The 144,179-nt window shown below is 37.7% G+C and overlaps 18 protein-coding genes across 18 annotated transcripts; 10 read left to right on the top strand and 8 right to left on the bottom strand.

The window, feature by feature from the left end:
* Window positions 1-25,325: 25,325 nt before the first annotated feature.
* K441DRAFT_610842 (GABA permease) lies at window positions 25,326-27,722 on the bottom strand. The gene is made up of 4 exons (XM_067645550.1): window positions 27,371-27,722; window positions 27,004-27,300; window positions 26,090-26,932; window positions 25,326-26,024 (listed from the first exon to the last, which is right to left on the bottom strand). Exons 1-4 carry the CDS (start codon window positions 27,474-27,476, stop codon window positions 25,678-25,680), a joined length of 1,593 nt encoding a protein of 530 aa, XP_067504284.1. The 5' UTR covers window positions 27,477-27,722; the 3' UTR covers window positions 25,326-25,677.
* A 2,531-nt stretch (window positions 27,723-30,253) lies between these two features.
* Window positions 30,254-31,723, bottom strand: K441DRAFT_559411 (FAD/NAD(P)-binding domain-containing protein; the record flags this gene model as incomplete). Its single annotated transcript, XM_067643452.1, has 2 exons — window positions 30,254-31,127; window positions 31,197-31,723. 2 exons carry the CDS (start codon window positions 31,721-31,723, stop codon window positions 30,254-30,256), a joined length of 1,401 nt encoding a protein of 466 aa, XP_067504283.1.
* A 470-nt stretch (window positions 31,724-32,193) lies between these two features.
* On the top strand, window positions 32,194-34,048 carry K441DRAFT_610837 (uncharacterized protein). Its single transcript, XM_067645549.1, has 6 exons — window positions 32,194-32,769; window positions 32,823-32,907; window positions 32,961-33,054; window positions 33,113-33,354; window positions 33,410-33,534; window positions 33,580-34,048. Exons 1-6 carry the CDS (start codon window positions 32,302-32,304, stop codon window positions 33,592-33,594), a joined length of 1,029 nt encoding a protein of 342 aa, XP_067504282.1. The 5' UTR covers window positions 32,194-32,301; the 3' UTR covers window positions 33,595-34,048.
* K441DRAFT_659680 (MFS general substrate transporter) lies at window positions 33,474-35,724 on the bottom strand. The gene is made up of 8 exons (XM_067648577.1): window positions 35,454-35,724; window positions 35,282-35,395; window positions 35,091-35,223; window positions 34,675-35,041; window positions 34,427-34,628; window positions 34,153-34,373; window positions 33,581-34,100; window positions 33,474-33,535 (listed from the first exon to the last, which is right to left on the bottom strand). The coding sequence occupies exons 1-7, from the start codon at window positions 35,692-35,694 to the stop codon at window positions 33,966-33,968; spliced, it is 1,413 nt and encodes a 470-aa protein (XP_067504281.1). The 5' UTR covers window positions 35,695-35,724; the 3' UTR covers window positions 33,474-33,535; window positions 33,581-33,965.
* Window positions 35,725-36,481: 757 nt separating this feature from the next.
* Window positions 36,482-39,682, top strand: K441DRAFT_610832 (uncharacterized protein; the record flags this gene model as incomplete). Its single annotated transcript, XM_067645548.1, has 6 exons — window positions 36,482-36,732; window positions 36,793-36,997; window positions 37,055-37,615; window positions 37,668-38,565; window positions 38,626-39,345; window positions 39,397-39,682. The coding sequence occupies exons 1-6, from the start codon at window positions 36,505-36,507 to the stop codon at window positions 39,680-39,682; spliced, it is 2,898 nt and encodes a 965-aa protein (XP_067504280.1). The 5' UTR covers window positions 36,482-36,504.
* A 1,942-nt stretch (window positions 39,683-41,624) lies between these two features.
* Window positions 41,625-42,206, top strand: K441DRAFT_677310 (uncharacterized protein; the record flags this gene model as incomplete). The annotated part of the gene is made up of 1 exon (XM_067651054.1): window positions 41,625-42,206. The coding sequence occupies one exon, from the start codon at window positions 41,625-41,627 to the stop codon at window positions 42,204-42,206; it is 582 nt and encodes a 193-aa protein (XP_067504279.1).
* A 592-nt stretch (window positions 42,207-42,798) lies between these two features.
* On the bottom strand, window positions 42,799-43,776 carry K441DRAFT_501824 (glycoside hydrolase family 76 protein; the record flags this gene model as incomplete). Its single annotated transcript, XM_067642016.1, has 1 exon — window positions 42,799-43,776. A coding segment is annotated over one exon (978 nt), but the record flags the coding sequence as incomplete, so codon positions are not given.
* Window positions 43,777-46,340: 2,564 nt separating this feature from the next.
* Window positions 46,341-46,730, bottom strand: K441DRAFT_110489 (uncharacterized protein). Its single transcript, XM_067639953.1, has one exon. It carries the CDS (start codon window positions 46,638-46,640, stop codon window positions 46,398-46,400), a length of 243 nt encoding a protein of 80 aa, XP_067504277.1. The 5' UTR covers window positions 46,641-46,730; the 3' UTR covers window positions 46,341-46,397.
* A 1,152-nt stretch (window positions 46,731-47,882) lies between these two features.
* K441DRAFT_696311 (alpha/beta-hydrolase) lies at window positions 47,883-48,917 on the top strand (the record flags this gene model as incomplete). Its single annotated transcript, XM_067652875.1, has 1 exon — window positions 47,883-48,917. Exon 1 carries the CDS (start codon window positions 48,135-48,137, stop codon window positions 48,915-48,917), a length of 783 nt encoding a protein of 260 aa, XP_067504276.1. The 5' UTR covers window positions 47,883-48,134.
* Window positions 48,918-49,998: 1,081 nt separating this feature from the next.
* K441DRAFT_687063 (alpha/beta-hydrolase) lies at window positions 49,999-51,589 on the bottom strand (the record flags this gene model as incomplete). The annotated part of the gene is made up of 2 exons (XM_067652057.1): window positions 49,999-50,801; window positions 51,463-51,589. The coding sequence occupies 2 exons, from the start codon at window positions 51,587-51,589 to the stop codon at window positions 49,999-50,001; spliced, it is 930 nt and encodes a 309-aa protein (XP_067504275.1).
* A 1,775-nt stretch (window positions 51,590-53,364) lies between these two features.
* On the top strand, window positions 53,365-54,038 carry K441DRAFT_677306 (Cupredoxin; the record flags this gene model as incomplete). Its single annotated transcript, XM_067651053.1, has 3 exons — window positions 53,365-53,691; window positions 53,746-53,855; window positions 53,912-54,038. 3 exons carry the CDS (start codon window positions 53,365-53,367, stop codon window positions 54,036-54,038), a joined length of 564 nt encoding a protein of 187 aa, XP_067504274.1.
* Window positions 54,039-56,282: 2,244 nt separating this feature from the next.
* K441DRAFT_659674 (uncharacterized protein) lies at window positions 56,283-57,360 on the top strand. Its single transcript, XM_067648576.1, has one exon. The coding sequence runs from the start codon at window positions 56,314-56,316 to the stop codon at window positions 56,998-57,000; it is 687 nt and encodes a 228-aa protein (XP_067504273.1). The 5' UTR covers window positions 56,283-56,313; the 3' UTR covers window positions 57,001-57,360.
* Window positions 57,361-59,176: 1,816 nt separating this feature from the next.
* Window positions 59,177-60,223, top strand: K441DRAFT_559622 (zinc-binding alcohol dehydrogenase domain-containing protein cipB; the record flags this gene model as incomplete). Its single annotated transcript, XM_067643460.1, has 1 exon — window positions 59,177-60,223. The coding sequence occupies one exon, from the start codon at window positions 59,177-59,179 to the stop codon at window positions 60,221-60,223; it is 1,047 nt and encodes a 348-aa protein (XP_067504272.1).
* A 343-nt stretch (window positions 60,224-60,566) lies between these two features.
* Window positions 60,567-61,456, bottom strand: K441DRAFT_110390 (uncharacterized protein). The gene is made up of 3 exons (XM_067639951.1): window positions 61,058-61,456; window positions 60,846-61,010; window positions 60,567-60,776 (listed from the first exon to the last, which is right to left on the bottom strand). Exons 2-3 carry the CDS (start codon window positions 60,986-60,988, stop codon window positions 60,731-60,733), a joined length of 189 nt encoding a protein of 62 aa, XP_067504271.1. The 5' UTR covers window positions 60,989-61,010; window positions 61,058-61,456; the 3' UTR covers window positions 60,567-60,730.
* K441DRAFT_659671 (uncharacterized protein) lies at window positions 61,350-61,970 on the bottom strand. The gene has a single exon (XM_067648575.1). It carries the CDS (start codon window positions 61,752-61,754, stop codon window positions 61,593-61,595), a length of 162 nt encoding a protein of 53 aa, XP_067504270.1. The 5' UTR covers window positions 61,755-61,970; the 3' UTR covers window positions 61,350-61,592.
* A 126-nt stretch (window positions 61,971-62,096) lies between these two features.
* K441DRAFT_110407 (uncharacterized protein) lies at window positions 62,097-64,484 on the top strand. The gene is made up of 3 exons (XM_067639952.1): window positions 62,097-63,450; window positions 63,503-64,372; window positions 64,433-64,484. The coding sequence occupies exons 1-2, from the start codon at window positions 62,439-62,441 to the stop codon at window positions 64,042-64,044; spliced, it is 1,554 nt and encodes a 517-aa protein (XP_067504269.1). The 5' UTR covers window positions 62,097-62,438; the 3' UTR covers window positions 64,045-64,372; window positions 64,433-64,484.
* Window positions 64,485-95,517: 31,033 nt separating this feature from the next.
* K441DRAFT_560060 (uncharacterized protein) lies at window positions 95,518-95,751 on the top strand (the record flags this gene model as incomplete). The annotated part of the gene is given in 2 exon segments (XM_067643481.1): window positions 95,518-95,595; window positions 95,614-95,751. Coding segments are annotated over 2 exon segments (216 nt in total), but the record flags the coding sequence as incomplete, so codon positions are not given.
* A 40,297-nt stretch (window positions 95,752-136,048) lies between these two features.
* Window positions 136,049-140,001, top strand: K441DRAFT_559814 (uncharacterized protein; the record flags this gene model as incomplete). Its single annotated transcript, XM_067643472.1, has 3 exons — window positions 136,049-136,141; window positions 136,326-136,386; window positions 139,940-140,001. Coding segments are annotated over 3 exons (216 nt in total), but the record flags the coding sequence as incomplete, so codon positions are not given.
* Between the last annotated feature and the right edge of the window lie 4,178 nt (window positions 140,002-144,179).

The raw sequence follows: 144,179 nt of genomic DNA, 5'->3' as shown, positions 1-144,179 counted from the left end.
TTAAATTCGTAATCCTAAGCTTGCTTTTATCTTAAGCTTCGCTCTAGCCTTAGTCTAACTAGGCTTAGATATTCTTATCTTGTCTTAAGAGTCTTAAATCTCACTTATCTCGTCTTAAGAGTCTTGTGCCTGTGGGAAACTCTATCCTAAGCTTATTTGTATATCTTTAAACTAAGCTACTACCCTACTCTATTAGTTTCTGTCCGTTATAGGTCCTTAAGTCTGCCTTATCTTATCTTAAGAATCTTAGTTATCTCTTATCTTATCTTAAGAATCTTAAGCCTTTGGCTTCTTGCCTTTATTAAGTACTAAAGTAGCTCGCTATCCTACTTCTCTTGCGTCTTATAAAGCGATAGATATTGTGTCTAGTGGGGTCTTAATCCCTACTAATATTCCCTGTTCTGTAGTAGAATTATCCTTTACCTCTAGTATAATATCTCTAAGGTCTACATGCTCCTAGTAAGCCGCTTTTATTACCTTATTGTTATAAAATGTTTCGCCTACGTTAAATTTATTATCCTTAATATCCGATCTATAAACTAGTTTATTAGTTTCTCTATACTTTATAGATTTTGGCTCCTATAGCTAATAGCTTACGCTATACTTAGCGTCTTTATAAATTTAGTATGTGTTATTATAATAGAACGCAAAACTTCTAATTAAACATTCTTTTATTCCTTATAGTATACTATCGTCCCTCTATATATATGTGTCTTCTACTAGTTAGGTTCCCTTTATTATATAGTAACTCTAACCATCTTTATAATTCCTCGCAAAATAACCCTATTTCCCGCAATTTATATAAGCTCCGTCTTTAAACCATTAACTTTACTATAGAGTCTGCCTAAACATCTTCTACTACTAAGATCCCTAGTTTAGCCTTTACTCCTTAGTCCTATAATTACTAGATCCTTAATCTCTAGGTTTTTATAATTTCTTACTCTATCTCTTATAGGCTTCTTTAGTACTACTTAGGTCTATTAGCTCTACGCCATACTATAGTTTCTAATTTAGCTTTGGTTAATGTGTACTCTACGCCTTATATAACTATAAAACTCTATCCTAACCTCTCTTAGCCTATTCCCTTTAGTAGATCTAATTATTAATCTTAATTGCTTAATCTATTAATTCCTATAGGGTGTCCGCATCTTCTATTAAGATAATCGCGTCCTAGACTTTAGCCTTAAGTCCCTATTTATACTATGCTATAAGCGCCCTATTATTCCACTCTACTTACGTTACTAACGTCTAAAATTATATCGTATACTTAATTGCTAAGGTTCGCTATATAATATCTTAGAGTTTTCTTTCCGCTATAATTACTAATTCCGGGTCTCTAAACATTTATGTAAGTTATTTTATAAATCCTTCTTAACTTAAGAACATAAATCGCACCTCCTAATTAGTGGTTGTTATTCCGTTTGCCTGTATTTCCGTAAGGTAAGACTTAAACTACTTAAGTGCTCTTCCTAATAGGAATAGTCCTATATAGGCTATTTAATCTATAGGTGTTGGTAGCTTTGCCCCTTCCTGTGTAACTTTAAAGTGTATTTATATAAGGAATCCTTTAAGCTTTAATATTTCTCCTAAGAATCTTTTAATTGATAGTAGCTTAACCCTTACCGCTTCTATCCCATTAACCCTTTCTTCTAGCGCCGCATTATTAGTTATTAACTGGTTAATTACCTCTTATAACTATCCAACCGTTACAGGTTGCTATAAGTTAGTGTTTACTATACTAATGTCGTTACCTAACCTTAAAGTAGTTGCCGCCGTCAATGGCGTTGTGGTTGGTGCTTTTGGTGGCATATTATTTAACTTTCTATATTTAATACTATAACTAGGTAGTAATTGTGTAACGGAACCTTATAGTAAGAACTACAATAGGCTCGTTATTAGGCTAGGTGTATAGGTAATATAAATTAAAGTTAATAACGAATAATAACTAGTAGAGTAGTTGCCTAATAGATTAACTCTAATTGTATTTTGAGAATTACTATAAGGAAGGAATTATCTAGGTAGGGATTAAGGGTCCTTAAATACACAACCATACTCCTATAAAATCCTTCTTATATGTAATATACGTCTTATACGTAAGGTATATAAGTTCCTTTTATTCCTCTTGTTTAATATATAGCATATTATGTAACCTTGCTTACTATTCTTTGTTACATAGTTCTACCGGCTCCATTTTAGACCGTGCTTAAATTAACCAACTAGCTTCTTCCAACTCTTCCCTAAGTAGTCGTAATATTATATTTAAAGCGTCTATAATACTAGAGCTCCCTTAAAATACTTACGGGCAGCGTTACGCGCTATAGTAGTTGCTTATATATAGTTGCTACTATATATTGTACTATTTTATACAGTAGCTAGTAAAGGGTAGAAAAATCCCTAATATAGCGCTTAAGATGCCGTAGTATACTCTTTACGTATTACTTAAGCTAGAGTAACTGTTATAGGACACCCCCGTAACACCTTATACACATTTACCTATTTCTACTAACTTAGCAACTAGAGACCGACTATAAGACGGCAATCTAATAGCAATTTACGGCAATCTGACGGCAACCTGCCGCATTCTGCTATATTCTACTAAGTTCTGCCAGGACCACTACCTAAATCCTATTTTACTCTGTGTACGTATTAACTAAGTAACTAAGTCCATAATATATTACCTTTCTTCCTATTTTCCTACCTTCTTTTTTTATATAACGTTTTAACCTCTTTATATAGTTTATATATATAGCTTAATAATATCTACCTTGCTATATATTATCGCCGCTTATACTTACTCTGTAATACTATATTACGTTAATTACCTATACTACTATTAATATATAGAATAAACCCGAAACTTTTATAACGGCCGCTAGTATTATATCCGTACTTTAAGAATAATTAATAGAGATATAGAAGTCCTTTATAGACACCTTTATATAAAATTAAGCTATTTTAAATTAATAATAAGCTAAATAAGAAGTACAATACTGGTAATTAATTAAAGACCTCTAGGAAGAAATCCGTACCCTTAAAATGTGTTACGGCACTGACCTAACGCATTGTTATAACTTAGTGTTGCTATAACACGAGTACAGACCTAATCCCTGAGCGACATATATATACTGCCTCAACTCTATATATAAATCCTTATATAATATCATTTGTTAATAATATACAGTCACCTCGTACCTTGTACCTTAATAGTCGGCACGTACTGTAATAAGATGCCTATATTAGGACCTTAAGACTAAACGCTATTTTTAGAGATAAATACGCGGGACGTAAGCCCCGAACCCGTAGTAGTCTCTTACCCTAAGCCAACTACTATACTATAATAATCCGAACAACTATTAGATCCCCTAGTGTTTACTAGTAAATAATAAAAGCTCTAATTATTTCTAAGCTAGCTTAAAAATAAGCTAACTAGTAATACTAACCGCTACCTAACTAAAGCTAACCAACTCTATTACGCCCTAAGTTAACTAAAAGAAAAGGTAGCTAACCTTATTAAATCTTTTTAGCCGAACTTAGTATAAAGCCTAGTTATACTTCTTAAAGCTATATATAGTAACCTAAACCGCTAAACTACTACTTAAAGGAAAATAAACTATATAGCCTAAGAAATAAAAGGTTTCCTAGTATACTTCTCCGAATTTAATTATTATATAAAGGAAACTAGCTGGAACGACTCTGTACTAGTTAATAGCCTTATTAAATCCCTAAGCCCTAAACTAAAAACCTCCCTAATAGGCGTAGACTTACTAGGAGCCCTTAATGCCTATATAAACGTTATTAATAAATAGTATAATAATATACTACGCCTAATACTAAAATACGCTCCTTAATATAATATAATAGCCCTATAAACATTTACTAAGTTATCTTAGCTTAAGCACCCTAACGCTATAGATATTAACACTAAGACCTTAGGATACGCCCTACTAGGGTTCTTTAAATAAGAATAACGCATTAAGCTAGGCCTTTACTTTAAATATAAAAGTAACTCCTACTTCTTTTATTACGGACGCTTTAAGTATAATGTTATAACTACTTAGAGAAGAGTTGGAAGAAGCTAGTTAGTTAATTTAGGCATGGTCTAGAATAGAACTGGTAGAGCTATATAACGAGGAATAGTAACTAAGGTTATATAACGTTGTACGTAGTGTATATAGTGTATAAAGGGAACGTACGTATAATACGTATAATACGTACCTTACGTATAAAGGGGATTTCTTAGGAGTACGGTTATATATTTAAAGGACTACAGTCCCTACCTAGNTAGTTCTCTCCTTTATAGTGAATTTTAGAATATAATTAGAGTTAATCTATTAGGCAACTACTCCACTAGTTATGTTTACGTTATTAACTATTCTATACCTATATACCTAGCCTATTAATAAGTTTACCGTAGTTCCTACTACAAGGCTTTATTATATATTTACTACTAAGGTTATAGTAAAAGAAGTTAAATAATATGCCGCTAAAAGTATTAGCCATAACGCCGTTAACGGTAGCAACTATATTAAGATTAGGTAACGATACTAGTATAGTAAAAGATACTAACTCTTAGCTAGTTACCGTTGGATAGCTATAGGAAATAGTTAACCGATTAATAGATAATAATAAGATACTTAAAGATAGGATTAGTAGGATTGGAGCAGCTAAGGTTAAGTTACCCTTAATTAAGCGATTTTTAGGAGAAAAGTTAAAGCTTAAGGGATTCCTTACGTAAATGCACTTTAAGGTAATATAAGAGGGAGTTAAACTAGGAACGCCTATGGATTAAATTACTTACATAGGATTATTCTTAACGGGAAGGGTACTTAAGTGGTTTAAACCTTACCTTATAGAAATGTAAGAATATAGTATAACGACTACTAATTAAAAGGTTAGGTATATGTTTTTAAGTTAGAATAGGTTTATAAAATAATTAATATAGATATTTAGAGACCTATAGGTAACTATAACGGTAGAAAGAAAGCTTTAAAACCTAGTATAGAGAACTTTAGTAATTAAGTATATAACGTAGTTTTAAACGTTAGTAATATAGGTTAAATAGAATAATAAGGCACTTATGGCATAGTATAAACAGGGACTTAAAGTAAAAGTCTAAGACGTAATTATTCTGATAGAAGATGCGGATACTCTTAAGAATTTAATTAATTAAGTAATTAAGATTAATAATAGGATTTACTAAAGAGAGTAGACTAAGAAGGGTTAGGATAGAGTTCTATAGTTATATAAGGCGCAAAGTATACAATAATAAAGTTAAAGTTAAAAACTATAATATGGCGCAGAGTTAATAGACGTAAGTAGTACTAAAGAATTTAAAAAATGAAATAAGAAATTATAGAAACCTAGAGGATAAGGATTAAGTAATTAAAGGTTTAAGGAGTAGAGGCTAAACTAGGAATCCTAATAATAGAAGACATTTAGGCGGACTTTATAGTAAGAAAAATAGTTTAAAGAAGGAGCTTATATAAATTACGGAAAATAGGGTTATTACGTTAAAGACTATAGAAGTAGTTAAAATTACTATATAGTAAAAGGAATAAGACTAGTAAATAATATATATGTATAGAGGGATAATAATATGCTATAAGAAATAAATGAATGTTTAATTAAAAGTTTCGCGTTTTATTATAATAACGCATACTAAATTTATAAGGACGCTAAGTATAGCGTAAGCTATTAGCTATAAGAGCTATACTTAGTAGAATATAAAGGAACTAATAAACTAGTTCACAAACCGGATATTAAGGACAATAAATTTAATATAGGCGAAATATTTTATAACGATAAGGTAATAAAAGCAGCTTACTAGGAGTATATAGACCTTAGAGATATTATATAAAAGGTAGAGGATAATTCTACTACAGAATAGGGAATATTAGTTAGAATTAAGACCCCACTAAATATAATATCTATCGCTTTATAAGACGTAAGAGAAATAAGATAGCAAACTACTTTAGTACTTAATAAAGGCAAAAGGCTAAAGACTTAAGATTTTTAAGACGAGATATAAGATAACTAAGATTCTTAAGACAAAATAAGGCAAGCTTAAGGACCTATAATAGATAATAACCGATAGAGCAGAGTAATGGCTTAGTTTAGCAATATATAAATAAGCTTAGGACGAAGTTTCCTAAAGGCATAAGACTCTTAAGATAAGATAAGAATACTAGTAAAGCCTAATTAGACTAAGGCTAGAGTAAAGCTTAAGATAGAAGCAAGCTTAAGATTAAGAATCTTATAGAACTAAGATTTTAAGAAATAAATAAGGACTATTAAAGAAATTACAAGAAGAATCTAGTAATAGGATTAAAATGTTAATACTAAGATTAAGAAGTAGAAAGACTTTAAGGATCTATTTATAAGATAAAAACCAAAAAAACCATAAAAGAATTTAGATAAAGAATTATCGTATAGTAAGAATAGAAACTAAATAAGAGATTTAGCATATTAGGATATATAAGGGATAGAGTATTAGTACAAAGAATTACTAATAGGCTTAGGGTAGGTATACTAAGAGCTAAGTAGCTTACTAAACTGGAAAATAAAGAGGATCTAGGGATTCTAACTAGGTTTAAAGAACGACATATAAAGGGCTATTATAACGTAGTAATAAGAAGATACTTCCTTACGGATAAGCTGTATACACTCTAATAGCTATACTAAAAGTGGTATAGATAGCGATATAATGATAAGTAGGAAGATTTCTATATATAGTTAGATAAAAAGGTTATCTAGGACCACCCTATTATAGAGAAGGCTATAACTTATATTAAAGGAGCCTTAATTATAACATTAAAGGATCTAAAGGAATAATTAGAGGACTAGAGAAGTAAGAGACGTATCTTAGTACCTATAAATAAAGTTATAACGTTTAGATTAATATAGTAAAGGTTTAAACTTAAAGATAAAAACGAGTTAAGAGTTAACCTAAAGTACTTAGTATACTATACGCTATCGTGGATTGCATATATGGATAATATATATAAGATATATAAAAACCTAAAAGAAAAGAATTGGAAATACCCTATAAGGATATATTAGACACCAGAAGAGTAATAGTATAGGAATGTTAAGTATATACATAGCTAGCATCTAATAGAAGTTTAAGAGGAAGGAGACTTAATACTTTAACCAGGAAGATTCTTTATAGAAGAATGCTTAGACGGATAATAGTGGTGGGAATGCCTAAAAAATATATGTTTATAGTATATTAAAGACAAAAAATGAACTAGGTATTAGCTAAAAGATAAGCTAAGTATAAAAGGATTAAGTAGCTAATAGTTAGGAAAAGTAGAGGCCTATAAAACTAAAGGGAGCTAGTAGTAGAGCCTTAAACCCTTAAAGGAATTTAAGGACAATACCTAAATTTATAAGTTAAATAGTAAGATTAATAGTTTAAAGCGCTAATAGATAGTAGAGCAATATAAAACTATATCTTATTAGTAGCAGTAAAAAGAATAGGATTACCTTATAGATAGAAGGAATAACCTTACCTATTAGTTATATTTTAGGAAATCTAATAACCTATAAAGGAGGGATTATTAATCTTAAAATAGGACTTATTTAGATAACTATTAAAGAAAGACGAATTAAGATATCTTTTAATATCCTACTATTAGGATAGGATAAGGTAGTATTAAGGATGCCTTAGTTATAGAAATATAACCTAAGGATTAATTAGATTATAGGATAAGTTAATATTAGAGATACTTAACGCCGTAAGATATAATAATAAACTAAGTTGGTATAGTACTAAGTTAAAGCAATATATAAAAGGACTAAGTAAGGCTTAAGTTATATACTAAAAAGATACTATAAGTATAGCAAAAAACTATAGAGCCTAGAAAGTAAAAAGCTAGTAAAATATATAGTATAGGACTATAAGATAGAGTTAGAACTAGGAATAAGTCTAAGGTTTTTTCTAACCTATAAGCTTACTTAAGAGAAGGCAAGCGTACTTAAAGAGTTTATCTAAGAAAACTTATAAAAGGGATATATTAGACTATTGCAGTTATTAGTAGGTTATCTAGTACTATTCATACTAAAAAAGAATAGAAAACTTAGGTTATATATTAACTATAAATAGTTAAATAGTATTACTTAGAAGGATAGGTATTCTTTACCCTTAATTAGCGAAATTTAGGATTAGATAAGTAATACGCAAATCTTTATAAAAATAGATCTAAGATAGGTATACTACTAGATTAGAATTAAGGAAGGCAATAAATAAAAGGCAGCCTTTAGATTAAGAGAAGGACTATATAAACTATTAGTTATATAATTTAGATTAACAAATACACTTATAATATTTTAGAAAAGAATTAATAGTGTATTAGGAGAATACCTTAATAAGTTTATTATAGTATATCTTAACAATATTATTATTTACTTAATAACTAAGGAAGAGTACGGAGAGTACGTTAAATAGGTCTTAAGGAGACTATAAGAAGAATAGATGCTAGTAGTAATTAAGAAATACGAGTTCTTTACTGGGAAGACTAATTTTATTAGATTTATTATTAAATTAGGTTATATTAGTATAGACCTAAAGAAGATTAAAGCTATAGTAAGTTAGTAAGAACTAGAAAATATAATATAGTTAAGGTTATTTCTAGGGTTTTGTAACTACTATAGAAGGTTTATAGTATAATAGTTAAAGAATATTAAACCATTTACCAGACTTATAAAGAAAGAGAAACTATAGGCATAGGGAGACAAATAAAAGAAGTTATTTAAGGAACTTAAGGAGTTATTTACGTAGGAGCTAATCCTTAAAATCTATTAACTAGGACTAGACACGGTTGTGGAAATAGATATATTAGACTATATATTAGGAGTATACTTACTATAGAAGTATAAGGACGCATAATACCTAGTAGCATACTATAGTTAAAAGATAACACTACTAAAATTAAACTATAACGTCTATAATAAGGAGTTATTAGGTATAGTTATAGTACTTAAGGAATAGAGAGTATTCTTATAAGGCGTAAAAAAACTATTTATAGTTAAGATAGATTATAAAAACCTAATAGGGTTTCTAATAATAAAAGAACTTAACTAAAGATAAGTTAGATAGGTAGAAATTCTTATAGAATACTATTTTAAAATTTAGTATATTAAAGGAACTAAGAATATAAGGGTAGATGCACTTAGTAGAAAAGCTAAACTATAAAATAATAAGAAACTATTAGGAATAATACTACGCAGAGATAAGGATAGATTAATTAGATATAATTACCCTAAGTTAGTAGCAACTTAAGAAGATAATAAACTAGGAAGAGTTTATAAGACACTAAAAAGCTTTTAGGTATAAAGAATCTTTAAGGTATAGCTAGAAGAATAGTTAGAATATCTAAAGAAAGAAATACTGTATAAGTATAGAGAGGTGAAGTACATCCTAAGAAGTATAGTAGAGCATTTTATGGAAGATTTCTATAAGGAAATAACTTAAGGATATAATAAAGCTATAGGCTTAGTATTAAGACTTTAGGAAGAATATATTATTAACGGAATCTAAAATATTATTAAAAAAAGTAATAAAAGAGTGTTTAAATTGCTAAAGGAATAAACTAATAAGGCATAAGCTATATGGAGGGCTATAACCTATTAAAATACTAGAGAGACTATAGGAGGTTATATTATAGGACTTTATTATTAAGTTACTAAAGTTAAGAGATTNTATTANTGGATAAGATTATAACGTAATCTTAGTAATAGTGGATAAGTTAACTAAATAGGGCTACTTTATAACATGCACAGAAGAAATCTTAGTAGAAGATATCGCTAAAATCTATATTAAAGAAGTGTTTGTAAAATATAGAGTACTAAGTAAAAATTATATTAGATAGAAATCTAAGATTTATAGTAGTATTTTAGAAGGTATTCTTAGCGGAGTAAGAAGTTTAAGTAGTAACTTTTACCGTATATTACCTGCAGACAGACGGTTAAATAGAAAGATTAAATTAGACGCTAGAGCAGTATCTAAGATATTATATTAATTACGTATAAAATAATTAGGTATTATTATTACTAGTTATATAGTTTATATATAATGCAATACTATAAAAAGAAATAGGCATATTACTATTTAAAGTAAATTATAGATATAAACTAAGAATATTATTATTACTACGGTAAGTGAAGAAAATAAGTAGTATAGTAAAAGAAAGAATAAAGATATTAATAAATCATTATATAGACCTTATAGAATTAGCTAAGAAAGTATAAGAAAGAATAAAAAAGTACTATAATACTAAGAGATCTAAGGGACTAGATCTTAAGGAGGGAGATAAAGTATAGCTACTATATAAAATTTTTAAAAGTTAATAACTAAATAAGAAGTTAAATTATATTAGACTAGGACCTTTTAAAATTATATAAAGAATTTTACTAGTTACGTTTAAGTTAAACCTACTAGCTAAGATAAAGATCTACCCTATATAGTATATCGTAATACTAGAGCTAGCATATAGAAAATATTAAGCTATTAGTCTATAAAGCAGACACGTATAGAGGATAAAAAGAAGATAAATAGTAAGTTTTAAAAATTATTAGTTATAAGGATATTAACAATAAAATATAGTATAAGGTTAAGTGGATAGGCTATAATAAAACTACCTAGGAACTACTAGAGAATTTAAAAAACGCTATAGAAAAGGTATAGGAGTATTAGAAGAGATTAGGTTAAGTAGCATTAATAAAAAAAGATTAGTAAAAAATAAGTTACCTAAGGGGGACCTAAGAAGAGTAGTTGCTAAACTACTTAGATCTATTTCCTTCTTAGTTAGAAGAGAATTCGTTTTTTTATTACTAAGTTCCTATAAACCTTTTTAAGACGGAGTAACTAAGCAGACGCCGTAATATAGGCCTTAAGGGCTCTCTACTCTACGTTATAAGAACGTTTTAACTTAATAAGGGCTTAAAATAGTTTACTATCTAGCCGCGTAGTAGTAGATTAAATATAAAACCTTAAGATAAATTAATTAGGGAACTAGACGACTATTAAGAGTAATAGGTTGCGTATATTTAATATTAAAGATAGAGCGAATATTATAAGACAAATAAATATTTACTTTAGTATACTTTAAGTAAGAGGATGGTTATTATAAAGGTAGGTTTGCTAATATAATATAAACTAACCCCTCTTTTAAATAATAAGAATATAGAGACGGTATAATCTTACTAGGAGATAATATTGCAGTAATAGTATAAGCATAACATTGCGCCTATAAAGAGGAAGGAGCCTTAGGTATAATAAGTAATAATATTAACTAAATTAATTAGACGGATATTATACCTCTAGTAAACAACTTAGAGATATTTAGAATCTTTAAGGACGAAGATAAAAAGNAGGGAGNTAGTATTACGGACGCTTTAAGTATAATATTATAACTACTTAGAGAAGAATTAGAAGAAGCTAGTTAGTTAATTTAGGTACGGTTTAGGATGGAACCGGTAGAGCTATATAACGAGAAATGGTACCTAAGGTTATATAACGTTGTATGCAGTATACGCAGTATATGAAGGGAATGTATATATAATACGTATAACACGTACCTTACGTATAAAGGGGATTTCTTAGAAGTACGGTTATATATTTAAAGGACTACAGTGTTATGGGACACCCCCGTAATACCTTACACACGTCTACCTGTTTCCACCGACTTAGCAATTAGAGACTAACCGCAAAATAGTAATCTAACGGCAATCTAGCGGCAATCTACGGCATTCTACTATATTCTGCTAAGTTCTACCGAATTCTGCTAAGTTCTACTAGGACTATAACCTAAACCCTATTCTGCCCTATATACGTATCGACTAAGTAACTAAGTTAACGATATATACCCTTTCTTCCCAATCTCCTACCTTTTCTCCTTACGTAACGTCTTAACCTTATTATACAGTTTATATATATAGCTTAATAATATCTACTTCGTTATATATTATTACCACTTATACTTACTCCGTAATACTACGTTACGTTAACTACTTATACTACTACCCGAAATAGAAAACGCACCTAAAGCCCCCGTAACAGCCGCCGATATTATATCCATCCTTTAAAAATAAATGGTAAGTATATAGAAGTCCTTTATAGAGGCCCTTAAACAATAATAAGTTACCCTAATTTAATAATAAGCTGAATAAGAAGCACGGTATTAGAAAACAATAGAAGCCCTTTAAGAAGAAGTCTATACCCTTAAGATGCCTACGCCAGAACCCTAAGACCAAATACCATCTCTAGAGATAAATACGTAAAACGCAAGTCCCAAACCTATAGTAGCTATTTACCCTAAACCGACTACCGTACCGTAATAATCTAAGCGGTTACCTAACCTTTTAGTATTTACCGGTAAACGATAAAAGCTTTGATTATTTTTAAGCTAGCTAAAAAATAAGCTAACTGGTAACGCTGACTGTTACCTAACTAAAGCTAACCGACTCTGTTACGCCCTAAGTCGACTAAAAGGAGAGGTAGCTGACCTTATTAAACCTCTTTAGCTAACCTTAGTATAAAGCCTAGTTGTACTTCTTAAAGCCTTATATAGTAACCTAAACTGCTAAGCTACTGCCTAGAGAAAAATAAACCACATAGCTTAAGGAACGAAAAGTTTCCTAGTATACTTTTCCAAATTTAACCATTATATAAGGGAAACAGGCTAAAACAACTCCGCACTAATTAATAGCCTTATTAAATCTCTAAGCCCTAAACTAAAAACCTCCCTAATAGGCGTAGACCTACTGGGAGCCCTTAATGCCTACGTAAACGTTATTAATAAACAGTACAATAATATACTACGCCTGACACCAAAATACGCCCCTTAATATAATACGACAGCCCCGCGAACGTCTACTAAGTTATCTTAGCCTAAGCACCCTAACGCTATAGATATTGACACTAGAACCCTAGAGTACGCCCTACTAGGGTTCCCTAAATAAGAAAAACGCATTAAGCTAGGCCTTTGCTTTAAGTGTGGAAGTAAGGACTATATCTTAAAATATTGTCTTATTCCCTTACCTACGCCCTAAAATAATTTACGAACGGCTAATACTAGCAGCCGTTTACCGCATTAATCTTCTAGTTATCGTCCCCAATCTCCACCTAGTTTTAGCCCTATATTTAGTAAGCACTATTTATAAGGACGAAGCTATAGCTAACGTCCTATAAGAACCCCACCCTAATCGCCTCTAAAAGGAAGGTTTTAGAGCTAAGTCGCTCTCTAGGACGGCTCTGCTATAGGATCTCATTAAACGCATTTAACGTCACGAACTCTAACTCTTGGGACTGTAGTATAACTATTAACTGCCGTCTTCGGTAGAATAGTTAATAGGCTAATACTTAAATCCTAATTAATATAGGAGCTAGCGGCATAGGATTTATTAACAAGATCTTTATATAAGATAATGGTTTTACCTTAACCCCCCTTAACTAGTATATTAATGTATTTGGATTTAATAGCAAACGCACCGTCTTAGGCCGTATTACCTACGTAGTATTCCTAAGACTCCAATACCTAAACCACAAAGAATTAATTAAACTTTTTGTTACTACTTTGGGTTACTTAGTAATTCTTAAACAACCCTAAATAAAGCTATATAAGGTAACTATTAATTAGGATAACCTTAAGCTTCTATTTACCGCCTCCTATTATAAGCAGAAGTGCCTTATAACTTACTGCTTAGACCCAGAACTAAAATCTAAAAAATCTACCAGGATCCACCAGTCTAAAATTTCTACGACTATCTACTCCGCGCCTAAAGAATCTACCAGATTCTACTAACCCAGGAATTCCACCGAATTTCACTAACGTAGGATTCCCACCAATATCTATTAAGGATCTAAAAATTCCACTAAACTCTATAAATAGACCCTAAGTACTATACCGCCCCAAGCCAAGCAAAAGCTTAAGCTCCATATACGAAAATACTAGAAGGACTAGTATTTTACTATAAAAAGGATTCTTAAAGAACCTAAACCTAAATCTAATACTAACTCTATACCTAATACCGAACCTAAACCTAAATAAGAAACTATGGACAATCCAAGCGAGCTTGGCACCCTAGATATCCGTATAATTAGAGCTACCCCGCTAGCGTAACTTACTAAGAAACCTGAGTATACAATCTTCGCTGTTAGGATAGCCGATATTAAGAAGGCCTTAGCACTAAAGAAGTATACTAACCCTACTATAAAGGTACCAATAGAGTATTATTATCGCCTAGAGGCATTCTTATAAAAGGAAGCTAATAAGCTACTAGAATACCAACTATACGACTATAAGATTATACTTAAAGAAGGAAAGCAGCCTAGATTTAGACCCTTATATGGGATGTCCTAAAATAAACTCTAAGTGCTATAAAAGTATTTAGATGAGAACCTAAGTAAAGGATTTATTAGAGCAAGCTCATTGCCTATAGCCATACTAGTGATCTTTATTAAGAAACCTAGCGGCGGTCTGCGCTTCTGTATAGACTACTAAGCTTTTAACGCCGTTACCGTTAAGAACTGATATCTAATCCCGTTAATATAAGAGACGCTAAACTAACTAAGTAAGGCTCGTTACTATACAAAGCTCGATATTATCTCTGTATTTAACCATCTCTATATTATAAAAGAAGATAAATAGCTTACTGCATTTTGTACCCAATATGGACTATTTAAATACTTAGTAACACCCTTTGGCCTTATAAACGCTTTAAGCTTATTTTAATATTATATAAATAATACCCTACGCCCCTACCTGGACATCTTCTATACTGCTTATATTGACGACATCCTAATATACAGTAATAACCTAACTAAATATCGGAAATACGTTAACCTTATCCTATAAGCCCTATATAGAGCTAGTCTATAATTAGATATAAATAAATATAAGTTCTATAAAACGGAAGTCCTATACCTTAAACTCCTTATTTTTATAAATAGTATATAAATGGACCTAAAGAAAGTTAAAGTAATTATAAACTGGTAAGAACCTAAGAACGTTAAGGACGTAAGAGCCTTTATAGGATTTGCTAATTTCTACTAACGGTTTATTAATAACTTCTCCGCCCTAGTTTTACCCCTTATAGCTCTAACCTAAAAGGATAAAGTTTTTATCTTTAATAAGGAATATAAGAAGGCCTTTACCTATCTAAAGGTTATGTTTACTACTACGCCCGTGCTCTAATACTTTAACCTAAACTAAATAAGTGTTGTAGAAGCCGACTTATCTAACTATATTACTAGAGGCATCCTATCTTAATATAATGAGGATGGAGTATTATACCCTATAGTATACTTCTTAAAATAACTAAGCCTAGCTAAATATAACTACGAGATCTACAATAAGGAATTATTAGCTATTATTAGATACTTTAAATAATAGCAACCTAAACTAAAAGGCGCTGGATTTCTAATTAAGGTCCTTAGCGACTATAAGAACCTATAGTACTTTATAACCACAAAACAGCTAAGTTATTATTAGGCCCGCTAGTTAGAATATCTATCTTATTTCTAATTCTTAATTATGTACCGCCTAGGCGTCTAAAGTTAGAAGCCTAATACCCTAACCTAACGCTTATAAGACGCGCCAGCCCTAAAAGAAGTACGCTCTTACCAAAATTAGACCCTACTTCGCCCTAAACTATTTAACCCTCCTACTAAAGATCTTATAGTATACGTCCTTGAAATAACTAATTAATTAATTAAACAGATTATAGTTAACAAATACCTAAATAATGAGTTTATTTAAGAGACGCTTAAGCTAATATAAGATGGCATTAGACGCTTAAAAAAGATTTCTCTAAGTAAATGCGAAGCCTGTAGAAACCGCTTATATTACTAGAACTGTCTAGTTATCCCTAATTATAATAAGCTTAAGCTTAAACTCCTTAAACACGTATATAATCTACCTATCGCCGGCTACCTAGGCTGAGGAAAAACCCTGGAACTGCTTTAATAAGAATACTATTGGCCGAATATATACAACACGATATAAAGGTACGTCTCTAGCTGCCATATCTGCCAACGAGCTAAAGCTTCGTATAAGACGTATAACGGCCTTCTAAAGCCACTGCCTGCTCCGGACTGAAGATAGAAGAATATCTTAATTAACTTTATTATTGATCTCTCCGTAAGTAAAGGCTGTATAAATATTATAGTAGTTATAGACCAACTGTCTAAAATAAGACACTTAATCGCCTGCCCTAATATATTAACACCTACCGTCGCCTAGCTATTCCTAAATTATATATAGAAACTCCACGGACTCCCCAAAACAATTATCTCTAATAAAGGTAGCTAGTTTATCTCTGCATTTTAGGAAGAACTAACTACCCAACTCTATATTAAAGTACTATTATCTATAGCATACCACCTAGAAACAGATAGTTAAACGGAACGTGTAAATGCTATAATAGAGTAGTATATTTAGATATACACGTCGTACTTATAAGATGACTAGATTAACTAGCTTGCATTTACTAAGTTTATAGCAAATAATTCCATTTTAGAAACTATAAAGGTCTCCCCGTTTCTAGCTAACTACGGCTAGCATCTATAAATAGGTTTTAAACCCTTCAGTAACGTTCCTTACCCTACTTATTAAGCCTTATAAGTTACAGAAGTAAATAAATTTATAGAAAAGATAGAGGAACTATAATAGTTCCTTACTAACGAAATAATATGGGCCCAATCTGTCTATAAAGCCGCAGCGAATAAGAAATAAACCCTAGCACTAGCTTACCAAATTGGTGACTTTGTCTAGCTAGATATAAGAAATCTAAACACAAAATAACCTGCTAAGAAACTTAATTGGAAGAACGCTGGCCCTTATAAGGTCGAGAAGGTCGTCTCCTCTTACTCCTACCAATTAAAGCTCCCTAATACGGTTAAAATCCACCCCGTATTTTACACGTTAGTCCTCCGTCCTACTACCCCCATATTAAACGCCCTGCCTAAACAAATATAGGATCCTCCCCTACTAGTTAAAGTGGATAGTAAGAACGAGTACTTTGTTAAAAGAATTAATAATATTAAGTATAATAAACGGAAACGCTAATATATATATCTTATAAGATGGAGAGGCTTTACTAAGTCCTTATAGGAACCCGTTAACTCTATAGGACTTATATAAGCCGCAGAAGACTTTTACAAACTCTACCTAGAACTACTATAGCCCCACCTCGCAGAAGCTTGAGTTTAAAGAGGGGGTACTGTTATAGGACACCCCCGTAACACCTTGTACACGTCCACCTATTTTTACCAACTTAGTAATTAAAGACCAACCGTAAAATGGCAATTTAACGGCAATCTAGCGGCAATTTACGGCATTCTGCCATATTCTGCTAAGTTCTACTAAATTTTGCCAAGTTCTGCTAGGACCACGACCTAAACCCTATTCTGCCCTATATACGTATTAACTAAGCAACCAAGTTAACAATATATGCCCTTTCTTCCCGATCTCCTACCTTCTCTCCTTACGTAACGTTTTGACCTTATTATACAGTTCATATACATAGCTTAATAATATCTACTTCGTTATATATTATCACCACTTATACTCACTCCGTAACATACAGTCCCTACCTAAATAGTTCTCTCTTTTATAGTAAATCTTAGAATATAATTAGAGTTAATCTATTAGGCAACTACTCTACTAGTTATGTTTATATTGTTAACTATTTTATATCTATATACCTAGCCTATTAGTAAGTCTACCGTAGTTCCTGCTATAAGGCTTCGTTATATCTTTAACTACTACTTTGTTTTTATACCTAAATATAATTTATAAATAGTTAATACTAACAACTATTTACTATATTAATCTTCCGGTTACTATCCCTAATTTTTACCTAGTTCTAGCCCTATATTTAATAAGCACTACTTATAAGGGTAAAGCTATAACTAATGTTCTATAAGAACCCCTTCCTGCTTACTACTAAAAGGTATATTTTAGAGTTAAGTCACTCTCTAGGACGGCTCTGCCTTAGGATCTTATTAAATACTTTAGATATCACGAACTCTAACTCTTAAAATTATAGTATAACTATTAACTATTACCTTTAGTAGAATAATTAATAGGCTAATACTTAAGTCCTAATTAATATAGGAGCTAGTAGCATAGGATTTATTAATAAGATCTTTATATAAGATAATGGTTTTACCCTAACCCCCCTTAACCGGCATATTAACGTATTTAAATTAATGGTAATCATATAGTCTTAGGCCAAATTACCTATATAGTATACCTAAAACTCTAATACTTAAACTATAAAGAACTAATTAGGCTTTTTATTACCACCTTAGGTTACCTAGTAATCTTTAAACAACCCTAGATAAAGCTATATAAGGTAACTATTAATTAAAACAACCTTAAGCTTCTATATACCGCCTCCCATTATAGGCAAAAGTGCCTTATAACTTACTGCTTAGACCCTAAACTAAAATTTAAAATGTCTACTAAGATTTACCTGTCTAAAATTTCTACTAATATATACCCTATATCTAAGAAGTCTACTTAATTCTACTAGCCTGAGAATTCTACTAAATTCTACTAATATAAGACTTCTACCGGTATCTATTAAGGATCTAAAAATTCTACTAAACCTTATAAATAGACCTTAAGTACTACACTACTCCACACTAAATAAAAGCTTAAGCTTACTATATGAAAATACTGGAAGGACTAGTACTCTACTATAAAGAGCATACTTAAAGAACCTAAACCCAAATTTAATACTAACTCCGTACCTAATACTAAACATAAAATTAAGTAAGGAACTATATAAGAAACTACAGATAACCAAAGCCTGCTTAACGCCCTAGATATCTATATAATTGGAGCTGCCCTATTAGCGTAACTTGCTAAGAAACCTAAATATATAATCTTCGCTATTACTATAGCTAATATTAAGAAGGCCTTAGTACTAAAGAAGTACACTAACCCTACTATAAAGGTACTAGTAGATTACTATAACCGCCTAAAGGTATTCTTATAGAAGGAAGCTAATAAGCTACTAGAATACCGATTATACGATTATAAGATTATACTTAAAGAAGAAAGTAGCCTAGATTTGGACCCCTATATAGGATATCCTAAAACGAACTCTAAGTACTATAGAAGTATTTAGACGAGAACCTAAGTAAAGGATTTATTAGAGCAAGCTCTTTACCTATAGCCGCACTAGTAATCTTTATTAAGAAACTAGGCGGCGGACTACACTTTTATATAGACTACTAAGCTCTTAACGCTATTACTATTAAGAACTAGTATCCAATCCCGCTAATATAAGAGACGCTAAACTAATTAAGTAAGGCTCGCTTCTACACGAAGCTTAATATTATCTCTATATTTAACCGCCTCTGTATTATAAAAGGAGATAAATAGCTTACTATATTTCGTACCCAATATAGATTATTTAAGCACTTAGTAATACCCTTTAGCCTTATAAACGCTTTAAGCTTATTTTAATATTATATAAATAACACCCTATATCCCTACCTAGATATCTTCTATACTATTTATATTAACGATATCCTAATATATAGTAATAACCTAACCAAATACCGGAAATACATTAACCTTATTTTATAAGCCCTATAAGGAGCTAGTTTATAATTAAATATAGATAAATACAAATTCTATAAAATAGAAGTCCTATACCTTAGGCTTCTTATTTCTATAAATAGCATATAAATAGACCTAAAGAAAGTTAAAGTAATTATAAACTAGTAAAACCCTAAGAATATTAAGGATGTAAAAGCCTTTATAAGATTCGCCAATTTCTACTAACGGTTTATTAATAACTTCTCCGCCCTGGTTTTACCCCTTATAGCTTTAACCTAAGAGGATAAAGCCTTTATCTTTAATAAGGAATATAAAAAGGCCTTTACTTACCTAAAGGTTATATTTACTACTGCACTTATATTCTAATACTTTAACCTAAAACAAATAAGTGTTATAAAAGCTGACTTATCTAATTAGGTTACTAGAGGCATTCTATCTTAATATAATAAAGGAGTATTATACCCTATGGTATACTTTTTTAAGTAATTAAGCCCTACTAAATATAATTACGAGATCTATAATAAAGAATTGCTAGCCATTATTAGATGCTTTAAGTAATAGTAACCTAAACTAGAAAGCGCTGAATTTCTAATTAAGGTCCTTAGCAACTATAAGAACCTATAATACTTTACAACCATAAAACAGCTAAGTTATTATTAGGCCCACTAGTTAGAATATCTATCTTATTTCCAATTCTTAATTACGTATTACCTAGGTGTTTAAGGTTTAAAGCCTAATACCCTAACCTAACGCTCGCAAGACGCGCTAGCCCTAAAAGAAGCGCGCTCTTACCAAAATTAGACCCTACTTCGCCCTAAACTATTTAACCCTTTTACTAAAGATCTTACGGTATACGTCCTTAAAATAACTAATTAATTAATTAATTAAATTATAGTTAATAAATACCTAAATAATAAGTTTATTTAAGAGACGCTTAAGCTAATATAAGATAGCGTTAGACGCTTAAAAAGGATTTCTTTAAGTAAATATAAAGCCTGCGGAAACCGCTTATATTATTAGAACCGCCTAGTTATACCTAACTATAATAAACTTAAGCTCCTTAAACATATATTTAATTAACTAGTAGCTAGCCACCTAGGCTAAGGAAAACCCCTAGAACTGCTTTAATAAGAATACTATTAGCTAAATATATATAATATAATATAAAGGTATATCTCTAGCTACTATATCTACCGACGAGCTAAAGCTTTGCGTAAGACGTATAACGGCCTTCTAAAGCTACTACCTATTCCAGACCGAAGATAGAAGGATATTTTAATTAACTTTATTATTAACTTCCCTATAAGTAAGAGCTATATAAATATTATAGTAGTTATAGACTAACTATTTAAGATAAGATATTTAATCGCCTGCCCGAATATGTTAACACCTACTATTGCCTAACTATTTCTAAATTACGTATAGAAACTTCACAGACTCCCTAAAACAATTATCTCCAATAAAGGTAGCTAGTTTATCTCTATATTTTAGAAAAAACTAACTACCTAACTCCGTATTAAAGCACTATTATTTATAGTATACCACCTAGAAACAGATAGCTAAATAGAACGTATAAATGCTATAATAGAATAGTATATTTAAATATATACGTCGTACTTATAAGATAACTAAATTAACTAGCTTATATTTACTAAGTTTACTATAAATGATTCTATCTCGGAAACTATAAAGGTCTCCCTATTCCTAGCTAACTATAGCTAGTATTCACAAATAGGTTTTAAACCCTTTGGTAATGTTTCTTGCCCTACTTATTACGCCTTATAAGTTATAAAAGTAAATAAATTTATAGAGAAGATAGAAGAATTATAACAGTTCCTTACTAACGAAATAATATAGGCTTAATCTATTTATAAAGCCGTAGTAAATAAGAAATAAACCCTAGCACTGGCTTACTAAATTAGTAACTTTATCTAGCTAAATATAAGAAATCTAAACACAAAACAACCTGCTAAAAAGCTTAATTAGAAGAACGCTAGCCCTTATAAGGTTAAAAAGGTTATCTTCTCTTACGCCTACTAACTAAAGCTCCCTAATACGGTTAAAATCCACCCTATATTCTATACGTTAGTCCTTTACCCTATTACTCTTGCATTAGACGCCTTACCTAAATAGATATAAAACCCTTCCCTACTAGTTAAAGTAGATGGTAGGAATAAGTACTTTATTAAAAGAATTAATAATATTAAGTATAATAAACGGAAACGCTAATATATATATTTTACGAAATAGAGAGGCTTTATTAAGCTTTTATAGGAACCTATTAACTCTATAGAACTTATATAAGCTATAGAAGACTTTTATAAACTCTACCTAAAACTACTATAGCCCTATCTTGCAGAAGCTTAAGTTTAAAGGGGGGGTACTATTATAGGATACCCCTATAATACCTTATACACATCTACCTATTTCCACTAACTTAGTAACTAAAGACTAACTATAAGACGGCAATCTAATAGTAATTTATAGTAATCTGACGGTAACCTGCCGCATTTTACTATATTTTACTAAGTTCTACTAAATCCTACTAAGTTCTGCTAGGACTACTACCTAAATCCTATTCTACTTTATATACGTATTAAATAAACAACTAAGTCTATAATATATACCCTTTCTTCCCATTTTCCTACCTTCGTTTCTTACGCAACGTCTTAACCTCCTTATACAGTTTATGTATATAGCTTAATAATATCCACCTTACTATATATTATCGCCGCTTATACTTACTCCGTAATAGTAACCTATAATAGTTAAAGTATCTTATAAGATCTTTAAGATCGCCGCCTCCCTATAATATCTTTGCGACCTATCTAGCAGTTCTCTATAGGGTCTCTATTATAAAGGGGTTATTATCTATACTAGGCTCTATACCTATCTTACTATTAAATAGGGGTTATATTTAATACTCCTTTAGGTATAAAGTGTATACTATTTTATCTAGGGCTATATTCTCTAGGATGTCCTTTAAGCTTATTAGTAATATAGGCCCTCCCAAATCTTTATTATTCCACTATTTAAAGGCTCCTATTTTAAAGTATATCTTAAAATCTACTTCTATAAACTAAGGGTATCTAAGGATAAAGTTATAACCTACAAAGTTAGCTACCTAGTAGGGTTGCGGGCTAACTACCTTAGTGCAGTTATATATATTGGCTACTAATACTATAAGCTTATAGGCACTATATAGTTTAATTCGATGCTTATTTAGAAAGCCTATAATAGGTTTCTGCACCTTTATAATAGGATAAGTTTATACTCTTTTACTAAATTATATTATATAAGATTAATTTTAGTACCGCTATTATATAGTGCTTAAAACTAACATACCTTACCTATAGGAAGTGTTATTTTTAGCTTAATAGCAATATAAAGAGTTTCTTTTTCTGTATCTTGCCCTAGTTATAGCTAAAAAAGGTCTATAACTAGGGCTTTTTTTTTAGATTGTTAGTACGGTTATTACCCTACTTATTTTTCTAATAAAATCTACCTTTAGAGTTTTTTCTTAACTTTTTAGAGTGTTTTCATAAAGGCGCGAAATAGGTATTAGGTTAGCCCTAGGAGTCTTTCCTATTACTTAAGTCCCCTAACTTTAACCCTTTTAAAGTTCTCTTTAAGAACGGCTTCTTTAAAGGTTAGGTCTGACCTATATTACTATTAAAGTATTTATGCTTTTAGTAACCCCTTAGCTTCCTACTGGAAGAGGTCTAGTTCCTTATCACGTCTTTAGTATTTAGAACCGCTTATTTAAAATCTATATATATAGTAATCCGCAATAGGGCTCCTATACACTTTATTTTATTATAAATTACTAGCTTAATTTTAGCCTAGATAAACCTAATCTTCTCTTTTTTATAAATACTACCGTTCTTATTTTTAAAGGACTTTAGATTTATCTATTAAGTATAAGTTTCTATAAAGTTTATAAACTGGTAAAAGTTATAGCGGTTAAGCTATGTCCTATTCTAAAATAGCTCTATATTATTATATTACATAATATATAGATCTTAAGTCTACTTCTTTAGAAAGGTTTACAGCTATAGCTATATAGTAATTTGCTCTTTATTAAGCTAATTAAGTATAATCTCGTTTAGTAATTGGTTATTAATTTTACTAATAATCTATTATATACGCTCTTTGGTATTATCTTATATTATTAGCATCTTAAAAAAGTTATTTACCTTACAAACCCAATCGTCCAGCTATTAGGCGTTAGGTCTATGCGGAGTTTTAAACTATTAAAGGCCTTAACTAGTTAGTCTATATCCTTTTTCTATTTATAGCGTAGATACCTTTTTAAGTCTTTTATACCTTTTTAGGTAAGTACTAAGTAGCTTCTAAAAAGCCCTTAGCCTTAGCTAGGTTATAAAAGATTTTATCTAGCCTAAATTAAGCTCTACTAGATCTAGACCTACCCCTAAAGGTTTTTAATATATTTATTAGTAGCTCCTTCCTATATAGCTTCTAAAAGCCTTATAGTAGCTTCCTAATATCTATCTTAAAGATAATTAATTTAGGGCTTTTAACTTTTTAACCTTAGCCTTATAGAAGCTTTAGCTATAAAGGTAGTATTAGTATTAGTAGCTAGTATAGATTTCCTAACAAGGCTTAGGTTTTAGGTTAGTAGTTAGGTTAGATTACCTAAAGGGGTAGGCCTACTTAGCTTATAAGTAGTCTATATATCGCTACTATACTAATTATAGGCCAGTGGTCTTCTAGGAGGGTTTTAGTTAGGTCCCTAGTTAAATATATTAGTATATTTCTCTAGTATTTCTAGCTTAGAGGAAGATCTTAAAGTTACCTCTAGCACTTAATCTTCTAATTAGCCTAGGTAGGGCTAAAGGGGCTTTAGTTGCTTTCTAGTAGTGTTATAACCCTTATAAAGGGTATCTTTTTTTTTTAGCGGTAATTATAGGTGTATAAAAGTCTTTAAGCTCCTAGAGCATCTAGGTATTAGGGCTTATTCGGCCGTCTTACCTAGAGGGTTATATTATTACAATCTCTAGCTATTAAAGGGACCTTTTTGTCTTGGCGTAATAGCTTTCTATAAAGTGCCCATGGAGTTTCCATTTAGGTTATCGCGAGATTTTAGGGGAGGATAGTAGTTATAAACAAAAGATATAAACAAATAATTTGGTCCTTAAAGCCAACTGCCCTTCTAAAAAGGAGTAGGAAGGATTTAAATGTGAGGGGACTTTATAGACAGGGGGCTATAAGGCACAATTGTAGGAACAGGATAGATTGGTGAGAGAGACGAATCCTTAAGGAGGTAAGGCCTCTGGGATCGTGGAGACTATATACTACGGGCACGTGCCTCCGGCACGTAACCGGCGACCATCCGAGGGGCGTCCGGGGGTTGTCCTGAGGGCAACCCGAGGTGTCCCGCAATAATATCCCTTACACTATTGTTCTATCAATTGGACTCCCCATCCACATCCTCACCTCACACCTTATCTGGAGGCTTGCCGAACGGTCGACTCAATTATAGATTTAAATGAGCCACGGTAGTAGCCGCCACTAATTATAAAACGGGCGACACTAGGGGGCGCATAGATTAAATAGATATGATATGGAGCCGATTTGCAACCGAACGTACCCTGAATAATTTTCAGATTTTATGAGTATACATAAGGTGGGTCTGTGCATAAGCTGATCAAAGCGTCTACCGCTCCAGGCGCAAGGCCCTCTTAAATATCAATAACAGGCGCAACACTGAGAAACAACACTTCCCTTAACAGCGACGTAGAAGCTTGTACATTAGTTGCACTGCGTTTTCAATCCAAGGGACTTCAACTAATTAGTCGAGTCTTTTTCTATACCTAAACAGCCCTGGAAGTCTAAGCCATCTATATCTGAACCAAATCATTCTTGAAGAATCAATGTACGGAAAACTGCCCTCAGAAATGCCCCAGATATCCAATTTCGCTGAAAACTATACATCGCATTATTTACGGGGCTCGGCACGACTTTGAGATCGCACCTAGTCATGGGTGCAGATGGTGACAGGGATAAAACTGGAGACGCCCCTTCTTAGTGCTCTGCAAGGAAGTGTAGAGAGGCACCCATGAGCTGTGGCCTACTGGCGACCTTAAGCGCTCTCCTCTGGCGCGTAATCCGGCCTCGCATCGTTTCTTAAATGTATCAGACGGCCCGCCTGTGGCCCCGCGAACTGTGCTCTTCCGGTTGTCAGCCATGTGACGAGGCTTATGAACATCACAACGCTGATAGCAGCACAGGTATAGTTCATGGTCTCACGGTTGACCGGTTTGAGGGCGGGAAAATTGAACGAGATACATGCGAAAGCCAGAAAGAGGAAGCCAACTATATTGAGGGGCAAGCTGTATCGTCCGAGAGAGTAAGGGCCTTCAAGCCGAGTGTGTTGGCCCACCAAGCGGGAGAGGATCCGAGCAATGAGGGGCATTGCATATGAGAGATCTAGAATCATTTGTAATTAGTGGGAAGCTGCGAATCTACATTCAAAAATTAGAAGTCACACTCACAGAATCCAGCCGTGGAGATGGAAATAATTGTGTTGAACCCAGTTAAAGTGCCAAAATAGATAGAATTCAGCGCAAGCTGAACGGTTGCCGCCACGAGGATCGCGTAGACCGGAACCTTCTTCTTTGGTTCTACTTTGTTGAGTAGAGATGAGAAAGGCAGACCATTATCCCTAGCGAAGGCGAAAATCACGCGCGAGCCTTCTGCCATAAGAGAGAACGCACAAAAGACGCCAAGTAAAGGAAAAAGAGCAGCTAGGGCAGAAGCGCCGTGTATGGAATGAGTAGAATCATAGAAGATTTGAAGGATAGGTAACCCCGTCGGAGTGGTAGCTGTCGTTTCAATATCTCCAATGCAGAAACACAAAGTGACAAGGAAAATAAATCCGGTGATAGCACCAATATAAACAGCCAGAACGATGGCCTTCGGTGCATCTTTGCGAGCATTCTTCATTTCCTCCGTCATATGTGCTGGTGCATCGTAACAACACATTCCAAATGCGCTTTGCAGAATTCCAAGAATGGCCGCATAAGAGTTATTGAACCCCGTGAAGTTTTGAAAGTCCTTGAAAACGAAACTTGCTGGTTGCTTATGGTTGTTGCAAGCAAGGATGGTGACCACGATTGTAACAAAAGAGAAAATGTTGAGGAGAAGAACCCCGCGGGATATTCTATCTAGAAGATGGGGGAGCCAGATATTTAGGCAGGTGGCCATGAGACAAACTAGGTAGGCCGCAAGAACAGTGTGCCATCTCTTAATTGTATAGCCGGGATGTTGAAACGTGCTTATACCCAAGACGAAATTGGCGGTGACGAAGTTGTTCACAGCTCCCATGGCTAGCATTCCTATCCACAGCAATCAGCATAAGAATAAGGTCTGACAGATCCCGATCTGTCGGAAACTGCCCGCTACTAACCGGTAAGCATAAACCAACCGCAGATGTAAGATAAGCCTCGGGCCCATTGCCTTGGTGCTAGGATAGCTACCCAAGAGTATTGGCCGCCAGCAACGGGATATGCGCTACACATCTCCGCCATAGAGTAAGCGACAGCTAGCGTAACAATGCAAATGCCAATCCAGCTCCAGATCATCACTGGCGGGCCCCCAGTTCCTATGCCAACAATAAGAACACCACCCAAAGCCGCCCAGCTCGTAACGATGCTGAAACTGAATCCAATCATGCCGAGTAGACCAAAGCTGCGTTTGAGCTCTACTCAATGTACAACACCGGTTAGTAGGGTGTTGCTTCTTGCAATTAATGAGTTAAAATAAAATAAGCCAACCTTTCTGATACCCGAGCCCCTCAAGAATAGCATCGTCGCTTGCGCTATCGTCAAACACCACCTCTGTCCTTGTCGCCTTTTCTATCTTTGGTGGGATGGTAGTCATGTCGTTTACAGTCGCTCAATAGTAGGATAGAGTGTGGTGCAAGATAGCTTGAAGCTTTAATCACAGCATACAATGAAAGGATATAAGCTACGGCTTTAATGCAACAAGAATGGACAGAGGTGCATCTTGCAAAGCTGCCAAACGACCTTCCTTTTTAAGTGATAGATGGACATGGTTCTGGCTAGGGCTGTGCTGTAGACAAAATCGTCAGTGCGGTCGCTGGTTGCCTGCTAAGTTTGGTGCGTGTAAGAAGGCTGAATCTGTTGTTGGATGGCTGGAATTCTTTCGAGCTAGCTATCGATGACAACATGTTCTCAAAGCTTTTGCTGGCAGCGCCACACAAGGCTGTCAGGCGAAAAATTTCAACTCCCGCAGAAATATGAGAGGCGTGCAGAATCAGATAGGCTTTTCATTGGGTGAGTGGCAAGGCCGCATATTCGGCCCCCTGCATAAGGTTCACTAAAAGGTGGTTGGCCGCCCTAACACCAATTCGAACTGCACCTCTGCTGACATGGGTTTGGTGAAAACTTCAGCGTCGCGCTGTAGCGGAATCCAAAGATGATATCCCGCACAGATGACTCTCCACGCCAACTATTCCTTGCTTCAGCTGCAGCCTTGTTGCCTTTTCCAGAGTATCATATGTCCTTTTGGTCGCCGAGATTCTAACCGTGTGGTGTAATTGGCAGTGTTGCAAATACGGCAGCCAGCTAAAGTTGCCAAGCTTGATGCACAGTCTAGGGTGGAAGTCAAACGATGCGATCAGATAGATCACCTGCACCCGCCGTGCTCTAACAAAAGTCGATGCCCTCCTGCAGCCAGCACAAGGCTGAGCTGAGCAACCCGGGGTGCGTCATCGATTTGTCCTGTTGCTGTGTGCCTTGCCACCCCTATCGCTGTGAGAATCAGGTCATACTTAACTCAGGGCGGCAAACGAAGGTGCGATGGAGCTTTGATGCGCGTTGTGCATATATCACAACGCACTTATCGTTGAGCGAATTTTCCTCGGTCTGACAACTGAGACCTCTAACCGGGTGGACATTAAATTAATGACGAGAGGCATGCACCACCATCTACATCTCAAGTTACTAAAATTCCAACGGTTACCGCACAATTAAAGAATAGCTGGCTGTCAGGACCTATTTTTTAATCATTGTTAATTATACCATTTCGCTGTATGAATGACTACTAATTTTTGCTCTTATGGTAATTGCCATATCCATTACTTGCTAATATCAATGCTATAGGTTGACTTTTTTATTTACGATCTTGCCAGCACTATCACTGATAACGACGGGAGCGAGCAACTTCTTTGCCCCGGTGGCTCCGAAAACAACGAAACGCATTCCAAACCAAATAATGATAAAAAAATATTAGAACAGCAAAAACTATTACAACTAAAAACCCACATGCAGAGCCAGAACCCTCCCAAAGCCCACCACGATCCTCCCTAGCAGCCTCCCTTTCACTCTCCTCGTCACACCAGCCATTTCCAGTCCCTCCTGCTCCTGCTCCTCAAGGGATCGTCTTCCCCGAACTACCCCTCCTCACAATCCCCTCCTGATCCAAATGCGCCCACTGCGCGCATAGCTTCTCCTTCCCTTTACCCGCGCTTGCCGCACTCGAGTTCTGCTGCGAGCCGAGCCACGGCATGCGCGCACGCTGCGCAGACGTGAAGCGCGCCGAGTCGAGCGGCCAGAAGGACTTCCAGGGCTGCGCCTTTGTGGTTGTGGAGCGGGCGCGGATGAAAGTGCGGCTTGGGGCTTGAGCGGAGATGCTAAGGAGGAGGGAGGTCAGCGAGGTGGGTGTTGCGAGCTAGAGGAAGGAGAAGGGGACGTACAGGGCCATGAAAGGAGATGTAGGTGGCATTGTGGTGTCTGCGTTTAAGGTCTCTGGTTAATCGGAGCTGCGTTGTTCTCGGTGCTTCTTCGCTTGATACTGTCGTGCTTGCTGGGATAGAAGTCGTCTGGCTGAGGAAGACGGGAAGCTGGCCGATTCTGCGAACTTCACGGTTGCATTATAGACCTTCCCGCGCCCCGCTTCTCTAGCCTTCGCATGGGTTGGGGCTGCGGCGATGCTATTGGGGCGTTGTCGCAGTCTCGAGAATGACGCGAATGCAGCGATGCACCTGAATGCCCTGCATGATTGCACAGAGATAAGAAAACCGCTTCAACTGACGGCAGGAAGGAGTATAAGTGGCTGAAATATCGCAAGGCATTGTGGGTAGGCGACTGGAGCCGCGCCGCTTGGGGGTGGACACGAAATCTATTCAAATACCTAGTAAAAATCTCGAGCGTGTGCTTGTGTCTTTCCAAGTCCTGCTATATGCCTCCCTTCTTCCTAGAAATGAGCATAATTGAAACTGATTTTGGCAACCCAGCTATTTCAGTCCCACAATACATAGGTCGTGCTGCTTGCCCAACTAATCAGCTACTTCGTATGTAGTGTAGCCTACATCGGGCTCGCCCTCCTCTTTCGTTTGGATGCATCCAGTGATGGCCTTGCAATGCTCGACCGGTGTGAAGCAGTCAAAGCGCGACTGGTGGCGGTTGAAGATCGTACGTGGGGTCGGGTTGTCGAAGTCCATAATACGGCTCTGCTGATACCAACCACTACCGAAGGCTAGTGTGCTGGTATTACGTACGGCTGCTGCAGGCCGCCCAGGGTTCAAGAATATAGCCAAAGAAAAGAGAGCTCAAATGCAAAAAAGGCCTGTTTGAAGGGCGATAACTTCGGAAATGCAATCTAATATTTATTTACCATTTTTTTCATTCCTTATCTTAGTTGTCGCGCGAATCTCCCGATTCTTCGTCTGCCTTAGGGAAGCCGAAGTTTGAGAGATCTACAGAAGGTGATTGCCCTGTGATGAGCTCGGAAACGACTTTACCGCTTGCTGGTCCTAATGCGAACCCGTCTAAGTAATGTCCGGTGCTTACGAAGACACCTCCCGCCACGTCACTATCATCACCTACCGGCCGAGCAGCGATTGGAGAGCTATGCTCCTGCAGCTTTGTTTTGGAGGGGAAGAGATCATCCCACGCCGCCTTGGCCATGATCGGGAGATTGGTAGTCAGGCGAGGGAGAAGTGCCCTCCCTGATCCCACAGCCTGAACTGTTTCGCCCAATCCGAGTGCTAGGAATTCTCTCGTATTCTGCTCGATGATATCCGTGACATGGCTAGGGGACGTGACTTTGTCTGGCGTATCTGGGATATCGCTAAGATCAACGAAGCCGCCTGCGGCATAGAATTCGCCGTCCAAAAACGACGACATATGGATGTCCAAGTCCTCGGAATCAGCGCTGAGCCAGATCTGCTGGCAGCTGCCCTTGGTACCGGCCTCAGACCGTCTCGGCTTCTTAATTTTGAGGCGTATCCAGTCTTGCGCCGGTTGCTGCTCCGTAGAAGGGATGCGCAACCGGCTACTCGGGAACAGTGTCGAGAAGACTTTCTCGGACCATGAGCCGGCTGATATGACGATGTTTTTGCAAGGAATATTCATGGCCTTTTTCGAGCCTTTGTTCAGAACCTTGATCCCAGTCAAAGTGCGCCGAGACGCATCTGTAGCAGCAGAGAGTGCTGTCGTATTGAAGAGGAACCTGACGCCACGGCTTTCACATTCCTTCTGCAGAAACCGGCAGAATTTCGGAGGGTCTCTAGTTACCTGGTTAATGCACCACTACACCTCTAACGGAGGCGCAGAAGGAGGTTGAGATGAGGCTTACAGTCTCGCGCAGTGCGTCTGATTTGCAATTAGCCCTGCCACCCATCCTCTTGGCACTTTCAGCCACGCCGGAAGGTTGGAGATATCCTCGGGCTCTTGCACCGGCCAGGGCAGGTGGGGGTCTGAGGAGTTGAAGCCGTGGGAGGACAGTGCATGCACATCCATCCCACTGTAACCAAAGGTCTCCTTCCCGCTTTGCTGTTCTGCAAGTTGTTGGTACAGCTCGTAAGAAAGCTGGTTTAGAGGTGACAGTTCGTTCTCGACGCCAAAATCACCGATGGCACCTTCGCACTGCCCGCTCGCGCCGACACATGCCTTTGAAGCCGGATCGACAATATAGATGGTTTGCTTGCTCATCTCAGAGAGGCTGTAGGCTGTGGAAAGGCCGATGATGCCCGCTCCGAGAATGACCGTCGAGTCCGCTGCATTGTTGGCCAACAGCGGCTCTTGCACAGGAGGAGCTAGATGGCTCCGACGATAGGTGAAGGCAGGAATTAAGGCAAAGAGGTTCTTGATGAGGCGTGACATTGTCTGCTAATTTTTTTTAGACGTTTTGCGGGACCACAGAAGGAATAGCAGACCCTGGGGGGCCGCTACGCAAGGTGCTGGCAGGATGTTGTATGGGTTGCGTCAGAGTTTACTGTGGCGGCCAAGGAACAGCGACAGTAGCGCCCGCTGAAGCGGCAGTCTGTGTGTGTGATCGTTGGGCACTGTGCAGTAATTAACTTAGCGCCCGCCCGGAGCGAGTTACAAGGGGGTAACACGAACGGGGCAGACGCCCTCCCTGCTAGTATGCCGGCAGAATAATACAACCCAGCCATTTTGCAAGCGTTCGCTTATTTTAAAAACACACTAGCAGGGAGGGCGTCTGCCCCGTTCGTGGTACCCCCTTGTACATTATCGGGGGATTCACTAGCTAGGCCTGAGCCCCCGGCGTAGGCTGGGGGTCACCGCGCGCCCAGCCGGCAACCTCCATAGCGATGCAAAACATAATATCCGCCCACTGCCCGCCTGAAGAGCCTCGACCATATCGATGGCTAAGAATTACCCGTGTACAGGTCATTGAGGAAGGCCTTACGTGCGCAGCCACGACTGGTCTTGTTGCCATGTTCACCCGTACGCTGTCCGTCGCACGAAAGTTCACAATCCCACGCNCATGTCCTAGCGCAGCAACGACAGCGCCCTTGCAAGCACTCTCTCGCTGTTCACGCTCCTCCTCCACCCAATCCAGCTTCTACTATCTGCGTCCACTCCCAGAGTACAATAACACGAAACCGTACTACATCAACCTTCCGCCGTGGGCCATACCTGACGGGCGGAACACCAACGAAGAGTCCGCGGCGTATGACCTCACCGTCTCCGACCTGCGTGGCCGCGAGGCTGGGTTTACACTTGACAAAAATGGTTTTCAGATCGTAAGGGAGACGCAGGCGGGGAATGACACGGTGGTCTGCAGCTTTCCGTGGGAGCTGCGATGGGACACTGAGGCAGTGAGGAGGGCTGTTGCACCAGCCGTCGAACGATTTCTACGGAACTTCCTTGGTGCTGAGACAGCGATAACGTTCTCTTTTCGGGTGAGTCTGCTCGCCACGATTGTTGCTTGACCCACGTCGAATGATAATGATAGACGCGACGAAGGGACGCGCAGTTTCCTGTTCTACCAAGAGGTAGCGATCCGAATATTCCACAGCCTGTTCAAGGCGTTCATGTGGGTAAGTGGGGAACTATTAGCTGGCCGACTTAGTGAAACTGAAGGTGAGCGTAGACTTTACGCCCGAACACTCGCGCATCATAGCAAAAGCGCTGAGTGCCAGGAACAACATCCCCAACTTGCACAATAGAAGGTGGGGGATCATCAGGCGAGTTGGCTCCTGGTAGGGGAAAAATTCCTGAGATCGACTCTAATATTCCGAAAAGTGTTTGGAGGCCGCTATTCGGACCTCTACAGGACTGGCCTCTTGGAGTATTGGACTATACTTCACTCGATGTCGCCAACGACTTGATAGCCTCTGACAACATCTATCCATATGAGATAAAAGAGAATTACAACGTATTCTATAACCCCAAACATCACTGGTGTTATCTGAGCGACCATGAACCCAATGAGCTCCTTCTATTCAAAGCTTTTGACACGGAACGAAGCCCTGGTGTGGCAAGAGGTGAGTTGATGGGACCGCATCGATTTTGTGCACTACTTACGGTGTTTATCGACAGTATGCCCGCACGCTGCATTCTCACATCCAGATACACCGTCTGACGCGCGGCCGAGAGAAAGCGTGGAATGCCTTAGTCTAGTAATTTATCCCGAAGGCAGCGCGAAGCAATATGAGAACGAGGAGGTTAGTCTAACTAAACTACCTATGTCCGCTACTAACACTGCCAAGGATTTACCTTCTTGACTTCCCCGCGTGCGAGCTACTTGAACCTCTAGTTGATGGGTGATCTGAGGTATCCCTCGAAACATAACTTCAAGTCCTGTATAGTCTCGGAATCCGGAAGAGCATCCTACTGCCAACCCCCTATTTAGTCGGGCACTGCTTTTTGCGGTAGTAGTGATGGTGGAGAAGTAACCTGCCAAGCTCATACAAATGTTTAGGAGGCATTGAAAATATATATAGCTCACGAGTCTCTCAATTTAGAGTTCCCATCCAGAGTCTACTTTTGTTCCAAATAATTCAAGTAAAACCGTATGAAATAGGCTCTGTTGGGACATTCATGATATCTCCCACTTTGATACAAAAGCGACCTTAGCATTCATATATTAATAAGACTAATCCTCTTCCTCCTCTCCGGTAGTAGCCAGCAAAGGCGAATGCTCGCGACTCGCATTCCGAACCATACTTGGATCTGTGGTCGGCGGGTATGGCAGCAAAACAGCCAGAATCAGTGCCGCAAGATAGAACAACTGTAATGCGTATGAGTCTTCCTTACAATACAGCGTGTGATTGAGATCCTACCCCTGAGATAATAAATGGCAAAGCCAACCAGTCTCCACCAATATCCAGTCCTCTGGCCCATAAAATCTCGATCAGCGGGCTTCCGGCCATATGCACGAAAGCGTCTAGAATAGAAATGAGAGTATAGAGCCGTGCAGTATCGTGGACTGGATCAATGTGTCCGGATATGTAAGCCAGCACAGGGGCACGCGTGTTGAAGCCGATAGCAAAAATCACGAGCGCTTCAGCTGGGGTTAGAGTCGGCGAAAGCAAGTTGCACAGCGAGAGGACTCACCGAATACGAATGCACCTATGCTGGCGGATACTGCGATGAGGAGCACGCCGGCGGCCAGCGCGAATATGATAGCCCGCAGAACGAGGACATTGAAGCGCGCTGGGCGGAGAGACCATCGTCGGCGAAGCATGTCCGTTAGGAACGTCAGCGCTACGAAGAGGATTAGACTGACACCCGGGATAATCGAGAGAAGTTTCGCGGCCTGCGGGGTTTAGTGACTGGGGAAATTATGGGAAGTGGTTAAGAACCTTCTCAATAGCCCAGCTAAATCGCACTGAAATAAATGGAATCAGGATTTGTAGAGTGTTGTATCTAAATTGCAGCAAGAAATCCACAACCAAGCCAAGTGCGACAGCTTTGTTAGTGAAAAAGCGCATGTACGAGAACGGGTTGGTGTTGGACTCTGTGAAGTTTGAGGGAAAAGCTGCGTCGCTGGCCTGTTTGAGCGGCAGGGTTTCTGGCATCATTGCGATGCACGGAAAGATCATAAAAAGTGAGATACCACAGATAAGGTAGGGAAGCCACAGAGAATGTCGCAGTAAGACAGACGCAAGTTGAGGCGCGATAATCTCGACGCCGAACTTAAAGGCAGAGACGACGTAGAGAATTTGACTCCTATAGTTTGCAGTCAGGACATATCCCCAATCCTGCGAATCGGATATACCGGTTTTCATCTGTAGATAGATCTGAAGCCATAGTCATGTAAAGCGCGATAGCAACAAATGGCCCTCCTCCAACACAACGACAAAGAGCAGTCAGCCATGCGAGTTCCAGAGGCAACGAATCCCAAAAATTGCCTAAGATTCTACGGATCAGGGCTCTAAGCCAGGAGGACGGCTTGAGGGGAACACCGACATGTAACAAACACCCAAGCGAGGCCACAGATCATGCCAAATACAGCGAGAGACAGGACTCTGCGACGGCCAAATTTATCTGCTAAATCACCGAAGAAAGTTCCTAAGAGCAGCACTAGGTGCTAATGAGCAGACGTACGACATACGGACATAGCACCGAACGTCATATTCACCTGGAAGTGTGGTCCAAAAGCTATACCAGCCTCGAATGAATGCTAGGCGGTCTTGCACAACGCCAATTTTGCACAGCGTCTCGTCTACCGGGAGATTCGTATCTCCAGCTCGTGCATAGTGCTGATGGCAGATAGCATTCTCGAGAAGACGAATAGTAGCAGGATATTGGATTCCTTCTTCAATGTAATAGAAAAGCACAATTAGGAGGACGTAACACAGCGTTGGAAGCTTTGCATGCATCATGTTTTGGCCATGTTCTAAGCCGCATGCCCCGTGGAAAAGATGGCCTCTGTTTTCAACACGGACTAAATCTCTAATTTAAGTAAGCCAAGCTTGCTTACCGCGTGGGGAGGTGGCTTTGACCAAGGAAGGGTCCGCGGCGGGGTGGGGCACGTCACTTTCGCATTCGGCCTGCAGTGCTCAGGCAGGCAGCTTGCGCGATTTCGGCGATAAGGACCGCTAGAACCATGGCCGTTCCCGCACCCAATTAACCTTCACTTCAGCCTAGAGGAAAAATGAGGCAACGTAAAGGCAGCGCGACGCTTGGACCGGAAGGCTGTGCAGATCACGTCCTTCAGCCAATCCATTCTTAAAGCCTCCTTTGGGCTGTTGCTTTGGGCAAGACCTACACAAGCCGTTATAAAACGATGTTAGGCTCCGAGGCCGTTCGTAGTGCTGTGCCGCATTGCCAAAGCCTGCCCGGCACGAGTCTATGTATCACCTACACAAGCGGCCTCCCCTTATAACCCCTGATCCTACTCTCCAGATCACATGACTTCTAGAAACAGGCGTCCATCAATTAAGAACGGGTCGCGCAAAGGTTCGGCAAATACTATCGACTCAGAAACCTCGGCTCCTCGCCGGAGACGATTGCGGCTGCTTCACAGACGATCAACCACCTCAAAGAGCCGTACAGCTTCGCAGGTCGTCCAAGAGCTTGCTCCCGGCCAGTCCATTAACTCCGTTCCCAATGGCAATTTACAGAGCAAGTTATGGCTGCAAGCGCTGGATGCTACGTTGTCGCGGCTTGCCGACCGCGATAGGGCGTATATGTACAAAATCGGTTTTATTGGTGCAATTGTAGACCGTAAGCACCTTGAGAGTTTCATGAATTCCTTGCAGTCTTCATATGGCAAAACCTTTGCTAGCCGTATCCTGCACAGAGTATCTCCCATTATGAGTCATATCCAGTCCTTTGGACGTATTGTGGATATCATGGTTCAGTCAAATCCGGCTATATCGACGCTGGTTTGGGGCGGTGTCCGCTTATTCATAGAGGTAGGTCCATCGGCATTCCTAATCGCCAGCTAGCTAGAAATAGTTGCTTATCGTAGACAGATATCCATTCGAGCTGTAAGATTACATGAAAAGATCTTAGAACTACTTGAGGACTTATTTAACAAGCTCCCGTTGTTCGAGAGATGGTGTTCCTTTTTCCCCAAAAAAACATATCCAGAGCTTTCTGATTGTATCAGAAACACCTGCATATCTTATTTTGAGTTTTTGGTCAACGCCATTAAATTCTTACGTAGAAATGCGATAAGTGGGTCTACTATATACCCAACAAACTATTGTTCAAAAGCTAATGTCATTTCCATAGAAAACATGCTCCTTACTACCTGTTCATCTAGTTTTGAAACAATATTTGAGGCAGCTGATAGGCAAATTCGGAGACAGACCAAAGATTTAGACCGTCAAGTTCAAGCTGCGGCTTTTCAGAAGGCACAAGAAAACCATCAAGTCATCCACGGGATATTACAGTCTCAGGCCGGCATTCACACGGGTGGATCACCCTTACAGATCAACGTAAAGCTGCTGCGGCACACTCTACAATGCGCACGTAATGACACCTTTTTTGGCCGGCAAGATTTCCTAAGCCAGCTTGAAACCGAGTTTAAGAAGGGCTTAATTACAACCAACGATCGCAGACTCACAAGTGTAGTGCTCCACGGTCTAGGGGGCTTTGGGAAATCTTCTACAGCTCTCGAGTATATGCATATCCACTGGGACACTTATCCGGTCATCATCTGGCTTTACGCTGATAAGTCGGATAAGCTGGACACACAGTTCATTCAAATAGCAAGAAGGTTGGGGTTTTCTATAGAAGACACCGATTTCACCAAAGGCAGGGAGACGGTGCTGCATTGGATCACTCATCTTGGTAAGTGCTTGTAGTTGACTTCTCAGAAATATTGGAGTGCTGACTATGTCAGATGTGGATTGGCTAATCGTATTTGATAACGCGGACGACGTATCCTTACTTCAACCATACTGGCCTTCGTCAAGACATGGCTGCATCATTATAACGAGCCGCAACTCGTTCACCGGAAGAGGAGAATTCGCTGGCAAAGGCCTTCAGATCACCACATTCGAAGAGGATGAAGGAGCCGATTTCCTCCTGTCGTTTCTAGACTATCTTCCTGATATTTCCAAAGCGGATTTAGATGCGGCGAAATTAATATCCCGGCATTTCGATGGTCTGCCATTAGCCCTACGGCAAGCGGCCTCTTTCATGAGGTACAGGAAATGTCTACCGTGTGAATTTCTCGACAACTATTCCCAATGCAAAGCAGAAGTTGAAAGTATGAAGATCCCCGGCTACACGAAAACGGTTGCTGATGTTTGGGAGATGTCACTGAGTGTTCTCCCACAGGACTCTCTTGATATGCTTGATTTGCTGGCGGTGTTGGATCCCGATGTCATTCCCGCTGGGCTTTTCCGGAAGTTCGGTCACCATTCACCCCTTTCAGCTTTTCTGGAAGATAACAAGCGATACATGAACGCAAGGGCAGCGTTAGCAGACCAGTCATTAATTGATGTTGATGTCGTTGGAGAAACCATTTCCCTCCACCGTTTTTTCCAAGACGCGACCTTTCAACATCTCAAGGTGCAGGAGTCACGCCTTAGAGAGGTCTTTTGTGCTGTAACTGAAATGGTCGACCACGTGATTCCACAGGATGATTATTTATCAATGAAGCATCCTGACATATGGAAAGCTGTCGAGACATATTTAGCGCATGCTGAGAAGCTCTATATTCGTCTTCGTTACTCCCCAGATCTCCCTGCCCTCCCAACGAGTACGCTGCTAGATATATATTGCAAAATTGCGGGGTATGAGCCAACCCTGAGACTTCCGCCTGAAAGGTCACTGATGATGCATGTGTTCTATAGGTACTACTATGAAACGGCGCAGTACACTTTGTGCGAAAGTACGCTGAAAGATGCGAGCTGGATCGTAGAGCATGCAACATCACCAATTGACAGGAGGATCCTTTCCCAAACATACTATTATCACGGCCGAATGTGTCAGGAGGTCAACCGAACTGCCGATGCCATTCTCGATTTCAAGAAAGCAGTGGAGTTAGTCGAAGAGGCTGCACTAGCGCAACCCGCTCTTCTCGAGTCTACTTACCTCGCGATCCTTTACGAAAATATCGGCATGTCCTGTACAGGGGCTGAAAAGTACGACGAAGCCGAGAAATACTTGGGGTGCTGCATCGCCATCGGCTCGAAACTCGGCGCGGCGACCCACGTGGTCCTCGGTGACTTCATGCAGTGTCTAGGCGCGTGCTACTTCTGGCGGAAGGGTCCAGGGGATCTAGCCCGTGCGGAAGACATCCTGCAACGGGCGCTGCTGCAACTCTGTGGCGCGAATAACGAGAACCGCGGTGGTGCGCTATACACGCTCGGCAACGTGTTCCTCAAGCAAGGACGATATTCTGAAGCTTTAGAAAAGCACAAGGAGGTTTTAAAGTTGTATATAGATGACTGTGGCGCCGAGCACCAGTGGGTCGCGGACTCGCTGCACAAGGTTGGGAGCATCCTCGCTATCGCGGAATTCGAAGGTAGAGATCTGCGCGAGGCAGAGTATGTCGCCCATCTTCCTCTCCTGTCACTGCGTCTTTCCCTTGCCACGAGGATTCCCAGAGTCATAGAACAGAGCTTACGCATATCTCTACACAGGAGCTATCTTAGAAAGTGTCTCGAGATTTGGGACACCCCGCGCAACCGTGAGAGCGAGTACTCGGCCGCGCCCCGGATGCGGACGTATTGGCGGCTCTCGCAGATTCTCTTCGCATGTGGTGGCCGCGAGCGTGTCGAAGAGGCGGAGCGCCTGTGCACGGAGGCATGTGCATTTGTCAAGGAGCGGCTGGACGTCACGATAACGAGGGATATGCTGAATGCCGACGAAGTTGTCGATCGTCTTGTGTTTTACTGGAATAGGTAAATTAGGTCGTTTTGAGAAGAGCTGTGTATTTAGGAGAGCTGGTTATGACTATAGTCGCGCCTGTGTACGTATATTTGATACCGAAGGCGATCATGTAGCATCCACCTCGCTCTATCATATACTTACCCCCCTCCCCCTCTTCCGGTGAATACATCTACAATTTATGCTACCTTTTCAACAAATCGCATGGTTCGGGGTTCAAATTAAGGCAGCGAGCCTCTCGTAGATTAGGCCAGTGAAAGGATTGGAGCGGGGTCTATTTAGAGCTCCTAGCTAGATTCAAGTTCGATCTAGATCCAGATTCAGCCTTCTGATTAATGAATTGGAATGGATTTGAGGTTAATTTGACCCTTGGGGCTCCAGATCTATACCCAATTCGAATGACGGCCGAGGGGAATAGAGCCCTAAGGAATCAGTCTGTAAGGGGATCTTTTATCCCTTACTGGGAGCTCTCAGGGGTACCTTCGGCTAAGCCTTGGCACCTGCTTATAAGCTCCTCGGGCTTGCAGCCCTTTCCTCCTCTTCATCGGTTCGTCTCTTTACGAGGGTATTGCCCGACCCTACTCTTTACCATATCATCCTCTTCCATCGACTCTCCTGTGGCTCATGCTCGGCTTACCTGCTCCCTACTGTACAACCTGGCAAGATGCCTCACACAGTCCGCGATATGAGGCCAATCGGCACTCTAGCGGCCCCACCGCTAACTCGTTGTCTGTTAAATAGTATATTAGCCATAGAATCTAGGACACCTACTTATCTTATCTTATTGTCGCTGCCCCTACTATTACTACTTAACGTCTATACTTACTAACGTAGTATTATCCTATGCGCTGTTGAGAAAGGTGTACGTACAAGCGAACCAACCAGAGTCTCTAGATTGAATCGAGTCTTGGCGAAATGAAGCCGTGAATTTGATCAACGAATTAAGGCTCTAAATCACTATAATAAAGTTCAAACTTGATATATAATTGGCTTTATCGTGTCCTAACTAGGCTGAGGTATTTCTGCCAGCAAGGTCCTTCTTTGCAGAGGGGTATATTGCATAAAGCACAGCCGAATTGAGTCCTCGAAGGAGCGTGTTCGCGCACAGGCCTCTTTTGGCGTTCGCCTCAACAGCGCATGGGATAATGTCGATCGGAAGTCCGTGCGTCAGGAAAACTCGTGTGAAGATTGATCTATGAAGAGAATGAGGCTATATATACATGATGGATGAGTCATAGGCACCCCTGATCTAACCCTAATCTAGCAGTGATCGGCACCAGATTGACAGATAATCCCTTCCTTTCCTAACGCCGTAATAGACCGATATCTATTAGTTTACCTACCTCTACTATCTAATAATGTTATCCTTACTCCTAAATCAATTAATCCTAAAGCCGATGGTATAAAGGAGCTACTAGAGTTTAAGTTATAGGGCTAGAATTACATCTACTATAATTCTTTAATAAAGAAGCTGAAGTATATGAAGTAATATACCTTACTAATATAGCTATAGGGTAAGGATTTACAGTTAAAAGATAGTAGTACCTTAGCGACGTTTTATTACTATTATATCTATAAGAAGCTAGGTAAGAAATAGAAGCTACCTATTATTACAATACTAGTAGATCGTGGTAGATTACGGCAGAACTAGGTAGATCGCTATAGCTATGTGACTAGAGGACGGTATATAAACTCTACTTTGAGTAGAGTTTCTCTTTTTCTCCTTTTCTTTCTCTAGCTTTAGGTCCTCGTTAATAGGATAAATCCTTTCTCACTTCAATTCTATTCCGGTCTGCCGTCGGTTTGGTCCGAAATGGCTTTATACCGGACACCTGTTCTGACTTCCAAAGTTCACAGAAGGCACGCATTGTATCGCCAACCATCGGGGATCGAACTTCCCTTTCCCTCGTGGTCCTGGGCAGGATGGATAGGAGAGATCGAATATATCTATCCTCGGAACATGGAAGCTAGAATAAGGCCGGAGACTGAATTCTACGTGGTTAATCATAAAGGTTCTCCAATCCCAATCCATGCAAATTTGGTCACATCTGAGCCAATATCGCCATCGCCCGAAAGCTTTACCGCGGATCGGAAGCTACGCAGTAAGTGGAAACCTGAGGGTGCACCTGTGAATATTAGCCGTTCGGATGCGCTGGTACAGGAGTCTTGTCACCAGCCTAGGCCCCATCTAGTTTTCTATTCTAGCTGTGCTTTCCTCCCCATAATCGAACGAAATGATGGTCTATCTGTCAATGGAAATCAGACCAATCCTACCCGTCAGTATTTCATCGCCGGGGAAAGTAAGGGCTGGATTAGTATTGATGCGGAATGGATGGCAAAAAATCCCGCCCCAACCTATGAGTTTGTCATGATATCACGCAGCGCAGAGGATGATTGGGCTGACCCAGGCATGCTTGATATGCTCAATGTAATGCTTATTGAGCGGTGCGATGGAATGGCATATCGCGTGGGCGTTGGTTTGGTTTCTGAAGCGGTCTGGGCCGATACTGAGTCAGAGTGGAAGATTGTGCATCTAGATTAAGGTCTCCCTAAGATGCACAAATACTGTCTAAAGCACGGGTTGTTGCAGGCAATGAAGCTATATAATAGAACATATTACGTGATTACAAGAAGCTCGTGTGAATTGATCTAAACCTTGATCAATAAAAGCAACGTATAAGCACTAACAACGTTGCTGTTTCTTCTTAGCTAGAAGTTGAAATAAGAGAGACCGTTTCCTAGTCTTAGCTTTTTCGTGAAGGCTTAAATGCATGTAAGAGTAGTTATACTTTTAATATAGAAGTTTATTAACTCGAAACCTACTAACAAAGTCCGTGATGCGCATGATAAATTAAGCATCCTATTTTAAAAATTACGCTTGGAAATTCTACCTAGAAAAAAAAGCCGCCCATCTATAAGTCTTGTGACCATCCATCTATCCACGGGTATAATGCATCCCGCACCTAACATTAAACTCTATATATAACCTCGTTATATCATCCAATCATAACTCATCAGGCAACGAAACTCCTTGCCCTCTTCTTGCCCAGCATGCCAGGCTTAGAAGGGTTCCCGTTCCCAGCCTTACACATCAGGCTACCTACAATCTCCAATGCCGCAAGCTGCTGTCCCGCGTCTTGACTACCAGCGAAGCTTGTCGCAACGAAGTTCGCGGAAGCGCCTAGAATGTTCTCCACGGCGTTCGCTGTGCTTGGGCTCAAGATTGCGGTCATGCCCATCCACCTCGCCAGGTATGCCTTGAAGCTCGCCTGATCGGTATTGCAGTTGCCCTGGCCCTCGCACTGCTTCTCAAACAGGACGCCGTTGTTGAGAAAGTTGCGCTGGGTGGAGGAGACGAAGCCGTTGGCTCGGTCGTTCCACTTTCCATTGCCAGTCTTGTCCGCCATGATGGCAGCCCCGTACATAAAGACGCCAACGTTGTAGCTCCACTCGTCGTGATCCACGTCCACGCACCCGGTGCCTTTCGCGTCATCGGTGCCATCGTAGACATTGTAGTCGTTGTCGATCAGGCCTACGCTGACGGTCCAGTCGTACGCCTTCTCAGCCCAGGAGAGGTAGTCGGAGTTGCCGGTGAAGCGGCCCAGCCTCGCGGCAAGCTGGAAGAACAGCCCGTTAGCGATGGTGCTCTTGTAGTGGTATCCGTCTGCTGACGGGTCGATCTTCCACTTCATGCCGCCATTGCATCGCGTAGTATCCCATCGACCTTTCAGGTCATTGAAGACGTTTTGCGCGAGCGAGAGCCAGGTGGGTGAGCCGGCTGGGGTTGCAATGCCGTATTCGGCAGCCGACATTGCGGTAAGTGCCCACCAGGCTTGGTCGTCGTTGCCACTGCAGACGTTTGGCATCATGAAGTTGTTGGTAGAGCTGATCTGAGAAAGGATCGATGAGCTGACGAAGCCGTTGTAAGTGGCATCACCGGTAGTGTGGTAGTAAGAGAGAAGGCTGTCAAGCGTCGAACCGCTTTCCCACCACCAATACGGGGAGGGGAGCAATCCGGAATTCGGCGGGTACAGGGACACTATTGATTTGGCGATTGTGGAGGTTGTAGATTTGATAGAGTCGGTATTGCCATTGTTGAGCGAGAGGGCTTGCGTCGTGTAGGAAAGTGCTGCTGTAAGAGCTATGGTTAAAGTATAACCCTTCATGGTGTAGGTTTAAATAGAAAACAGGATTTAGAGAAACCAGAAGGAAGAGGAAGAAGGACAACAGATGAAATCTGTTGCAAGGTTCGAGAAGAGGGACAAAATGAAATAAACGCGAACAAAGGGGAACGAGATTTGTTGTGAAATAGCTGCTGTTCAGCTATGAGAAGAGATTCTCAGTATAGTTACTTATACGCATAAAAGAATGGCTTAACGCTCAGATGGTAGACGCTGATTGCCATATCTTTTATCGGATCTCCATGGCCGGTGCAAGAGGATTGGATGCGTGGGTTAACCAGGGCTTAGCTGGAGCTTTGAGCATAAAAAAGGTAAGTGACAGGATTCTGTATGTTCGCCACAGCAACATTGATGTGGTGAGGTGAGAGAGGGAGGCTTGGGAAAGATGGGGTCCGGAGTAAAACCATAATGGGAGAAAGTAGCTGGTATAGGAAAATAAGCATAAGAGTGCTGGCAAAAGACTCCAACGTGAAACACGCTCATGTAAATGATAGGCTAATAGCAGAATTAACCAACTGGCGGGTCATCGGGAACGGGGAGTAGAAGAGTGGTGTGAGTGGACAGGCAAAGAAAATGCAGCCCTTCCTGCACGTGGCGCTGCTATGGACGTTCCAATTTTGGGATCTCTGCGAGTCCTGCTTGTTGGTGGGGCTGTTGGATCCTAGGGGCTGTGCTCTCTCTATAGACGGCAGGCGGGCTGTAGATAGGCTGCAGATGTAAGAAGAGGCCTGCCCCATCTACAGGACGGAAGGAGGGGCAAAGGATGGGGGCCAGCGTGTGTGCTGCCTTGATGTGGCTGTGGCCGTGCTTTCATTGTGGTGGCTTAGCCGAGCCTTGGCATGAATTCAGCCAATTGAATTCATATTTATTCCCAAAGCTGTGCACCGATATTTGCCATTTCCGCGGCTTAGGCTTATTTTTCTGCTTTGTGGGATCTATTCCCTGTTTCAGCTCCTCAAAGTCCGCTAGACTGCTTTGCCATCAATAAACTCTCGTCAAAGCCCACAGGAATTGGCGACAGATCATGTTCTATCCCTTAACCCGCTGAAATTCGTACATTCGTTATCGACAAGAAATAGCTAATTAGATAAAGATGTCTATTCAAAGCGAAGTCACGCCTCCTCCAAACAGCAACATCAATATCTATCACAATCAGCCTTTCGGCTTTTCGCTTTGAAATAAGGCTTATTTGATAGAGAATTTGTTGTTCATTCGTTTTATAGCCTCAATAATGCTATGCCGTACGGCGCTGTGTTGTCGTCGCGATAAAACGTCTTACCCTTTTCGCGATTTCCACAGCTGTTGATAAGTAGTCTTTCCTGACAAATTTTTCCACAGGGTTTTTTAACAGGTTTTAAATTGACGCTTTCCAGCTTCCTCTTTTCCACTTCCTCCTTCCTACTAAGTCGTCGTTATTAATAGCCTTCGATATTACCTAGATATTCTAGGTTACTCAAATGGTCTTTTGACGATACTCCACGGGCGCAAAGAGACGATATATATTCCTACTTTTATATTGGTTGTTGGGCGCAGGCCTCGTACCGCTAGGTTCTAACGGTACGCGTTGTTGGGGCAATGAGTGTGTAATCATCTACCACTGCTTGAGACAGTAGGGAACCTACTATTCAATACAGCAGGCTGAGGCGAGATTACCCTCTCCTCGGGCCTACACCCTCCAATACAATACATTATTCAGAATATATCTCTGCGAGCGAGTGAATAGATCAACGTAATCGGCTGTACGCGTTGCTTGGATTCGGGTGTTCTGCACGGACCAATTACTCCATGGACGCCAGCGGATTAAGGGATAAAACCATCTTGGTGGTAAGAGGTATTGCAAGCCCTCACAGAGAATTCACTGTCGATACTAGGGGAACTCGGTATTATATATTGAATTTGTGGAGGAAAATAGAAATAGAGAGTTGTCCAAGCCAGCGAAGTCAGCAGGAGACTTGGCATCTAGGCCGCTCCCGCTCTCCCTTGATCTATCCCGTTTCCCGGCATTGTATTGGCAACTGTGATTGCTCTTCAGTAGCTATAAGGTTCTTCTTAAGGATCGTTGCTCTTAATTACGGATAGATATAATTAAGGCAAATAAGTATCTTCGGCACTCGTATAGGCTTCTAAAAAAGGTATATTTAATAATTAAGAAGTTAGAGAGGTAGAAGGAGAGCCTATAGCTCCTATAATATCGCCCGTATAAGCTTCTGCGGCTCGTGAAGCTATAGAGGCTCTGCCTTAACCGCTTACTACTTCTAAGGATACTTGGGGCTCTAGCTTTAATAAGGAGTTTAATGCGATTAAGGGCTTTAAGGTAGAGGCTGAGAGAGAGGTTACGCCCGACGGTAAGGTGGTGGTTATTAAGAACGATAAAATTATAGAGGAAGATAAGGAATCTAATGAGCCCATTTACCAATGTTTTTTTGGTAAGTTTAAAGGCCTCCTACCTCTCGAATATTATACTAAACTCGTGCTAAGACTTACTATAAATAGTATATTATTATTGATTTTTGATTAACGTCTGATGCGGTCCCAATTAAGGTCCATGCAGACTACTGCCGTAATGTAGGTACAAAAAACCTCCGAGGGAGACGTGAGTGGTAATACAGAGTGTACCCCTCTAGGTAGCACGCTCGTACTACATCAACGGGAGGAAAAATACCGTTAGGTCGCTGCTCTGAGACTCCGTACGGGAGGTCCTGATTGCCTATCTTGCCCTGTCTGCCGTTCGTACTATGCTTCCTTTTGAATTTGAAAGTACCGTGAGAATAATGTAATCCTGCCCCTGCTCCCATTCGAATGCTCTATGTGTATGTATACGCCTATAGCCCTCCTGCTTGCAGCATGATTTCTACCCCAAAGGAACAGCGGGACGTGTAAGAACTCCTAGGCTGTAAATAGTATATAACTACACTGGAGCTCCGTGGCGCTCCTAGCTTTAAATCGAATATATGGTGGATAGAGTAGATCTAGCTTCAAATCCGCTCCACTCCGATCCAAATAGATCACTGAGGGAGACAGGGCGGCCATTCTAGTTTCCCTTGCTGCCATCGAGGAGCGCCTTGCCGTACCCGCGCATGGTTATATTGGTGCCGCCAAAAAGCCAAGCTGCCGAGCGCCCCGCGTACGTGACCGAGATGCTATGCGCTAGCCAGTACGGGATGTTTGTGCTCCAAACGACCTTGCCGTAGATAGAGATATCATAGTTGCGCAAGCCAGTCGTGTCCGTGACCTGCCCGGTGTAGAAGGTACCGTTTGTGAATTCGCAGTCAGGATCCGGACAGTAACTCTTGGCAGTAACTACTGTCCAAATCTTATCCAAATCAAGTGGAAGCTAGGGCGGTAAGGTGGCTAGGACAGTCGGAACAGCCCTCAGCGTTTCTATTCCGTAGCACGTCTTCTCCTTAGCTTTTTAGGTATTTCTTACTTCCTAAAACAAGTATCTGGTTAACATCTCGATCAAATATGCTAAACTGCTTACCGCACTATTCTAGTAGAGACTCTAGCTCCGTCAATAACCACGAGAGATAATAACTTACTAACTCTTACTAGAATCCAAGCTCTAGAGACTTACCTAAATAATACCTCGATGCAGAGGGATTAGTGAACATAGGATAACTAACCATTTTAAGAACTACTGTCGATTGGTAGTCCGTGTACCGGTTGTAAGAAAAGAATGAGGACTCTGTCTATTGAATGTGGCTCTAAGAGCCTCTATATATACATAAGAAAGGTGTAGGAAATGAGAACGAGAAGGGGGGAGGGGGGTGGCAATGGGTAGGTAGCCGAGTCAGTGACAAGACAACCCGATTCAGGTCGACAACTACTTAGAGATATGGTTGAACAAAATACTCATAATGGAAAATGGTGGCTGGAGATATTCGGAGTTAACATCTTCTAGCGTCAAAAGTCGAATACCCGACAAAAACCAAACGGACTTCAGCCCAATCATTCTGTATTCAAGGTGCTCGGCATAACTCTGGATAGTAATTCTGCAGTGCCTAAGTATGCTTCTGTCTCTCGCTTTATTTGCGAGTGGCTAGTAAAATGCTTAGACGCTGGAAACCCTCCAAGTCGCTTCTTCCGACGAAGATGGTCCCGATCGCATTCAAAGCACGAAATTCTGCGAATGTCCGTGGCTACTGAAATGTCACGGTTCTGGACATCCCAGCTCCGTTCCCGTTGTGTACATAAACCTCCTCTGTCCATGATCTCCATATATCAAGCTCTATACCTCATTTCCATCGTTGCTATCTGATTCTAGGAACACTCGATTTTTCGAATCCTTTATGTTCTGCTACTTCGAAGCAAACTACATGTGGTCGTCGGCAGTGGGTCTCGCCATGATGGCTGAGGGCCAGCTTGGGCAAATCGACAGATTTCTGGCGCCATTACGGAAGGTTGAAGCGGACACTGCAGAATGGACAAAAGCATGGGACTCTATGACAGAGCAGCAGAAGGAATTGGCGGCACAAGACCTCGAAAAGGGCTATCTCCAGAGCGCCAGCGCAAGATATCTCAGGGCGTCGACGTACTTCCTCACAGGCGAGCGCCAGACACCCCCCGGGCCAGCAAAGATGTATAGCTACACGACCGCGCTAGAATGCTTTGCGAAGTCCACCGAACTGATGCCCATCCCGCTCGAAAGAGTCGAGATCCCCTCCCCCGACGGCATCCTCCCCGGCTACCTGATCCCTGCGCAGACCAAATCGCCGGCCCCAGTCGTGATCTTCTACAACGGCTTCGACGTAGCAAAGGAGATCCTCTACGGCATCATCCGCGACGAGTTCTCCCGCCGCGGCATCGCCTGCCTCGTCGTTGACGCCCCTGGCACCGGCGAGCCGCTGCGCCTGCGCGGCGTGCCGTCTCGACCCGACTACGAAGTCCCCACCGCCGCCATTGTCGACTACCTGGAGACGCGGTCGGATATTAATGCGGGCTGCATTGGCTTGCTGGGGATTAGTCTAGGCGGCTACTACGCTCCACGCGGAGCGGCGTTCGAGCCCAGGGTCAAAGCGTGCGTCGCGTGGGGCGCTATATGGGATTATGGCGCTACGTGGCAGAGGCGGTGAGAGACACGGTCGAAGAAGACGTCGGTGCCGTTCTGGCAGTTGCCCTGGGTCACGGGGACGGAGAGTATGGAGGCCGCGTTGGACCGCGTCAAGGCGTGGACGCTTGAAGGCGTGCTTCAGAACCTCGAGCAGCCGTTTCTTATTGTACATGGAGAGAATGATGGGGCGGTCCCGCTGGAGGATGCGCAGAGGGCGTTTGATGAGGCTGGGTGGGTGGATAAGCAGTTGAATATTTGTACAGTTGAGGAGGGCGGGCCGGAGCATGTTGGTGTTGACGATCCGGATCCATCGAGGCAGTTGGTTGCGGATTGGTTTACTCAGCGGCTTGGGCCCCTTGGCCCGGTGAGGAAATGAAAATCTAAGTGCTATATAAGTGCTTTTGGATAGGCTAGGCCATATGATTTGAAACAACTGTCGTCCGTTTTAATTCCGGTGCCGACCTGGAATACAACTGCAATTTTGCCAAGAAACAGACGTGACCAAATAGACTATGGATTATATCGAAACACGTAGGAATGGATTAGCTTCGGCATGGAAGCCCCGGAAAGGAAAGTCCACCAAGTGATTATAATATATCTATCCGTGACATATATTCACATATCAATGATTACCAAGAAAACGAACCACACCTTCCTACGCCAAATATGTAGTAGGCTTTTATAGTCTTTGTTTATCGTGCTTTGGTGCACAGTGTCTTCCGGCTGCACAAGGGCCTTATAACCTCGGCGTAGCACAAAGCTGAAACAGAAGCACTTCCGTCATATCGTGAGGCTAAGTTTTTCGTGTTTGGAATGGAGGTCAGTCTAGTTGGGCAACGTACAATAGTGATGCACAGCAAAGGGAAAAAGCCTTGGATGCATCACATTACTAAAAGACCAACAACAGTGGCTCACAGAGATGGCGTCATCCTATTGGTTGGTAGAACGATCCTCCTGAATGATATCCTGCATTGGCTCATTTTCCTGCCCGGCACGGCACGTGCCGAAAGGTACCTCAAATAGGCTTCACAGTAAACAGCTACCATACTGTGTAATCCTCATGGATACGGAACGGATTCCAAGGACGATAAGGATTATCGACACTAACGCCCCAGCATCTCCAAAGCCAAAGCATACGCCTCATCCTTCTTCTTCCCCTGGTCCTTCCCTTTATCCCACGCGTGATCGCACTTCTCCATCCTGTGCAGAATCACATGATGTCCCTTGTCCGCCTCAACCTTCGCGGCCAGGGCCTCAGCCTCAGGAGCCAGATTGTCGTACGCGCAAGTAATAACCAGCAGGTTCTTGGGGAAGTTCTCGGCCGGTGCGAAGAGTGGCGAGATGCGCGGGTCCCGCGCGTCGACGCTGGCCGGGATGTACGACTGGTTGAAGGTACGGGCCATGAAGACCGAAATGGGCCGTCCAGACGCGTCGGGCGCCTTCTTAAGCCCGGGCGGCGTCGATAGGTCGCAGGTCGGGTAGAATGCGAGGAGCGAGCGGAACGTGTCTTTGGGGAAGACTGAGGATGCCGCCGCTAAGACCAGACTGGCGCCGGCGCTGAAGCCGCCGAGAGCGATGCGGGTCTGGTCGAACCTTGAAGGGTGCGCGAGCACCCATTTGATTACGTCTTCGGCGTCGTTTAGGGCTGCGGGAAAGGGATGCTCCGGCGCAAGGCGGTATTGCATGTCGAGTACGGTGTAGTCTGTCTTGCGGCTGACGAGGCGGCAGAATTCGTCATCGCTGCCGTGTAGTGGCAGCACGAAACCGCTGCCATGAAGATTTATAAGTACTGGTCTCGGCTCTTGAGCATTTTGCATACGCTCAGCTGGCTTTGCGGAGTATAAGTGGACTTTGATGGTTCGCTTTCGGTCGCGGGATGGCACTTGGAGAACTTCGTCTGGCGAGGCTTGGAGTAGGCCGCGATTGAATCGCGTCAAGAGCCTGAGAAAGGACACGATGCATTTCAAACGGAGATATCTTAGAAAGCCCATGCCGGAATCTGCAGCCACGAGCCTATCAAGACTCGCTTTTGGTGATGCTCCTGGTTACGATTTAGTAGGAGTGGGCCGCAGGCTTATCGAGGCGGACAGTAGAGTTCTACAGAGTGAGCATCTAGATTCAATAACAAGCGCTTACAAGTAGATGGTTTGTTATGTTGTGGCGCGGGGACGACGGCTGATCTACATAGTCTGGTGACGTAACCTTGTTCCGCACGTGGGTCGGCGAAATCTAAGCATAGTCACCGATAGAGCCGCCGGAAAAAGACCAGCGGTATTACACTTTTACTCATAGAACGCATATCGGTAGCTATAATTTGCCTTTAGCGACCGCATAAACTATACTGTCACGGCGATAATATATAGCGAAGTAGATATTATTAAGCTACGTACATGAACTGCATGGTAAAGTCAAGATGTTGCGTAAGGAAAGAGAGAGTGAGAAATAGAAGGAAGAGGCATATATCGCTACTTGGTTGCTGAGTCAACAAGTGCCGTTCTCTGCCGCAATCTGCCCAATTTCTATCGTTTTCTGCCAGTGCCGTAATATAATTTGTCGTAGCTTCTTACCATTTAATCGATTATTAAAAGTTAACAGAGAGACACCGTGCGCGCGCGTAGCTTCACTGCCGAATTTGAATTTGCCAGCTTTAAAATTAGCGACAGCTAATTGCAAGTTCGGCTCCTTTTGGTCCATATTGGACGGTTGGTTGTGTTAGAAAATAGATGGACAAATCGGTGGTTTGGTTTTGATTTAGTAGCCGGGTTCAGGAGGTAGCCGAGTTCTAGGGGTCTGAGCTTATGCATTTAGTATGCTTGCATGAGTGACTTGCATGAGTGACTTGCTTTATATGCTACCGCATGTTCGTTAGCTGACAGATCGTGACGGGAGGCGCCGAAGGCGGCGGGGCGGGTTTGGCGGTTAATTTCCGTAGTTGCTTGCCGGGATGTGCTTACCACGTGCCTTGCCTACCTAGCGAAACAGTTGCCGAAAGGTCCGATGGTGAGAATCGCCCATCTTCGCTATCCTGCTGAGCCTCACTGCAGCAACCGCTGACCACTGCCCAGCCCTCCTCACAGCCTTTCTGCTTGGCACCTGTCTGGGAGCTCATCCTGAGCATGTCACCAGCGGCTCTGGATCCCGGAAGACATAGCTCCGCGACGCCTTAGTGACTTCGTGCCTGGGCTTCCGGCTACGCAAAACAACATCTCTGAAGAAACTGGCAGTGGCGCTACTTACCGCTGCAGGGATACTATCCTAGAATCATAAAGACGTTGTTAAAGCTACATCAGAGACCTCCCGCTTCCGCATGACCGGAGGAATCAAACTAGAGCAGGGTTTTTGCACACATCACACGTTCTGCTTCGCCCCTTTATTGAGATTTTCGCCTTGAAATATCCGTTTCCTTCGTTCTTAATCACTCGCCGGAGCTTCGCATATCGGATAGCGTGTAGGAACTGAACTTGGTCCGGAATCCCTATCTCAAGCATCACGGCCCCAGAGGCGTAAGCATTAGGCACTCTTGACGAGGAAAGAAGCCCCGCCTTTACTGCTCCAGAATCCCTCGGTGACGCGTCTTCTACCTCGTGGTCTGAGTCTCAGAAAATGCGTGCTCTCATCGGCCGGTCGCTGCCAGCTGGTATTATTGGAACTGTGGGATCGCGTCCTGGGAAGCGTTTATCCATGCAAGAGACAATAATGAACTGCGCGGAGCCTTGTTCGGGCTTAGTCCTTCCTTGTTGCTGAGAGTTGGTCGCTGCGCCAGTTGGGCTATTTCGCGCCGCCGGAGTATCTTACGTGGTCCTTTATGATTGTCGTTGCTTGCGTGCAAGTTAGACGACTTCATGGGTTTCAAAGCTCCGATCAAGGCCCGTGAGGGGTTCTGGTGCGTCAATATTCCGAATTGCTGTGTGCGACCCAGGATTAAAATAACCTTGTTTATTAAGCTTTGATGCTAAGTCGCGGCCGAGGCCGCACAGCCACGGTTCCAAGCGTCAGCCGCCACGATCCTAGACGCGGTTAAAAATAGCAAGGCAAAATCTGACCCGAGTAATTCTCATTTGCTGATCCGTACTACAACATCTCACCTTCTTACAATAGGTCATTTCTATCGTTAGCGGAGCTTCGCGCAATTCCTCACCTGAGCGAAAGCCGCACGGAGCGCCTATCTGCCTCTGACTTACCATGACACTCCGCTATCACTGCTTCAGGGCTGTATTTCCGTAGCTGTTATTTGAAATCTCGCAGATGCTTACAGGGTGTTCAGACGGCACAGCCGAAAGATGATAGATACACAAGAGCAGAGAATATGTATATATACTGTGGCCAGCGACTCTCCCTAGAATTCCATCCACCAGCATCCACAACTTCAAAGCCTTCCACACAATCATTCGCACCGTCGAACAACTAGTACTTTAATCCTAATCGTCTTCATTTTAAAAATTTAAAACACAAACCCCACGATCTTCACGATGGTTGCCTTCTCATCTTCCGCTCTCATTAGCGCCGCTGTCGCTGTTCTATATGCCTCCGGTGCTGCCAGCGCCCCGACCCCCAGCACCAATGAGCTAGCTGCTGTTGTCGCTCGCGCTCCGGGAGTCACTCACACCGTTGTAGTAGGCCTCGGTGGCCTTCGTTTCGATCCAGATAATGTTGTGGCCAATATTGGCGATATTGTGGAGTACCACTACCTCCCAAAGAACCACTCGGTCGCCCAGTCGTCGTTCGGCAAGCCCTGTGTGCCGATCAACGGTAATGCCTTTTTCTCCGGTTTCATGCCAACCGCTGAAGGCCAGAACGTAAGTTGCTCCGGCGGCATTATTCATAAAGAGACCTTGCTAATCTTACGATAGCCCAATGTCTTCACCATCACGGTCAACGACACCAACCCTATCTGGTACTACTGCTCCCAGACCAACGGCAATCACTGCCAGAGTGGCATGGCTGGTGTGATCAACCAGAAGTAAGTCCATAGTCACATCCCTTTCGGATGTCCCGCATCTAACTCTTTTCCAATAGCTTCAACAGCCCGAACACCCTCTCTGCATACAAGGCTGCTGCTGCTTTGACCGGCACTTCCATCTCGCCGCCTCGCATTGGTGGCGGTGTGGTCAAGCCCAACCCGAACCCTCTCGGCGGGTTCTAAGCTCTTTTAGTCATCATTTTATTGTCTTCTTCCAAGCATGTTTAAATAGAGTTTAGGGTTCGGAGTTCGCATATCATTGGCGTTTTAAATGTTCTTTTTTGATATGCCACTCCTTTATTTTGCATGGCGGCTATTTAGAATTTAATCTTCCAGACTGGTAATTTACACCAATAAAAACCAGTTCAGTCGTGCCACACATCTTCTCATCTCGCATGAAATGACCATCTCTTGACCTCTAATAACGCGCTCATTCACTCACTCACTCACTCACTCACTCGTTGAACCCATTCCCTCCCTGGCAGCGACCACACCCACCTCCCTCTCCCCTCTGCGCCCTCCAAAAAATACGCTGCCTCCACCGCCTCCCGGTCCAGCAAAAACCACCACCACCCCACAAACTCCCCCAGAACCTCCCAACAGCGCGGGCTCCACAGCACTCGTCCCTACACGAAAAAAAGAAACTCCCCTGCCCTCGACGACGTCCCGCCACGGCGCGTCGCAGTCGATGCGGTGCAGGCGGCACAGCAGGGCGCTGCGCACGCTGGCGAGCGGGATCGGTGTCAACGAAGGCGAGGTGCGGGATCCAGGCTTGCAGCGCCGTGGGGTGCGGAGGTAAGGGGGCGGCGGGTGCTGGGCGGAGAGGGTGAGGGTTTGCGAAATCGGGTTTGTGAAGTTGATGGGAATGGCGAGGGTGTTGGTGGAGAGGGCGGCGCGGACAGTTTGCGCGGGGAGGTGCGGGCGGTAGATATCTAGGTGGAGTCGATGGTGCTGGGGAGGGTGGGCCTGCTGCTGCTGCTGCTGTGAGTGGCGGAGAGGGCGGTGGGGGGTGCGGCTGGTGATGGTGCTGGGTAGGGGTGGATTTGCGGACGTCCGAATTAATTTCGGTCAGGTTTCGCACAGTCACTAGCGTCTTTTAAAATCCTGGGCCTCTGATTGGTGTAACCTTAATTTAAGTTATTATATTAGCGTGCAAATCTACTCGCACGGCCCTACTAAAACTAAATTGTTATCTTCTCGACGATTTAAAGCTCTATTACTACTAATATGTTTACTAAACGTGGTAGAAATAAGGATCTTAATATTATAGTCGCCTTCCGGAAGTTTAGAAAGGACGGCGCGAAGACTAAGCGAGCCTAATATACCCATTACGGCTACAAACGATCGTAGAAAACTAACCTGCTGCGTGCTCCCCTATCTAGCTGCGAGAAATATCCCTTAACCCGTTAATTCGCGTCCAACGGTTATCGATAAGAGCTAGCCAATCAATCGAGCTAAATTCAACGCCCGTACTGAGAAATACGAAGCTTTTAATTAGGTGCACGCGTTATTTTGAAACCGGTGTTCGCGCATGGACCACTTCTCGTTGGACGCTAACGGGTTAAGGGATAAAGCCTTACTATTTATAAAGGATTTAGCTAAACTACAGCTAAAATAAAGTTAGAATAAAATCCTATAATCGCCTAACGTTATGCATTGTGATATTATCTCCAAAATCTCTTATATAAAACCCGGAGAATCGTTAAAATCTAGGCCTTTGAAATAGAGGATCCGGCTTAGAATTTCGGTCAGGATCCGGACCTTCCGAATCCGGTTAGATCAGGATTCACATTTCGGACGGATCGCACCCCTAGTGCTGGGGGTAGTTCTTCGAGGTCGTTGGTGCTAGCTTGAGATTTCGAGGGTACGACTAGTGCTAAGCTACTAGAGCGAGGGGGTTTTCGCCGGGTGCTGTGCTGGGTTGAGTTGATGTTGGCTCTCCTCTTGCTCTGGCGGTGTTGCTGACGTTTCTTCTTGGTCGGCCTGCGTATACTAAATGAATAACTTGGTTTGGGTTAATCTTTCAAGCGTATGAAGCACGTACGATGAGCTCTCTGTGCTAGCCTATCCTGTATCCTTTTGCGTCCCTTAGGGTCTTTCGTCTTAATCCGGTCATCTCTCTCAAATCATATAGGCAGCTGTGACATGTTGTCCTTTCTGACCTTGCATCACTGAAACGGCCAAAGATAATATATCGGGATCTACAAAATAGCAATTCAAAGGAAGACTAATGTTAATGTTTCTTATTTCTAACAGCGCGTGAGGGCGGAATTTTCCTCCGCGGGGTTACTTTTCTTGGTGTTCGATGAGACGGACGCTTAACTAAGGTAGGTAGGATGCTAACCAGGATGGTTTAGTGGGCCTTGGCACATGTGAATCATAGCATCGTCGCTCCCCGCCAACTTCCAGTCAGTTAATGAACCGCAGGACAATTTTGGTAGCAGTCCACAGCACCGCAATGCCGCTCAATTTCTTCAGCCTCCCTGGCGAGATCCGGAATAAGATCTATGAGGAGCTCCTCGTGCTCCCGCAACCCGTCATAATAGACATCGCCACCGACTTCTGGCATGACCTACATGGGGTTTTGCCGGCCGTCAAGCTGGATACCTCTGGTCTCTGTCTGGCGCTTCTCCACGTGAGCAAAAGGGTGTACAGTGAAGCCAGCTCCCTGTTCTACTCCGAAAATCGCTTTACGCTCCTGGACCTAGAGTTTCTATTTCGACACCCACTCCAAAATGTGATTCTCACCTCGTTTCTCGACCGCATCGGCCGCCAGAACGCAAGCTTTCTCCGCCACATCTGCATCGCCTTCCCGGCCTTCGATGATTACCACATCGGACGCGTCACGCTCCGAGAAAACAGTATACGCACCTTGGAGCTCATCCGACTTAACTGCCCAAATATTACCACACTCGAGACGTCGCTGGAGACTACGAATGCAATGGAGGTGGCAATTAATGCGCTCGACAGTCCACGGGCTGCCACTGAGGCACTAGCACTAGTAGATGCGCGCTTCAAGGCTATCTCGCCGCTGGAAGAGGTTATTGTCAACGTGTACGGTGAACCCCCCAGTGACGATCTAAGGAAGAAGATCCGCGACCACGCATGGACGATCAAGGTTACAGAGTATTCAGACGACGACTAGTGTAGTATTCAATAATTTATTGTCAAGCTTATTATCGATAGCGCTTATTGATAAGATCGATATCGATTGAATTTATTGTCAATAATTCTTGGCACCCACATAAATTTTAAAACCACTTTAAAAATCTACCTTTTTCCGGCACTACACGAGATATAGATTCTAAAGTTGATTTATTTTCTCTTGCCCCTTTAACTGCTTAAGGCTTAATCGGGACTGTGTTAAAAAAGAGTAAAAAACGCACGCCTACGGCTACTAAAACTTGGGCCCACGCACGAAAGGATGGAGAGCTAGAAAAACAAGGAAAAAACCGCATTTTCTACTGTAAATACTGTTTAGATCCACTATATAGTACCCTTGCCAGTAATAGCTTCCGAGCTTACCTTAATAGCAAATATAGAATTAAGGTTAAATTAACTCTAGGCCCTATTTAATTAATAACTCTTAATTAACTGTAATAGCTATATATTAGAGCAATATCCATAGGTTAAATGTAACAGCTTAATATCTAAGTTCTTTAGAAAGTCTTTAGATAGAGATATTATTAATAAGGCGCTAGTTACTATTAAACGGCCTTACCTCAGAAGCTCAGACCAATAGTTATAAGAGATGTGGAAACGAACAGCTCTTGTCGAACTTCAGGGCATTGTCGGAGGCATTGTCAGAGGTGTCGGAAAGCCTACATTACTACTATTCCTATTTAGGTATAGTGCATTGGATTTGGACCGGACCTCACTGATGTCGGGGTGTCGGCGGTGGTTGTAAAGAGCGGCTTTGAGGCGAGCGACAAAGAGTCCCCAGATGAGCCAACTCAGTGGCCAATTAAACTGTAAAACACCAAAAATCGACTTTATATAGACTCTATTACATACATTTATATCTTCAAGACTTCTTACTAACGATGCGATGACTTATAATGGCTTTTACTAGTTATTTACCACTAAATCAAGCATTTTGGCGAATTTTGGAGTTCAAGGCGGTCATAACCCGGGGAGCGGTCAAAACCCCGTTACTTACGTTATAAAAATGTCGATCGGAAGACCAAAAGATAAAAAGAAAAATGACTGTCTCATTGCAAGTGGTTCTAGAGCCATTACATACACTAAGTAGGTGGTAAAGACTGACGTCGACGCTGACGTCGGTTCTGACGTCGATTTGAAACTATTTACCTCATTGCCACCTGATCGACATTGGGTAATAGGTAATGGAAAGGTAATAGAAATAGCATGAAGTCATAAGGTGATAGGCCACTAGAACAGGAACAGGGTGATCATCAAAATCCGACCTGGATCGACAAAAAAGAACCAATCGACATTTAATAATTGTACTTCCATTTCGTACCAAAATCGAGCTCTAAGATCCTCAAAAAGGTGCTCAGATAGTACATTAGATCGACTCCCGTAGTGCCTCGTGTGCCTGTAGGGAGGCGAAGAGTTCAGACGGTTATTCTGGAACGTACTAAACAGCTTCGGCAAAGACTTCTCATAGTAGGCCTATACAGTGCCAGCAGCATACCTTACCACGGAGTTCTCGCTTCGTCCATAGCCAATTCAGCATCCTTTTTAAACGGAACATTCACCCCACCATCTAAGTTACACACCGGGTTTAACGGACATACCGGAATCCGACACCAAACGTTACCGATAAAACGGAAGCACTTACAACTGGCCGATCAGATGGCTTAGCGAATCCCCCCATGGACCTCGACGCGCATTAGAGGACGGGTGTTCACATCTTCAAGTCTACGTAAAGCAGGAGCAGAGCCACCTATACCACGACTTTGGAGTTTTCGGATTTGAGAGATTACAAGCTGAGCGGAGTTGGAAGCGGGATTGAAACTGTATGAACCTCATCTCGAATTAAGGCGTGTTCGGTTGCAATCTAGCGTTGATCCGTACTTTCGTCCGGCAGAGAAGGACGCGTTTGTCAGAATTTATACACGTGTTCGTGGCTTATATATAAGGCTCTAGATTTTAGATTTGGTTTAATAATCTAGAGACTTATATATAAGCCACGAATATGTGTATAAATTCGGACAAATGCGTCCTTTTCTGCGACGAAAGTACGGATCAACGTCAGATTGAAAAAGCTTCAGACTGCAACCGAACACGCCCTCAATCCCCTTCCTCAATTTCCTCAGTAACAACCCTCCCAGCCTCCCTCCTTGTCCTCGCCCACCATGCCCACTAACACAGCCACCTGGCTTCGCGCCAAAGACGCCCCGCTCGAAGTAGCCCCGGCGCCATACCCGTCTCCAGAGGACAACGAAATCATCATCCAAAACGCCGCCGTTGCCATCAACCCCGTCGACTGGGCCATCCAAGCCATGGGCGAGTCGCTCTTCCCCTGGATCACCTTCCCACTCACCCTAGGCTCTGACGTTGCGGGCACCGTGACCGAAGTCGGACGCGCAGTCACGCGCTTCAAGCCCGGCGACCGCGTGCTCGGGCACGCGCTGGCCCTCACCACCTCCGCGGCGCGCGAGGGCGCCTTCCAGACCTACACGGCGCTGAAGGCGCACCTGGCGAGCCCGATCCCCGCGAGCCTGGGTTTCGAGAGTGCCGCCGTGCTGCCGCTGGGTCTCTCGACGGCGGCATGCGGGCTGTTCCAGAAGGACTATCTCGCGCTGGCATATCCGACGGTGCCGCCGCGCCCGACGGGCGAGACGCTGCTAGTGTGGGGCGGGTCGACTAGCGTGGGGAGCAATGCGATTCAGCTGGCGGTGGCGGCGGGGTATGAGGTGATCACGACGGCGTCGGCGAAGAATTGGGAGTATGTGAAGAAGCTAGGGGCAGGCGCTGCGTTTGATTATAATAGCGAATCGGTGGTGCAGGACTTGGTGGAGGCGTTTAAGGACAAGAAGTGCGCGGGGGCGATTGCGATTGGGAATGCGGGGGCGCCGGCGTCTAGGGACGCGGCTGCTTTCGGCTGCGTCGAGGTGGTTGCGCGGAGCGAGGGGAAGAAGTTCGTGGCGATGGCGGTGAATCCGCCGGAGAATTTGATGGAGGGCGTAGGGACGAAGTTTATTTTTGGGAGTGATTTGAAGGACAACGAAGTTAGTAAGGTTGTTTATGAGGATTTTTTGCCAAAAGCTTTAGAGGAGGGTGCTTATATTACAGCGCCGGATCCGGAGGTCGTGGGGAAAGGGCTTGAGCATATTCAGGCAGCATTCGATGTCCTGAAGAAGGGTGTGTCTGCTAAGAAGGTCGTTGTTTCTCTACAATAGGTGGAGTTGGGGTAGGAAGGGAGATGGGGTGGACGAGCATAAGATAGGCTATGGGTTAGCATAACTATTACGCTATATGCACGAGCCTCTGATATCTGTGATATGCCAATGGCAAGAGGAGTGCACTAGATGAGAGAGCCTCTTTTTTTAGCTGGGTGCATGATTAGTTCTAGGATTTGAGTACAAATTGTACGGTGATTATTCTTGAAGTTATACACCGTAAAAACTGCCCTTTTAGCTTGTAAATATGTGACACATCTACTTAAAAAAGGCTTCCGGACGGTTGTGGCACACGAGAAGCCGCAATTTCTGCACTTCCGTCTTCTCTAGAGCTCAGCTGGGAACTCTTGCGAAGCTCGGCACGAAGACTAGTTTCGACAGAGCAAAACCCTTTCAAGAAACCTTTACGGGGGTTAATTTCACAATCAACGGGCCCTTTTCCCACAGCGTATAGACGTTCTGTTCACTCCAGTTCTCGCTTTCCTTCACAAGGCTAAGATCGAAATTCTAGAGAACTTTGGTGATAATGAGGCACATTTCGTGGAAAGCCATTCTGTATGACGAAGCGACAATTAGTAACGTGAGGCAAATTTGGGGGCTGAGAAAGCAGAAGTATGCGTACTTCTTGCCCAAGTAATTGCGGGGTCCGTAGGAAAATGGCTTGAAAGCCATTTTGTTGTCTCCCTTAAGTCTCGAATCACCGCCACCGTTCTGGGATGAAGGACTTCGGAAGCGCAAAGTTGGCCGGCGATCGATATGCTGCATAATGGGCTACGGAGATGCTGGTCTCCTTGACAGTCAGTACGTGGGGGATGAACACGGAGTGTGACTAACCCCTCCAGGCACATATTCGCCAGACGGTAGTGCCTTCAAGTGGTACCGAATGGGGCGTTCCAGTAGGACGGGTGGTGTCGAACGTTGAGGTCACTGTCAGGTACCACCTTATGACTCACACCCTGTTTCTATTACCTATTACCGACTGGGTGGCAATGTCGACCTGGTGGCGATTGAGTAATAGTTCCAAATCGTCGTCAGTGTCGTCGTCAGTGTCGTCGTCAGTCTTTTGCCCCTACCTCATGTATATAGAGAGCTTCTAGAGCCAGCTTCAATCGACAGAGTTCTTATGAGTGACTTGTCCGTCCGACAGGTGGATATATCCGCAAACATTCTTCAAGGCATGCGCTCAGGTACCTCAGTCTCGGAAGAGTCACAATGGTAATATCCTGTTCACTAAGAAAGGTAGCGCGGATCTCGTGGACAAGCTGAACCAGAGAATCTTGGTTCTTCAGAAGCTGGAAAGTAAGACCGCTCAACAGGGTTGCAGCGGTTTGCTCCTGCAATCATGGAAGCGGAAGCGTTTGAACGCATCTCATCCAGACTGAGAGTCCTTGCATCGGGCTGGCGCAGAATTAGTCCCTAGATATCGGGCTGAGGATTCTAGATCGAGTCGTTGGTCGACGCGGTCGGTGGACTGTCTGAAGTGATCACAGCGTTGTTCAACTAGAGATTTCGGCACAAATAGTTTCAACATTTTTTCAGTGTCCTTAAACCCCTTTGGGACTTCCGGACTCTCTAGGATTTAGTGCTGGTCCCCAAAGGCATGGCTAGACGAACCACCGGGGCTTGATCCGCTCGATACTCCTAACAAGACCGCATAAAAAAGGAGAGCATCGGCTACGCGGAGTCACTACCTCTTTCGCACGGGTGGATTCGGTTAAGAATAGCCACAGCCACACGAATTATGGCTTGCCACGGCTCCCCGCCCCTGTTTCAAAGCTTGGCCTGAAGCTTAGGATGCTTAAACTTCGCTGTTGATCATCAACACCATCAACACCATCACCATCTTCAGTTCATCACCGAATAACCTCATCATGTTCTCTTCACACAACGCATTCATCAAAAATTATAGTACGGAGCTATCCTGCTCCGCTAATTTGCTCTTAATGTCAATTAAAAGCGCATCCGATGAAGGATGTCTCTCGCCTATTTTACGGCAAGGCTTGATTAGCCCCGTCCGTAACACCAATCACTCAGCTCAACTCTCAGCTGCGTCGCGCTACCCTAAGCACGCCTCCTTTTCTAGAATTCTCAGACAGCGCTTAATTGCCCTCTTTCACCGGTGCTGCTCGGTACTTGGTTGCTCTCTGCCCCGCTGTCTCCACTGCCATCAATTCTTTTCTATCTCTAAGTTTTCGTCACCGAGTATACAAAGTCAATGTCGTACTCTTCTGCACCGCAATGGCAAGGGGCAAATCAGTCCTATGACCCACCTCCTACTGGCCCCAGTAATGCTCGGCCTTATCCCCAAACGTATCAACCCGATCCTCTCTCCAATGCGATGTCTTCTATATCGCTCTCCAACAGCTCTTCTGCAGGACCTAGCGCTACAGTCACGTCGCCTCCGACAATACCTTATTATTATGAACCATCATCTCAGAACATGAACCATCCGGCGCCGAATCAACAGCAGCCAACCACTACCCCAACGCCGCCGGCTTCTTATGAAACCCAACCCCCTCAAGTATCGCCTGCTACATATCCGCAAGCCCAGGCCCAATTAGCAGCCTACGCAGCGCCACAGCCACGTAATGCTGCTGCTAATAGTCAAACATTACACAATCCACAACCTGGACCAATATCTCCACCACCACCTGGCTATCCGGGGTCGCCATACACAATGATCTCGACTCCTCAAGCTGGCCAGATCCCACCGCAGGCCTCACCGGCTCCTTCATCCATGCCAATTCCAGGCGGGAGCGCACAGGCATCGGCAGGCCCACAGTCTACTTATTCTCAGACAGTGCAAAGCCCGAACGGGCAATACCAACAGAGTCCCCCCGGCTATTCAATGGCAAACCCTCCGACTGTGCCTGCATATGCGCAAACGAATCAAACCTATCCATCACAGCAAACCCAGTCGGCACCAGCGACTGAGAGCTATTCCGCTTATCAAAACTCACCGGTGCCAGCGAGTGCGGCATCCCCGGCCTCTGCGTCTTATGCTCCGTCGCCTGCACCTACCGTTCAGCAGCCATACCAAACACCTCAACCACAGGCGTCCCAAATCAGCTATCGTAACCCCCAGGCTCCACCAAGCAGCCCTACCTATGCTCCGGGACCCGTCCAGATCCAACAGACCAATACGCACCCTCCCACAACACAGTATGTTCCATCGCAAGGGCCTGTTCAAGCTCAAGCCACGAGGGGAACTGCATCGTCTTACTACGGTAATTCCCGTGATCGCTTGGCAAGGTTAATTTACTAAATCTCTAATCCCAGGAACGCCTCCACCTAACGCAGGTGGTCAACCTCCGAGCAATGCGCGTCTGGGCCCTTCATATTCGCAATATCCTCAGGGCCAACAGCAACCAGGAACATATCCTCAACGCCAAGGTTACGCACCCGGCCAGCAGCAACAACCGCCCAAGTACGCCGCCCAGGCGCAACAATACGCGCAACATCCCCCTACGGCAAACATCCCGGGCGCAGCCGCTCCCGGCCAACCAGCGGCCGGACAAAGAGGCCTGGGTTCCAGCATCGGTAAATTCTGGACCAATGCCTCGTCGGGAAAGAAAATAGCTATGGGACTTGGCGGCGCGCTGGCCGCTGGATTCGTAGGGTGTGAGGCCATTGAAGCTGTGGAAGGTCTGACAGACTCTTCGTCTTCTGGAGGCGGAGGCGGAGGCGGAGTCTATACTGCTTCCTCTCAACCAGCCAGCGGTGGCAATGACGGGTATGCAGGCTATGGCGATGCAGGCTATGGCGGCGATGATGGCGGGTATGGAGGAGGATATGGTGGCGGTTACGGTGGATACAGGTAAGCCTCATCTGTTCGCATTCTTGTTGTCTCATCTCGGTTACTGTCTTCTCCTACCTACGCATTTCCCTATCGGACTTCTCCGCCCGGTTCGTCATGGTCGCTATCTTCTCACTGCTTAGGGTCACCTTCTCACTGCCTTATCTACAGTGACCCCAACGACGATGTTCTCGCTGCTCAGGCTGCAAATGATGCCGCTGTGCTTAATGCGGAGAGCATAGACGCGGGATTTGCTGCTACCAGCGCGGCGATATTCTGATCATGTCCGCTTCATCGTTCTCTTGAATATCTAGACTGCTTTCGCTCTACTCTGCCTTTCATATGAGACGTCGGTAAGCCTGGTGGAATGTGTCTACTTGTCCCGCACTTAGCTAACTTGCTTCTCCTTGCAGTGACGGAGGCGATGACGGAACGGATCTTCTCGCGGCACAAATGATGATCAATGAAAGCACAGCAGAGGGCCAAGCCGCTATATCGGATGCTATCTTCTAGTGTTCGAAGGTTAGTGAGGGGTTTCGAGAGGTTTTCGCGATTTTAGATGCCGGGATTCGAGGGCTTGGCTAATGGTGTCATTGGGTGAGGTAGAGTGGGCGGGGCAATGATGTGGATTAGGGCCAGATCTCCTAGCTGGCTAGGTGTATTGATCGGGTGTATCGGTTTTAGACGCGGGATAAACGATAAATTCTTCATTAATTTTAACTTCTTGGGTCCATTTCCAGCGGCCGTCAGGTGACACGAGCTGCAAGCTCATGACTCTCGGATGGCTACGAAACAGATAGATCCAAGAGTATCCAGCCTGGCGGCTCTGTTGACGAAACTCCGCTATGATAGCTTGGCAATCGAGGCGGTTTAATTCCCCTATTCCAACTCTCGAGGTTTCGTTTGGATTTGCTTCAGGGACACTGTTTCGGGCTGGTCCGGTTCATGGAAGGCGTTGCGCCTGCAGTTGGAATGCGAGAAGCAAAGGAAAATTACGAATCTAGCTGTGAAAGCGTCAAGCCATTTTCGGAAAGCTTGTTCAAAGCTTTATTGCTTATTCTAAGATCTCTCATTGGTTCCCTCTATGCTACCAATAAGATTTGCGCTCAGCCACGCCGTCTCGTTGGGTGAAAAGGACGAAGAAAGTTTAGCCGTCGAGAACCCTCGTATAGGAGTTCTTACTTTTCACTTAGCCGTCTGGAATTTTTCAATCGCAAATGGTCCGCTAGCGTTTCAAAGTGGATGATTTCCGAGCGCTCAAGGTCTGTCAATCACAGCTTGACTAGGACTTTACCTTTGAGGCTACCTACAACAATTTGGTCTCGATGGGTGTATGCACGGGCCGCTAAATGAGCTAAGAGCTCGCTCGGAGGCTTGGCGGCTAAGGGCGCGGGGCCAACCAACGCTAATTTAAGCGGGTCTACGGGATTCGCTTACCTCAGCAAGCTTAGACATGATTCCGTTTTGTCTCGTTCCCAGACCTTCTTGCCAAGGCTTACCTTGCCAAGCCGCTAGCCGCTTTTGGCAAGACCTTCGTTAGAAGGTCTAGTACACGGTTTAGATTTTTATTAGTCCCGCGCGGAGTATTTAGGCCTATATATACCTACTTTAAGCTAAATTATCTTAACTTTTATAGCTCCCTAAGCTATTCCTAATAGCTAGAATTACTAAATTAAACCTAGTGAAGAAGATTACCTTGCCCGATTTACCCAATTCTAATTTATTATCTTATCGTCGCGCCTAACGCCCCTAAGTTATAGTAGCCGCACCTTTTCTACGACTACCGCCGCCCTTTTTTTACCGTAGCTAGAGTACCCAAACTAACGAGCCGGCTTTAAATAATAGTTAAGGACTATAAGTCTTTTATTTAGAATGCAAAAGAGTTAATTTAATATTAGAATAGTTACATAAGCACTACTAGGGTATTATAACTTTTATTAAGTATTATATAACCGCTTCCGGCCCTTCTAATTATAATATACTAAAGCGATATATAAATAGGCTATAGAAGGCAATATTTAAAGAGCCAGAAGTTAATAAACGGCTTATAGTATATAGTAATTGCTAGCTAGGAAGGCTCTATTAAGAACCTCTATATCCCTTAACCCGCCGGCGTCCTACCGGAAGCTGGCCCGTGCTTGAACACCAGAATGAAAATAACATGTATAGCTAATTACTATTAGCGATGCCTTCCCATTGTACTTCCAATGATATTGACTTTGTTCAACCGACTCAATATAACGTTCAGCCGAATTGATGTGCTAAAAAGCCACCACCGAAGCCATGGCCGCTGCCAGATTTTACTCCTATGACGATTCAATTTGGTTGATCTGATTGGCTAGTTCTTATCGATAATGGTAGGACGCATTCCGGCGGGTTAAGGGATAAGTAAATAGAGTAAGAGTTAAAGGATCTTATACGCCTAAGAGAAGAGAACGGAGTTATTATTCCTAGTAGGCTTAGACAATTTAACGCTAAAAAACTAGTTAAAAAGCTTAAGCTTAATATAATTACTACTAATATATAGCGCCTTACTCTAACGCTATAGAGCTTCCTTATAGCTTTAGTTTAGCAAAGGCTATATACTAATTCTTATGATTTCAATTTCTTTCTTTCTCCTTTTATGTATCTTTTACAATTTATTAATTTTGATAATATTACGCCTTACTATAATAAGCTCTTTATAGTATACGCAATCCTAGTAAATATATAAGCCTCTTAAGCTAGCTACTAGTTCTATACTGCTTTAGGGGTTTATTTATACAATATAGGTATTAAATAAAGGTATATTACACTTCTTTATAAGTTAGGAGTTGCAATATTATATACCGGTCTTACTAAAATACAAAAGAAACTGGAGGAAGTTGGCAGGGTATATGCTTCTACACTTAAGGGTTTAGATAAAACGCCTCTATCACTACAAGTAGAGGGCATAGTTAAGGTATCTTAGCTATAAATTGCGCGCTTAAGGTGTCTTGGTTACTGTTAGTGTAATAAATAGTAACTTTCTTATAGCGTATAATTAAGGTAACTGCTTTAAAAAACTGGAACTAGCTGATAATTATATATAATAACTTTAATTAGAATAAAAGGGTTTAATATAAGACTATATTAAATACTAATAAGCACCTCTTTACTACTACTTCTAAGCTTATACTTAACCCCAAGTTTCTATATAACGGTTTTTACACTTTTATACTTAAACCTATAGAATAGCTTACTTATAGCGTGATCTTTAATTATCCTAGTAACTAGGCAGACAGCTATATAGAATAATGCCAGTTATATTAGATTGCTAAGGCTATTGCGTATATAATACTAAAAGTTAAAGAGCTTAATATTGCCGTAGACTTTTAGCCCAATATATCTATTATAGATTATCTCCTTCTACGAAAGCTATACCACTTTATATTAGGTCTAATTCTAGAGAATAAGGGCACTCTAGAGGGCATATATAGTGTTCTTAGGAATATATTTAGTGGAAATAATGGCGAATATAGGTTTTAAGAGGGCCAGCTAGGGTATAAGGATAGATCCTTTAATAATGGTAAATTAGTCTTAATTAATGGCAATTAGAAGACTATAGGCCTCCTCTAATCTATATAGTAAGAGCGCTATCTTAAAGAGCGTTACTATAAATAGCTAAAATGGTTTCTTCCTGTGCCTAGATTGTTCTATTAGCGAACTAACTATATAGATATAATATATAATATTTACCACAGACCATCTAACTGCTTTAAATTGTTAGATTATAGTAAGGTCTACCTTAGCGCGTATTAGGGTTATAGGACGCCGTTCCACTATAAAAAGAAGGTTATAATTAAGTCCTTTAACGCCCAAATTACTGCCTACTTCTTTAGTCTTTTTCCTTAAAATATTAAGAACTAGGGTAATAAGGGGATTAATAATTAGATAACTAGATAAAATATTAAAAGAGGTAATAAAACGGTAGTAGTAAGAGTAAGATTCCTTACTACCTTATAGCGTATTTAAGAGGAGTTCTTCTCGCTTAGATAACGGTTTTATAGTAATAAACTAGTTAATAAGGTGTTTTAAACCTATATTTAATTTATATAAGATATAGAGGTCTACCGTATATTAAAGTTTGCTATTAAGCACGCTAATATTAGGCTTATTAAACGGGTAATTATTTACTACTGTTTTCTCTTTACTAGTAGTGCAAAGAGTTAATATATATAGTTAGCTTTATAATTTACTAGATTGCTTATAACTAAAGCCGCGAATTAAGTCCTTTAAAGATTATTACTTATTAGTATATTGGTTAATTATAGAGGCCAGCAAGATAGTTAGTTTAAGATAAACCGACTTAATAAATATTATAATCTTATTCTTAAGCTTCTTTTTAAGGCTAATGGCGAACTAGTTTAAATATAACTAAGTTATTTACTTAAGTATTACTTACCGCTAGCTACTGCCTAGAGCTGCGGTATGCTATAGAGGACACGTTTAGCCAGTTTAATAGCATATATTATATACTAGCTAACGTAGCTACTAATATATATTATCTTACGCTTAAGCTGTTAACTACTATTATAAGGCGGCCTAGTGGACGAAAGAGTTACCTTAGCTATAAGGATATTATTAATATTAGAACTTGGAGGCTTTCTAGGGGTTTAAAGGAAGAATAGCCTATAAAGCTACCTCCTAAATTAACCTTATTATAATTAGAATCTTCTAAAGCTAGAAAGTAAAGAATCTTAAAGTAATTAGCTTATTATAACTTGCTTATTAATAGCTTTAATATAAAGCTATAAGGGCGTATTACTATAGTAGAAGGCCTTAACGATATTAATATAGATAAGCCTAAGATAATACTAATTAATACTTTACTTAATAGAGCTATACTTAATACCTAGTCTTATAGACTTCCTATCTAGTTCTAGTATTCTGTTTAATTAGTAAGTTAACTATCTACTTATAAGGTATAACATTAATTAATATATAACTATTTAACTTTTCTATTACGGCGGAGCCTCTGTTTTAGTTGCTTAGGAAAGGCGTAGTATTTTACTAGGGACTAGAGTAGTTATAAGTAATAGTAACTTTAAAGACAGCTATTACTATAGCGCTAGCGCTAATCTAAATTAACTATTTGCCTGGGGCAGGAGAAATTATATTAATGGTAGACTTAAGCGGTACTAGATGGGGAGTAACGTTAAACTAACTAGATAAAGAAGATAGATGCTACCTATATAGGTTTAAGAGCGGAATATAGTTAAAGAGAGAATGGAAGTACGACTTTAAAAAGCTTAAGTATAGAGCTTTACTTTATATACTTAAGAAGTTTTAAGTCTGGCTATACGGAGCGTAATTTACAGTTAAAATATATGCTAATACCCTAGTGGCCTAGCTTAATAGGTTAGCAATAGATCTATTAGGATTGCTAATAACCTATTAGTTAGCGTGGATTTAGCTATAGGATTTTAATATACGATATGTACCTAAAAAGAAGAATAGCGTAGTAAATAGTTTATCTTAGCAACCTATATAAGAAGGAGAACTAAAGAATAGGCCTAAGGAAGACCTAGAAGACTTTATAGATTAGGAGCTTAGGTATATTATATATATAATAAATTTAATAATACTGCAAAACAAAGATCTAAATATTAGCCCGCTTAATAATACGTACTTTAAAGAATACTAGAAGATTACGCGATGGCTATTAACGCTTTAAAGACCTTAAGAAATGACCGTAAAGGAGTTTAAAAGCTTTAAACGTAAGGTAGTTAAAATTAAGATTAAAAATTAGCTCCTATTTAGAAGAATAAATAAGAATATACTATTATAAAGAGTAGTAGATAGTAAGGAATACTAGAAGAAAGTAGTATAAGAGATATATAATAAGAACGGGTATTAAGGGAAGGAAGGAATATTATAGAGATATTAGCACGATATTGGTGGCCTAGACTCTATAAAATGGTTAAAAAATATATAAGAGAGTATTTTAAGTGCCGGAAGTACTTACCTAGGTAAGAGAAGGAGGCCTTATATCTAACTTAGATAGCTACCCTTTAAAAACGAGTTTTAATGGATATTGTATATATACTAATAGCTAAATTAGGGAAGCAGTATCTAGTAGTAGCTAGAGAGTACTTTTTAGGCTAGCTAAAAGTAAGAGCTCTAATAAATACAATATCTAAAGCAGTAGCAAAATTCCTATAGAAAAAGGTTATTTATAGATAGGGGGTGTTTAGACAACTCTTTATTAATAAAGGACTAGAGAATAAGGATATAGTAACCGCTTTTACGGAAGTATATAGAATTTATTAAGTAGCTATATTAGCCTACTATCTATAAGGATAAGGCCTAATTAAAAGAGAATATTAACCTCTAATAGTAGCGTTAGTAAAGTATAAAGGTAACTGGGTATAAAATCTAACGAAAGCGCTTTAGGCTAACTAAATAATGGTTAAGGGGATAACGGGAATAACACTAGCGTAAATACTCTATAGATAAGAATATATACTCCTAATTAACCTTTACCTCCCTATATAGTAGACGCTTTTATAGAATAAGGTAAGAATAATAGAGGAACTAATTATTTTAAGAATAAAATAGTTTAAATAATAAAGAAGCTTAGGAAAGGGTGCGCCGCTATTATCTAGCTAATAAAAAATACTTTAATAAGATAAAGAATACCCGTAAAAGTAAGCTTAAGCCTAGAAAGCTTATGCAAGTATAGGATACGAAGAAGGCAAAGGATATATCACGATGGTAAAAGCTGTAGCTAAAATGGCAAGGCCCCTTCTAGATTAAAAGGTCGTTAGAAAAAGGGTTCTATAAAATTAAGGACCTTAATAGTACTAAAATAGGAGGCACCCTATATAGGAATCGGTTGAAACGGTTTTATATATAAGATCCTAAGGGGATTAGACCAGAAGACCGTATAAATAAAAGTAACTATAATATAGAAGAAGTCTTTATAGAAGAAGAAGCACCTAAAGAGGAGGCTGTAGTATAAGTAGAGAAATTAATAACTAAACTACCGTTATAATAGACGCGGGCGTAGAAGTGAGTATAAGAACTAGACGAAGCCTTATAAAGGAGGAGGTTAATATAAGAGGTAGTAATAACTAAGCTGTTAATATTTAATAGGAGTAAGTATAAACGCTTTAACTAGGGGATAGTTAAATTCTTAGGTAGGGGAGGGGATTTACTCTGCATTCTATAAAAAGTAAAATTAGGCTAAACTTTGGTATAGCATAAAGTGATATTAGCTGTTAGAAAAGGTGTTTTTAGGAAGGATTAGCTAGGTTCTTGTCTATAAAGCCCTCCTGCCCTCTTATTTAAGTAACTTAATTGTTACTACTTATAAAAGAGTTTCTTTATACCTATCCTTTATATACGTTTCTTCCTTTTAACTATACTACGATCTTACCGCGTCTTAAGGATTATACAACCCTACTAAAAGGCAGTCTTCTATAAAGATTCTTTTATAAATAGGCTGTTACTTAGGACACCTATTACTATAAGTAGTAACTTGTTTACTTTTTTTTCTACCTCTATAACGAATATATAAAGTAACTATAAAGATTAAAGTCTTCTACTACACTCCTACCTTATCCTACTACTATAAGGAATTAGAAATTTTTTTTAGCTCTTTAAAGCTGGTTTTAAATCCTCTACCTTAATAACTACTCTTATAAGGAATAACTGCAAGCGCGGTTTTCTTCCTTTTACCTTTATTACTAATAACTATCTCTTATAAGCATTTTACATTTTTATATTTTATAATTTTTAAATTAATATTTTTGTTTCCTTTTAAGTTAAGAGAAGAGCTACTTTACTTTAAGAAGTCTTAGTTAAGCATACCGGATATTAGAGTTAAATATTATTTAAGTCTTATTTATTCTTTTAAAAATTGTTAATGTTAATGTTATTGTTATATAAAGTCCTAGTAAGGAAAATCTAACTAATTAAATAACTTTAATTACTGGTTAAAGTTCCTTAACATCTTAAGATTTTACGTAATGACTATTTTAATTTACCTTTTTGGTAAATACTATAAGATCTTTATTTTAACTTCCTGTTATTTTATTATCCTATCTTATTTAATGTTGGTATATATATTTATATCACGTGTATAGAGCACGTGATCTACGCGAGACGCGTATATATACTATTAACACTGCATTAGAAAACAAGCAATCATCCAATAACCAACACCGCATACATATCGCAATACAGTGATATTTATGCACGTTAATTAAAGTATGTATACCAACACTAATTAGTAGACGTACAGATTAGGAAATACGCAATAATAAAGCTCAAAACCACGTATTAGCTTAACTGCTAACGCGTTAAATCGCAGAGTTATCGCCCTATTTCAGTTAAAGGAGAAAGCTACATTACCCTTAAAGCTCGAGACCACGTATTAGCTTAACTACTAACGTGTTAGATCGCCTAGAGAATTATATCTTTACTTAAAGAAGATTACAACCTCCCTTAAGCTTAAGAGAATTTATACTGGCCTTATAGCCAATACAACAGATTACTAAGAGAATAGCAGTCTTGCTAAGAATACTTTATAGGCCCAACGGCTATAAAGAACGTATACACAACCCTTAACCCCAACCTTAACTTTAACCTTAACTCTTATACCTACCCTTATACCTACAACTATAGCATTAGCAGAGGAACAAGAATAGGCTGTAAAGGTCAGGAAATACGGCGGTAGAATTAATTTAGGCGAGACTATAAAGGACAAACTAGCGGAGTTTATGGAAACAAAGATTTATATACATAAGAAGGAGGACTTCTTAGATAATACCCTATAGACTATATTTCAAGAAGAATTTAAGGAGTTCACCCTAGAAGACTTTTAAAAGATGCGTTTGGATACTAGAGCCAAGCTATAAAAATACCTACTTAAAAGAGGAGTGTGTGTTGCTAAGCATAATACTAGAATTACCCTCTCTAATATATTATTTAATATTATTTAAGAAGAAGAATAACGCGAATAGACAAACAAGGACCTTATAGCAGCTATTAATAAGATAAAGGGACCGCTAAACACTAGAAGCTTACGAGATCAACTTAATCCCACCCGCGACAGTCTGGCTATAGGTTTAGCTACTAGCCTAGAATTAACTTAGCCTACAGCTATAGCTTTAATACCGCCTGGAATATAGACACCTACCCCTATAACACCTATACCCCGGTAAACTGCGCCAACTACTACCTAACAGCAGTATTACCTTTAGTATAACCCTTAGCAACCTAACTAATAGCAGCATACCCTATTGCAATCTACCCTATAGCAGCAACTAGACCTAGAAGTAGGAGGAACAGCCTTATACAGTAAAAAGGCTACTATAGTGGCAAAAATATATATAGACAGCCAGAAATATAATAGAGTTAGCGAAAGCTTTAATTTTAAATTAACTATCTTTAAAGACATCTATAGAAGAGCTGGCCTATAACTAGACGATTATATAATTGCATTCCCTACTATGCTAAAGAGACTCACATAAGATTATTACTATAACCGTACCCTTTTAGCTAGAATATACCTAAAAGCATACACCTATATACGGAACTTCTTTAAAGAACCTAAGTTTTATAAAAAGAACCTTGCGGAATAGAACGCAATTACACTATAAGGCATTATCAACGCAAATACTAACAAGCCTATATACTAGTGTCTTTAGCTATTAATTAATAAGCTATATAAGCAGCAGCATAGAATTAACCCTAAATTTTAAATACCACTATTTCTTACTAATAAACTAGTTATGGCTTACTAGGGAGTTCTTACCTATAGAATTGCCGTCTTAAACCCTAGAAAAGACTTATCTTAGTTAATTAATAAATTATAGTCTTTAATTATTATATAGGAGAAGGAACACCCTAGCTAAGAAGTATATACTACCTTCTTTATAGATTGCCGCTACTATAACCAAAATCGCAACTAAAACAACTAAAATCTTAGCCGTAACTAAATATACGGATAATCTAATAGTAACTGCAGATCTAAGGGACGTTACTATATCTACTAGAAAGAGGATTGCCGTTTATAGAGATATATAGAGGAGGAACGTAATAAGGCTAAGGAGGAATATAAAAGCCGCTTTAGCAATTAAACTAAAAGACAGTTTAACAACCGCTTTAAAGAACGCTTTAAGTAGTATATTATTAACTGCGAAGGAGATAATAGTAAGGATTTAGAGGACTTTAATAAGATCTTTAAAACGTTTATTATAGACATTAGATCTAAACTTAGTTTAAAAGAGCTAAAGCAACCTCCTACTACCTACTTTATAACCTTTAGAGACCTTATACCTAATAAAGTAACCCTTATAAGCATAGAGCTGGCCAATAAAGCCTTTACCTACTTACTAATAGCGGTAGATATAATAGAAACCGCTATAACCGCTCTAAGCACTGATCCTTTCGTATACAGTGCTAACGCTAAATTATAATACACCTTAACCGTATTTATAGGCATTATAATAGATATAGAAGCTTTAAGAAAGTCTACGGCTAGTTATAAACAATTTTAGGCACTATAAACTACGGACTTATCTATAAAATTAGACACCTTAATAAAGGGCTAAGTTAATATACAGTTCGGAATAGGTACTGCTTTCTTAATTAGAACTATATATATTAATAGTCTAATAGGCGAGATACAGTTTTATATTATTTAAGCCGATATACTATTCCTACTCTGCCTAGCAGATATAGATAAGCTATAGGTATACTATAATAACCTTAAGAATGTCCTCGTCACCCATACTAAGGAAGTGCTAGTAGTATAACGGTTTAGCCACCCCTTCCTTATATGGAACACTTCTCTATAAACTTATCTTTTGGAATTTTTTAATTTAAACCCTTACTACCTAATAGACACGGAACTATAACAATTACACCATCGGTTTAGCCACCTATTAGTTAAAAGGCTATAAAAAGTACTAAACTAAGCTAGCCACGATACTAATAAGAAGACTCTTAAATATCTTACTAAGTACTATTACTATTGCCAAAAGTACGGGAAGTTACTAGGACGGTTCCGCTTTACCTTACGGGATAACATTAATTTTAACTACTATATTATCGTTAACATTATATACATTAGCGGAAGCCCGTTATTATATATAGTTAATAAGGGAACACGCTTTTAAGCTAGTAGGTAGTTATAGAATATAAGCGCTAAATATATATAGGATGTGTTACGGATATGCTAGATTAATATATATTTAGGACCACTAGATCTAGTTACACATAACATAGGTAAGAACTTTATTAGTAAGGAATTTAAATAGTACGTAAGTACTATAGGTATTAATATAAAAGGAATTCCAATTAAAGCCTATAACTCTATTAGTATAGTAGAACAATACCACGGACTGCTACAACGCGCATATTAAATAATTACCGTTAAGATCCCTAATATTAACAAAGATATAGCACTATAAATAGCGTTTAAGGCTATTAATAACACCACTAGCCCGGATAGATTAGTCCATACACTATTAGTATTTAGCGCATACCTTTAAATGGTTAAATTAGATACACTATTACCATTAGTAATATAGTGAGTAAACGCAATTAAGAAGGCTATGGCAGAAATTTAGAAACTATAAGCTAAACGTTAAATTATAGACGCCCTAAATATGCGCAACGGACCTAAAACTAACGTAGTATACGACCTACCACTAAACTCACCCGTTTTAGTATAGAGAGAAGGAAATATAGGCCAAGCTAGACACTGGGACGGACTATATAACCTACTTACGGTTAAAGGAGAAATATATATAGTTAAGTTATTAAATAAACCTATATCTTTCCAATCTATAGTTATTAAACTATACCTATAACTAGAACTAACCGAGGAGCCTCCTATCTATAACGCCGTAGAGCACGTAAAACCCACGCGAATTAACAAACCTGCGCCTCTATTTTAGGAAGCTGCCCCTTAACTAGCACTAAAATAAGGCCAAGGTTGCCCACGTAAGTACCCCCTGCTTATAGCTATAGCAGATATTACAACTTACTTACAAGATAATATTACTTAATTTAGCGCCTCCCGGCAAAAGGAACTTACCAGTCTACTTAAGAAAGGAGTATTTAAGATTATAAAGCTCGTAAATATACCCTAAGGTATATAACTCTTTAACTTACGCTTTATAGACAAAATTAAAAACCTAGGTACTAATAAGGCCTTTAAGAAGTCTCGACTAGTTATATAGGCGTATAATAACCAGGAGAAAGAGCTCGTATTAACTTAATTACTAACTATTTAGTAAGTTAGCTAGCAACTTATCCTATATATAGCCGCTATAGGGCTATACAGCCTCTACCTGCGGGATATATTATAAGCCTATATACAGTCCACTATAAACCTAAATTGTAAATTCTATATACGCCTACCTCGTAAACTATAAAACGAACTTGGAATTAGTAAGGATACGGTTTTAAAGGTACTAAAGCCTTTATACGGAGTACCAGAAGCTAGTAACTACTAGTTTAAGACCTACTATTTGTATTATATATAGCAGCTATATATAGACTAATCCATATACGACCCTTGCCTTCTCCAAAGCAATAAACCCTTTAGTATTATGGGCCTATAGACTAATAATACCCTATTCTTGGCAGATAAGACCTTTATAGAGGTAGAGCAGAACGAGCTATATAAGGCAAAGTTTATAGTTAAGGAGCGTAAGTAACTTACGGTTAATATACCCCTTAAATTTAATAGTGGCCTTATTTAACTTATTCTGGATAGAATTACCCTTATTTAAGAGTGGTAATGCAAAAACCTTAGCCCTAATTAGTACTAAACTAGCTACGAGTACTAGCTTAAAAGGAGCTACTTATACTTTAACACTAAAAGACTAGTATATCGCCCAACGTGCTAAAGGTGTATATATTGCGTCTATTTGTTAACTAGAGGCCTTATTTAATCTATCCTTTACTACCTAGGTAATTAACCCAGTTAAAGATAATATAAAGAGTCTTAATAAGTAATTAAGTTAGCAGATTAAGAACGTAAATAGAGGCTTAAAGTTTATTAAGCTAGATATTAATACCTTATAACTCCTAGTATTTATAGACGCTTCCTTCGCCAATAATAAGGACCTATTTTTGTAAATTAGCTATATACTTATACTAGCGGACGCCTTAAATAAGGCAAATATTATTTATTAGTTCTTAACTAAGTGCAAAAGAGTTACTAGGAGTATATTAGCCTTAGAATTATATAGTATAGCACATAGTTTTAATATAGGCGCTATAATTAAATCTATATTAGATAAGATCTTATAGGTTAACCTACTACTTATTCTCTATACTAATTTAAAGTTTTTATATAACTATCTTGTCTAACTAGGAACTACGTAAGAGAAACGCTTAATAATTAATATAATGTACCTCTACTAAGCTTATAAGCGGAGACAGATTACTAAAGTTAAGTAGATTAATGGAGACACTAACCCTATAGATGCTATAATAAAGGGTAAGCCTTATACGGCACTATTATAACTTATTAATATAAATTAAGTTAAATTATAGGCTATAGAGTAGGTTAAGCGAACGGGTTTAACTTTAGTTTAGTATTACTGAAGGTAGACGCGGGGGCTACTAAGGCGCTAGTGAAGTCAGGGCTAGTAATATAGCAGAATTTAGCAGAATCCGGCAACTTAGCAGAATTTAGCAGAATTTAATAACACGGCAGAATTCGGTAGAATTTGGCAACTCGGTAGAATTTAGCAGAATTTGGCAATATAGCAGAATTTGGCAGAATTTGGTAGCATGGCAGAAGTCGGCGGAATGTGGTATATAACGGGCCCTAGCGCCGTTATAGCTATTGCGTGTTATGGACGGAAGAGCTAGTTATTGCGTATATGCTACGAACAACGGGAATAGCACGATTTGGTTTCTTTTTAGAGTTGCTCTAGTGTTAGTATATATATTTATATCACGTGTATAGAGCACGTAATCTACGCGAGACGCGTATATATACTATCAACACTGCATTAGAAAACAAGCAATTATCCAACAACTAACACCGCATACGTATCGCAATACAGTGATATTTATGCATGTTAATTAAAGCATGTATACCGACATTTAATTATACGCGCCTATTTACCTTTCTTCGCGTTAAAAAGGTACTATTATTACTTTTCTCTTAAATTGCCCGTTACGCACACGGAATTTTACTGTAAAAATGCCTAGAACTATAGAACTCCGCTTAAAAGAAAAGCCGCCGCCTTTGCCTTTTATGCCTCTACCTCCTACTATTCGGTTAATAGCCCTCGCATACTAAGAAAAGGCGTAGATAATAAAGGCTATTCTTAAAGCTGCCTAAAGCCACCTAGTTAATTAGCGCGTAAATATTTATTATAGTTTTATATAGGTTATTTTAAACTAGGAGTATAATATTATCAAGGCTGCGAAAAATGCTATAATTAAGATTAAAAGGGATAGAGAGCTTAAAGGAAACTTAAAAAGTAAAGAGTGGGAAAATACCTTTATAGATATTAGGAAGCTTTCTAAGATTACTTATAAGATTAATAAGATTAAGATAGTACGGGATATAGTTAAAAAGGAGTAGGAGAGGAGCTTTTAGAAGGTCCCTATAAGCTCTTCTATATATATTACGCACTAAAAAGTATTTATATCCTTATTAATTAAGCTAAAAAGAGCGAGATCGCTAGAGAGGATGCGTTAAAGATAGTTAATAATATAATACTAAACCGCCTAAAACTCTTAAGGGCTAGGATCTTGAGGACTCTATACCTAATACCCTTAGATTTCCTTAATACTTATAAATTTAGACTAGAAGTTAATAAGGAGCTAGTTAAAAAATAGAGGCTTACCCGTTATTTAAGCTAAGGCTATAAGCTTTTAGTATTAGTCTTAACCGTTAAAGCTAAAGGAGAGGGATTTATACTAGAGCTAGTTACTCTAGGACCTTTATTAGTACCTTTTAAAGAGGTTAAAGGCTTAAACGTAAAGATGCTGTGCATTCTATTTTTGTTTAAAGGTAAGGTTCCTAAAGCTAATAGAGAGGACTTTAAATTTAATAAATCTACGTCTTTAGAAGATATCTTTATTGCTAGCTCCTTGCGGAAACATAAGGCCGGAAAAGCTTCTAAGAAATCTCCTAAAAAGAAGCTAAAAAGAGGACCTATGGAACCTTTAGCTTCTAGTAAAGCTAATAAACAAAAGGGAAAGATAGCTATAATTGCTAAAGCTAATAGAGAGGTAATTGTTAGGAAACTACGGCCGAATTAAAAAATAAAAAGCTTGTGCTATTCTAAAACACTAATTAAATTAATAAAGGCTTTTAATTTAAAGAAAGAATTAAAAGATGGTGTCTCTTCTATCTTATAATGGTTTATTATAGCCTAGTAAGGAAATAGGATAAAGGTCCGCGCGTTATACCGGATATATCTTTAAAAAATAGTAGGATTGCTAGGACTAGATACTAGTACTTTTTCTATAAATTTATATTTGCGAATTTACTTAGTCTTTAAGAACTATAATACTATTAATATTCTTTAGATAGCCAAAAGCTCTTATTTTTAGTTTAAAAGGGATAGTTGTCCCAAGTATGCGAATAATAGTCTTAGGATTTACGCTTATTTTACTATATAACTTAGTAATTATTAAGTGGCTTATATAAGGTTAAGGAAGCTTATATTAGGCTTAAAAGGGGAGATAAAATAGGACTTGCTTAGAATATACTAGGCCAATTTATTTAAATAGTAGAAAGATACTAGAATTCTAAATATTTTTAAAAAGGAGTTTAATATATACGCGTATTATTTGCGTAAGACCGCTAAAGAGGAAAATAGCGGTATCCTTTAGACTATATGCTATTTTCTACTATAGTAGGTAGTTTAGATGAATCTAGAGCACTACTAGCATATAGTAGCTTTACGCGCTAATAGCGCTACTCGTTTTATTATATATTTAAGCTATATACTCTAGTTCCTTAGTGGCCATCTCCCTAAAAAGCGGAACTTGGAAATTAACCTTCTGTAAGTATATAAAGAAGGGCTAGATTCTAGAGAAAGCTGGCTTTGTTCTTATATCTTCTTAATTAATAAGGGGAGTTAGTCTTATATAGAGTTCCTACCTAGTATATATTAGTATATACTAAAATAGGTAGGCTTACTTTAAGAACGTAGGGAACTTAATAGTAGAGGGCGTATTAAGAATATGGAAACTACCTGGACTAAAGCTAATGCTAAGAAGTTTAAGCTTAACTAGATGCCTATTGCGTTAAGGACTGGTAAAGTGCAGTTTATAAAAGCTACTGTTATATAGGGGGCCTCTTAAGTAATATTAAGTCGCTTAATTATTATACTAGACTTAATTATAATCCTACTAAATACTAAGAGATTAAAGATTCCTAAGCTTAAGAGCTAGTAGGCCGTTATATAGATAAATCTAAACGCTTTTCCCCTAGTTTTAACTCCTACTAGCGAACCTATTTCTGACGCTCCTCTATATAAGTTTTTGGCCTATATACAGCTATAGGCAAAGAGCGCTGTTTTAAATGCTTTAGTTAGGAGACTTTTATTGGACGACCCTTAAGTAAGAAGAGAGTAATAGTTAATTCTAGATCCTTTATTAAATAATAAATATAAAGTATTTTAGGAAAGATATAGAACGCATGTTGCTAAGGCTGTTTATAAAAGCTTTAGAAAGCTAAAGGAATTTAAGCAAGAGGTATTTAGGGTAAAGTCTTACTTTTTAGTAAAAGAATAAGGGTGTAAGCGTTCTGTAGATAACCTAGAATATCCTAAAGACTTAGTTTTAGATCTAGAATATAAATATAACCTAGCTAGTATAACTTTTAGCACTTTTTTACTAACTGATTATAGTTTCGAAGGCTATTTTAAAGGCAAGGCTAGGGCTATTACGCCTTAGGGCGCTAGTACTACTGCGCTAAACTTTAGTCCTAATATCTTTAATAATAAAGTAGCGCCTATAGAAATTAACTAGAAGCTAAAGGATATAAGTAAGCTTAAAGAAGATAGCTTGTAAAATGCTGCTTCTAAACATTCGCCGGCATTTATTAATACTTTAGAGAATACTAATAAGCTAGCAGTATTATAGCGCCTAACACCTTTATCAATTTTAAAAAAGGGTACTGCTTTAGAAGAATAGATAATTAATCCTAGTGTTCTCTAACCTTTTATATGGAAGATAATATAAGCGGAAATAAATACTATCTGTAAAAAGGTGTTTTTAAAACTCTAGGTTAGTGTTATTAATATATAGGATAATATAAATGTAGAGCTTAAGGCGGAAGGCGTAGATAATATAAAACAGAGGCGATAAATAAGGAAGGGGTGTAGGTAGCTTTAGAGGAGTTAAAGGTATACTAGGTGTTAGGTTTTTCTTTCTATTTTTAAGCGTTTTTTACCTACTAAATAGGGTCTATAAAGAAACGTTAGGGGATAATGTTTTAGGTAGAAGTAGTAAAATAGCAGTATAGAACGCTCCTTAGTTATTTTAGTTTATTTTTTATTATATATAGGGGGCTTAAGGTTATATATATTATAGAAGCAACCTAGGCTTTAACCTTATCCTAAAAAAATCCAACTTACCCTCTAGTTATTCTTCTACCTCTTTAGTGTGACTTATCTAGTTCTATTCCCCTTATAATGCTTAATTAAGTATTATCTTTAAGTGTTAGGCTTTGCCCTTCCACACTAGCTTTCTATTATTTACTACTATAATTAGATTAGTGTTTATATATTACTTTCCCTTTTAAAAAGTAGCTAGATTTAATTAACCTATAGCTTTACCTATAAGCTTATTAAAATATTAGATACTTAGTTTAACTTTAATAATATTCTTAATGAGATTTTTAAATCTACTCCTCTTTTTTAGCTTCCACTATAGCTTCTACCGCTTCCTCTACTACCTCTATAGCGGCCTCCGTAACAGCCTCTACAGCCTCTACAACTACTATCCTCTACGCCGGCGTTATCCGGCCGCTTATCTTGCCCCTTATACTCTTATTAAGTAGCCAGCTCTAAAGATATGTGGGATATTCCTTCTTAGATAAGAAGAATCTTAAATGCGGCGGGCCTGCCGGCGGGCCTAGGTATATTATATTATATTAACACTAGCGTTTTACTGTTAATTATGCTTCTAGAGCCACTGCTACTACTACCACTACTACTATTACTCCTCTCTCTGGCCCTGCGCTAACTCCTACTGCTACTACTATTGGCATCCCGTCCCCTACTAGCATTTACTCGACTTAATAAATGTTACTACTATTAATGCCACTGCCGGATAGTTTAGTTATTAGGGCTAGGCTTTATAGAATAGCCTAAAGTCTTACTATCATAAGGGGCTTATACCTGTATAATAAATAGTCTATATAGCGAGCTAGCCCTAGCGGCTTATACCTAGTATACTACGCGGGGATTAGTATATGGTATATTATTTAGCCTTTTATACTAATAGAAGTCTTAGGTACGCGTATAGTAAGTACCGCTTAGCTAACTAAGTATACGCTTTACCCATATAGGCTCCTAAGCCTTACTTAAGCCGTACTAGCCGTGGAAAAGGTAGGGTAGGTAGAGCAGTAGGTAGTAAGATAGGTAGGAAGAAGGGTAGAAGCGGTAGAAGGGTGGGAGCATTTAGTGTTATTACTGCTTCTATATAGATATCTTAAATTTAGAGCTATACTTACCTACTATATATTCTAACGTTTTTATATAATATAGTCAAAGGGGGAATAGAAGTATAACTTTGGAAAGCTTAAATGCAGGGCTTTACTCTACGCGCTTAAGAAGTTTTAAGTCTGGCTATATAAAGTATAATTTATAGTTAAAATAGATACTAATACCCTAGTATCCTAGCTTAATAGGTTAGTAATAGATCCACCTAGATTACTAATAACTTATTAGTTAGCGTGGATTTAGTTATAGGACTTTAATGTGTAATATATACCTAGAAAGAAGAATAGTGTAGTAGATAGCTTATCCTAGCGACTGTAACGGCGCTATCGCACGTTACCTGCCAAATTCTGCCAAATTCTGCCGACCTGCGATTGGCCCGCCTAAAGCTAGCGCCTTGGCGGCTTACCCTATATATTTATTACATTGGTCCTAGCAACCCCTTTTCCTTCTCTTTAGCTTAGTATCTTCGTAATACAGCATTCTATAAGCTTTGGTTTAGAAGCATTTATACAAGCCGTAATATTATACTAAGCTTACTCTATACTGCCTAGGAAGGCCTTAATAATATCCTACCCTAAAAGAAACTTTATCTATAATAACGTATCAACGCGCTATACTTAGACACTAAAAAACAACTCTATACCGCCTGGGAAGGCCTAGATAATATCCTACTTTATAAGCTAGATAGGACTAGACCTATACCCCTAGAATTAAAACTAAAGCATATAATACTGATAAAACCTAAGAAGCTAATAATGGCACCTAAAGCAAGCTTATTTAAGAGAGTTATCTTTACCTAAGAGGAACCCAAGACCTAATTAGGATTAGAAATTAAAGATAATAATAACATTATAGACGTACGCGAGTAGATTCGCGCCCTTACGGCCAGCTAGAAAGCCGATTATCTTAAAGTAAGAAATATATAAGAGACCNTATAAGAGATCCTANANAGCCTTANNGCCCTATAAAATAGCCNANCTTCCCNTTNNTAAAGCCCTAGCTAACCTATTTACTCTACTAAATATAATATACTAGGGAGTACGGATATAATAATAAAGTAATTAAAGTCCGTTAAGCTCCTTAACCCCTAACTACTATCTAATAGGATAAACCCTACCTTTAAAAATTGGAGGATTTAAGTATAAGGAAAGCTCCGCGTTAACTATAACTATTTCCTTTCTAAAGAAGCTAAAATACTCTACCTCTTTAGCCGAACCACTGGGGACGCCTAGCGGCACCTTTAAGCCAAGTTTAAGGATAATTCCCCTATCTAATTTATATCTATTAATAAAATAATATAGCACTTAGTAGTTATTTATGTTAACCTAAATAAAGTATAGGATGCCCGTTATAACTATAATTGCCTAATAATAAAACTAAACTAACCCTTTACTAAATTTTAGACTTAATTCCTATACCTTATAAAAGAAGGCTAGGTTCCCCTTAAGAACTACTAATTAGACCTATATAATAAGCTAATAATCCAGCTATAAGAAAAGATTGCTGTAACCTTAAATAACCTACCAACTAATAAAAGACTTGCAGCTTATTACCTATTATTAAACTTAAAACTAAAGCGGATTAACGCCTACCCTAATTAGCAGAAGCGACTCCGTAATAATTAGAACTCGCTAGCTATACCTATAGGTACTAGAGTAGGAAGATAAGTTATAACTACTCTTATACTAAAAGTAGTTATAACTACGCACTAGTAAGCCTTGCCCAACTAGTTACGTACTACGCTATTAACTAGTATTCGCCGCAATACTCTAATTAACCCTACCTCGGCTATATACTATAACTATAATAAGTAGGGTTACTTTACCTTATTCTACCTGCGGCTAAAGAATATAGGTAATATTAAGGAAATAGAGGAAGGAGAAACGTCTAATAAGTTAGGAAAAGAAGAACCCTAGGGAAAAACTCCCCCCTAGGATACCCTATTAATCTTAAAGAGATTAATCTTAGTTAGTTAATAGGTAGAAAGCATTTTACGGTTCTATATATAGTATCTTAAAATAAATATAAAGTTAATATAACCGCCCTTATTAACACTAGAGTAAATAGCTTTGCCTTTATAAATACTGCCTATATAAATAATATTACTAAGTTTCTAAATACAGAAGCTATTTAACTAGAGAAGCCTATTTAGGTAAAAGGCTATAATGGCTAAGCCGGTTAGCCCGTTACCTACGTCCTAAAGTTATATATTGCTTTTAATAAATAACGCTAATATAGTATCCCCTTTTATATCCTAGACCTAGGGTCCTATAATATAATCCTTAAACAAAAATAGATGTCCTATTTTAATATTTAGTTAAATATATAATAGGGATAGCTTATCTAGCCGGAGGATAGACTAAGGTTGCCCTCCTTTATTAGGGAGATTTAAACTAACCGTAAGATACTAGCTGTAAGGGCTAACCCTACCTACTAGTAGAATGTCCGGGCCTGTAACCTAGCCTTTACCTAAGAAGACGCCTGTTATAAAGCTAGAAAGAACTTTATATTAATAAAGATACTCTTCTAAAGCGCTATATTTAAAAAGGACTTTATATATAGAAGTAGGATAGATAGTAACGTAGATAACGTCTAAATTGTATAGATCTAACCGGTATAGAAAAGAACGTATTAGTAGGATATAAGGGATAACCTCTAAAAGATATAACAGGAGCTAAAAGGAGTAATAATAATGCTAGTACCCTAAAAGTCCCTAAAGTTATATATACCCCTATTATTAGGCAACCCCCTACTATAAATATTACCGTAATTAGCGCTATAGCGTTCCACTTTAATATATACTAGAAGGATAATAAGGTCTTTATAATAAGCCTATATAAGATTAACCGAATTATTAATAATAAAGAGGAAAGGCTAGCTAAGGAAACCGATAAGGAACTAGTTAAATACCTCCTTTTTACTATTTATATAGATTATAAGGATATATTCTTAAAAGCGGTATTAGATAAGTTACCCCCTTACTAGACGTATAATTATAAGATTTAATTAGAAGCTAATAACTTGCTAGGCTATAGCCCCCTCTACTATTAATTAATAGATAAGCTAAAAGTAATTAAGCAGTATTTAATTAATAACCTGGATAAAGGGTTTATAAAGCTAAGTTAAGCCCCTTTTACTTCCCCTATTTTATTTATAAAAAAGCCTAATAAAGGCCTTTATTTTTATATTAACTATTAAAAGCTAAATACTATTACTTAAAAGGACTAGTATCCTATTCCTTTGATTAATAAGACCCTTATACATCTAAGTTAGGTAAAGATCTTTACTAAACTTAATATCCGCTAAGCTTTTTACCAAATTAGGATAAACCCTATATCTAAAGATTTAACAACGTTCTGTACCTATTATAGTTCCTATAAATATAAAGTTCTTCCCTTTAGACTAATAAACGGACCGGCTATGTACTAAAGGTATATAAATAATATTCTTTTTAATTACCTTAACGAATTCTGCACGGTATACCTAGATAATATTCTTATATACTTAGATAACGAACTTAAGTATTAAGTTTATATTAAGAAAATCCTAGAAAAACTATAAAACATAGGCTTATAAGTTAATATTAAGAAATATAAGTTTAGGGTAAAACGTATAAAATACCTTAGGTTTATTATAACTATAGAAGGAATTAAGGTTAACCCTAAAAAGGTAAAGGTAATCCGTAACTAAAAGCCCCCTTATATAGTAAAAGGAATCTAATCCTTCTTTAGCTTTTATCCCTTGCATTGATTGTGTACTTAGAGATGTGGCCCGTGCATACGATCAAAGAACATCAACTTCCTCACGTAGATAACTTCATCAATTAATTACACCACCACAATAGTTCGTAACTACATTTCTAATGATATGGATCTTGTACAACCTACTCAGTATCCTCTTTCCAAAAGTCGGTTCGCGAAAAAGCCACCGCCAGCCCCCCGGACCACTACCTTCCCTCAAGCCTCTCCCCATCTACAAGGCCTTGGTTTTCTGGCAGAACGATCGACCGCCTGCGCATGCAGCTTCCTAATTGGTGCGCACGGAGCACAGCTCTGAGGACGCATTTATCAATGCAAGGGATAACTTTTACCACTAGTTTATCTATAACTACGGAATTATAGTAAAACCTCTTATATAACTAACTAGGAAGGATATACCTTTTATCTTTAATAATAGCTATATAGAAGCCTTTAAAGAGATAAAGGATCGGCTTATCTCTTCTTTAATCCTTTATTATCATAACCTAGACCTTAAATTAATGCTAGAAACGGATGCCTCTAATAGGGTTATAGCAGGAATCCTATTATAATTACATCTAGACGGCAAATAGTACCCTATTACTTTCTTCTTAAAGATAATAGACCTAGCTAAGTGTAACTATAAAGTATATAATAAAGAAATACTAGCTATTATTTAATTACTCTTCTAATAGCGCGTAAAGCTTAAAGGTATAAACTCCTAGATTAAGATATATATAGATTATAAAGCCTTAAAGTACTTTATAACTATAAAGTAGCTTACTAAATAATAAGCCTAGTAGGCTAAAATACTCTCCTAATTCTTCTTTACGATTATATATTATTTTAGCAAGTAAAACTTTAAGGCTAATACTTTAACCTAAAAAGAATAAGATATAGAACCTTAGGATAAGCTAAAGACCTAATATTAGACACGCGCCCTTTTTTATCTAGAATAGCTTAACCCGCGGATCCTTAAGGAGCTAAACTCCTAGTAAACCGAGCTAGTACTAATAGAGGAGTCCTTAGATAAGCTAATAGGGCTAATTAACTACCTCCTAACCGTAAACCGTACGGCTAACGCCTTAAGGGCCCTCTATAAATAAGCTATAAAAGGAAACCCCAATTTTAAGACGGAGAAAGGATTACTCCTATACTAGGAGCGGCTTATAGTCCCTAATGTTAATAATCTACGGACTAAACTAATCCGCGAAGCTTATTACTAAGTCTTTATAGTATACCCTAGCAAGAATAAGACCTATAAAATTATTAACTACCGCTACTATTAGCTAAGAATAGTTATAGATATTAATTAATATATATAGAACTATAAAGACTGCTAGAGAGCTATAATCCCACGGGGTAAGACCCTAGGACTACTTAAGCTACTCCCGATACTAAAGCGCCTTTAGTAATATATCTTTATAGGCTTTTATAAACTACTTAGGGACCGTAATGGATATAATATAGTTATAGTTATAGTTAACCGCTTTAGTAAACGCCCGTTTTTAATCCCCTATTATAAGAATATTGATGCTAAAGAGGTAGCCTAGCTATATATCTATTACGTCTACCAAATCTATAGACTACTAGATACTATTATATCTAATTATAGGCTATATTTTATATCAGCCTTTTAGAATAAGTTTACCTAAATCATAGGCATTAAGCTAAAGCTTTTTACGGCTTATTACCCCTAGATAGACGGTTAGACGGAGATTATAAATTAATACCTAAACTAGAGGCTTAGGCCCTTTATTAACTATTTCTAGGACAACTAGTCTAAACTATTACCCTTAATAAACTACGCGCAAGCAACCCTACCCTATAACTTTATAGGGTTTGCCCCAATTTAGTTAGAAATAAGATACTTACCCTATATAAGCTTTAACTAGAAAAGGCTAAAAGAACCCTAGACTATATAAGAGAAGCTATCCTATATTAAGGCCTAATAGTACGCTAAATAATTAGAGGAAGTTTAGACGGTAGCCCGCAAGAACCTAGAAAAAGCTTAAAGGTTAATAAAACAGTAGGCGAATAAATACTATTAAGAGCCCGACTTTGCCCCTAGTGATATAGTCTAGGTTATAATAAGGAATTAGAAGACTAAACGACCTAGCTATAAGCTAGACTACTAGATAGTAGGACCGTATAAGGGTTTTAAAAAGATAGGCAACTTATATAAGATAAAGCTCCTAGATTTAATTAGGGTTTACCCTATCTTTTTGCTAGATAAGTTATAGAAAGCTGTAAATAACCTATTACCTAGACAAAAGAACGAGCCTCCCCTACTAGTTTAAGTAAACGGTGACAACAAATAGAAGGTTAATAAAATACTGGCCTATAAGATAGTATGGGGAACGCTAAAATACTATATCTAATAAAAGGGCTATAATCCTAACCTAACCTAGTACCCTACGTGGAACTTTATAAGCTGCCCCTAAAAGCTTAAAGAGTTTTATAACTAATACCCTAATATACCTAAACCCCTAAAGTACCTAGACGAATAGATAGAATGCTAGTATAATAAAGATAATAAGTTACCGGAAGAATATAGGGACAAAAACGCCCTAAAGCCCTAATATAGCTATCTGCTAAATTCTACTATATTCTACCGTTTTCTGCTAATAGCGTAAAATTTTAGATATCTAGGAACTTTAACCGTCGATTAAAGTTGTTTAATTAGTTAGATCTATACCAAGACTTTTAGTAGCTACTTTTTCTGGCCTAGTGCTTCCACTTAGCCTATAATTGCCTTTTGTACTTAGTCTGGACGTACTTATATCCCCTTTATCTCCTTATCTTATTTTATAATCCTATGTTTATAAGCCTAGTACTACCCTATTTCTAACTAAGCCTAAGGGCAGGCTTTCTTTTAAAGAGAGGGGTAATGTAACGGCGCTATTGTATATTACCTGCCAAATTTTACTATATTCTGCCGACCTATAATTGGCCCGCCCAAAGCTAACGCCTTAGCGGCTTACCCTATATATTTGTTACATCGGTCCTAGCGACCCCTTTCCTTCTCTTTAGCTTAGTATCTTCGTAATACAGCATTCTATAAGCTTCGGTTCAGAAGTATTTATATAAGCCGTAACAGCGACCCGCGTAAGAGGGAGAGCTAAAAGATAAGCCTAAGGAGGACCTAGAAGACTTTATAGATTTAGAACTTAGGCGTATCGTATATATAATAAACTAGACAGTGCTACAAAATAAAGATTTAAATATTAGCCTACTTAATAATATATACTTTAAAGAATACTAAAAGATTATATAATAGCTATTAACGCTTTAAAGACCTTAAAAAAATATATAAAAGAGTTTAAAAGCTTTAAATATAAGGTAGTTAAATTTAAGATTAAGGAGCAACTCCTGCTTAGAAGAATGTACTATTATAAAGAGTAGTAAATAGTAAGGAATATTAGAAGGAAGAAGTGTAATAAATATATAATGAGAATAGATACTAAGGGAAGGAAGGAACGTATATAAAGGTATTACTATAATATTAGTGGCCCGGACTTTATAAAATAGTTAAGAAATATATAAAAGAATGTCCTAAGTGCTAGAAGAATTTACCTAAGTAAAAAGAGGAAGCCTTATATCTAGCTTAGACGGCTACCCTTTAGGAATAGGCCTTAATAGATATTGTCTATACGCTAACGGCTAAATTGGGAAAGTAGTATCTAGTAATAGCTAAAGAGTACCTTTTAGGCTAGCTAGAGGTAAGAGCTCTAATAAATGCAACATTTAAAGCAGTAGTAAAATTTCTATAGGAAGAGGTTATTTAAGATAGGGAGTATTTAGATAACTCTCTGTTGACAAAGGACTAGAGAATAAGAATGTGGTTACTATTCTTATAGAAATATATAGGATTTATTAAGTAGTTATATTAGCCTACTATTTATAAAAATAAGGCCTAGTTAAGAGAGGATATTAGCCTTTAGTAGTAGCGTTAGTAAAGTATAGAGGCGACTAGGTATAGAATCTAATAAAAATACTTTAGGCTAACTAAATAACGGGAATAATACTAGCTTAAATGCTCTGTAGATAAGAATATATACCCCTAATTAAGCTCTGCCTTCCTATATAGTAGACACTCCTATAGAATAAGGTAAAGATAATAGAAGAGTTAATTATTCTAAAAATAAAATAGTTTAAGTAATAAGAGATAAATAATAAAGAAGCTTAGGAGAGGGTATACCGCTATTATTTAGCTAATAAAGAATACCTATAAGGGCAAGCTTAAGTCTAGGGGGCTTATACTAGTATAGGATATAAAGAAGGCAAAAGATATATTATAGTGGTAAAAGCTATAGCTAAAATAGTAGGGTCCCTTCCGGATTAAAATGGTATTAAAAAAAGAGTTTTATAAACTTAATGGTACTAAAATAAGAGGCAATCTGTATGGGAATAGGTTAAAATAGTTTCTTATATAAGATCTTAAAGAAGTTAGACTAGAAGGCCGTATAAATAAAAGCAACGTAATATAGAAGAGGTCCCTATAGGAGAGGAGGCACCTAAGGAGGAGGCCGTAGCGTAGGTAGAGAAAAGGTAATCTTTGGGAAGAATTAGCCGAGTTCTTATCCATAAAAGTCCTCCTACCCTTTTATTTAAGCAACTTAATCGCTACTACTTATTAAAAGAGTTCCTTTAAGCTTCCTAAAAGATAAATAGCTAGTTTCCTGCTATACCAGTATAACGCCGTACTGCTTTATTAGTATAAGGATTGTATAAGCTAAGCTTAATTAAACCCTTTTAAGGAAAGAAAATAGAAGGAAAGAAGTAAGAGAGGAAGCCTTTATAAACGGTAATTAACCGAGATTACGTTATAGTTACAGTTAATTCTACTTATCCTTTATATACGTTCCTCCCTTTTAATTACATTATAATCTTATTACATCTTAAGGATTATAGCTCTATTAAAAGACGGTCTTTTATAAAGATCCTTCTATAGGTAAGCCGTTACTTAGGACACCTATTACTATAAGTAGTAACTCTTTCTCTTTTTTCTCTTTATCTCTATAACGAATGCGTAAAGTAATTATAAGTAAGGCTTATCTAAGGAATACTCGGCACTATAATAGCTAGTACTTTTAGAGACTAAAAGTCTTTTACCGCACTCTTACCTTACCTTACTGCTATAAGTAATTAGGAAAAGAGTTTACTTTTTTAAAGCTAGTTCTAAATCCTTAGTCTTAACAACTACTCTTATAGAGAATAACTTTATGCATAGTTTTCTTCCTTTTATCCTTATTACTAGTAACTATCTCTTATAAGTATTTTACATTTTCACGCTCTATAATTTTTAATTTAGCATTTTATTTCCTTTTAAGTTAAGAGAAGAGCTACTTACTTTAAGAAACCTTAGTTAAGCATATTGGAGGTTAAAGTTAATTTTTAGTACTGTTACGGAACCCCACCGCAGGGGCCTCCATAGGAGAGCCCTGTGCTCTCGCGTACAACTCGCGTACAGCTTATGTCAGCTACGCGTAGGTAACGTATTCTATCAGTAAGCTATGCACTAAAAATTACACTAAAAACCAGAAAATTCGAACCTTAATATTTTAATAACGACTAGGTAATAAATTCCAAAAATTTAATATATTATATGCAGTACCTAAATCTAAAGGCTATTAAAAATTTAAATGTTAAAAGCTTATAGTTTTTAAAATAGTAGTTTTTTGGCCCCAAATTTATAAAATTTTACCTTTTTCCTTAATATTTTAAAAATTTTAAAAGTTTCGCTCTTAGAAATCTAATAGCCTCTATTTCTAAGTGCTGTCTATTACCTATTAAGTTTTTAGAATTTATTACCTAGTCATTATTAAGATATTAAGGTTTAAATTTTCCGGTTTTTGGTGTGATTTTTGGTGCGCAGCTTACTAATGTGCGTAGCTTACTAATAGAATACGTTATATCACCTCCTTACGCCCTCGACCCTTACGATCGATCGCGCAACGTCTTATAGACTCCTCGAATACACACGCTCTGTAGCTACTACCCCTATCCCATAACATTACGTTGCGCCTTTTTACTACTAACGCTTAGCCTATAACTAATTCTATATCTTTATAATATTGTAGGCGCTACTAAAAGCAGCGTATTTATAAATTACCTTACTTTATACTTTTAAGGAACCTATAATAGTAAGATAATATTCCTTACTAGCTACTATATTAAACCTAAAGAATAATCTAATACCTATACTTAACCTACAATGCTAATTAATCCTAGAAGAATCCAATTTATTAGCCCTAGCCTTAACTCTTAAGAAGAGGGACACTAATAATATCTTATTTTTTATTAACTATATAACTACGGATAAGTAAATAGAAGGGCTATTACCTATTAAAATAAAAATATAAGACACTAAGATATTTATAAAAATAGTAGTATAAGAACCTAATAAATACTACCGCCTTCTATAAAACTATTAACTAAAGCTTATATAAGCTAAAATGCGTACTACCTAAGATTACAATATTATCTAAGACCTATAAGCTTATAAGGCGCTCGCTAATAATATATATTAAGAAACTAAAGATAACCTCCGTATATCTAAACGCGACGTCTAATAGTTAAAGAAGGCTAAGATTATACTAATTACTACAGTTACTAAAAAAGAAGGCATAATTAAATATCTATAATCTTAGCTTAATAAGCACATTTATAATAACGCTAGATACCTCTTTACTATATATAACGCCACTTAAGTCTCTATACCCCTAGCAACTTCACCTACTTAATACTTAATAGAGGGTTAGCGCTAAGCAGCTTTACCTAATAGGAACCCCTACTAAAGCAGCGATAATAAAAGCTATAATAATTACACCTAAGCTGCCATTATAGGGTCTAATATACGCTACCTTAATCCCCTAGTTTTTTAGGGAGACCGTAAGAAATATAGCTACTAGAAGATATAAATCCGCGAAAAACTAACTTAGAGTACCTACTTTTTTCCTATAGAAGATACTAAGATTAGCTATATTATTAGGCGAATAAAGGGTATACTATTTAATAGACTCTTCGCCTAATAGGAGACTAGTAGCCCCTAAAAGTAGTAGTTCTACTAAGAAGTCTTAGACGATTTTAACCTAATATACTATAACTATAACCTACTAGCTACTAACCGAGCTAAACTACATACCCTAAAAATAAGCTCTATTAAATTATTTAATAAGTTTTATATTAAATTCTAGAAATATACTAGAGCCCTCGCCTAAGATAATACTAAAGACTAAAAAGATCTCCTTAAAAAAGTTACTTATTGCCTTAGTTACGCAGCCGCTAGCTATAACTATAATAATATTTATAATATAGTAGCAGCCTTATAGAAGATTAAACGACAACTAAATTAGATTACTACTGCTAACCCTTACCTAAAGACCTCCCTATAAAAGCCCTCTAGACTTACTAAACCTATATATACTAAGCTCCTAACGCCTACTATCTTAAATACTACTAGAGCTAATATTAACCTCTCTATACTAACCTTTCCGTAAAAACTCCTAAATAGAAAGTATAAGCCACTTTAGAAACTAGGACGCTGCTATAAATACTATTAAGAAGGCTGCTATTATAATAACCTAAACTACCTAATAACTGGGTTTAGTAGCTACCGCCTAATACTTAACCTAATACCCTAAATACTAAATACGTTGCTATATACTATTACTGTATAAGACAAAGATATAGTAATAGTGGTAGAGTTAGATATAAAAGCGGAAAACGCTAAGTTCTAGCTTTAAGTTGTAGGTTAAAACGCCCTAATGATAGAGGGATCTATATATTGACTTACTTAATAGATAACTTAGTAAAAATAAATAGATAGAAATGGATAGTTTTACCTATAATAGGAACTACTACTAAAAAATAATATAAAAGCCGTTTTATAACTAATTGCAAAGCTATTAATAAATTTATAGATACCTAATTTATATGTACTTACAATCTATCTGCCTTACCCCTTACTAAAGCCTACACCCTATAACTTACTAATGGTAATTATACTATATAGAAGATTACCTATATAGTATAACTCTACTTAGATATAAATAGGCACTAGAAAGAACTCTAGGCCTATATTATACCACTTACTAACTACCCTATTATCCTTAAAATAAACTAGCTTAAATAATATAACCCTGCCATTAACTAGAAAAAAAAGTAACCTTTAACTCTAAATACTATAGAGAGACTTGCCTAGAACATAACCTAGCCGCCTCTATTTACTCCCTAGGGTATTAACCTAAGGAACCCCTTATTACTCTACCTATAACTAACTACTACTATATAAGTACCCCAGCCTTTTACTATATAGCATATAAAAAAGGCTAGACCATTACTATAGCTTCCTAATTATAATTATATAAGCTTAATAAAGAATAGGACTACGTCCTCTATAGTAATAGGATAGATATAATTAACCTTTTAAAAGACGGCGCCCCTATAGAACTCTACGGACTTTTACCTTTAGACTTTAAAAAGTTTATAAAGCTTAAAAAAGGACTTACTAACAAAGAACTCTGTAAGCTCCTCCCTAAGAGGTATTATAACTTTACTAATATATACTTATAAAAGGGCGTAGATATACTCCCCCTATATTAACCTAATAACTATACTATTAATATTAAATAAGGAAAAATGCTACCTTATAAGAGACCCTACCTAATATTAAAAGATAAACTCTTAGTTATAAAAAAGTATATTAATAAGCACCTTAATGAAGGATTTATTCGTCCTAGTATATAACTAGCAGCTACCCCTATCCTTCTTACTAGGAAGCTAAAAGGAGGTATTTAATTCTATATTAACTATAGAGGACTTAATACTATTATAATTAAAAACTAATACCTAGTACCGCTTATACGTAAGACCCTTAAGCGGCTTAGTTAAGCTAAAATCTATACTAAGCTTAATATTATCGCCGCCTTTAACTATCTCTAAATACGGGAAAGTAATAAATAAAAAACCGTATTTATATCGCGCTTTAGCTAATTTAAATATACTATTATGCCCTTTAGCGTATATAATAGCCTAGGTACCTTTTAAAGCTATATTAATAACGTCTTATAGAACTACTTTAATAACTTCTACTCTGCGTACCTAGGCGATATACTTATTTATAGTAATAACCCTTTTAAGTATACCAAACACGTTTAAAAGGTCCTATAGCGCCTTAGGGACGTAGGACTTTATATTAATTTAAAGAAGTACAAATTCTTAGTTATAAAAGTAAAATACCTTAAACTAATTATTATTACTAAGAGTGTCCGTATAGACCCTAAGAAGATATATATAATTACTAAATAGTAAGCCCCTAACTATATTAAGGACGTATAAGCCTTTTTTAGTTGTTTTTAACTTCTATTAAAAATTTATATACAACTTCTTAGGCATAGTAGCATTACTTATAGCAATAATATAAATAAAGGGCCTTTTTATAAAAGGAAGAAAAATATACCTACGCTTTACCTAGACGCCTAAATACAAGAAGGCGTTTTAAGACCTTAAAAACACCTTTACTAAAGTATCTATCCTAGCTTACTTTATACTAGGATAATAACTTTATCTTAAAACTAACTCCTTAGACTATGTTAACGTAGGTATTATCTTCTAAATAGGTAATAACGGTCTCCTTTACCTAGTTATATTCTACTTATCTAAGCTTATACTATAAAAGTATAACTATAAGATCTATAATAAAGAACTCCTTATAATTATATAAGCGTTTAAAGAATTTTAACTAGAACTCTCTTTATTAGAGCCTAACTAGCCAACTAAAGTTCTTATAGACTATTATAACCTTAAGTACTTTATAACTATAAAGCAGCTAAACTAATGCTAAGTACGTTAAAATAAGTTCCTCTTTAGTTTTAACTTTAAAATTATATATAGATTAGAAGTATAAGGCACTAAACCTAATAGCTTAATACGCCGCTTATAAGACCTTCTTTAGTCTAAAAATAACCCTTATAATTAGTTCTAATAACAAACGATCCTAAAAGCACGAAATTTAGCCTTAGGTATACTACCTATAATAAAGTTAATTATACCTTAGCTTTATACTATAGAATTAAAGTTACCTCCTAAAATTAATAAGCTTATTACTACGGTATATAATACCTCTATTAACCTATTACTATATTAACTTATTACCGCAAAGACCGCTAGCGCCTATACGCTACCTACTAACCTCTAAAGCTTAGGCTAGATTAATATAATAGCCTTAGAAGTAAAAGAGAATAGGCTCTATTATAAAGGCCGCCTATTTATCCCTAACTTAGAAAATCTATAATGGCAACTAATCTAAATAGCCTATAACTTCCGATTAAGCGACCACCTAGGTAAAAGAGGAACCTATAAGCTTCTTAGCCGATACTACTTCTAGCCAAAAATAATAGACTTAGTTAAACGCTTTATAGGCGCCTACTATAGTTATAAGCGCGCTAAGGCCTTTAATATAAAGTACTAAGGACTACTGCACCCTCTACTAGTATCTATATAATAATAGGCAGATATTACTATAGATTTTATTATTAACCTACTACCCTATAAATAATACGGCCGTATTTATAAGAATATCCTTATAATAATATACCAACTTATAAAAGAGCGCCACTACGTCCTAACTAAAGGCATAGCCATTAGCAACGTTTCTAACGCCTTTTTTTTATAAAGTTTACTAACTATATAGGTTACCTAACTTAATTACATCTAACTAAGGTATATAATTTAACTCTAATATATAGAGATAAATCTACTAATGCCTTAGTATCTCCGTTAAGATATCTATATCCTTCTACTATAAAACTGCTAAGTAACTAGAAAACGCTAATGCTAGTATAAAAGCGTACCTATAATAGGTAATCTCCTATAGTTAAGATAACTGGATAGATTACCTCCTAATAGGTAAATTTATAGCGAATAACTATATCTTAACCACTATAGGACTTACTCTATTTTTTTTATAAATAAGGGTTATTACCCCTAATCTAGTATAGAGCCACTAGAACCTATTAATAAGAAACTGCTATATAGAAAACGCCTTAAGATACTACTTACTAACCAGTATGCAGATTATATAAAAAATCTACTTGACTACTGCAAGGGAGAAATGGCCTAGGCTTAAGTAAAGTAGGCCTACTTTACTAACTGTTATAGAACGCTACTACCGGAGATGCGTATTAGTAACTAGGTATAGCTAAATATATATAATATCTCTACGTAGAGGCCTATAAAGTCACTTAATTATAAAAACCTTAGCCCCTATTTAATTAAACAAGTTATTAATAGGGGAGCCGTATATAAGCTAAAACTTCTACCTACCCTAACCACCTATAGGATATAGCCTGTATTTTACCTATAGCTACTACACCTCTATTAGCCTAATCCCTTACTAGGGCAGATATAGCTTAAACCCCTACTAGTATTAATCCGAGATAAGAACAAAGATAAAAACTATAAGGAGTGGACTATTAAACGAATTATTAACTCTAAATACTTTAGTAAAGGTAGAGGACGACGGCTTTACTATAGAGCTATATATACAGGATTTAACATAAATTAGCTAGAATAGTAACTATAGGAAGACTTTAAAAATGCAAAGGGTTTAATTAGCAACTTTTACTACGCGAACCTATAGAAACTAGGCCTAAATAGAGATTTTATACCTAATTCTCTATAGGAGCCCTTATAGAGTTAAACCGTTATATATTACTACGTAAGGGCAAATTGTCATTAAATTGCCGTTAGATTGTAGTAGAGTGCGATTACGTGACCGGAATATTATTAAGATATTTAGGAACTTTAACCAGCGGTTAAAGTTATCTAATTGGTTAGATTTTTAGATGCTAAGCCTTATTATATAACGTTATTTTAAGCCTTTAGTAATACCCCCCTTTTTCTTCTTTTCTATACCTTAAGTGTCCCTTCTATATATATATAGTAACCACAGCGTCGCCGGAGCTCCGGCTAAATAGGAGGGGGGGTAGTATTATAGAACCCTATCGTAGGGGCCTCTATAGGAGAGCCCCGTGCTTTTACGTGCACCTTGCGTATAGCTTATATTAGCTACGCGTAGGTCTATTACCTGCTTAAGCCCTCGACCCTTATAATCGATTATATAACGTTTTATAAACTCCTTAAATACATACACTCTGTAGCTACTACCCCTGTCCCGTAATAAGTACTAACTAATATTATTATTATAGAAAAGTTTTAGTAAGGAAAATCTAACTAATTAGACAACTTTAACTACTAGTTAAAGTTCCTTAACATGTTAACAATTTACGTAATAGTCCTTTTTAATTTACCTTTTTCTGGAAAATACTATAAGGCCTCTATTTTAATTTCTTATTATTTTATCTTATTTAGTTATACGCGCCTATTTACTTTTCTCTTACGTTAAGAAGACACTGTTATAACTCTTATCTTAAAATACTACCTATACGCCTGTTATATATACGATATATTATTATAAAAATGTCTAGAACTATAGAACTCCGCTTAAAAGGAAAGCCGCTACCTCTACCTTCTATACCTCTGCCTCCTACTATTTAGTTAATAGCCCTTATATACTAAGGAAAGGCGCAAATAATAGAGGTTATTCTTAGGGCCGCCCAAAGCCACCTAGTTAATTAACGCGTGAATATCTATTATAGTTTAATATAGGCTATTATAAACTAGTAGTATAATGTGGTTAAGGCTACAAAAAATACAATAGTTAAAATTAAGAAGGATAATAAGCTTAAGAGAAATTTAGGAAATAAATATTAGGAAAATGCCTTTGCGGATATTAGAAAGCTCTCTAAGATTACCTATAAAATTAATAAGATTAAGGCAGTGCGAAATATAATTAAGAAGGAGTAAAGAGAGGAACTTTTAGAAGGTCCCTATAAGCTCTTTTATACGTATTACACACTAAAAAGCATCCGTATCTTTATTAATTAGGTAAAAAGAAGTTAAATCTCTAAGGATACGTTAAAAATAATTAATAATGCAATGCTAAGCCGCCTAAAACTCTTAACGGTTAGGATTTTAAGGACCCTATGCCTAATACCCTTAGACTTTCTTACTGCCTATAAATTTGGATTAGTAGTTAATAAGGAATTAATTAAGAAATAAAAGCTTGCTTATTATCTAAGCTAAAGCTCTAAGCTTTTAGTACTAGCCTTAACTATTAAAACTAAAGAGGAATCTATACTAGAGCTAGTTGCTCTAGTACCTCTACTATTACCTTTTAAGCAGGTTAAAGGCTTAAACGTAAAAATGCTGCGTAGCTCGTTTCTATTTGGAGGCAAAGTACCTAAAGTATAAGGAGAAGACTCTAAATCTAATAAATTTACATCTTTAGAGAATAACCTTGTTGCTAGCTCCCTATAAAAACGTAGGGCTAAGAAAGCTTTTAGGAAATCCCTAAGAATAAAGCTAAAGATAGGACCTGCGGAGCCTTTAGCTTTTAGTAGAGCTAATAGGCGGAAGGGAAAAGAAATAATAATTGCTAAAGGAGAGGTAATTGTTATAAAAGCACAGCCGAAGCGGAAAATAAAATGCTCGTGTTATTCTAAAACGCTAGCTAAATTAATTAAGGCCCTTAATTCTAAGAAAGAGCTAAAAGATGGTATCTTTTCTATCTTGCACTAATTTATTACGGCCTAGTAAGGAAATAGAATAGAAGTCCGCGTATTATACCAGATGTATCTTTAAAAATTTATAGGGTTATTAGAATTAGATGCCAGCGTTTTTTCTACTAATTTATATTTACGAATCTACTTAGTCTCTAAGAACTACGATACTGTTAACATTCTCTAGTTGGCTAAAAGCTCCTATTTCTGGTTTAAAAAGAATAGTCGCTTAGAGTATGCAAATGGTAACCTTAGAATTTACACTTATTTTATTATATAGCCTAGCAATTATCTAGTAGACCGCGTGGGATTAAGAAAGCTTATATTAGGCTTAAAAGGGGAACTTAAATAGGACCTACTCGGAATCTACTACGCCAATTTATTTAAATAGTAGGAAGATATTAGAATTCTAGGCATTTTTAAGGAAGAGTTTAATATATACGAGTACTATTTGCGAAAAACTACTAGGGAAGAGAAAGATAGTATCCTTTAGACTATGTGTTATTCCTTATTATAATAGGTGGTTTATATAGATTTAGAGCACTATAGATATACCGTGGCTTTACGCACTAATAATGCTATTTATTTTATTGTATATCTAAGCTACGCGCTTTAGTTTCTTAATGGTTATCTTCCTAAAAAATGGAACTTGGAAATTAATCTTCTCTAAATATATAAAGGAGGGCCAAATCCTAAAGATAGCTGGCTTTATTCTTATATTTTCTTAGTTAAAAGGGGGAGTTAGTCTTATATAGAACTCCTACCTAGAATATATTAGCATATACTAGAATAGGTAGATTTACTTTAAAAGCGTAGAGAACTTAATAATAGGAGGCGTATTAAGAATATAGAGACGGCCTAAACTAAGGCTAATATTAAGAAGTTTAAGCTTAACTAGATGCCTATTATGTTAAAAACTAGAGAAGTACGGTTTATAAAAGCTACTATTATATAAGGAGCATCTTAAGCAATATTAAGCCGCTTAATTATTACTCTAGACTTAATCGCAATCCTACTAAATACTAGGAAATTAGAAATCCCTAGGCTTAAGAGCTAGTAGGAGGTTATATAGATAAACCTAATTAGTCTTCCCCTAGTTTTAACTCTTACTAGTAAATCTATTACTAGTATTCCTTTATATAAATTCCCGGCCTATATATAACTATAGGCAAAGAGTGCCCTTTTAAATACTTTAGTTGGAAGACTTTTATGGGATAATCCCTAAGTAAGGGTAGAATAGCGGATAATCCTAGATCTTACCTTAAATATTAAATACGAAGTATTTTAGAAAAGATATAGGGCGCGTATTGCTGAGGCTGTTTATAATAGTTTTAAAGAGCTTAAGGAATTTAAATAAGAGGTATTTAGGGTAAGGTTTTACTTTTTAGTAAATAAATAAGGCTATAGGCGTCCCGTAGATAACTTAGAATATCTTAAAGACCTAAGTTTAGATCTAGAAAACGAGGGTATAACTTTTAGCGCTCCTTTATTAACTAAGTATAGTTCTAAAGGCTATACTAAAGGTAAGGATAGGGCTATTACGCCTTAAGGCGCTAGGACTACTGCTCTAAACCTTAGTCCTAATATCTTTAATAATAAAGTAGTGCCTATGGAGACTAACTATAAACTAAAGGGTTGTCACGGAACCCTACCGCAGGGGCCTCCATAGGAGAGCCCCGTACTCTCGCGTACACCTCGCGTACAGCTTATGTCAGCTACGCGTAGGTATATTACCTCCTTACGCCCTCAACCCTTACGATCGATCGTGTAACGTCTTGTAGACTCCTTGAATACATACGCTCTATAGCCACTGCCCTCGTTCCATAACATTACGTTACGCCTTTTTACTACTAACGCTTAGCCTATAACCAATTCTATATCTTTATAATACTATAGGCGTTGCTAGAAGCAGCATATCTATAAATTACCTTACTTTATACTTTTAAGGAACCCATAATAATAAGACGATATTCCTTATTAGCTACTATATTGAACCTAAAAAATAATCCAATACCTATACTTAACCTACGACGCCAATTAATTCCAGAAGAATTCGATTTATTAGCCTTAACCCCTAAGGAGATAGACACCGATAATATTTTATTTTTTATTAACTATATAACTACGGATAAGCAAATAGAAGGGCTACTACCTATTAAAATTAAAATATAAGACGCTAAGACATTTATAAAAATGGTAGCATAAGACCCTAATAAATACTACCGCCTTTTATAGAACTACTACCTAAAGCTTATATAAGCTAAGATATATACTGCCTAAAATCGCGATATTATCTAAGACCTATAAGCTTATAAGGCGCTTACTAATAATATACGTTAAGAAACCAAAGACAACCTCCGCGTGTCTAAACGTGACGTTTAATAGTTAAAGAAGAATAAGATTATACTAATTGCTACAGTTACTAAAAAAGAAGGCATAATTAAATACCTATAATCTTAGCTTAATAAGCACATTTATAACAACGCTAGACACCTCTTTACTATATATAACGCTACCTAAGTCTTTACGCCCCCGGCAACTTTACCTACTTAATACTTAATAGAGGGTTAGCGCTAAGTAGCTTTACCTAATAAAAACCCCTACTAAAGTAGTAATAATAAAAGCTATAATAATCGGACCCAAACTGCCACTATAGGATTTAATGTACGCTACCCTAATCCCCTAGTCTTCTAAAGAGACTATCACAGATTCCGGCCTGGCGGCCCTTAGCGAGCCTTAGCACCCTACGGTATATAGAGTGCTGGTCCCTTCGCACCTCTTTATACCTTTGTATAATATCCTGTCATATACTATAGTTAATGCTATAACGTTTACAGAGCCTTTTAACCTCGTTCCGTAATATTATATTATACCCTAACGGCTTGCATAGGCCTGCCTACCGCCATAGAGCCGATGTGACGACTTTAACCCATGCCGACCGTTGGACGACAATTTGATCCCTTAATCTACCTCTTAATTGCTACCGCATTAACGTCCCTATTTATTACTGCTCTATAATTCCACCTGCCTGCGTATATAACTACAATAACGCCTATCTAATACTAGTACCTATACCTGTCTCGCTGTAAGTAAGACTAGTACCTTCCGCTATAAGCAAGACTAGTACCTCACTGTCTTACTATAAGGATACTACTTTAAACTAGAACTATAAACAGTTATCTACGACTTAACGAGCTTAGAAGAATAGTTATAAGATACCTTAGATATTAAGCTATTAATCTACCTACCGAATTATCATTACCTTAGTTAACCGTTTAAGTAACGTCTGCCAGTAAACACCTCTGATAAGCTCTACTAGTTACTAGCGAGCACTATAGCACCGTATAGAGGGAGGATCTACCTTAAGGGACTTCGGCTTTATATTAGGGGGGGGTAGTGTTACGGATTCCGGCCTGGCGGCCCTTAGCGAGCCTTAGCACCCTACAGTATATAGAGTGCTGGTCCTTTTACACCTCTTTACACCTTCGTGCAATATCCTATTGTATACTATAGTTAATGCTATAACGTTTATAGAGCCTCCTAACCTCGTTCCGTAATAGAGACTGTAAGGAATACAGCCACTAGTGTGGGAGGGTACGACCTCTCTAAGATAGGAAAGTTATAGTGCTGTCTGTCTGTCGGTCGGTCGGTCGGTCGGTCGGTCATAATCAGTTAGTAGAACAATTAGTAAGAAAGAAAGAAAAGAGTGTATTTCCGGTAACTAGTAGGGTTGTAATATATATATGTATTATAGAGGGAAGAAGGAAGGAAGCCGAAGGCTCTATAAATATAGGAAAATGCCAAGACAGTAGGCGACGTCCAATCTACACCACCACACTAGAAGATGCAAATCCGCGAGAAACTAACTTAGAGCGCCTACCTTTTTCCTACGGAAGATACTAAGATTAGCTATATTATCGGGCGAATAAAGGGTACACTATTTAATAGACTCTTCGCCTAATAGGAGACTAGTAGCCCCTAAAAGTAATAGTCTTACTAAGAAGTCCTTAACGATCTTAACCTAATATACCGCGACTATAACCTACTAGCCACTAACTAAGCTAAACTATATACCCTAAAGATAAGCCCTACTAAATCATTTAACGAGTTCTATATTAAATTCTAAAAATACACTAAAGCCCTCGCCTAAGACGATACTAAAGATTAAAAGGATCTCCTTAAAAAAGTTACTTATCGCCTTAGTTACGTAGCCGCCAGCTATAACTATAATAATATTTATAAGATAGTAGCAGCCCTATAGAAGATTAAACAACAACTAAATTAAATTGCTACTACTAACCCTTACTTAAAGACCTCTCTATAAAAGCCCTCTGGGCCTACTAAACCTATATATACTAAGCTACTAACGCCTACTACCTTAAGTACTACTAGAGCTAATATTAACCTCTTTATACTAACCTTTCTATAAAAACTCCTAGATAGAGAGCATAAGCTACTCTAGAAATTAGGACGCTGCTATAAATGCCGTTAAAAAGGCTATTATTACAATAACCTAAACTACCTAATAGCTAGGTTTAGTACCCGCCGCCTAATACCTAACTTAATGCCCTAAACACCAAATACGTTACTATATACCACTACTATATAAAATAAAGACGTAGTAATAGCAGTAAAATTAGATACGGAAGTGGAAAACGCTAAGTTCTAGCCCTAAGTTGCGGGTTAAAACGCCCTAATAAGGGAGGGATCTATATATCGGCCTACTTAATGAATAACTTAGTAAAGATAAACGGACGGAAATAGATAGTTTTACCTATAATAGGAACTACTGCTATAAAATAATATAAAAGCCGTTCTATAATTAACTGCAAAGCTATTAACCAATTTATAAATACCTAACTTATACGTACTTATAACCTATTTACCTTACCCCTTACTAAAGCCCGCGCCCTATAACTTACTAACAATAGTTATACCGTATAGAAGATTACCTACATAGTATAACTTTACTTAAATATAAACGGGCACTAAGAAGAGCTTTAGGCCTATATTACATTACTTACTAACTACCCTATTATTCTTAGAATAAGTTAGCTTAAATAATATAACCCCATTATTAACTAGGAAAGGGAAAAAGCAACCTTTAACTCTAAATACTATAGAGAGACTTGCCTAGGATATAGCCTAGCCACCTCTATTTACTTACTAGGATATTAACCTAAGAAACCCCTTATTATTCCACCTACGACTAACTACTACTATGTAAGTGCCGTGGCCTTCTACTATATAGTATGTAGGAAAGGCTAGACCGTTACTATAGCTTCCTAATTATAACTATATAAGCTTAATAAAGAATAGGACTATGTCCTCTATAGTAACAGAATAAATATAGTCGACCTTTTAAAAGATAACGCCCCTATAGAACTCTACAGACTTTTACCTTTAAACTTTAAGAAGTTTATAAAACTAAAAAAAGGACTTACTAACGAAGAACTCCATAAGCTCCTCCTTAAGAGGTACTATAACTTTATTAATATATACTTATAAAAGGGCGCAGATATACTCCCCCTATATTAACCTAATAACTATACCATTAATATTAAATAAAGAAAAATACTACTTTATAAGAGACCCTACCTAATATTAAAAGACAAACTTTTAGTTATAAAAAAGTATATTAATAAGCACCTTAATAAAGGGTTTATTCGTCCTAGTATATTACTAATAGCCGCCCCTATCCTTCTCGCTAAAAAGCTAGAAGAAGGTATTTAATTTTATATTAACTATAGAGGACTTAATACTATTATAATTAAAAACTAATACCTAGTACCGCTTATACGGGAGACCCTTAAGCGGCTTAGCTAAGCTAAAATCTGTTAGCGACTTAGTCAATCGAGGCACGAGCACGGCAAGAGGGACGCGCAAGCCTGTATGATTGGTAGTCTATAAACGAGGATCTAAAGCTAGAGAAAGGAAAGGAGAAGAAGAGCAGCGCTGGTCGAAGTAGGGTTCTTTTTATGCGGTCTTCTAGTCACGTGACCGCGAAGTTCTGCCAAGTTCTGCCAACCAAGTTCTGCCAGTGCTGTAACATTACCCCCCCCTCTGCAAAAGCCTGCCCTCAGGCTTTATAGTCCGTATTATGCTTATAGGGCGTTCTTATCTTTATGTTCTTCCGGTAGCTTGTTGTTTTCGCTATACTAGCACTCTATCTACTTATCTAGGTACTTTAGGGGTCCTGGTTTATTAGGGTAGCGGTTATAGAATTTTTAAAGCTTATAGGGACTGCTAATAAAGTTCCATGTAGGGTATTAGGTAGGATCTGGGTCATAGCCTTTCCAACTAACGCGGTACTTTAGCGTTTTCCTTACTAGTTTACAGGCCAGTACTTCTTCAATTTCCTATTCGTTGTCGCCATTGACTTAAATCGGTAGGGGAGGTTCGTTCTTTTGTCTAGGTAATAGGTTGTTTATAGCTTTTCGTAGCTTATCCGGCGAGAAAACGGGGTGAACCTTGATTGAATCCGGGAGCTTTACTTTATACGAGTTACCTATCTTCTTAAGGACCTTATACGGTCCCGCTATCTAATAGTCTAGCTTACGGCTAGGCCGTTCCGTCTTTTAGTTCTTTATTATAACCCAGACTATATCGCCTACGGTAAAGTTGGGTTTGCGCCTATGCTTATTTGCCTGCTGTTCCATTAATTTCTAGGCCTTTTCTAGATTTATACGGGCTACCGTCTAGGCTTCCTCTAAGCGCTTGGCGTACTGCTGGGCTTCCTTATAAGATAGTTTCTCGCGTATGGTCCGTGGTCCTTCTAGTTTATCCTAGTTAAAGCTTGTTTAGGGTAAATACCCTATTTCTAGTTGGATAAGTGCAAATCCCGTAGAGTTATGGGATAAGGTCGCCTGGGTGTAGTTTATTAGGGGTAGCAGTTTGCCCTAGTTGTCCTAGAAGTAGTTAACAAAAGGCCGGAGTCTCTAATCTAAATATTGATTTACAATCTCCGTCTAGCCGTCTGTCTGGGGGTAGTATGCTATAGAGAGCTTTAGCCTAATACCTAGGATCTAGGTAAACTCGTTTTAAAAGGCCGATATAAATTGCGGGCCGCAATTAGATATAATAGTATCTGGTGGTCTGTAAATGCGGTAGACGTAGTAGATATACAGTCGGGCCGCCTCCTTAGCATTAATATTTTTATAATAGGGAATTAAGAACGGGCGCTTGCTAAAGCGGTTAACTAGAATTATAACCATATTATATCCGTCGCGGTCTATTAGTAGCTTATAGAAGTCTATAGAGATATGCTACTAGGGGCGGTTGGGTATCGGGAGAGGTTTTAATAGTCCTGGGGTCTTATCTCGTAGAATTATAGATCTACGGCAGCTGTCGCAGTTCCGTATATAACGGTTAATATCTATAATTATTCCGGGCCAGTAGTAGCGGTCACTAATAATCTTACGGGTCTTATTTTTTCCAGGGTAGGCCGTAGAGACCTGGGTATGAGCTTCGGCAATAAGCCGGGTCCGTAAGTTCTATTCCTTAGCTACTACTAGCCGTTCCTAGTGCTTAAGTAGTCCGTTTTCGAGGGACCATAGGCTAGTAACGTTCTTTGCCTTTTCACGGTATTCCTATAGAGAGGGGGTCGTTTAGTTGGCCTGTAGTAGTTTATTAATAAGGTTAAGTTCGGAGGAGTTAATAGGATATATCTTGGCGCCTAAGGAGTCCGTGCTTAGTTCTGCCTGTATCTGGGGGTTAAGGTGTTCTGGTTATAGTAGTGTTTAAGTCTATAGTGAGATCTTCACAGCCGTCTAGTTATCTAGGTCTTACTTACGCCTTATAAGAGCGTCCGCATGGTTTATAGCGCCTAGTTTATATATAATTAAGAAGTTAAACTAAGATAGGGTATCCGCCTAGCGTGCCTGCCGGGCCGTAAGGGCCTTAGTTATTATAAAGTATTCTAGGGCCTTATAATCTAAAACTACCTTAATTGGCTTAGGGGTCCCCTCTAGCTATGCACGCTAGTGCTAAAAGCTAGAGATAATAGCCAGCATTTCTTTATTATGGATGTAGTAATTTAACTTAGCATCTATTATAGTCTTTAAATAGTATATAATAGGGTGCCACTCTCCGTCTAGTTACTTCTGGGAAAAAACACTAGCTATCGCGCCGTCTAAGGCATTAGTTTCTAGCATTAAGGGCTGTTCTGGGTTAAAATGGGCAAGTAAGGGAGCCGATACCAGCCGTTTCTTAAGCTTATTAAAGGCCTGCCTATATATGGCGTTAAAGTGGAAGGGCTGGTTTTTTCTAGTAAGACGGTTAAGAGGCTAGGCGATCCTGCTATAGTTCTTAATAAAGCGTTGGTAGAAGTTATAAAACCTTAAAAAGGATTATACCCCCTTTATAGTCCGTAGGGGTGCCTACTAATTAATTGCGGCCGTTTTCTCTAGGTCGGTTTTAATTCCGTTTGTACTAATAATAAAACCTAGGTACTTTATACGCTTAACACTAAACTCTGACTTCTTAATATTGACCTGGAGGCTAGCCTCGCGAAGCCATTATAGGACTTTATAGACGTGCTCCTCGTGTTCTAGCTCGTTCTTAAAGTAGATTATAATATTATCTAAATAGGCTATACAGAAATCGTTAAGGTAGTTAAAGAGTATATTATTTATATACCGCTGGTACGTAGCTGGTCCGTTGGTCAGTCTAAAAGGGAGTACTTTATATTTATACGTTCCGTAACGGGTCCGAAATGTAGTAAGATCTTTAGACCTAGGGTCCATCCTAATTTGGTAGAAGGCCTAGCGGATATTAAGCTTTATAAAGACCTTAACTCTACTTATTTGGGCCAAAGTCTTATTAAATAGGGGCAGCGGATAGCGATCCTTGTGGGTTATATTATTTAGCTTACGGTAGTTAATACAGAAGCGGAGTCCTCTATTTAGCTTTTTAATAAAAAGAATAGGCGAGGCGAAAGGGGCTTAGCTAGGCTTAATAAAGCCCTTATTTAGGTTATTAATAAGATACTACTTTATAGCCTATAATTCGGTAATGGACTGCTTATAGAGGGGGCTAAAGCTAAGGGTGTTTTCTTTGCCCTACTTAATCTTAATCTTGTAGTTATACGGTTAGTAAGGTGGAAGTATATTAAACGCTGCTTTAGAGAATACGTCCTTAAATTTCTAGTATTAATAGGGCAGCTTTTATTCTACTAGTTCCTTATCCATAAGCTCGCTTTCTTATCCGCTAAGCTTGTTTCCCTTTTCCTTAATTATTTAATTAATTTCATATAAGCTCGTTATAAAGGCGATGGTATTAGGCTAAACTAAGTTCTGGTAGAATCCTACGGCACTAATATAGCAGACATTAACTAGTAGGAGGTCCGCTGGTTTCCTTACAGCCGTTTTCCGGACCGTATTTTGCGGTTTAAGGTTTATAATCTTTCTTAGCTCCTATTCTATCTTCCGCAGGTTGTCCCTCCAATCTATCAGTTTAGTGTGACGTCTAACATCCCTTACTGTTCTTCGTGGCTATATAGGGCCTAAGCTCTCCATAGGGGGCTTTTCTAGGTCACTACTAACTTCCTAGGTCTTTAATGCGGGTAGCGTAATATAGGTAGTCTGGGGGCGACGTAGTATACAGATCCGTTGCGAATTAAGCTGTATATCTTTCTTAAAGGCCTAGTCCCTACGCATAGCATCGGCCTAGTAAATAGTATTAATCTAGGGCCGTATGAGGTTTTCTATTATAATGCTGATTTCTTTTATAAAGGAAGGGGTTGGGGGTAGGGTTTCGGGCCAGGTAAGCCGTCTACTCTGTATATTAAGCTGTAAGCCTAAATAGGCTAGCCATTTTTGCCCTAAGATTATATTGTGGCTACCTAGGTCCGTAATAAGGAAGGGGGCGTTATACTGCCTTTATCCGTTAACACGGAGGTAAATCCGTAAGATAGTCGTAATAGGTGGTTCTATCTGCCTATTATACCCGCGGATAGGAATTGGTTTGGGTAGTTCTTTAATAGGTGCATTTAGAAAGTCAGCCAGCTTTACGGCACACTAGGTGTCTATTAAGGCGAAGGTATTTACTCTAGAGTTAGCTAAAGCAGAGGTTAAAACTTGGTATCTATTACGGAATAAAGTATAAGGGATAGTGTAGCTTCTTCCACTAACTAGCTGACCCAGATTAACATCTGATATATTAATCCCTTTTAACCCTAGAGAGGAGTCTTCCTTTAGGGTTCCTCTTTTTCCAACTCCGCGCTATCCTCCTAGATTAATAGAACCTCGTCCGCTTTTACATTTGTTAGGCAATCCTTTATATAGTGACCTTTCTGTCCGTAAGAGAAGTAAGCTCCTTAATTACTAAGGGCCTGTATACGGGGGTTGCTATATATAGGCCGAGCATTCGCTAGACCTATAGTAGGGCTGGCTGTATAGCTAGCTACTAAATTGGCGGTGGGCTATACGGGTGGTACTACAGGGGTTGCCGATTGTGCTGGGGTATTGTGGGCCGTTTTTATATTGCTTATAGTCTAATTTAAAGGGTTTCTGGCTTTGTACCATTTGGCGCGTGCCTTAATTCGGCGGAGGCCTTAGTTGATAGCTAAGCACTAGTCCATAAGTTCCTTTAGCGTCTGTATAGTAGTAAAAACTAGTAGTACGGCTCGCTACAGGTCTAGGGTAAGCTTGTTAAATAGGTCTGGCATTAGATCTTCCTAGGGAATTTGAGCCTAGCTAGCTAGGTGTAGAAAGCGGGTCTAAAAGGCCGAGAAGGTCTCTGTTGTTTTTATATTTAGGCTTTTATAATTAAGTCGGGCGTTTTGTACTTTAAAGGGGTCCTTATAAATAGAAGATAGGTAAATAATTATCTCTTTTTTAGAGAGGAAGGGCTCTGCCAAGTCCTGTGCGTACCGCGGACGTAGGTATATCTATACGTCCCCGCCGGTACGGCCGAAGATATAGGCCATTTTAGCCTAAGTGGTAGGGAAGTGGTCCGCATTAACTTTGAGCTTGTCCTGCAATTAAAGCTTCCAATTGTTAAATGTAGGGTTGGTTCCGTCTGTAAGCAATAGGGGGTCCGCGACCTTTGCGGACCGCGATAATACTAATGCTGTACGTTGGGCTAGAGCCTTAAGGACTGTAGTAAGTCTTTAGGTGTCTGATGATTCCTTGCTAGGTGTAGGGGGTTCTCTGGCTTTAAGCAGCTCTTAAAGTCGTTTAATTTTGGCATTGGCTGCTGCGAGCTCCACTTGGGAGTTTAAGTTAGTTGCTGTTTTACCATCGGAGGTATTTAAGGGTCCTGCGGCTGCTTTACTGGCTGCTATATTTCTTGGCATCGTGGTACGGTTATTAGGGTAACCTCTAATAGGATTCTGCAGGGGTTCTGGTCTATGTGTATTCTATAGGTCTTGTTATTCTTTTCTATTCTTCTAGTTCTAGTAATATTCTTTAGGTCTAATTCTATATTCTGTTCTAGTTTGTGGTCTGTAGATATATTTAAGTTCCTTCTTAGGAAGAAAGGGTAGTTGAGCTTTAGATAATGTTAGCGACTTAGTTAATTAAGGCATGAGCACGGCAAGAGGGACGCGCAAGCCTGTATAATTGGTAGTCTATAAACGAGGATCTAAAGCTAGAGAAAGGAAAGGAGAAGAAGAGCAGCGCTAGTTAAAGTAGGGTTCTTTTTATGCGGTCTTCTAGTCACGTGACCGCGAAGTTCTACCAAGTTCTGCCAACTAAGTTCTGCCAGTGCCGTAACAAAATCTATACTAAGCTTAATATTATCGCCGCCTTTAACTATTTCTAAATACGGAAAGGTAATAAATGGAAAACCGTATTCGCATTACGCTTTAGCTAATTTAAATATACTATTATACCCTTTGGTATATATAACGGCCTAAATACCTTTTAAAGTTATATTAATAACGCCTTATAGGACTACCTTAACGACTTCTACTCCGCGTACCTAGACAATATACTTATTTATAGTAATAACCCTTTTAAGTATACCGAATATATTTAAAAGGTTCTATAGCGCCTTAGGGACGCAGGACTTTATATTAATTTAAAGAAATGCAAATTCTTAGTTATAGAAGTAAAATACCTTAGACTAATTGTTACTACTAAGGGTGTCTATATAGACCCCAAGAAGGTATATATAATTACTAAATAGCAAGCCCCTAACTATATTAAGGACGTATAAGCCTTCCTTAATTTTGCTAACTTTTATCGGAAATTTATATATAACTTCTTAGGCGTAGTAGCACTATTTATAGTAATAATATAAATAAAGGGCCTTTTTATAAAAGGAAGAAAAACGTATTTATACTTTACCTAGACGCCTAAATACAAGAAGGCGTTCTAAAACCTTAAAAATGCCTTTACTAAAGCACCTATCCTAGCCCACTTTATACTAGGACGATAACTTTATCTTAAAACCGACTCCTTAAACCACGTTAACGTAGGCGTCCTCTCCTAGATGGGCGACGACGGTTTTCTTTACCTAGTTACATTTTACTTGTCTAAGCTTATACTATAAGAGTATAACTATAAAATCTATAATAAAGAACTTCTTATAATTATATAAGTGTTTAAAGAATTCTAACTAGAACTTTCCTTAGTAGAACCTAACTAGCTAACTAAAGTCCTTACGGACTATTATAACCTTAAGTACTTTATAACTATAAAGTAGCTAAACTAACGCTAAGTATATTAGAACAAGTTCCTCTCTAGTTTTAACTTTAAAATTATATATAAACTAGGAGTATAAGGTACTAAACCTAATAGCCTAATACGCCGCTTATAAGACCTTCCTTAGTTTAAAGATAACCCTTATAATTAGTTCTAATAATAGACGATTCTAAAAGCACAAAATTTGGCCTTAGGTATACTACCTATAATAGAGCTAACTATACCTTAGCTTTATACTATAGAACTAGAGTTACCTCCTAAAATTAATAAGCTTATTACCATAGTATATAATACCTCTATTAACCTATTACTATATTAACTTATTACCGCAAAGACCGCTAGCACCTATACGCTGCCCACTAACCTCTAAAGCTTAGGCTAGATTAATATAATAGCCTTAGAAGTAAAAGAGAATAGGCTCTATTATAGAGGTTGCCTATTTATCCCTAACTTAGAAAATCTATAACGGCAACTAATCTAAATAGCCTACGACCTTTAATTAAGCGGCTACCCAGGTAGAGGAGGAACCTACGAGCTTCTTAGCCGATACTACTTCTGGCCAAAAATAATAGACTTAGTTAAACGTTTTATAGGCGCCTACTATAGTTATAAGCGCGCTAAGGCCTTTAATATAAAGTACTAAGGACTACTATACCCTCTACTAGTACCTATATAATAATAGGCAGATATTACTATAGATTTCGTTATTAACCTACTACCCTATAAACGATACGGCCGTACCTATAAGAATATCCTTATAATAATATACCGACTTATAAAAGAGCGCCACTACGTACTAACTAAAGGCGTAGCCGTCAGCGACGTTACTAACGCCTTTCTTTACGAAATTTACTAACTATATAAGTTACCTAACTTAATTACGTCCGACTAAGGCATATAATTTAACTCCGATGTATAGAGACGAATCTGCTAACGCCTTAGCATCTCTATTAAAATGTCTATATCCTTTTATTATAAAACTAATAGGTAACCGGAAAACGCTAATACTAGCATAAAAGTGTACCTACAATAGGTAGTCGCCTATAGTTAAGATAACTGGGTAGATTACCTCCCACTAGGTAAATTCGCAGCGAATAACTACGTCTTAACCACTATAGGACTTACCCCGTTCTTCGCGAATAAGGGTTATTACCCTTAATCCGGTATAGAGCCACTAGAACCTATTAATAAGAAACTACTATATAGAAAACACCTTAAGATACTACTTATTAACTAGTATATAGACTATATAAAAAATCTACTTAACTACTATAAGGGAGAAATGGCCTAGGCTTAAGCAAAGTAGGCCTACTTCGCCAATTATTATAAAACGCCACTACCGGAAATGCGTGTTGGCGACTAGGTATAGCTAGATATATATAATATCTCTACGCAGAGGCCTATAAAGTCACTTAATTATAAGAACCTTAGCCCTTATCTAATTAAATAAGTCATTAATAGGGGAGCCGTATATAAGCTAGAACTCCTACCTACCCTAGCCACCTATAGGATATAGCCTATATTTCACCTATAGCTACTACACCTTTATTAGCCTAACCCTTTACTAGGGCAGATATAGCCTAAACCCCTATTAGTACTAATCTAAGACAAGAATAAAGACAAGAACTATAAGGAGTGGACCGTTAAACAAATTATTAACTCTAAATACTTTAGTAAAGGTAGTGGACAACGGCTCTACTACAGAGCTATATATACAGGATTTAATATAAATTAGCCAGAATAGTAACTATATAAAGACTTTAAAAATGCAAAGGATTTAATTAGCGACTTTTACTACGCAAACCTATAGAAACTGGGCCTAAGTAGAGATTTTATACCTAATCCTCTATAGGAGCCCTTATAGAGTTAAACCGTTATACATTATTACGTAAGGGCAAATTGCCGTTAAATTACAGTAAAGTGCGATTACGTAACCGGAATATTATTAAGATGTCCAGGAACTTTAACCGGCAGTTAAAGTTGTCTAATTAGTCGGATTTTTAGATACTAAGCCTTATTATATAACGTTGTTTCAAACCTTTAGCAATACCCCCCTTTCTTCTTTTCTATACCTTAAGTGTCCCTTCTATATATATATAGTAACCACAGCGTCGCCAAAGCTCCGCCTTTATAGGAGGGGGGGTAGTATTACGGAACCCTACCGTAGGGGCCTCCATAGGAGAGCCCCGTGCTCTTACGTACACCTCGCTTATGTCAGCTACGCGTAGGTATATCACCTCCTTACGCCCTCGACCCTTACGATCGATCGCGTAACGTTTTATAGACTCCTCAAATATATACGCTCTATAGCCACTGCCCTCGTTCCGTAATAAGGGTCTAAGTAAGCCTAGGGGAAATAGCCTCTAGGATGCTGCCCCTAAATAATTATTAATAGTTATTAGTACCTTAAAAGACACTAATAAACTAGTAGCATTATACCGCCTAATGCCTTTACCAATTTCGGAAAGGGGTGCTACTTTAGGAGAGCAGGTAATTAACTCTAGTATTTTACAATCTCCCTTATAGAAGAAAATGTAAGTAGAAATACATACTGTTAGAGAAAGAGTGTCTTTAAACCTCTAAACTAGAGATATTAATACGTAGGATAATAGGTATATAGAACTTAAAGTAAAAGCTATAGTAGATAAGGATAATATAGAAGAAACAGAGGCGATAATTAAGGAGGGAGTATAGGCAGCTTTTAATAAGTTAGAGGAGTATTAGGCGTTAGGGTGTCTTCTTTTTTAGGGCATTTATTACCCACTTTAGGAGATATAAGGAAACGTTAGGGGATAATATTTTAGGTAGGGGAGGTAATATAGTGGTATTAAATACCCTTAATTATTTTAGTTTGTTTTCTTATTACATATATAAGACTTAGGGTTATATATATTTTAGAAGGAGTTTAGGTTTTAACCTTATCTTACCTTAATATAATTTCTCCTCTACCCTTTATTAATTAACGACTTTTCTAGTATAACTTAAGTTATTCTATTCTTTTACTTATAATGCTTAATTAAGTATTATCTTTTAGTATTAGGCTTTGCCCTTCTATACTGCTTATAATAGTAGTAATATTAATCTAGTTATAAAGCCAAAGCTCCCTAGATACCACTATATATATATTAAATAGCTTATTAGTAATAGGGCTTAGCGGAATATATAGGGTGCAAAAATATTATCAGAATAGCAATAGCTTACCTTTCCTTTATAACCGCGATAATAACTAAAACCTCTTTCTCTTTCTTATATCTGGTGTATTCTAGATATATTGTATATTTAGGCTTTATAAGCTTAATAGGCTATATCTTATAGGTAATAGCACCTAAGTATTACGCAGAGGAGACTGGCGCGGGGGTAGGCTTAAAGAGAGTCGCGGTTATATAGCGGATATAGTAGTAACTAATATAGCTTAACTGGTAGTAGTGGTAGATATAGCAGTATTAAATAAAGAGTTAATTAATAAAGTTTGACTTTGGCTTAGCGTTAGATTAATACTAGAAATCTTAAATATCGCATTTACACCCTATAAAGAAGGGCGTAGTATATAATTATATTTAAGATTAGCTATACGTAGCTCCTACTATAGACTTTTAGATAGTAAATCTACGTACTCCTATTTATTTATATAGTTATTAAAGTATTTACATATAGTAATTAGGTGGAATTAATATACTATTTAATATAGTATAGTATATAGAACGGTAGTAGTGTAATATATTAGAAATATAGTAGATTTACTAATAGCTATAGGTACTTCTAAGCCTATATCTAAAGTCCTTTAAGCATATAATTCTTTTTAGTATCTAGATTTGCCCCATTCTTATTATATATTTTATATTTAGGCGTTTTTAACTAAAAGGAGTTATTGCAGTAACTATAGCAAGAGCCTTTATTAGTATTAGCAGTAATTAAAGCATTAGGCTTGGCGAAATACTTATATAGTGTTTCCTTAATACATTTGTAATCGTTATATAGCTAGAAAAACTTATCTCTTATCTCTATACGCTTCTACTTATCTTTCTTTTTACCTCCCTACTTTAACTAGATAGTGTTACTAGCTAATAAGTTGTCTAAGTTTATAGAATTAACTAACGGTGATTAGGATCCGCGTAATGGTAATAGTTAAGAAGTAGAAGAAGTGTGGGATAATAGTATATAAGACTGTCGCTGTCGGCAAAAATTTAAACGGTGTACTACCTTCAGCTTTAGCTGTAGGAGTAGGTCTTATTTACTAAAGTACTAGTGTTTAAACAGAAAGATTACTTTAACCCTTCTACTATTACGACTAGCTCGACTACCACACTATAGAAGAGAAGAGAAATGTTATTTAGACGCCGGTATTATATATATAACCACTTTACAGACGTCTAGAAGATTAACACTAATCCTAATAGCCTCTATAGCAAAAATAATTTAAATCTTAAAAGATTCTGCTAGTTTCCTAAACTTATCTAGTATTAACTTCTTATTAAATAATGAGGTTGTTTAATAGAATACGGCTATAATTAAGCGGGTAATATTCTTAGTATATTAAGCTAGATATAGCTACTATAGGTACATAGATATACTTCTATGCGCCTCTATAGCTTAGACTCTAGTATTAAAGAATATAATAGTCTTTAGAATCTTATACGGAGTAGCTAAGCAGCTCCCTCCCTAAAAGACGGCAGGATTAATATATATTTTAATAATTAGAGAATTAACGGCCTTATTAAAAAGGAAGTGGAGTAAGGTGTATTTAGCAATTATATCCTTTAGTATTTAGCTAAGATAAAAGATAAGCTCTCTGCGGGAAATAAAAGTCTACTTAAGATGTATATTAGTATTGTTAAAGCCTAAGGACTTCTTTACTATTTCTAACGTTTTTAGATTAAAAGTTATTAAATAGGTAAATTACGGAACTAAGCTTTAAATTAGATTGCGTATATAGCGTAGCTGCGCATACTTAGGGCGAAACTTTTTACCTTATTATATAATAAGATAAGCTTCGTTAATAATAACTAAGGCTAGTTACTTTTTAAAATTGGGGTCTTTAGGCAGATCTTAGAAAGATAGTATACTAGTAAGCTTAGGACTAATAAAGATATAGGTATATAGGCTGGCTCTTGCATTCTTAAGCGCTTTATCTATATCCTTAACGTTAGCGTTAAGGAGTAGCGCATTACTACTAATCTAATTAACCTTTTAAACTTGCTCTTTTGTAATTTTATTTAGAGAAAGAAATACTAGCAATATAGTATTTTTATAAATAATTAAAATTACTTATATAATAAGGCTTTTACTAAAGCCGGTTTGTGCAATAAGGATAATATTAATACAATTATAGATTAGCCTCTAAATATAGGTTACTTACTTGTTTTTTGTATAAAATTTGTCGCCGTATAGCAGTAATATAATACCCTAAATTGCGTTATCTTATGCTTAAGTTGTTATATTAGGCTTCTTCTTATCTTAGATTTTTCTCTAAGCTCTAGCTACCTATATCTTTAGTATATCCTAACTAGCTAATCTAGTAAAGAGTTAAGGCATATCCTAGCTGGCTAAGCTAGTAGAAAATTAAGATATTTATAAATCTGTCCGCAGTAACTAAGGGGCTTCACTATTTACTACCGGCGACTAGAACGCCTTATTATTAGTGCGTTACTTTTTAAAGACGTTTACTGTACTAATAGTATTATTTACTACCTCGCTAGTAGTATAAGGACAGTTGCGTACTATTCTAGGCGCATATCTAACTTTTAGCCTCCTTATTAAGGCCTTTAAGCGTTTCTTTATACTAAACGGCACTATATAGCTTATTAGTAAACATAGAGTTAGTAAGGAGTTCGCAGGTTAATATTTAGGTAGTGTAGGCAGCGGAGGAGTAATAAAGCAGGTAATAAGGTATAGAATTAATCTAGATACAATATATTAGCTATTTAGGTATTTATCTACTATAAATATTAATATAAGAGGTTAAACGTTAAGGATTGGTGATGGTTAATAGCTCTAGCTAAATATTTACTGTTTTAGCAGTAATATTTAAGACAAAACGTAGCGGTAACCACTTGGCCGTTCGCAATAATTTTAGTAGCGTTAGAATCGCCCTGTAAAGCTCTAGAATATAATATTAGCTAATTATTTATAAAGGTGTTGGTGTATTATTAATTAATAGCTAAAAAATTAGTATGGCGCGCGAGTTTATGTAGGAATTATATATAAATCGGCGTAAGGGACTAATAAATTTCCAAACTGTGTACCAGACGACAACAATATAAGATAATTAATCTGTTATATAAGTAGCTTATAATTAGTTAATCGTCTAGGACCAAGAAAAATTCCGTTAGTGTGGAGTTAATCGGCCCGTAAGCGGATAACTAACCACATTCGTAGTGCACTATATTAGTTACCTTAGCGAGCTTAGACGTGATTTTTTTTAGCTAGCGTTAGAATAACCTACGCCGTCTTCCGAATTGCAAAATTACGTCTAAGATAGTTTAGCGAGTTTTGTTAAAATCCTAAGTAAATTTTATAAAATAGAGATTGCGGATATCTAATTAATTAATTTATTTATATAACGCATTATTATTACTATATATAGTTACTTTTTTTTAAGACTTAGGGCTTTTAAATAGTATAAATTTTATTATATAGCTATTGCTTAGTCCTAATATTAATTTTATTAAAGTTAAAAAACGCGTTATGATAAGCTGTTACGGCGCTAGTAGAAACTAGTAGAAACTAGTAGATTATAGCTAGCAAATATTAGTAAATTATAGCAGATAATCGCAGATAGTTTTATATAGTTTTAGAGGATTATATATAACGTTAAGCGGCGCTACCTTTCGTCTCCTTTCCTTTCTCTAGCTTTAGATCATTATTTATAGACTACTAATTATATAAGCTTGCGCGTCGCTCTTGCCGTACTTATGCTTTAATTAACTAAGTCGCTAATATTATCTAAAGCTCGTTTACCCTTCTTCCTAAGAAGGAACTTAAAAATATCTATAAACTATAAATAAGAATAGAATATAGAAGTAGATCTAAAGGCTATTATTAAAACTTAAAGAATAAAATAGAACTAGAAGAATAGAAAAGAATAATAAGACCTATAAAATATATATAGACTAGAACCCTTATAGAATCCTGCTAAAAGTTACCCTAATAACTATATTATTATACTATATAGGGCCACCGCCTTGTTTTCGCCCCCCTAGGCCAACTAAGCTATATTAGCTGTTATAGAACCCTACTATAGGGGCCTCTATAGGAGAGCCCCGTGCTCTCGCGTATACCTCACGTACAGCTTATATTAGCTACGCGTAGGTATATTACCTCCTTACGCCCTNNACCCTTACGATNNATCGCGNAACGTCTTNTAGACTCCTTAAATANATACGCTTTNTAGCCACTACCCCCNTCNTATAANATTACGTTGCGCCTTTTTTACTACTAACGCTTAGCCTATAACTAATTCTATATCTCTATAATACTATAGGCGCTGCTAGAAGTAGCGTATCTATAAATTACCTTACTTTATACTTCTAAGGAACCTATAATAGTAAGATAATATCCCTTATTAGCTACTATATTAAACCTAAAGAATAATCTAATACCTATACTTAACCTACGACGCCAATTAATCCTAGAAGAATTTAATTTATTAGCCTTAGCCTTAACCCCTAAAGAGACGGACACTAATAATATCTTATCTTTTATTAACTATATAACTACGGACAAGTAAATAAAAGGGCTACTACCCATTAAAATTAAAATATAAGACGCTAAAATATTTGTAAAAATAGTAGCATAAAACCCTAATAAATACTACTACCTTTTATAGAACTACTACCTAAAGCTTATATAAGCTGAGATGTATACTACCTAAGATCGAGATATTATCTAAGACCTATAAGCTTATAAGGCGCTCGCTAATAATATATATTAAGAAACTAAAGACAACCTCCGCGTGTTTAAACGCGACGTCTAATAGTTAAAGAAGGCTAAGATTATACTAATCGCTATAGTTACTAAAAGAAAAGGCATAATTAAATACCTATAATCTTAGCTTAATAAGCATATTTATAACAACGCTAGATACCTCTTTACTATATATAACGCCACCTAAGTCTTTATACCCCTAGCAACTTTACTTACTTAACGCTTAATAAAGGGCTAGTACTAAGCACCTTTACCTAATAGGAACCCCTACTAAAGCAGCAATAATAAAAGCTATAATAATTAAACCTAAACTGCTACTATAGGGTTTAATATACGCTACCTTAATCCCCTAGTTTTTTAGGGAGACCGCAAGGAATATAGCTACTAGAAGATATAAATCCGCGAGAAACTAACTTAAAGCGCCTGCCTTTTTTTTATAAAAGATACTAAGATCGGCTATATTATCGGGCGAATAAAGGGTATACTATTTAATAGACTCTTTGCCTAATAGGAGACTAATAGCCCCTAGAAGTAGTAGTTCTACTAAAAAGTCCTTAACGATCTTAACCTAATATATTGTAACCACAACCTACTAGCCACCAACTAAGCTAAACTACGTGCCCTAAAAATAAGCCCTACTAAATTATTTAATGAATTCTATATTAAATTCTAGGAATATACTAGAGCCCTTACCTAAGATAATACTAAAGACTAGAAGGACCTCCTTAAAAAAGTTACTTATTGCCTTAATTACGCAGCCGCCAGCTATAACTATAACGATATTTATAATATAGTAGCAGCTCTATAGAAAATTAAACGATAACTAAATTAAATTACTACTACTAACCTTTACCTAAAGACCTCTCTATAGAAGCCCTCTGGGCCTACTAAACCTATATATACTAAGCCACCAACGCCTACTACCTTAAGTACTACCAGAACTAATATTAATTTCTCTATACTAACCTTCCTATAAAAACTCCTAAATAGAGAGTATAAGCTACTGTAAAAACTAGAATACTACTATAGATACTATTAAGAAGGCTATTATTATAATAACCTAAACTACCTAATAGCTAAGTTTAGTAGCTGTCGCTTAATACCTAACCTAATACCCTAAACACTAAATATATTACTATACGCCACTACTATATAAGATAAAGATGTAGTAATAGCGGAAAAGTTAGATATGGAAGCGGAAAACGCTAAGTCCTAGCCCTAAGTTATAGGTTAGAACGCCTTAATAATAAAGGGATTTATATATTGGCTTACTTAATAAATAACTCTATAAAGATAAATAGACGGAAATAGATAGTTTTACCTATAATAGGAACTACTACTAAAAAATAATATAAAAGCCGTTNTATAATTAANTNNNNAGNTANTAATAAATTTATAGATACCTAATTNNTNNNNACTTATANCCTANNTACCTTACCCCTTACTAAAGCCCGCGCCCTATAACTCGCTAATAGTAATTATACCGTATAAAAGATTACCTATATAGCATAACTTTACCTAGATATAAATAGGTACCAGGAAGAACTTTAGGCCTATATTATACTACTTACTAACTACCCTATTATCCTTAGAATAAACTAGCTTAAATAATACAACCCTACCATTAATTAGAAGAAAAGAGAAGTAACCTTTAACTCTAAATACTATAGAGAGACTTACCTAGGGCATAGCCTAGCCACCTCTATTTACTCCCTAGAATATTAACTTAAGGAACCCCTTATTATCCCACCTATAACTAACTACTACTATATAAGTGCCCTGGCCTTCTACTATATAGTATATAAAAAAGGCTAGACCATTACTATAGCTTCCTAATTATAACTATATAAGCTTAATAAAGAATAGGACTATATCCTCTATAGTAACAGAATAGATATAGTTAACCTTCTAAAAGATAATGCCCCTATAAAACTCTATAGACTTTTACCTTTAGACTTTAAAAAGTTTATAAAGCTTAAAAAAGGACTTACTAATAAAGAACTCCATAAGCTCCTCCCTAAGAGGTACTATAACTTTACTAACATATGCTTATAAAAGAGCGTAGATATACTCCCCCCATATTAACCTAATAACTATACTATTAATATTAAATAAGGAAAAATGCTGCCTTATAAGAGACCCTACCTAATATTAAAAGACAAACTACTAGTTATAAAAAAGTATATTAACAAGCACCTTAATAAAGGATTTATTCGTCCTAGTATATTACTAGTAGCCGCCCCTATTCTTCTTATTAAGAAGCTAAAAGGAAGTATTTAATTCTATATTAACTATAGAGGACTTAACACTATTATAATTAAAAACCAATACCTAATACCGCTTATACGTAAGACCCTTAAACGGCTTAGTTAAGCCAAAATTTATACTAAGCTTAATATTATTGCCGCCTTTAATTATTTTTAAATATAGAAAGGTAATAAATAGAAAACCGTATTTATATTACGCTTTAGTTAATTTAAATATACTATTATACCCTTTAGTATATATAACGGCCTAGGCATCTTTTAAAGCTATATTAATAACACCTTATAGGACTACCTTAATAACTTCTACTCTGCGTACCTAGATGACATACTTATTTATAGCAATAACCCCTTTAAGTATACTAAACATATTTAAAAGGTCCTATAGCGCCTTAGGGACACAGGACTTTATATTAATTTAAAAAAATATAAGTTCTTAATTATAAAAGTAAAATACCTTAAACTAATTATTACTACTAAGGGTATCCGTATAGACCCTAAGAAGGTATATATAATTACTAAATAGCAAGCCCTTAACTGCATTAAGGACGTATAAGCCTTCCTTAGTTTCGCTAACTTTTATTAGAAATTTATATACAACTTCTTAGGCGTAGTAGTACTACTTATAGTAATAATGCAAATAAAGGGCCTTTTTATAAAAGGAAGAAAAACGTACCTACGCTTTACCTAAACGCCTAAATACGAGAAGGCGTTCTAAGACCTTAAAAATACCTTTACTAAAGTACCTATTCTAGCTTACTTTACACTAGGATAATAACTCTACCTTAAAACCAACTCCTTAGACCACGTTAATGTAGGCGTCTTTTCCTAGATAGGTAATAACGGTCTCCTTTACCTAGTTATATTCTACTTATCTAAGCTTATACTATAAGAGTATAACTATAAGATCTATAATAAAGAACTCTTTATAATTATATAAGCGTTTAAAGAATTTTAACTAGAACTCTTCTTAGTAGAGCCTAATTAGCTAACTAAAGTCCTTATAGACCATTGTAACCTTAAGTACTTTATAACTATAAAATAGCTAAACTAACGCTAAGCATATTAGAACGAGTTCCTCTCTAGTTTTAACTTTAAAATTATATATAGATTAGGAGTATAAGGTACTAAGCCTAATAGCCTAATACGCCGCTTGTAAGACCTTCCTTAGTCTAAAAATAACCCCTATAATTAGTTTCAATAATAGACAATCCTAAAAGCATAAAATTTAGCCCTAGGTATACTACCTATAATAAAGCTAACTATACCCTAGCTTTATACTATAGAACTAAAGTTACCTCCTAAAATTAATAAGCTTATTACTATAGCATATAACGCCTTTATTAACCTATTACTATATTAACTTATTACCGTAAAAACCGCTAGCGCCTATACGCTACCTACTAACCTCTAAAGCTTAGGCTAGATTAATATAGCAGCCTTAAAAGTAAAAGAGAACAGGCTCTATTATAGAGGCCGCCTATTTATCCCTAACTTAGAAAATCTATAACAGCAACTAATCTAAATAGCCTATAACCTCTAATTAAGCGGCTACCTAGATAAAGGAGGAACTTATAAGCTTCTTAGCTAATACTACTTCTAGCTAAAAATAATAGACTTAGTTAAACACTTTATAGGCGCCTACTATAGTTATAAGTGTGTTAAGGCCTTTAATATAAAGTACTAAGGACTACTATACCCTCTACTAGTACCTATATAACAATAGGCAGATATCGCTATAGATTTTATTATTAACCTACTACCCTATAAATAACATGGCTGTACCTATAAGAATATCTTTATAATAATATACTAACTTATAAAAAAGCGCCACTATATCCTAACTAAAGGTGTAGCTGTTAGCGACGTTACTAATACCTTCTTTCGCGAAGTTTACCGACTATATAGGTTACCTAACTTAATTACGTTTAACTAAGGCATATAATTTAACTCTAATATATAGAGACGAATCTGCTAACGCCTTAGTATCTCTATTAAGATATCTATATCCTTTTACTATAAAACTACTAGGTAACCGGAAAACGCTAATACTAGTATAAAAGCGTACCTATAATAGGTAGTCGCCTATAGTTAAAATAACTAGGTAAATTACCTTTTACTAGGTAAATTCGCAGTAAATAATTATATCTTAACTACTATAGGACTTACCCCATTCTTTGTAAATAAGGGTTATTACCCCTAATCTGGTATAGAGCTACTAGAACCTATTAATAAGAAACTGCTATATAGAAAACGCCTTAAAATACTACTTACTAACTAGTATATAGACCGTATAAAAAATCTACTTAACTACTGTAAGGGAAAAATAGCCTAGGCTTAAGTAAAGTAGGCCTACTTCGCTAACTGTTATAAAACGCCACTACTAGAGATGCGTATTGGCAACTAGGTATAGCTAGATATACGTAATATCTCTATATAGAGGCCTATAAAGTCACTCGATTATAAAAACCTTAGCCCCTATTTAATTAAACATGTTATTAATAAAGGTATTACGGGATAGAGGTAGTGGCTATAAAGCGTATATATTTAAGGAGTTTATAAGACGTTACACAATTAATTATAAGGGTTGAGGGCGTAAGGAGGTAATATACCTACGCGTAGCTAATATAAGCTGTATATAAGGTATATATAAGAGCATAGGGCTCTCCTATAGAGGCCCCTATAGTGGGGTTCTATAACACTACCCCCCCTCTTATAGAGGCGGAGCTCCGGTAACGCTATAGTTACTATATATATATAGAAGAAATACTTAAGGTATAGAAAAGAAGAAAAGGGGAGTATTGCTAAAGACTTAAAATAACGTTATGTAATAGGGCTTGGCATCTAAGAATCCAACTAATTAGATAACTTTAATCGCTAGTTAAAGTTTCTAGACATCTTAACGATATTCTAGTTACGTAATCGCACTTTACCGTAATCTAACGGCAATCTAACGGCAATTTGCCCTTATGTAGTAATATATAACAGTTTAACTCTATAAGGGCTCCTATAGAGGATTAGGTATAAAGTCTCTACTTAGGCCCAGTTTCTATAGGTTCGCGTAGTAAAAGTCGCTGATTAGATCCTTTGCATTTTTGAAGTCTTTCTATAGTTGCCATTCTAGCTAATTTATGTCAAATCCTGTATATATAGCTCTATAGTAGAGCCATTATCCTCTGCCTTTGCCAAAGTATTTAGAGTTAATAATTTATTTAACGGTCCACTCCTTGTGGTTTTTATCTTCGTTCTTATCTCAAATTAGTACTAGTAGGGGTTTAAGCTATATCTGCCCTAGTAAGGGGTTAGGCTAATAGAGGTATAGTAGCTATAGGTAAAATACGGGCTATATTCTGTGGGTGGCTAGGGTATATAGAAGTTCTAGCTTATATACAGCTCCCCTATTAATAACTTGTTTAATTAGATAGGGGCCGAGGTTCTTATAATTAAGTGACTTTATAGGCCTCTATATAGAGATATTGCGTATATCTAGCTATACCGAGTCGCCAATACGTATCTCTAGTAGTGGCGTTCTATAACGGTTAATAAAGTAGGCCTACTTTACTTAAGCCTAGGCCATTTCTCCCTTATAGTAGTTAAGTAGATTTTTTATATAGTCTGTATACTAGTTAGCAAGTAGCATCTTAAGGCGTTTTTTATATAGTAGTTTCTTATTAATAGGTTCTAGTAGCTCTATACCGGATTAGGGGTAATAACCCTTATTTATAAAGAACGGGGTAAGTCCTATAGTGGTTAAGACGTAGTTATTTACTATAAATTTATCTAGTAGGAGGTAATCTACCCAGTTATCTTAACTATAGGCAACTACCTATTATAGGTACGCTTTTATGCTAGTATTAGCGTTTTCTGGTTACCTAGTAGTTTTATAGTAAAAGGATATAGATATCTTAATAAAGATACTAAGGCATTAGCAGATTTATTTCTATATATTAGAGTTAAATTATATACCTTAGTTAGATGTAATTAAGTTAGGTAACCTATATAGTCGGTAAACTTTATAAAGAAAGGCGTTAGTAACGTTACTAATAGCTACGCCTTTAGTTAGGACGTAGTGGCGCTCTTTTATAAGTTACGGTTTTACTATAAAACTACTAGGTAACCGGAAAACGCTAATACTAGTATAAAAGCGTACCTATAATAGGTAGTCGCCTATAGTTAAAATAACTAGGTAAATTACCTTTTACTAGGTAAATTCGCAGTAAATAATTATATCTTAACTACTATAGGACTTACCCCATTCTTTGTAAATAAGGGTTATTACCCCTAATCTGGTATAGAGCTACTAGAACCTATTAATAAGAAACTGCTATATAGAAAACGCCTTAAAATACTACTTACTAACTAGTATATAGACCGTATAAAAAATCTACTTAACTACTGTAAGGGAAAAATAGCCTAGGCTTAAGTAAAGTAGGCCTACTTCGCTAACTGTTATAAAACGCCACTACTAGAGATGCGTATTGGCAACTAGGTATAGCTAGATATACGTAATATCTCTATATAGAGGCCTATAAAGTCACTCGATTATAAAAACCTTAGCCCCTATTTAATTAAACATGTTATTAATAAAGGTATTACGGGATAGAGGTAGTGGCTATAAAGCGTATATATTTAAGGAGTTTATAAGACGTTACACAATTAATTATAAGGGTTGAGGGCGTAAGGAGGTAATATACCTACGCGTAGCTAATATAAGCTGTATATAAGGTATATATAAGAGCATAGGGCTCTCCTATAGAGGCCCCTATAGTGGGGTTCTATAACACTACCCCCCCTCTTATAGAGGCGGAGCTCCGGTAACGCTATAGTTACTATATATATATAGAAGAAATACTTAAGGTATAGAAAAGAAGAAAAGGGGAGTATTGCTAAAGACTTAAAATAACGTTATGTAATAGGGCTTGGCATCTAAGAATCCAACTAATTAGATAACTTTAATCGCTAGTTAAAGTTTCTAGACATCTTAACGATATTCTAGTTACGTAATCGCACTTTACCGTAATCTAACGGCAATCTAACGGCAATTTGCCCTTATGTAGTAATATATAACAGTTTAACTCTATAAGGGCTCCTATAGAGGATTAGGTATAAAGTCTCTACTTAGGCCCAGTTTCTATAGGTTCGCGTAGTAAAAGTCGCTGATTAGATCCTTTGCATTTTTGAAGTCTTTCTATAGTTGCCATTCTAGCTAATTTATGTCAAATCCTGTATATATAGCTCTATAGTAGAGCCATTATCCTCTGCCTTTGCCAAAGTATTTAGAGTTAATAATTTATTTAACGGTCCACTCCTTGTGGTTTTTATCTTCGTTCTTATCTCAAATTAGTACTAGTAGGGGTTTAAGCTATATCTGCCCTAGTAAGGGGTTAGGCTAATAGAGGTATAGTAGCTATAGGTAAAATACGGGCTATATTCTGTGGGTGGCTAGGGTATATAGAAGTTCTAGCTTATATACAGCTCCCCTATTAATAACTTGTTTAATTAGATAGGGGCCGAGGTTCTTATAATTAAGTGACTTTATAGGCCTCTATATAGAGATATTGCGTATATCTAGCTATACCGAGTCGCCAATACGTATCTCTAGTAGTGGCGTTCTATAACGGTTAATAAAGTAGGCCTACTTTACTTAAGCCTAGGCCATTTCTCCCTTATAGTAGTTAAGTAGATTTTTTATATAGTCTGTATACTAGTTAGCAAGTAGCATCTTAAGGCGTTTTTTATATAGTAGTTTCTTATTAATAGGTTCTAGTAGCTCTATACCGGATTAGGGGTAATAACCCTTATTTATAAAGAACGGGGTAAGTCCTATAGTGGTTAAGACGTAGTTATTTACTATAAATTTATCTAGTAGGAGGTAATCTACCCAGTTATCTTAACTATAGGCAACTACCTATTATAGGTACGCTTTTATGCTAGTATTAGCGTTTTCTGGTTACCTAGTAGTTTTATAGTAAAAGGATATAGATATCTTAATAAAGATACTAAGGCATTAGCAGATTTATTTCTATATATTAGAGTTAAATTATATACCTTAGTTAGATGTAATTAAGTTAGGTAACCTATATAGTCGGTAAACTTTATAAAGAAAGGCGTTAGTAACGTTACTAATAGCTACGCCTTTAGTTAGGACGTAGTGGCGCTCTTTTATAAGTCGGTATATTATTATAAGGATATTCTTATAGGTACGGCCGTATTATTTATAAGGTAGTAGGTTAATAACGAAATCTATAGCGATATCTGCCTATTGTTGTATAGGTATTAGTAAAGGGTATAGTAGTCCTTAATACTTTATATTAAAGGCCTTAACGCGTTTATAACTATAGCAGGCGCCTATAAAGCGTTTAACTAAGTCTATTATTTTTAGCTAGAAGTAGTATTGGCTAAGAAGCTTATAGGTTCCTTTTTTACCTAGGTAGCCGCTTAATTAGAGGTTATAGGCTACTTAGATTAGTTACTGTTATAGATTTTTTAAGTTAGGGATAAATAGGCGGCCTCTATAATAGAGCCTGTTCTCTTTTACTTCAAAAGCTGCTATATTAATCTAGCCTAAGCTTTAGAGGTTAGTAGGTAGTATATAGGCGCTAGCGGTCTTTATAGCAATAAGTTAATATAGTAATAGGTTAATAGAGGCGTTATATACCGTAGTAATAAGCTTATTAATTTTAGGAGGTAACTCTAGTTCTATAGTATAAAGCTAGGGTATAGTTAGCTTTATTATAAGTAGTATACCTAGGGCTAAATTTTATACTTTTAGGATTATCTATTATTGGAACTAATTATAGGGGTTATCTTTAAACTAAGGAAGGTCTTATAAGCGGCGTATTAGGCTATTAGGTTTAGTACCTTATACTTTTAGTTTATATATAATTTTAAAGTTAAAACTAAAGAGGAACTTGTTCTAATATACTTAGTATTAGTTTAGCTACTTTATAGTTATAAAGTACTTAAGGTTATAATAGTCTGTAAGAACTTTAGTTAGCTAATTAGGCTTTACTAAGGAGAGTTCTAGTTAGAATTCTTTAAACGCTTATATAATTATAAGGAGTTCTTTATTATAGATCTTATAGTTATACTCTTATAGTATAAGCTTAGATAAGTAAAATACGACTAGGTAAAGGAAACCGTTATTACCTATTTAGGAAAGGACGTCTATATTAATGTGGTCTAAGGAGTTAGTTTTAAGGTAGAGTTATTATCCTAGTATAAAGTAAGCTAGGACAGGTACTTTAGTAAAGGCATTTTTAAGGTCTTAGAACGCCTTCTTATATTTAGGCGTTTAGGTAAAGCGTAGGTGCGTTTTTCTTCCTTTTATAGAAAAGCCCTTTGTTTATATTATTACTATAAGTAGTACTATTATACCTAAAAAGTTATATATAAATTTCTAATAGAAGTTAGCGAAACTAAGGAAGGCTTATACATCCTTAATATAGTTAGGGGCTTACTATTNGGTAATTATATATACCTTCTNNGGGTCTATACGGACACCCTTAGTAGTAATAATTAGTTTAAGGTATTTTACTTCTATAACTAAGAATTCGCATTTTTTTTTAAATTAATATAAAGTCCTATGTCCCTAAGGCGCTATAGGACCTTTTAAATATATTTAGTATACTTAAAGGGGTTATTACTATAAATAAGTATATTATCTAAGTACGTAGAGTAGAAGTTGTTAAGGTAGTCCTATAAGGCGTTATTAATATAGCTTTAGAAGGTGCCTAGGCCGTTATATACGCTAAAGGGCATAATAATATATTTAAATTGGCCGAAGCGTAATGCGAATGTAGTTTTCTATTTATTACCTTCCCGTATTTAGAGATGGTTAAAGGCGGTAATAATGTTAAGCTTAGTATAGATTTTAGCTTAACTAAGCCGCTTAAGGGTCTTATATATAAGCGGTACTAGGTATTAGTTTTTAATTATAATAGTGTTAAGTCCTCTATAGTTAACACAGAATTAAATACCTCTTTTTAGCTTCTTAGCGAGAAGAATAGGGGCGGTTACTAGTAATATGCTAGGACAAATAAATTCTTTATTAAGGTACTTGTTAATATACTTTTTTATAACTAAAAGCTTATCTTTTAATATTAGGTAGGGTCTCTTATAAGGTAGCATTTTTCCTTATTTAATATTAATAGTATAGTTATTAGGTTAATATAGGGGGAATATATCTACGCTCTTTTATAAGTATATATTAGTAAAGTTATAGTACTTCTTAGGGAGGAGCTTACGAAGTTCTTTATTAGTAAGTTCTTTTTTAAGCTTTATAAACTTCTTAAAGTCTAAAGGTAAAAGTCCATAGAGTTCCGTAGAGGCGTTATCTTTTAAAAGATTAACTATATCTATCCTATTACTATAAAGGACGTAGTCCTATTCTTTATTAAGCTTATATAATTATAATTAGGAAGCTATAGTAACGGTCTAGCCTTTTTTATATACTATACGGTAAAAGGCTGGGGCACTTATATAGTAGTAGTTAGTCATAGGTAGGGTAATAAGGGGTTCCTTAGGTTAATATCCTAGGGAGTAAATAAAGGCGGCTAGGCTATACCCTAGGTAAGTCTCTCTATAGTATTTAGAGTTAAAGGTTACTTCTTTCTTCTTCTAGTTAATGGCGGGGTTATATTATTTAAGCTAGTTTATTCTAAGGATAATAGGGTAGTTAGTAAGTAGTATTATATAAGCCTAGAGTTCTTTCTAGTGCCTATTTATATCTAGGTAGAGTTATACTATATAGGTAATCTTTTATATGGTATAATTACTATTAGCGAGTTATAGGGCGCAGGCTTTAGTAAGGGGTAAGGTAAGTAGGTTATAAGTATATACAAATTAGGTATTTATAAATTTATTAGTAGCTCCGCAATTAATTATAAAACGGCTTTTATATTATTTTTTAGCAGTAGTTTCTATTATAGGTAAAACTATCTATTTCCATTTATTTATCTTTATAGAGTTATTTATTAAGTAAGCTAATATATAGATCCCTCCGTTATTAGGGCGTCCTAACCTATAACTTAGGGCTAGGACTTAGCGTTTTCCGTTTCCATATTTAACTCTACTACTATTATTACGTCTTTATCTTATATAGTAGTAGCGCATAGCGATATATTTAGTATTTAGGGTATTAAGTTAGGTATTAGGCGGTAGCTACTAAACCTAGCTATTAGGCAGTTTAGGTTATTATAATAATAGCCTTTTTAATGGTATCTATAGCAGCGTCCTAGTTTTTAGAGTAGCTCGCGCTCTCTATTTAGGAGTTTCTATAGGAAAGTTAGTATAAAGAAATTAATATTAGTTCTAGTAGTACTTAAGGTAGTAGGCGTTAGTGGCTTAGTATATATGGGTTTAGTAGGCCTAGGGAGCTTCTATAGAGAGATCTTTAGGTAAGGGTTAGTAGTAGTAATCTAATTTAGTTATTGTTTAATCTTCTATAGAGCTACTACTATATTATAAATATTGTTATAGTTATAGCTGGCGGCTATGTAACTAAGGCAATAAGTAACTTTTTTAAGGAGGTCCTTTTAGTCTTTAGTATTATCTTAGATAAGGGCTCCGGTATATTTCTAGAATTTAATATAAAATTCGTCGAATAATTTAATAGGGCTTATCTTTAGGGCACGTAGTCTAGCTTAGTTAGTAGCTAGTAGGTTGTAGTTATAATATATTAAATTAAGATTATTAAGGACTTCTTAGTAGGACTACTACTTCTAGGGGCTACTAGTCTCCTATTAGGCGAAGAGTCTATTAAATAGTATACCCTTTATTCGCCCAATAATGTAGCCGATCTTAATATCTTCTATAGGAAAAAGACAGGCGCTTTAAGTTAGTTTCTCGCGGATTTATATCTTCTAGTAGCTATATTCCTTATAGTCTTCCTAAAAGACTAGGGAATTAGAGTAGCGTACATTAGACCCTACGGTAGCAGTTTAGGTCCAATTATTATGGCTTTTATTACTGCTTTGGTAGGGGTTCCTATTAGGTAAAGCTGCTTAGCGCTAGCCCTCTATTAAGCGTTAAGTAGGTAAAGTTACTAGGGGCGTAGAGACTTAGGTGGCGTTATATATAGTAAAGAGGTATCTAGCGTTGTTACGAATATGCTTATTAAGCTAAGATTATAGGTATTTAATTATACCTTCTCTTTTAGTAACTGTCGTAATTAGTGCAATCTCAGCCTTCTTTAACTGTTGGACGTCGCGTTTAGACACGTGGAGGTTATCTTTGGTTTCTTAATATATATTATTAGCGAGCGCCTTATAAGCTTATAGGTCTTAGATAATATCGCAATTTTAGGCAGTACGCATCTTAGCTCGTATAAGCTTTAGGTAATAGTTTTATAGAAGGCGGTAGTATTTATTAGGGTCTTATGCTACCATTTTTATAAACATCTTAGCGTCTTATATTTTGATTTTAATAGGTAGTAGCCCTTCCGTTTACTTATCCGTAGTTATATAGTTAATAAAAGATAAAATATTATTAGTGTGCGTCTCCTTAGGGGTTAAGGCTAGGGCTAATAAATTAGGTTCTCCTAGGGTTAGTTGGCGTCGTAGGTTAGGTATAAATGTTAGGTTATTCTTTAGGTTTAGTATAGTAGCTAGTAAGAGATATTGTCTTACTATTATAGGTTCCTTAAAAGTATAAAGTAAGGTAATTTATAGATACGCTGCTTTTGGCAGCGCCTGCAGTATTATAGAGATATAGAATTGGTTATAGGCTAAGCGTTAGTAGTAAAAAAGGCGTAACGTAATGTTATGGGACGGGGGTAGTGGCTATAAAGTGTATATATTTAAGGAGTCTACAAGACGTTACGCGATTGATCGTAAGGGTTAAGGGCGTAAGGAGGTAATATACCTACGCGTAGCTAACATAAGCTGTACGCGAGGTGTATGTAAGAGCACGGGGCTCTCCTATAGAGGCCCCTATGGTGGGGTTCCGTGACAGGGGAGCCGTATATAAGCTAGAACTCCTACTTACCCTAGCCACCCGCGGAATATAGCCCGTATTTTACCCATAGCTACTACACCTCTATTAGCCTAACCCCTTACCGGGGCAGATATAGCTTAAACCCTTACTAGTACTAATCTAAGACGAGAATAAAGACGAGAACCATAAGGAGTGGACCGTTAAACGAATTATTAAGTCTAAATACTTTAGCAAAGGTAGAGGACGACGGCTCTACTACAGAGCTATATACATAGGATTTAATATAAATTAGCCAAAATGGCAACTATAGGAAGACATTAAAAATATAAAGGATTTAATTAGCGACTTTTACTATATAAACCTATAGAAACTGGGCCTAAGTAGAGACTTTATACCTAATCCTTTATAGGAGCCCTTATAGAGTTAAACCGTTATACATTACCACGTAAGGGTAAATTACCGTTAGATTACCGTTAGATTGCGGTAAAGTGCGATTATATAACCGGAATATTGTTAAGATATTTAGGAACTTTAACCGGCGGTTAAAGTTATCTAATTAGTCGGATTCTTAGATGCCAAGCCCTATTATATAACGTTGTTTTAAGCCTTTAGTAATACCCCCCTTTTCTTCTTTTCTATACCTTAAGTGTCCCTTTTATATATATATAGTAACCACAGCGTCACCGGAGCTCCGCCTCTATAAGAGGGGGGGTAGTATTACGGAATCCTACCGCAGGGGCCTCTATAGGAGAGCCCTATGCTCTTACGTACACCTCGCGTATAGCTTATATCAGCTACGCGTAGGTATATTACCTCCTTACGCCCTCGACCCTTACGATCGATTGTGTAACGTCTTGTAGACTCCTTAAATACATACGCTTTATAGCCACTGCCCCCGTCCCATAACATTAGCCTAGCCGTAGCACTAAAGAACTAGACACGCCCTAACCTAGACAATATTAAATACGCTTATACCATTAATTTTACCTAGTTTTATAAATAAAAAGATATAATAGTAATAAGGATTTATATAGCGGAGCTAGTAAAACTAGTTAAATAAGAAGAGCACTAATAGCTGCTTAAGAAGCTGCCTATAGGCCTAATAGAAGTACTAAACCTATTAAAAAGGTCTTTCTACTAGCTAGTAGAAGGCGACTATATAATAAAGAAAGCCTATAAAGTACTACCCCCCTATTTCTATAACTTTCTTAAAATAAATCTAAAAACTAAGCCTAAGCTTCTACGCCAGAAGATAGTTAATACTAATATTAAAAAATTCCTAAAAGGTAAACTAGGATTAACCCACAAAGATATTTAATAATACCTACTAAAGGAGTTTCGTAAATATATTAAGCACTTCTTCCCTAAAAACGTAGATAAGCTGCCCCCTTACTAACCATAGGACCATAAAATTAAGATTATCCCTAAAAACTAGGCCCTATATTATAAAAATAGACCACTCTTACCTACTAAACTTTGGTGTATAAAGAAATAGATTAATAAGATACTAAATAAGGGTTTTATCTGCGAATCAACCTTACTAGCTACTATATTACTCCTCCTTACTACTGTGGGAGGGTACGACCACTCTTAAATAGGAAAGTCACAGTGCTGTCTGTCTGTCGGTCGGTCGGTCGGTCGGTCGTAATCAATTAGTAGGAAAGCAGTTAGTAGGAAGAAAGGAAAGAATATCTTCTAGTAGGTCGTGATAGAGAGAAGGAGAGAAGCCGAAGGCTTAATATATACAGGAAAATGCCAAGCCACTAAGTAGTGGCCTATTTTACCCCACCATACTATTAAGCCTAGTGGTGGTATATAAATCTACTATAACTACTAAGGCCTAAATATAGTTACTATTAAGAATTGGTACCTACTGCTACTAATTTATAAGACACTTAACGCACTTTATAGTGCTAAGTACTTTACTAAACTTAATATAATTACTACGTTTAACCAGATCCGGATTATAAAGGGCTATAAGTAGCTTACAGCATTTATTACCTAGTTTAGACTTTATAAGATACTAGTTATATTATTTAGCCTCTATAATATACTTACTATATTTTAAAACTATATTAATTATATTTTATATAACGCCTTTAATAACTACTATACTACCTATCTTAATAATATCCTTATCTTTGCTAAAATACGCGCCGAGTATACTAAGTATATAAATAAAGTTATCTAAAGACTTAGTAATACTGGACTTTAGATTAATATTAATAAGTTTAAGTTTTACTCTACTAAAACAAAATACCTTGGCTTAATTATCTCGACTAATAGTATAACTATAAACCCTAAGAAGGTATAGGCCTTATAGAAATAAAAGAACTCGATATTAATTAAAGAACTATAATAATTTCTTAGCTTCGCGAACTTCTACTAATAATTTATCTAAGGCTACTGTAAGGGATATTATTGCGGACACCTTGGGTTGCCCTTAGAACAACCCCTAGACGCCCCTTGGATGGTCGCCGGTTATATACTAGAGGCACGTGCCCGTAGTATATAGTCTCCACAATCCTAGAGGCCTTACCTCCTTAAGGATTCGTCTCTCTTACCCATCTATCCTATTCCAATCGTGTCCTTATAGCCCCCTGTCTACAAGATCCCCTCACATTTAAATCCTTCCTACTCTTTTTTAGAAGGGTAGTTGGCTTTAAGGACCAGATTATTTATTTATATCTTTTGTTAATAACTACTATCCTCCCTTAAAATCTCGCGATAACCTAAATGGAAACTCTACGGATACCTTATAGAAAGCCGTCGCGTAAAGGTAGGAAGGTCCCTCCAATAGTGAGAGATTGCGATAATATAACCCTTTGGGCAAGACGGCCGAATAAGCCCTAATACCCAGATGCTCTAGAAGCTCGAAGACTTTTGCACACCTATGGTCACCACTAAGGAAAACGCAAACACCCTCTATAACGGTCGCAACGCTGCTAAAAAGCAACTGGAACCCCTCTAGCCCTACCCAGGCCAATTAGAAGATTAAGCGCTAGAGGCAACTTTAAGATCTTCCCTTAAGCCAGAAATGCTAAAGGAATATACTAACGCGTCTAACTAGGGAACTAACTAGAACCCTCCCGGAAGACCACCGGCCTATAATTAGCATAGTAGTGGTGTATAAACTGCTTACGAGCTAAGCGGGCCTACCCCTTTAGGTAATCTAAGCTAATTACTAACTTAGGACCTAAGCCTCGTTGGGAAGCCTATACTAGCTACTAGTACTAATACTACCTCTGTAGTAGGAGCCTCCCTAGGCCCAAGTTCGGAAGGTTAAAAGCCCTATACCAATCTCCTTTAAGACGGATATTGGGAAGCTGTCGCAAGGCTCTTAGAAGCCATACAGGAGGAAGCTACTAATAAATATATTAGAACCCTTTAAGGGCAAATCCAGATCTAGTAGGGTCTAATCTAAGCTAGGTAAATTCTTTTATAACCTAGTTAAGGTTAAGGGCTTCTTAGGAGCTACCTAGTACCTACCTAAGGAGGTATAGAAGACTTAGAGAGTTATCTACGCTATAAACGGAAAAAGGATATAGACTGACTAGCTAAGGCCTTTAATAGTTTAGAACTCCGCTACAGACCTAACGCCTAATAGTTAGACGATTAGGTTCGTAAGGTAGACAACTTCTTTAAGATGCTAATAATATAAGATAATACTAAAGAGCGTATACGCTGGATTATTAGCAAGATTAAAGACCGATTGTTAAACCAGATCGCACTTAATTAGCTTAATAAAGAGTAAATTACTATATAGCTATAGCTGCAAACCTTCCTAAAGAAATGGACTTAAGATCCGTATATTATATAATATAATAATATAGAGCTATTCTAGAATGGGATATAGCTAGACCGCTATAACTTCCGCTAGTTTATAAACTTTATGGAAATTTATGCTTAATAGATAGATTTAGAGCCCTTTAAAAATAAGGACGGTAGTATCCGTAAGAAGAAAAAGATCGGGTTTATCTGGGCTAGAATTAAGCTAGCAATTTATGACAAAATAAAGCGCATGGGAGCCCTATCGCGAATCACTATATATATGGATTTTGAACAAGTAGTTCTGAACGCTAAAGACGCGGTAAGGAACTAGACCTCTTTTAATAGAAAGCCGGGGGGTTACTAAAAGCGTAGGCACTTTAGTAGTAATATAGGGCAGACCTAACCTTTAAAGAAGCCGTTCTTAAAGAGAACTTTAGAAGGGTTAAAGTTAGAAACCTTAAATAACGGGAAAGACTCTTGGGGCCAACCTAATACCCGTCTGGCACCTTTACAGAAACACTCTAAGAAGTTAAGAGAAAACTCCGGAGGTAGATCTTATTGGAAAAATAAGTAGGGTAATAACCGTACTAACGATCTAAAAAAAGAAAAGCCCTAGTTACGGACCTTTTCTAGCTATAACTAGGGCAAGATACGGAAGGAGAGACTCTCCGTATTACTATTAAGCTAGAAATAATACTCCCTATGGGTAAGGTATAATAGTTCCAAGCACTATATAATAGCGGCGCCGAAATCAATCTTATATAATATAATTTGGTAAAAGAGCATAAACTTATCCTATTATAAAGGTGGCGGAAACCTATTATAGGCTTTCTAGATAAGTATTAGATTAAGCTATATAGTGCCTATAAGCTTATAGTGTTAGTAGCTAATATACATAACCGCATTAAGGCGGTTGGCCCGCAACCCTTCTAGGCGGCTAACTTTGTAGGTTATAACCTTATCCTTAGATACCCTTAGCTTACGGAAGTAGATCTTAAGATACGCTTTAAGATAGGAGCCTTTAAATAGTGGAACGATAAAGATTCGGAAGGGCGTATATTACTAATAAGCCTAAAGGACATCCTAGAGAATGTAGCCCTAGGCGAAACAGTGTACGCTTTACACCTAAAGAAGTATTAAATTTAACCCTTGTTTGATAGTAAGATGGGTATAAAGCTTAATATAGGTGATAACCCCTTTATAATGGAGACCCTATAGGGAACTGCCGGATAGGTCGCGAAGATATTATAGGGAGGCGGCGATCTTAAGGATCTTATAAGATACTTTAACCGCTATAGGTTACTTTAGCTTAAGTAATATACGGAGAGTATACTACGGCACCTTAAACGCTACGTTAAGGAGTTCCCTACCCTCTATTGGCTACCGCATAAAACGGTTTAATATACGGTGGTAACTATATATAAGCAACCACTATAGCGTATAATGCTGCCTATAAGTATCCTAAGGGAGCTCCGGGACCTACCTAATAATAACGCGGAGGATAAACGCGACCCCAATTTGTCAAATATTCTAGCAGGCCTAAGGGACTTACTAAGGGTATTTTTAGGCAGGAGAGCTAAAGTCCTACCGTAGAACTCGGAGTATAATTATATAATTAATCTAGAAGAAGGCAAATAACCGCTAAACCTTTTTATCTATAACCTCTCGCGCAAAGAGCTTAAGATCCTATAAAAGTATCTTAATAGCTTATTAGAAAAGGGATAGATCCGGCCTAGTAAGTCGCCGTTAGGCGCACTAATCCTTTTTATCCTAAAACCAGATAGAACTATAAGGCTATACGTAGACTATCGCGGTCTTAATAAGATTACAATTAAGAACCGTTACCTACTACTACTAGTTAGTGAAATGCTAGATTAACTATCTAGGGCGAAGATCTTTACGAAGTTGGATCTATAAGACGCCTATTATAGGCTCCGTATTAAAGAAGGGGATAAGTAAAAGACCGCTTTTAAGACCTAATACGGCCACTTTAAGTATCTAGTAATGCCTTTTAGGCTAGCTAATACGCCTGCGACATTCTAATCGTATATTTATAAAGCCTTAGGGGGACTAGTTAACCGCACATGCGTTATTTATTTAGATAATATCTTAATTTACTTAGAAGATAAGGATTAACACGAGTAATACGTCCGCGAAGTGCTGGAACGTTTGGATAATTAGGGCCTCTACGCCAAAGCGTTAAAGTATATCTTTAACACTAAGCAGGTTAAGTTCCTAGGTTATATTGTAACGCTTATAGGTGTAGTTATGGACCTAGTACGGGTACAGATAATCTAGAAGTGGCCGGAGCTAGAGAGCTACTAGGATATTTAAGTATTCCTAGGCTTTGCCAATTTCTATAGGCGCTTTATTTATAACTACTCGGACGTTGCCTAATACCTATTTAACTATATTACGGAAGCTTTTTAAGACCTAACCTAAGGAGCAAAAAGCTTAAAGGCGGCAAGAAAGAAAACTAAAAAGGGACTAACTAAATAGTATAAGCTATAGTTATGGCCCGGAAAGGTTTAGGAGGCCTTTTAGAAACTTCGCGTAAAGTTTACGGAAGCTTTATTACTACGGCATTTCAACCTAGATTAGCCATTAATAATGATAACTAATATATTAAATTTTGCCCTTACTAGTATCCTGTTATAATCTAATAGGCATCTAAACGCTACCTAGCTCCATTAGAGACCAGTAGCATTTTATAGTAGAAAATTCCAAAGACCTAAAGTTAGGTATTATACCCACAATAAGGAACTGCTGGCTATAGTTAACTACTTTAAATAGTGGCGATATTACCTTGAGCACGCGAGCTATACCACTTATATACTCTTAGATCACTATAATCTACGCTACTTTATAACTACGAAGAAGCTTATACCTTAATAAGCTAGATAGGCAGAGGAGCTCGCGCGATTTAATTTTAAGATTAAATATAAGCTAGGGGAAAATAACCCTGCTAATAAACCGTTATAACGGCTAGACTATACCAAAGGCTTTAAAACGGGAGAAGGAAAACAGATAATAGATATCTTACTCCCTATATTATAGAACAAGCTCTAGGTATAGAATGCTTAAGTACCTATAGCTTTATATACTAAGTCTTAGGCGGTATAAGCCCTATTAGTTTCTACTAACGTTCTGGCTAGTACCCGGTCCGTTACCGATAAGGGTCTAAATATACCTAGATAGGACGTCCCTAATACATTCTTAGAACCTAGTAATACACTATCCCTAATTACTAAGCTATCCCCTTAAACTAATAGCGAAGCTATAGAGCAATTAGAACTCAGAGCCCTATAATAACTAAAGGACTTTAACCTTATAGTGGCCTTCCTAACGCACGCGTATTAAAGAGTTGTAAAATCTATGGTACCATCTAGTCTTGTACTTAGAGTAGTATAGGACAAAACAGCTTTTACCCAGAAACCATCCAAAGGGTTAACGGATTTTATCCATAAGGTGCAACGGAGGGATACTTCCTATACTATTCTTAATGCGGAAGTAGACCGGAAACGTAATAAAAAGAAAGCTACTAGGCGCTACTATTAGGAACTAGACCCAATGGGCCTACTACGTAAAGGTAGTAAGGTTTGGGTACTATAAAAAGCAAATCTATAACAGAAGATTCTTATAAAGAATTACAATAATCCCCTAAGCGGCCACTATGGTCAAGCAAAGACAGTAGAATTACTTTAGCGCAAATACTATTGGCTAAGGCTTAATCAGGAAGCAAAGGAGTATATTAGCTATTATAAGAAGTGTTAAGTATATAAGATCNNNAGGCACAAGCNATAGGGTNTACTTAAATTAGTTCCCCCCGCTAGTAAGCTATAGTAATATTACGCCATAGACTTTATTANNGATCTCCCNCNATCTAAAGATAGCTAAGNATAAATATANAATTNGGTNCTTATACTTATTAATAGGTTTTTAAAGTACGTCTAATACCTTCCCGTTAATAAGACAATTAATATATAAAAGCTCACTAACCTAATTAAGGAGAAATGCTTTCTTAAAGTAAATTAGCCGCACTCTATTATTACTAATAGGGGCAGCGTCTTTACAAGCTAGTACTAGTCGGATCTATACTTCTATTTAAAGATAGACCACTATTATAGTACAGCTTTTCACCTACAGACGGATAGGCAAATAAAACGCTAGAACTAGGAACTGGAGTCTTACCTATAGATGTATTTAAACTACTAGTAAGATAACTAGTGCGAGCTACTTCCGTATACGGAGTACGCTTATAATTTAAAGTAATATATATTATATAAGTATGCACCAATCCAGATTGCCTATAGTGTTTAACTATTTGGGTTTAATAGTATACCTAATAATTACTAGCTAAAGCCGTATAATCAGTTATAGGATCCTACTGGAAAGTCTAAGGACATCTACTAGAGAGTATAAGGATATTTTTAGAAATGGGAGGAGTAATAGAAGTATGCGAAGCAGAGCCTACAAGATACCTAAGAGTAGTAGAGACTTTAGTATAACCGTAAGCACTAGGATAAGTATTTCGGAGTAGGCAATAAGGTTCTATTATGTTTAACGAATATTAAAACCTGTTAACTATTAAAGAAGCTTAATATAAGATACCTAGGTCCCTTCTAAGTTAAAGAACGAATTGGTAAGCTAGCCTATTGTCTCTAGCTACCCCTATCTATAGCCCGTATGTATTTAGTGTTTTATATAAACCTACTGGAGCTATAGCATAGACTACCGCTAGAAAAGAACTTCCGTCTAGGCCCAATTAAACACCCTAAGGTAGTAGGCGAGTGGTATAAGGTTAAAGCTATACTATGCTATAAGTCTGTTAAGAATAAGCTTTAATTTAAAGTTAAATGGCTAGGCTAGCCTATTAAGGACTCTATATGGGAACCAGAGGATCACCTTAATTATTACGAAGATATTCTAAAAGAATATTAGGACCAAGGTCTATAATCTGCAAATTATAGAAAGCACTCTAATACTATAGTGTTATCGCAACCTATAAAGAAAACTCGCGAAAAGAGTAAATAGGTTAAATCGAATATAGAATAGACAAGCTCCGGAAACTATAAGGATTAGGGCTATATAGCCTAAGGTAGGACAGGTCCTTAGCCTTTTCACGTATATAGCATAGAGTTAATAGGGCATTTTGCTAGAATTGCATTCCCATTCATTAATCTATACCAGGAACATTATTCCTAGGGCTCCTAAGCCCTTTTTAAAAGCCTTCTAAGGCCTTCCCAAGCACCTAATTAAGGTCCTTAATTGCTACTATGTATAAGAACGAATCCTAAAAGTCTAAACCATAAATGCCTAATCTGAAAAGCCACTACGCCCCATCATTATCAGGAGTAGGATCAGTATCCATCAGGCCACTAAGTAATGGCTAACGAAAATGGGATCTAGATGCCTTAGTAGGTGTACGAGTAGGTATAAAAATAGGGGTAGGACGATAAGGTATAGCTAAAGCAAAGACTCTTAAACGTTTAACACCAATATTAGGTTTAAACCAATACCAACAAAGCTCTTGCGGCGTAAGCTTATAGTTAATAAAGACACGCTTAAGCCTAGAATAAATAGAGACGTTAGCTAGCTAGTATAGTCCAGAACCACTAAGACCTTACTACGGCAACCGTTAGTTACCTATCTACTAGGTACCTAAAGGGTAACCTACTTAATACCGCATTATGTTATGCTCTTTTAAAACTTAACGCGTATGCGTAAACTCCTTCCTATAATAGACGGCAACCTTCTTCTCATTACCCCTATCTCTTACCCTATCCTTAGTATACCAACCTTACTCTCACATCAGGCGTTGCTGGCTGGCTTATTAGAAATTATAGGCAGTATAGATGGCCGTAGCATAGTCTTAAATTCGGCTAAGTTATTTAGCATTTGCGCTAGAATAAGAGAGAGCCCGGGCGATGTAGTAGTTAAGGACATTAAAGAAACGTCGCTACTTAGGCCCAGGCTATTATTAAAGCTTAAAGTCAGCAATAGAAATCTATTAAGGATAGAAAAACTCACCTTAACGTAACTGCCGCTCTTAGTACGTATGCATTAATTACAAAAACTAAAGGTATTAGATCTGACGTAGTGCGTCTTATTACAAGCCTCCAGAATCCTGTTATTAGATTTCTAGTCTTTTAAAGACGTGCAGGCAAAATTATTTAGGTAGGACTAGCACTAGTTGCGGGTTAGCGGGGGTTAGGGTTCTATATATAAAGGTAGGGCCAGGATACGCTATGGAATTTACTTAAAAGAGCAGTTAGTAGGAGAACGAAGAGGCATATTAAATTATTAATAATAAAAAAGAAAATCTTAATAATATATTAAAGATACGTCCAAAATTAGACGACGGTTAATGGCGAGAAGTAAGGTGTTTAAGAAAAGGAGCAGCTCGATAAGCAAGGTGTCTTTATACTTTACCTTCTAATACCCTTTTAGTAAATAACCGCAACCTTGCTAATATAACTCCGTTATAATAGCGCTATTTAGAAGAAAGAAAACACGCGTATAAGTTATTTAACCATCACTTCCTTATAAAAACTAACTACGCGGCCGGGGGAAGG

This window comes from Cenococcum geophilum (genome assembly GCF_001692895.1).
Source record: "Cenococcum geophilum 1.58 unplaced genomic scaffold K441scaffold_20, whole genome shotgun sequence".
Classification (NCBI taxonomy): Eukaryota; Fungi; Ascomycota; class Dothideomycetes; order Gloniales; family Gloniaceae; genus Cenococcum; species Cenococcum geophilum.
Note: the sequence above shows the minus strand (reverse complement) of the source record. Positions and strands in the feature narration are given on the sequence as shown.

Coding starts and splice junctions, on each gene's coding strand:
- K441DRAFT_610842 (XM_067645550.1), bottom strand. CDS start 27,476: ATGACTACCATCCCACCAAAGATAGAAAAGGCGACAAGGACAGAGGTG. Junction 26,933..27,003: donor CGGTTGGTTTATGCTTACCG/GTTAGTAGCGGG, acceptor TGCTGTGGATAG/GAATGCTAGCCATGGGAGCT. Junction 26,025..26,089: donor CATCTCCACGGCTGGATTCT/GTGAGTGTGACT, acceptor AAATGATTCTAG/ATCTCTCATATGCAATGCCC.
- K441DRAFT_659680 (XM_067648577.1), bottom strand. CDS start 35,694: ATGCATGCAAAGCTTCCAACGCTGTGTTACGTCCTCCTAATTGTGCTT. Junction 35,224..35,281: donor CGCTTGGGTGTTTGTTACAT/GTCGGTGTTCCC, acceptor GTAGAATCTTAG/GCAATTTTTGGGATTCGTTG. Junction 34,374..34,426: donor CATAGGTGCATTCGTATTCG/GTGAGTCCTCTC, acceptor CCCCAGCTGAAG/CGCTCGTGATTTTTGCTATC.
- K441DRAFT_110489 (XM_067639953.1), bottom strand. CDS start 46,640: ATGGGAGCAGGGGCAGGATTACATTATTCTCACGGTACTTTCAAATTC.
- K441DRAFT_659674 (XM_067648576.1), top strand. CDS start 56,314: ATGCCGCTCAATTTCTTCAGCCTCCCTGGCGAGATCCGGAATAAGATC.
- K441DRAFT_110390 (XM_067639951.1), bottom strand. CDS start 60,988: ATGCAGCATATCGATCGCCGGCCAACTTTGCGCTTCCGAAGTCCTTCA. Junction 60,777..60,845: donor CGCAATTACTTGGGCAAGAA/GTACGCATACTT, acceptor TTCGTCATACAG/AATGGCTTTCCACGAAATGT.
- K441DRAFT_659671 (XM_067648575.1), bottom strand. CDS start 61,754: ATGTTGAAACTATTTGTGCCGAAATCTCTAGTTGAACAACGCTGTGAT.
- K441DRAFT_110407 (XM_067639952.1), top strand. CDS start 62,439: ATGTCGTACTCTTCTGCACCGCAATGGCAAGGGGCAAATCAGTCCTAT. Junction 63,451..63,502: donor AACTGCATCGTCTTACTACG/GTAATTCCCGTG, acceptor CTCTAATCCCAG/GAACGCCTCCACCTAACGCA.